The sequence below is a fragment of the Chanodichthys erythropterus genome, chromosome 20, assembly GCF_024489055.1.
Source record: "Chanodichthys erythropterus isolate Z2021 chromosome 20, ASM2448905v1, whole genome shotgun sequence".
In the NCBI taxonomy this organism is placed as follows: Eukaryota; Metazoa; Chordata; class Actinopteri; order Cypriniformes; family Xenocyprididae; genus Chanodichthys; species Chanodichthys erythropterus.
In genome coordinates this window covers 35613781-35757959 of record NC_090240.1, presented here as the reverse complement: position 1 = coordinate 35757959, position 144179 = coordinate 35613781, and the positions used below count along the sequence as shown (strand labels likewise).

The 144179-nt window shown below is 36.9% G+C and overlaps 5 protein-coding genes across 8 annotated transcripts in view; 4 read left to right on the top strand and 1 right to left on the bottom strand.

Moving 5' to 3' along the window:
- The window catches only part of LOC137008811 (NACHT, LRR and PYD domains-containing protein 3-like), a 23864-nt gene extending 1057 nt beyond the window's left edge, over positions 1-22807 (top strand). The window contains exons 4-12 of the mRNA XM_067370526.1: positions 1-151; positions 1456-3211; positions 3676-3849; positions 4020-4193; positions 4341-4514; positions 16821-16994; positions 19504-19677; positions 21844-22017; positions 22633-22807. The exon at positions 1-151 is cut by the window's left edge and continues 54 nt beyond it. Of these exons, the coding sequence (XP_067226627.1) occupies positions 1-151; positions 1456-3211; positions 3676-3849; positions 4020-4193; positions 4341-4514; positions 16821-16994; positions 19504-19677; positions 21844-22017; positions 22633-22807 (3126 nt within the window). The remainder of the gene's footprint in view (positions 152-1455; positions 3212-3675; positions 3850-4019; positions 4194-4340; positions 4515-16820; positions 16995-19503; positions 19678-21843; positions 22018-22632) is intronic.
- Positions 22808-56692: 33885 nt separating this feature from the next.
- Positions 56693-61711, top strand: LOC137008947 (CD48 antigen). 3 transcript variants are annotated; one of them, XM_067370750.1, is made up of 5 exons: positions 56693-56796; positions 57139-57258; positions 58113-58436; positions 60771-61049; positions 61176-61711. In XM_067370750.1, the coding sequence occupies exons 2-5, from the start codon at positions 57213-57215 to the stop codon at positions 61313-61315; spliced, it is 789 nt and encodes a 262-aa protein (XP_067226851.1). In that variant the 5' UTR covers positions 56693-56796; positions 57139-57212; the 3' UTR covers positions 61316-61711. The 3 variants fall into 3 exon arrangements, with proteins under 3 accessions (XP_067226851.1, XP_067226852.1, XP_067226850.1); XM_067370749.1 differs by lacking the exon at positions 56693-56796 and adding an exon at positions 56830-56900; XM_067370751.1 differs by lacking the exon at positions 57139-57258 and having other exon boundaries at positions 56695-56796.
- A 403-nt stretch (positions 61712-62114) lies between these two features.
- Positions 62115-85087, top strand: itchb (itchy E3 ubiquitin protein ligase b). The gene is made up of 24 exons (XM_067370748.1): positions 62115-62272; positions 66918-67008; positions 68555-68696; positions 68977-69101; positions 69390-69524; positions 69613-69658; positions 69869-70044; positions 71377-71572; positions 71942-72037; positions 72484-72658; positions 74475-74544; positions 74878-74962; positions 75385-75513; positions 77713-77785; positions 77914-77985; positions 78221-78309; positions 79148-79307; positions 79456-79589; positions 79957-80097; positions 80318-80438; positions 81161-81265; positions 81363-81459; positions 82537-82609; positions 83435-85087. The coding sequence occupies exons 2-24, from the start codon at positions 66939-66941 to the stop codon at positions 83532-83534; spliced, it is 2610 nt and encodes an 869-aa protein (XP_067226849.1). The 5' UTR covers positions 62115-62272; positions 66918-66938; the 3' UTR covers positions 83535-85087.
- Positions 85088-85924: 837 nt separating this feature from the next.
- Positions 85925-98151, bottom strand: znf341 (zinc finger protein 341). 2 transcript variants are annotated; one of them, XM_067371467.1, is made up of 16 exons: positions 98120-98151; positions 96569-96676; positions 95380-95570; positions 95155-95301; positions 94693-94908; positions 93106-93280; positions 92931-93024; positions 92619-92824; positions 91491-91678; positions 91083-91291; positions 90371-90467; positions 88889-89021; positions 88618-88729; positions 88463-88533; positions 87144-87374; positions 85925-87056 (listed from the first exon to the last, which is right to left on the bottom strand). In XM_067371467.1, exons 1-16 carry the CDS (start codon positions 98148-98150, stop codon positions 86818-86820), a joined length of 2448 nt encoding a protein of 815 aa, XP_067227568.1. In that variant the 5' UTR covers position 98151; the 3' UTR covers positions 85925-86817. The 2 variants fall into 2 exon arrangements, with proteins under 2 accessions (XP_067227568.1, XP_067227569.1); XM_067371468.1 differs by having other exon boundaries at positions 92931-93021.
- Positions 98152-99982: 1831 nt separating this feature from the next.
- e2f1 (E2F transcription factor 1) lies at positions 99983-123385 on the top strand. Its single transcript, XM_067371489.1, has 7 exons — positions 99983-101122; positions 101445-101547; positions 118658-118877; positions 118974-119126; positions 119324-119438; positions 120547-120763; positions 121467-123385. Exons 1-7 carry the CDS (start codon positions 100880-100882, stop codon positions 121709-121711), a joined length of 1296 nt encoding a protein of 431 aa, XP_067227590.1. The 5' UTR covers positions 99983-100879; the 3' UTR covers positions 121712-123385.
- Positions 123386-144179: the final 20794 nt, after the last annotated feature.

Here is a 144179-nt window from a genome sequence, read left to right as displayed (position 1 = left end):
AGACTACTGAGCCCAGATTATCCAGCATGCTCTAAAAGAGAGGAAGAAGAGGATGAAGGTCAGAGCAATGTCAGAGATGGGGTTCTGAAGATCACATTGCATGTCCTGAGGAAGATGAATCAAACAGACCTCGCCAACACACTACAGACCAGTAAGAGCACACCAATTTTACATTATAGGAACGATCATGATCACTTTTATTTCATTATATTATCTTTTTTATTAAAAATTAGGGAAAAAATGTAAATTAAAGAACTGAGGAAACTAATGGCTCAAATACACATGTAGAAACAAATTAACAGCCAGGGAAACGAACTAGGAACTCGGGTAGGCAAAACAGGAACAGAACCTGGTGAAAACAAAACCAAAACAGACTATACACATTACATTACTCCAGGGGACAGTCCTCCTGCTCGAGGCAGAACAGATGGATGGCGGAAATGGTCCATAAGTGAGGGGTAGAGGAAAAAACAGGCGTAAAAAAAAAATGCTGCAAAATTCCTTTCTTAGGGTGAGTGCACAATGAAGGAATATCACTAATAAAGTCTTTAATTATAAATCAAACCAGTAACAACAAGGTGGCTAAATGATGCACAGGTGTAATTAATCAGAAATCTAAGAAATTAACAAAGAATAAAACCACAATAGATCAGGAAACAGGGAAAACCAAACTAAAACACAATGAAACTTAACATAACCATGACCTATATAAATGAAATACACAGTGCTTTAAATTATATAAGGTACACAAGGTTTTGTTTTTTAACAGTGGCATTCAAGTGAGGAATTGAATGTCACATGTAAAAATAAATCTATATAGTCTTCACTGTATGCAAATATACATTGATTCTTTTTAAAGTTACTGAAGTCAAGAGCAGTGAGTGTTTTTTTTTTTTGATAAATTAACAATACAGACAGCAGCAGGTTCTAGATTTAAAATGCACAAATCTTGAAATCTTGAATCTGACACAGAAATTTCTACCAGATTCTCATGTCTACTGGTATATACGCCTACTTATACCACTGAGTTGCTAAATAGGGGTTGTGAATGTGCAGTATATTGTGTTCTATGTTGGGACAGGGGCTCCAGCCAACTACAACTGTTAGAATGTGCACTGTAGTGTGATACACACAATCTCTCTGTAAAGGCATTTTAATTTTAATACATTTTAGACATTTTAATAGTTCACAAACTAATATCGTCATTGCACACCACTACCTTAACGTCAAAATGAAATGGTATTAACAACCTATTTTTCTTTTGTAATGTGACATTTCTGAGTGAAATGGGTTATTTGAAAAATGTAGGTTGGGACTTGATTTTATTAATCGAGTGTTGATTGAATCACACCTAAAATTGCATAGGATAATACAAGCCTTTTGTACATCAGAGCTTAATAAACACAATACTTTACCAAGCATGCCTGAATCTGTGATATCAACTCTGCTTACCAGAATTGACACCAACGAGTCATCAAGTACTAAAATCCAACCTGAGGTCAAAATTTAATAGAATTCATGAAGGAATTGCACTGCAAGGAAACACAACTCTTCTGAATGAGATTTACACAGAGCTTTACATCACTGAAGGAGGGAGTGCAGCAGTCAATTATGACCATGAAGTGAGACAGATTGAGACAGCTCCCAGAACACCTTATATGCTAGACACACAAATCAAGTGCAATGATATCTTTAAAGTCTCACCTGGACAAGACAAACCCATCAGAACTGTGCTAACTAAAGGAGTTGCTGGAATTGGAAAAACAATCTCTGTGCAGAAGTTCATTTTGGACTGGGCAGAAGGAAAAGCAAATCAGGATGTACACTTCATATTTCCACTTCCTTTCAGAGAGCTCAATTTAATGAAGGACAAAAACATCAGTCTGATGGAGCTTCTGCATCGTTTTTTTGCAAAACTGAGATTACCAAGTTGTGATGACTGTAAAATCATCTTCATTTTTGATGGTTTGGATGAGTGTCGACTTCCTCTAGACTTTTCAAACAATGATAGCTTGTTTGATGAAACAGAATCAGCCTCAGTGGATGTGCTGCTAACCAACCTCATAAAGGGGAATCTGCTTCCTTTTGCTCTCCTCTGGATCACCTCTCGACCAGCAGCAGCCAGTCAGATCCCTCCTGATTGTGTCGACCAGGTCACAGAAGTACGAGGGTTTAATGATGCTCAGAAAGACGAGTATTTCAGGAAGAAAATAAATGATCAGAGTCTGGCCAATAAACTCATCACACACATCAAATCTTCAAGGAGCCTCCACATCATGTGTCACATCCCAGTGTTCTGCTGGATCTCAGCCTGTGTTCTAGAGAGAATGATGAATGAAGCAGAGAATTCAGAGATCCCCAAAACTCTCACTGAAATGTTCACACACTTCCTGATCTACCAGATCAAACAAAGAAGCCAGAAGTACCAAGGAAATACTGAAGTAGATCTTCAGCAGACAACAGAGAACATATTGTCCCTTGGAAAACTGGCTTTTCAAGAGCTAGAAAAGGGCAACCTGATCTTCTATGAGGAAGACCTCAGGGAATGTGGCATTGATGTCAAAGAAGTGTCTGTGTATTCAGGACTGTGCAACCAGATCTTCAGAGAGGAGTTTGGATTGTACCTGGGAAAGGTGTACAGCTTTGTTCATCTGAGCTTTCAGGAGTTTCTTGCTGCTTTATTCAAATTTCTTTATTTAATCCAAAAACCTGCCAAGCATTTAAAACTTTTTAGCTCCACAATGACCAATTTGCTAAAAAGAGAAGTAGACAGGGCCTTGCAGAGTGAGAATGGTCACCTGGACCTTTACCTTCGTTTTCTTTTGGGCCTCTCATCGGAGTCAAATCAACGTCTTTTACAAGGTCTCCTGACACTTACAGGGAATGTCTTTAAAAATGAACAAAAAATAATTAAATATGTCAAGGAAAAGATCAAGGATAACCCCTCTCCAGAGAAATCCATCAATCTGTTCTACTGTCTGAATGAACTGAATGATCATTCTCTAGTGCAGGAAGTCCAAACATACCTGAACGAAACAGGACCCAGTGGTCTTTCTGGAGTCAAACTATCTCCTGCTCAGTGGTCGGCTCTGGGGTTTGTGTTGCTGAACTCAGAAGAGGAGCTGGATGAGTTTACACTGAGTAAATATGATCAATCAGAAGAATGTCTTCTGAGACTTCTGCCAGTCGTCAAAGTTTCTAGAAAAGCTGAGTGAGTATATATTTATTTATATATAATATATATATTAAAAATAGGTAGGAAAACATAAAAAAGGTACAGGGAGGGAGAAAATTGGGAATTATAGGATAATTGGATATAAGTTGTAGAGGTGTGAGTAAATGAATGTAGGAGATGAGAAAGTGAATTGTTTGATGAAAGCTTTAGTTGTAAAGCTCCTTGGCATACAAACAAAACTGTGCAACCCTCTGAAGATGAAAATCAGCATAATTTAAGATGACAATAATAATAATAATAAGTTTTATTTATATAGCACCTTTCCAGAGCTCAAGGACACTTTACAGTGAACAATTAACAGGGAAGAGATAATACAATTAGACAATGATGAGAAACAATAATGGAAGTATACAGAAAAATGGAGTCAAGTATAACAATAATAACGTAAATAATTAGCATTATTGTTAAACTTAAATATATTGCCTTAATTTCTCTCCCAGGCTGTGTGATTCTAATCTGACAGAGAAGAGCTGCTCAGCACTGGCCTCAGCTCTCAGCTCAAACTCCTCAAGCCTGAGAGAGCTAAACCTTAATTGCAACAACCTACAGGATTCAGGTGTGAAGCTACTCTCTGCTGGACTGAAGAATCCGCAATGTAAACTGGAGACATTGCAGTACGTTATATCACATTTAAAATATCACACATATAATGATGCAATAAATGTATATATCTCCACACTATGTATGTAAATATCTCAACCCAGTTTTAGTTTAGCTAAAGATTCTGGAGAAGTATTTAAGAGCAAAGCTACAACATCCATAAGAAGAGTCATTCTCTTTGCAGGTTGTCAAACTGCAGTATTACAGAAGAAGGTTTTGCTGCTCTGGCCTCTGCTCTCGGTGCAAATCCCTCACACCTGAAAGAACTGAATCTGAACTGCAATGAACCAGCAGACACAGGAGTGAAACTACTCTCAGCTCTACTGAAGGATCCACACTGTAAAATAGAGAAATTTAAGTAAGAACCAGAAGCTCTTTCAATGTTTTCAGTGCTATAATGGATGTGTTTTTTAAATAGGTAGTTTTTACACATTACTTTTCAAAATAAAATTACTGTTGCCAAAACCTAAAAGTCTTGTGCTATAAATGTGGTGATTGTCTCTAGGTTGCATAACTGCAGCATCACAGAAGATGGCTGTGCTGCTTTGGTTTCAGCTCTGAAATCAAACCCTTCACACTTGAGAGAACTCAATCTAAGTGAGAATAAACTAGGAGACTCAGGATTGAACCAGCTGTCTGATCTACTGGAGGATTCACACTGCAAACTGGGCAAACTATAGTGAGTATCATTATCATATTAACTATTATATAGAGGGGTATGCACATGACATCACCGTCAGCCAGAGTGACTGCGGTTACACCCACTGAGTGGCAAAAGACTGAGTGGCAACATTGATTTTCGGCGTAAATGCCACAAAAAAACCCCACACAAAACACATTCAAAATGGGAAAAATCTTTGCGCTTGACTGTACAAATAGATTTGACAAGAAATCTGAGGTAAATTTTTACAGACTGCTGAAAGTTAAAAGAGAAGCAATTGGATCACTGCACTTCACAGAAACAACTGAACTCCAGTCAGCAAAACATGGATTTACCATCTTATACTCTGCACAATTGGGTGTTTTTAAATAAACACTGACAAAAACTATACAAGTTTTAGGACTGGATGATATAGACTCAGAGTTTAACCTGCTAATAATCACATCATTATCTAATCTGGTAAGAAAAAAACCCAAGGTGGTTTCCAGAGTGTTAAACACAACACAAATCATATTCACAGATTGACTACATTTTTGCTTCCTCTACCTTGGCCTCAGTGATATTGTACTTGAAGTTGACATTCTTCCCTATCTCTTTCAGACCATAGTAGTATTTTTTTTTTATTTTCAATTACCCAGTGTCCTCCACATGCAAGTGGCGATTTAACTGAAATTTATTACAAGACAAGGATTTTGTAATCAATTTTTAAGGCTCGGCAGATGACCCACAAATACTGTGTACGCCCATCTAATCTTCCAATAAATACCAAGGTATAAAACCAGCATCTTACTTCTTCCTGTTGTTAGTTCTTTCGGCATCCCTCCTCCTCCCCTTTTCCTCCTTTTGTACTATTTTTTTTGTCTGTTATAGGGAGGCAGTCGGAGTTCGAGTAGGATATCCTTTCCGAGCCCCTATATAGCAGACAGCAAGCCAAATCTGTTTACCACTTACGCTAAGATTACATAGGCACACAAACTCATGAAAGGGCTTTATAAAGAATTTTTCAATTTCATACGCTTCTTTCCAACAGAAAATTCATTGCAAGAAAATCTCTGACCTAGAAAACAAACTTCAATCATTAGAACAGACAAACCAACACTCTTTTTCAGATAGTACTGCAGCTAAAATGAAACTGTTAGGAAACCACTTTATGTGTTACATAGATCCAGAGCTGAACTTCTTATACAATGTGTGACGAGCAGGGCGGGCGAGAGCCGTGAGGGAACGGCGCGAGGCCGGTGACGCGAGTGATAATGAGCGTCACCTGCGAGGCGTGCCGGCCTCGAGTCTCTCACGGAGGAGCTCCGGAGGCATAAAAGGAGGAGCGACATCAGTGAAGGAGGAGAGAGGACCAGGCCTGGACTTTATTTTATGTTTTATTATGTTTGTGTGGCCGGCAGACGTCCGCGAGGGTCTGCCGGCATTACTTTCGTTTTGTTTGTTTATTTTATATTAAAGTTTTGTTGAATGTTCGCCGGTTCCCGCCTCCTTCTTCCCATATTTACGAACTGTGTTACATTGGTGCTGAAACCCGGGAGGAAGGAGGGACATGCTGTCGGAGAGCCCTCGCTGCTGAGGGGGATCGCGGTGCTGCGGAGTTCGGGCAGCGCGGAAGTGAAGACCGCGAAAGGCTGCCCGAGGCGGTGGTGCTGGAGCCTTGTGAAAGGTGGGACGGAGACCCGGATGCCGTGCTCCTGGGACGAGGTGGGGTGGCTGCCGTCCTGGACCTGGAGGGAGCGGAGGAGTCGCCGCCGTCTGCCGTGGGCCGGAGCCTGCTGCTGTCCGCCATGAAGGGGAGGAGCAGGGGACGGGGGACTCGCTGCCGGCTGCCCTCAGTCGGAGGAGCCATCGCCGGCCGCCAGGAGGCGGTCGAGGATCGGGCCGTCCACCGAGCGTCCAGTGCCACCGCATGGCACTGCGAGGAAGAGCCTCTTGGCAGGCTGAGGACAGAGCGGCAGTGTGTCTGGGAACCAGACCCAGATTTATTTTTTCTTTCTTTTTCCTCTCTCCCCTCTCTCATCCTGTCGCTCCCCTTGCTTCCGTCTCCTTTCTCTCGTCTCGTCTGTCCTTACCCCCAGGTGCTGCGGCCGCCGAGACAGGCCCCGGGGGGGAGTAAAGCGCAGTCTCGGAGGTACCCCCCGGCCTGCGAGGGGCGTTGGGGGTATGTGACGAGCAGGGCGGGCGAGAGCCGTGAGGGAACGGCGCGAGGCCGGTGACGCGAGTGATAATGAGCGTCACCTGCGAGGCGTGCCGGCCTCGAGTCTCTCACGGAGGAGCTCCGGAGGCATAAAAGGAGGAGCGACATCAGTGAAGGAGGAGAGAGGACCAGGCCTGGACTTTATTTTATGTTTTATTATGTTTGTGTGGCCGGCAGACGTCCGCGAGGGTCTGCCGGCATTACTTTCGTTTTGTTTGTTTATTTTATATTAAAGTTTTGTTGAATGTTCGCCGGTTCCCGCCTCCTTCTTCCCATATTTACGAACTGTGTTACACAATGATCCAGAAAGAAAATATTATTTTCATGGAAGTAGACCCAGCCATTTATTGGCTCTAAGATGTGAAAAATCATTAAAAATGTGCTAATTTTACAGCAGTGAAATCTCAATAAAACTGGTGAGGTTAGGACTGACCAGAAGAGTGTAAATGACACTTTTCATTTCTTCCTACTTCCTATGCGTTCTTCCTATCTACTCTTTATCTTCCGCATCTGTCTCAGACTCTGAGTTCTTAGCTAAACCTGTAAGATCTGGAATCTTCATTCAAATGTATGAGCAAAGGGACATTCCCAGGCATAGATGGCATACCAGTTGAGTTTTATTTGACCTTCTGAGTTGGGTCCACAAAACAATATAATGTAATATTCAGTCAAAAATCTTGGCAAAGTATGAACACAGCTGTTTTATCTCTTCTTTAAATAAAAACATGTTCTAGTTATCCACCACTCTCTAATTGGTACAGACGTTAAAATTTATGCAAACTTTTTAGCCGGCCGCCTAGAAGGCTTTATGACTAAATTTGTTCATCATGACAAAACAGGTTTTTATTAAATCTCACTCTGCCTCAGATAATCTTTGAATACTGCTTCATACAATTCACAGATGACCTCCCCCTATGCAATATTTTCTTTAAATGCAATGAAAGCATTTGACCATTTGGAGTGGAACTATTTGTGGGCAGTGCTAGACAATTTAGGTTTTGGTTCTGGATTTATTTATTTATTTATAAATATGATTAAAGTCTGTATGCTAATTCTTCAGCTGCCATTCTTACTCAGGGTTTAAAGGTGCGGTAAGTAGATTTTGAACAATGCTGTTGGACATTGTTGATATTTGAAATCAACCCAAGCAAACCCACCCCTTTATTTATTGCTCCGCCTCCAAAACTCAAACTCCTTTCCTTACCACCCTGTTCCGAGTCGATCTTGAACCCCAGCCCAATCGCTACTGGCATACGAGGCGAGTGCACTAACAATGACGCTAAACACCACATTCTCCAGCGGTCATCAGTGTGCAGTGCTTTAACAGCAAAACTCTCACTATCTAGCCACTGTTACATACGCAATGCGAGTGGATGTCTGTTTATCAGAGCTGACAACAAAATGCTTCATGAAAAATAAAGCGCAGTTGATGAACGAACGACAAGGAAGCCCAAAGAAATGAACGTACAGTACACAAGAGTAAATACAAAGTGTTCGTTGTTAGTTGCAAACAGCACAGCAGCTCCAGACAATCAAAACCGTGTTACTCACATGAGAAGCGGGATCAAAGCAGCCTCCGTGTCTGTTTTCAGGCCTTCCCGCTTGGCTCTCTCCAGCACTGGAAAGCTTTTCTAATATAAATGCACGTCCTAAAGCACTTGCCAAGTCATAAACCTTCATTCCAGTGATATTCTTTTGAGCTCTTTTGTATTGTGTCCCATCTCTCGTTCTGCATTTTTTTTCTTATTTTCAAATCTCCCTCTTGCTCGTTCTCTCTCCTCGACCGTCATATGCCCCCTAATGCTGATTGGTTAGACGTTTGTTGTTGGTGTCGGCTGGACTAACTTCCAAACAGTGTTTTTGAAATTCTACTGAGTCCATCTTTAAATGGCATTAAAAATCATTACATTTTATTCCTACAGGCATTACATTTTTTAGATAGTTTTAAAGAAAAAAAATTTACTACCAGTTTTTTATTTTTTTTTAATATAGCATTAATATAAGGCATTAAACATTTTAAAATTGGCATTAAAAAGGCAATACATTAGATTTGATGAAACCTGCAGAAACCCTGTTACTGGCCTGGTATGTTCAAAGTAGGGATGTGCAACGATTCATCGATTAATCATTAGCAAAATAAAAGTCTGTGTTTACGTAATATATGTGTGTGGTCTGTGTATAATAATTATGTATATATAAATACACACACATGCTTATATAAATTTAAGAAATATTTGCATGTTTAAATATATATATATATATATATATATATATATATATATATATATATATATTATAGTATGTTTATGTAAATATAAATATTTTATATATAAATCTAACATTTTTCTTAAATATATACATATATGTGTCTGTATTTATATATGCATAACTATTATAAACAGAACACAGACCTGAGCGCAGCATTCAATACGGTCGATCACAATATTATGGTTTCCCAGTTAGAAAACCATGTTGGAATATGTGGGATAGCTCTTAAATGGTTTAAAGTCAGGGGTAGGCAAGTTCGGTCCTAGAGAGCCGCTGTCCTGCTGAGTTTAGCTCCAACCTTAATCAAACACACCTGAACAAGCTAATTAAGCTCTTCAGGATTAATAAGGCTATAAGCAGCTGAGGGTTTTTTTTAAGGGTTGGAGCTAAACTCTGCAGGACAGCGGCTTTCTAGGACCGAACTTGCCTACCCCTGGTTTAAGTCATATTTAGCCGACAGGAGCTTTGTTGTGAAGATGGGTGAATGTATGTCAACTATGGTCCCACAAGGGTCCATTCTTGCCCCCCTTTTGTTTTCTTTGTACTTGCTCCCTTTGGGAGCTATATTTAGGAAGCACGGTGTCTCGTTTCATTTGTATGCTGATGACATGCAGATGTATGTGCCACTTAAAAAAGACAGTGTTTCTGATATTTCCCCTCTCTTGAATTGTTTAATGGACATCAGGGACTGAATGGCGTTAAATTTTCTGAAATTTAATGAAAATAAAACTGAGATCATGTTCTTTGGCTCAGATGGAAAACAGGCTACCACAAATTCTATTCTTGGACCGTTGGCTAAAATAGTAAACCAGTGGTGAAAAATTTAGGAGTACTATTTGACCCAGAATTTAAATTTGATAAACAAATTAACTCTGTGGTCAAATCTTGTTTTTTCAACTTGAGACTTGTTGCGAAGATGAAGCCTTTTCTTTCTTTCAGAGATTTAGAATTAGCTATCCATTCTCTTGTGTTCTCACATTTAGACTATTGTAATTCTCTTTACATAGGAGTTAGCCAGAAGGACCTGTCGCGCCTACAGATGGTTCAAAATTCGGCAGCGATATTGCTAACAGGCACCTGAAAGCATGACCATATCAGTATTTTATTTTCTCTTAAATGGTTACCGGTACATTTTTGAATTGAATATAAACTTTATTATTTGTTTTTAAATCTTTGAATGGGCTGGCAACCAAAGTATTTGGAGACCGTAGTGAACCACTATTCTTCTGTCAGTCCCCTGAGATCTTCTGACCAGCTTCTTTTAGCGGTCCCCAGATCTAAACTAAAACTGAGAGGAGATCGGGCTTTCTCAGTAGCTGCTCCGAAGTTATGGAACTCACTGTCTCTTTCTATTAGATCTGCTCAGACAATTTCTAAATTTAAATCTTTGCTAAAAGCTCATCTATTTAATATGGCTTTTAACTTATCGGGTGATTGATCCCTAGGTGTGTATGTGTTTTATGTTTTGCATGTTTATATTAATTGTGTCTTGTATTTTCCCAATTTCTAATGTACAGCACTTTGGACAACTTTGGTTGTATTGAAATGTGCTTTATAAATAATAAATACAAATACAAATACAGAACACACACAAATATGATATTACATAAACACAGACTTTTATTTTGCAAACGATTAATCACGATTAATCATTGCACGTCCCTAGTTCACAGTCTTTTTCTAATGCAAGAGGCACTTGTCAGGGTTGTCCTCTTTCACCTTTACTGTTTGCTCTGTCCTTAGAACCTCTTGCTCAAGCTGTACATCAGTCAGAACTTATACTTCCCATATCTGTTAGGACTATCTCATACCACATATCCTTAATTGCACATGACATACTGCTATTTTTAGAAAATCCAGTTCAATCAGTCAATCCCTCACATTTTAAATTTATTTAATTAGTTTAGTTATCTGTCTGGGTAAACACGTGACAGTCAGAGCAGAGTCTGCAACATTTCATGAGAGACTACGTTGTTACCTCATGTCTCAAAGCACAACAACAACTTTTGGAGTTCTGACTTGTACCACCTGACTGCTGTAGATTAATTTCAGCATTGATAGTGTTGCCATAAATAACGCATAAATTTGAGTTTGAGGACGTGAACAGCTCCGGGTGCAACATCACAGATTGCCATGTTGTAATTACAGTTGCATGAACGCAGCACAAGCTCATTGTTTTGGTTCAAGAGGAACTGTAAAAGGGGGCTCCTTTTTTTTTTTTTTTTTTTTTTTTGGCGCATGGTGACTGTCTGTCTACAACTCTGCATAGCCACATGGAATGCACTGATGATGTGTTATGTCTGATGTCAAAAATTGTTTATGAAAAACCTTGCCTACCCTACCTTTCATATCTGCTTCCTCTTAATTTTGGTGTTGGATTTGAGAATATTCCGGTGGTGCACTCCTTCAAATACTTTGGGGTGGATGTCTGTCCATCTTTGTAGGATATTGTTACAAAAAATCTTAATAACAGCTTGGCCAGAGTCACCTCAGGTCTTGCTAATTGGACACACCTTCCCACTTCTTTCAATGCAAGAATATCTGTTGTCAAAATGAATATCCTTCCTTATGTTAATTTATATTCTCCTACGATTCCTTTACCCCTACCTTTTAGCTATTGGAAGAAATTAAATTGGATAATTTCTCATTACATTTGGACTGGTAAACAGCCACAAATTAACCAATCTATTTTACAGTGCAGCGGAACAGATGAGGTTTAGTCCTTCCCAAATTTTAAGTTATATGCTGACTCCTTTATGTGTCAGCTTCATGGTGGGCTAATGAAGAATCTCTTGTTTCTCCTCACAATATAAAGCATTTGTTTTTTTTGTTGGTGTCTCACTTAGACAATGTTAACTTCGTTTTGGCCCTATCATAGCACATTTTATTTCTTCCTGAAGAACAGTGACCAGAAAGATAGAGCGAAACTTGATTTGACATTGTCACTCACCTCTTTCATAATAATATACAAATTTAAAGTAAATTGTTTAGGTGATGTTTATGATGTATTAAGGCCCTTTTTAATAGACCAGGAACTTCCTTTTTCATGTATCTTCATATTAGGTCTAAGCTTTGTGCACACGGAGTTCGCTGGGATGCACAATTGCCTATATATCCTTTGTGAAAGATTTTTTTTCATCTGATCATTCTGCCATCTCTACTTCAATTATTTAATTCTTAGGGTGTACTCACACTAGGCACAGTTGCCTTGAACCTAGCCTGAGTGCAATTTCCCCCCTCCCCATTCCCCCACTGGCCCACACTCACGTTGCACTTAACGTTCTGGGCCGGAGCACGCTTACTTCATATACGATGCAACTTTTTGTATGGAAGAAAACAGGAAGAAATGCACTTTCGCTAAGATACTGATTTGACTGGGTCAAACGTGCTTGGGCACAGTCCAGAGCACCTAGTGTGAGTAAACCCTTACTCCTCAAACTCAAACAAACCACTCTCCATAGCATCTATTTGGTCTAAGGACATAAAGGGTGACATACAAACTAGGGATGTCACGATTTTCTATTGTTCGATTAGTTGATTTAAATATAGAATATCAAATAGGTTGTGTGATGATCATCTTTAAAAAAAATTCCCCATGTGTTTGGTGCTGATGTGGTGGTGACGCGTTCATGTAACCATTTAGTTCACCATTTAGTTAGTTAGTAAAAATCATTTAGTTCAGTTAGAGAACAGACACTTACAATTAAAAACTAAACGTGTCTACTCTATTCAACGTGAGCCGAATGAGAGTCGCAGCACAGATCAACAGCAGGAGTCAGATTTCACCTCTCTTCACCCATTTCGCCTGACTCTTTACTGACAAGACAACGGTAGTGTCAAGTTTTGGTTTCAAAGCAAAATGTAAAAGCGCTGATTTAAGCGAGTTTGTCATTGTACTGTTTTGTTGTTGTTGTGGTAAAAATAACAATGAACACAGCATTCAAGAAATCGCTGCTCCTGAATTGGCACTAATTTGAGGTGAAAGTAAAATGGCATGGAACTACAGGGATTTATAATAGTGCATGTCCACTGGCACAGAGCGAGTATTTTCAGTTAATTCCTATAACTAGAAAGACTAAGTAACTTCTACAGATAACACACTAAAAGCTTAGGCTACAGGAATTAGAGAAGAACACCAAGGAACAATGTTTAATGAACTGGCAAAGACATGAGGAAAAGAGGGCAATAAAAGGAGCAAAGAACATTAGGAACAGGTGACAACACTCAGACAAACGAGGAATAATCAAGCACTAAACAATAGGGGCGTGGTAATTGCACACATGGAGGCGGGAACAGAGGAGCACATGGCCAACACAAACACAGACAGAGCCATGTGCTCAAGCATCACACAAACATATTTTCTATTTAGTTACTTAATACCAATTTAATTTAATTGATTTGAATGTATCTTGACTATTTGAGCATTTTTTCTTGTTCAAGTGAGATTTTTTACATTTGCTTTAAGCATATGTGATGATGAACACATCCCAGATAGCAGACCAACCTTGAATCAACGTTGAATCAATGTTAATGCATTAACCAAATTATCATTGAATCAATGTTGAATTTTAAATTGATTTTTCATCAGGTTTACACCCTGAAATAATGTTATTTCAATGATGAAAAATAGATCAAGATGGTTGTAAAATCAATGTTTAATTAATTAAATCACCTATTTAACATTGAATTAATGTAGAAACAATATCAAATCAATCTTGCTTTATGTACAGCAAGATTCTAAGCCAGTTAAATGTCTATTTATTACTCATTTCAATCAGAGACAATGTAAGGGCTGCAGTTAATATGGTTTTAATGAAAAATTCACAACTTCCTTCAGTTTACATACAAATGTATTAATTTATAACCACAAACTGTTTGAACAGGAATTAACATCACATTCAGGAAAAACAAGTGGTTGTAAAAATGACATTTCGTAGTGACAAATAGACCTGGTTTCACAGACAGGGCGTAGGCTAAGCCAGGATCAGACCTTAGTTCAATTATTTAAGTAGCTTTTATAGACATGCCTTTGAAAAAAACAATCATTACTGGTGTTTATCTTGAGACAAAAGAATGGCAGTGACATATTTTAAGATATGTTTTCAGTTAAAACAGCTCAAACATGCATTTTAGTCTGGGACTAGGTTTAAGCCTTGTCTGTGAAAGGGGTTAAGTAGTAAAAAAAAATACATTATTGGCATTCATCTTGAGACAAAACAATAGCACAGACAAATAAAGACATCAGTGTAAGTTACTTTCAGTTAAAACAGCTCAAACATGCATTTTAGTCAAAGAAACACAGTACTACAGACTGAGACACTACAACAGTTTACTGTTCAGGACTTAGTTTTTCAAGGATTGAAACTACTCTTCTAATGCAAAAAGTATGTCCTTATTCAATAAATTGATACTCTGACGTATCTGACGTATCAGGCTGATCAGGAGCATAACCAAGAGCCAGTTTTGCAGAAACAGCAAATACAAACTTTGAGGCCTCCTTTTTTTCAGCCCTCACTTGTTGTAAGGCATCTAAAGAATACAAAAACAAACAGGAAGTTAGAACTGCACAATGTTCTTAAACATTTGATCGGTAGTAGTGTATGACTGACGGAAGGTTGGTCATAAATATTTGGAAATGTAACTGTTACAATGTACTACAAAATGAAGTGCAACTTGAAATATGATATAAAATATTAAAAAAGATTAAAACACGCTAAATTCAAATTTATGACTATTTAATATAAACCATTATAGGTTGATGTATATCATACCCATAAGCAGGGCACAAGCTGATGTGATTGAAGTGAAAGTTGATTCAAAACTTTATCTCCCTCGATCACAATGCCAATGTCAGCAGGTGATTCGTAAAGTTCTCCACCTCCTTCAGAATAATGAACACCACCACGAAGAGCTGCTCAAGGTCACCCTCACAATCATCTGTCTGGTTATCCATCATCTGTCTGGTTATCCTAAAGTTGTGTACATAAAACAAACCAGTTTTTATACAAATTACTTATTAAGTATTGCATCCTCAGTCATCAAAAAACATTGAAAAGCTTTAGGTCTTTAAATGTGTTTATTTGTGGTCGAAAGTTGTTTGATAGGTCAATTAATTAGTTGTGCAAATACTATTATAATCTACTATTTCTACTACTACTAAAAAAGAACAAAAATAAAAAATCATGATCATGATTTATACAAAAAAAAATCCTAACATTTTCCCCTGGATGAAGCAAAACACCAAGTTAGGCAAATGTAACGTTAGTTCAAAAAGTCTTTACTAACAGATTTGAATCATCATTTTGGGCAAACATGCATGAAATTAGAGCTAACATGTCAAACACAAATAAAAGAACAGAGAAATATTAATTTAAAAACTTAACTCAATATTATATTGCAGGAATCCTCACTGTGCCTCAGGCATTTTCTCCCGCACCCACAGCATTTCAAATATCTCGCGCTGCATACACGGTAAAGGAGGAATTCATTATGATCCCGTTAGTATTCATGTTCACAAACAACGTTGACAAACGCTGCATACAAAGTAAAACAAATTTCCAAGTTCAACCTACCTTTCCAATCTCAAAATTATGATTCTGATGAAATTTCAACATTGAATGTCACCTTGCTATCTGGGATAGGTAATCATCAACTGAACATCAGTTCACAGTCTTATTGTGTATATATATTTATTGGTTATGTTATGATTATGATTTGATATGGGTATACAGAAAATGTCAATGTCTAGTGTTCAAATTGTTTTGTAGCTGAGTACAAGAAGTAAACAGAGACTTAGGGAAATTGCATATTTCTTTTATTTTGTATATGTTTATTGTTTAACACATTTCATGGTCTAACTTACCTGTCTGGTCCTGTGTTTGGGAGAATCATGATGATGTGAATATCACCAATTACTCTTAATTAGTGGTTATACCATTCATGAGTCAGAGATTGATTTGAATGCTTTTAAATGGCCATTGTCTTATTTGTAATGTGTATGGTTTATATTTGATCAAATATAATATTTATGATCATGTTTATATGTTGACATGTGTATGTGATAACACTGTTGCTTTACTAAAGGTGTATTTCTTGTCCTCTGTGTTAATCGACCCCTATGGTTAGTAGAATCTGCTAGTGTTCAGCGGGAAGATTGGATATATACAAAATTGGTGTTTTGGGGAAGGGGGTGAGTCGGACCATTGATGGCCAAGGGCTGTTGCTAGTCAAGCCAAATGCTGGTATTGTCTCATTTTGCTGCTCTCAGCATGTTTATGTTTTTGTACAGTTTAATTTGAGTACTTTTGTTGGTTTATTTTTATTTATTTGGAACTTTGGTTTGGAGGAGCATGTGTGATGAGACCACTGTCCGAAATAAAACCACTGAGACTTGAAGGATTGCTTTGTTGTACTCTACTCATTCCATCTTTTCTGGCCTCATGGCAAAAATACATGAAACAACTCAGGTTAGCTGTAAAACCAACAGACATCCGACCTCTGGTGGCAATAGTATTCTGACTAAAGGTGGCAGTGGTTGTAGCAGCTCTCTGACAGCATAAAACTGCTTTTATTTTCTGTAATATTGCATAATAAATTTTTTTCTTTGTGCAAAATATATCTCATTTATAAAATATAAAATGATCTGTTTGACAATGTCCACTTGATGTCAGTCATCAGTTGTTTTGTTGACAAATTATTTAGGGTTGAAAACGTTAACGTTAACTTATGAATTAATTTATGCATTATTAACAACAAAAATATTGTATATACACTGTTCAAAGAGATTAATTTGTCATCTATCTATGATGTTTTTGGGTGTGTTGAGCAATAAATGAGGTTTTCTTTCCTTCTTTCTGAAGCTTGTCTAACTGTGCTATTGGAGAAGAAGGCTGTTCAGCTTTGGCTTCGGCTCTGAAGTCAAACCCCACATACCTGAGAGAGTTGGATCTGAGTATGAATAAACCAGGAGATTCAGGAGTTAGGCTGCTCTCAGGTCTACTGGAAGATCAAAACTGTAAATTGGAGAAACTATGGTAAGTTAAAGATATTGTCATTATGTTTCCATCCAAAAAGGATAAAAAAACACATAAAACACATAAGGCCATAAAACACATACTAAACATTTGTTCATAAGACTTTTGGGTACTGGATTTTGTAGACTAGAATGTTTGTTAAAAAAGGACGTGAAAATCCTCTAAATCTGATCATTCTGATCATGAAACGTGATGCAGTTTATCTAGTTGATGTAGGCATTAACTGTTTGCACGCAGATTATTACCATACAAATAGCATGCGCTGTGAGTAGGCGTGTTCACATTACAGGTAATAAAATAACACAAGAACAACAGATTACATAAACGGAGAATATTTGTTTTAGTTTTGAATTAGATCATTTAAAAGTAGACACTTAAAATGTTTTTTTTATAGATATATTGCTCATGTCTGCATAACAAGCATTCACTGAGTCTTCTTTCATTTTTGTGACATGCTCCAGAAAAAAGTTCTTGGAGACCAAGACAGAAGAAAGCACACACTGTTTGTTTTCTTTATTTTATGAAAAGAACAATATTTTGTTTAGATTGTAAACAGACACAAATAAAATTAGACCCTTTACAGTTTTGAATGATGCCAGCGCGTTTGTCAACCCAAGAAGGTTAACTTATGTGCAAAATTGAAATATTGCATAAAACATTTTTGAATAAAGCAGTCGTTCCATCCTGTGTGTTCAAGAGAACAATATCATAATTTCCTGGGAAATTGCTGTAAAATATCTCTAATAAAAAGCTGTGGCTAAATCATAAATGTTTTAGAGCAAGCAGGAGAAACGCAATAAATACTGTCATGTTATCTTGCATTCGGATGCCTGGTGTTTAGGAATGCAAACACTTCTGGGTGGTCATTATACCAAATCATTCTGATGACAGACTTTGATCAAACTAACATTCGAGAATTTCATTTGCAATGAAATTGGACTGCTGGTTAGTCCAAATATCCAATCACATCCACTGTTGAGGCAAAGTCACTTGAGCGAGGGATTTATTCAGTTAATTTGTTTCCATCGTAGTTTATGTGCATGTCTTATTGGATAAAAAATGTATCCGCCTTAATTTAGTGTTTAGTTTTTTATGCTTATTATGCGATATCCCAAAAGAGTTTTTAAATTGTTTATAGAATTACAATGTTTGTAATTTATATATGAGCAGAACTGGCCATTAAACTGGGAAGATCATTGTAACAAATGGTTCATACAAAACTTATGTTCGATGATGTACAAGTGCAGCACATGACAGAAAAAAACAGGGTTTTTGTGTGTTATAAAAATGGCTAAAACTCTTAATTTGTCCTTCTGTAAATGAAGGTCCTTAAAACAGTCTTAAATCAGAGTAACAAGTCTTAAATACATAGGGTCATGGCATTAAATGTTGCATGAGAGATTGTTTTCTCACTGTGTTGTGTTTTGTTTTGAAAGTGAGGAGAAGGTGGTTTTTCTGTGCCACATGGCTTAGAGTGTAAAAGAAATGAAGACAAAGAAATTAAATAAAAGGAGCCATAACTTCAGGGTGCCCCAAGGCCAAAACAACAAACATAACAGCTTACAAATAAAATAAATAAATACCCTAACAAAAGAAACAAAAATACAATCAACTTCCCTAACTCCCTAAAATAAACAAATCGCAAACAAAGTCAAAATAAATGGCAGGACACCCCTACGCTCCTAAAGCATAAACAGAAACTTAATTTGATCACTTTAAACAAAACTGGAACAGTGGTTCACGATCTGCCGACAGGAGAAGGAATCCAGAGCTCCTCATGCCAACAGGCCAACGCCAGAATGAGCTCGCCATCTTCCGAGAGCGCCGTCCTTTTAACCAGAGCAGCTGCAGGCTCAGCCAATGACGTTCTGTCTACATCAACCAATCCCTGTATTTGGATTAGTTTCAGACTGTAGCAGAATTAATTTTATGATTATTTAATGAGCTTGTCCAAGCAAACAGACAGCATAATCAGTTATCACTTCTTGGACTTACTAGACTTACTTACTAGACTACTAGCAGGGTAATAGCATGTAGTTAGATTAAAACGTTTAAGAGACTTTGATTTGTGAGCATTAACACAGAGACAATAAAGCATGGATATAATGGTTTAATGAACGAAACCAAATTAGGCTACACATACAACTAAACTAAGTAAAGATTATATACAGAATATAGAAAGTGAAGGAAAGTAAAGAAAAAGAGAGAGAGAAGAGAATGGCAAGTTTACAACGTTGAACGACAACCTGTGAGAAACATCAAAGAATCAGGGTCACCTTAAAAGTGGCACAATAACTTGGAAACGCATCTAAAGGCTGCAAACAGGCACTTGCACTGACTTTGGTTGCTGAATGTGAAATCTGAATCTGAAAAAAAATGTACCTGATCTAGGACTTTTAAAGGCCCTATCAGTTCACACCCATTTCAGTGAGTAAGCGTCTACTATAAACACTCCTTTATAGTAGCAATGCATCCACATCATGCTGTGTGAAATGTTTTCTCTCTTCAGGCTATCTAAGAGCAGTATTAGAGAGGAAGACTGTGCTCTTCTAACATCAGCTCTGAGATCAAACCCCTCACACATGAGAGAACTGGATATGAGTGGGAATCAACCTGGAGACTTAGGAGTGAACATGCTCTCTGATTTACTGGAGGAATCAAACTGTAAACTGGAGACACTGAAGTGAGTGTAACAGTCACACAGAAGGCTGAAGCATAGTTACCTTTTATAATTTTAGTAAAGTGCCTCCCATTAATTAACATAATAATAACACTGGTAACTGAAAAAATTCTTTCTTGTTTATTCGCTTGATCTTTCATTAAAAATATTCACAAAAATAAAATAAAAAATTTGTATCATAAAACATGCATTTTTTCTCAAAAAAAAGACAGATAAAAATACAGCTTTAATTAATGCTTTGTGCAGTCTCCCTTTGCCAAGATCTGAGTTGTCTACTAAATAATACAGTCGAAAGAACTTCCTCATTATATCCGTAATCCATAATCACTGCCCATTTTATGCTTTATGGCTGAGACAATCAGGTGTTGATTTAATGCCTATTGGTACATAAAGTCTATGATACCATGTACTCTAACAAGCTGTCAACCATACTTTACAGTGGGAATGATATTGTTTTCTACATGGCCTACTTTCTGTCTATCCTAAAACCCATATCTGGTGTTTGTTTATGAATAGCTTTATTTTGGTCTTGTTTGACCATAGAACCCAGCCCCATTAAAAAAGCCAGTAAAGTCTGGCAAAATATAATTGCTTGAGTCTGTTGTTTGACAAAGACTTTTTTTAATGACAACCCTTCCAAACAATGTAGGTGGCATCTAATCTTAGTTTTGGAGAATTTATGACCCGCAAGACCCAATTAACGTCTGCAATTTTCTAACTTTGCAGATAATCTGGCCACTCAAACCATTCTTCTCCAGGCTGACTGTCAAATCTTTAGCTGATTTAACTTATTAAAGAGAAGGGAATTAGACCAGGAAAGGATCTTGAGCCAAGACTCGGGACTCGGGTTGCCATATGTCAGAGCACTTGCCCACACAGCAATGGCTTATTGATTAGGAAAACTTAAGCAGTAAGCCATGACTTGTTTCGTAAAAATCCTGTTTCACTGAGGTTAAAATATTAAGTGAAACACAGACTATATTCCTATCATATATCCCTCTGGGAGAGATGAGAGCATCCATTAATGTGACAAAAGGTTGTTCAGCATCAAAATCAGGAAGAAAATAGGAAATAACAGTTGTTTATTTTCACTGTCAGGGCAATAATTAAAAAAACATACTTAAAGGGATAGTTCACCCAAAAATGAAAATTTGATGTTTATCTGCTTACCCCCAGTGCATCCAAGATGTAGGTGACATTTTTTCTTCAGTCGATCACAAATTATGATTTTTAACTGCAACCGCTGCCCTCTGTCATTCAAATAATTGCAGTAGATGGGAACTTCATCTATAAGAGTGAATAAACCTTGCTTAGACAAATCCAAATGAAACCCTGCGGCTCGTGACGACACATTAATGTCCTAAGACACGAAACGATCAGTTTGTGAGAGAAACCGAAAAAGTATTTATATCATTTTTTACCTCTACTACACCACTATGTCCAACTTCGTTCAGCTTCCTGTTAGTGAGGTCAAAAAACGCGTTCTGGTGACGGAAGTGATGTCTCGCCCATATACTTCAATGAGCGCGAGACATCACTTCCGTTGTCAGAGCGCGATCTGACCTCACTCACTCAAAATTGACAAATGCTTGGTCAATTCTTAATACAGGCGATTTAATCATTCTGCTATGTTTTTCAGCCAAAGTAGTATCATTTATTTAACTTTTTTCTTGAGATTTCACTTTCAGATATTTGTGAATATATTCAATGAAAACTAAAAGGATAAATGGCCAAATTACAACCTACACAGTGCAACTAAAAAAAAAAGTAACACATTTCAGAGAGAGAAAAAAAAATTAAATATAAAAAATTTGGAATAACTAACATAAGTGTGCACAGAGGTGTGTAGTTTTTAGACTTGTTTGTTATCACTGATTAATACAATGGAACTCATGTACTAACTAATAATTGTAGTTTCATATTTATAAAAAGTTTCATATTTATGTCACAGCAGATGTGTACTTGTAATTGTTCTAATGTTGACAAATTCAGATTTTTTTTAAATAGGTAGTAATTAGCACAATACATGGCAAAATTATCATCATCTAATGGTTTTGAGCAGTTACACTGTGCAAACTTTTGACTGTCAAATAATTCCACTGTGTCATTTACTGTATGTTACTGTTTGTTTATTTCATAAGTTTTGAGATGTGTTTCTTATTAATACAGACTATCTAACTGCAGTATTGGAGAGGAAGGTTGTGCCGTTCTGGTGGCAGCTCTGTTGTCAAACCCCTCACACCTGAGAGAGTTTGATCTCAGTTGGAACAAACCTCAAGATTCAGCAGTGAAGCTGCTATCAGATCTACTAAAAGATCCACTTTGTAAACTAGAGAAACTGAAGTGAGATTTATTCTTAATAATGACTAAACTATTACATAAACTATGTAACTTTGTAACAATGACAAGTCATCAAATACTTTTTAAAGATTATCCAACAATCATTTTTTTGATTTTGATTTTTAATCATTTGTCCATTTGCACTGCCAGAGTTTGCCTTTGAATATTGAAAATTATGTATGAAATGAAAAAGTTAAAATTATAAACACACACACACACACACACACACACACACACACAAATCAATGCATGTAATTTTAAATTTGGAAAATTACATGCATTGCAAAATAACAAAATATAAAACACTTTAATAAATTTTGAGACGTTACATTAGCCAACAGTTATTTTTATAGAGTAAATCATTTAATAATATAAGTCCCACTTATAATATAACCTACAGTCCTACTAAACTACAGTCTGTATTACTACAGTATATATTGCAGTTTAAAATGCTTAAAAAGCTGCATCCAAAATCACATATTTTCAGAGCTTTCAGTGAAGATCTTGCCTTCTACGATTGATGAAGTATGTTCTTTAGGAATGCAAGTGTGCAGTATGAATACATATACAGTACATAATACATATCACTCATTAACTGTATTTTTCTTCTCTTTGCAGGTTGTGTAACTGCAGTATTAGAGAGGAAGGTTGTTCTGCTCTGGCTTTAGCTCTGAAATCAAACCCCTCACACCTGAGAGAACTTAATCTGAGCTGGAATATACCTGGAAACTCAGGGAAATTATTGTCCGATCTACTGGAGGATGCAAATTGCAAACTTGAGGCTCTAAAGTGAGTTTTACTGTGCTGACTGTTACATTTTTTGTTTTGGTATTTGAATAACTAGAAATCATAATTATGTCTCTTAATCATTTAATGTACCCTGTGTCTTTTTTCCCTTCTGTTAAACAGACTCTAGACTCCATCCATTTGCCCTACAGTGTAGTCTGTGTCCTGAACACCATTGCCTTCAAACAATATTTTCCATCCAAACTGCTTCAGTCCTATATGATCCTGCTCTCTGCTATTTCTAGATAAAATGCATTCACCCACTTAAATTTTATAATGATGTTGCAGTAGTGAACATATTAACCATGAATGCTGACACTATCAAAGACAGAAACATCTTTACTACAAAAAGCAATACAACATTAAACACTGTTCCCTTATTTAATGAATTATGAATAATGATTGTAGTATTTAATACAATAAATCCTTTCTACTCCTGGAGTTTCTTAGGGACATAACCATGTCTCGGTTTCAGAACAACTTTGGAGTCGTTGGGCCCAAACTCGAGGCAAGAAGGGCTCACAGAGAGCACCTGTAGATCTCCTACCGATTTGACCGATGCCAGAGCCAGGAGCAAAGCGGTCTTTAGTGACCGGGGACACAGATTGGCAGCCAGAAGTGGTTCAGATGGAGGGCCTCTCAGAACTGTAGACAGGTCTCACATGGGGACAGAGAGAAGGGTTCATCCTTCTAGAGCCCTTTAAGAAACAAACAACTGGGTTGTTTTTGCCCTCTGTCTACCCGGCTATAGGAGCATGAGAGGCTGCTATAGTCGCAACATAGACTTAATGGGTAGAGGGCATAGTGCTGTTGACAGCAGTTGGGTCATGTCTGGGAACCAGTGCTGGTTTCTCCATTGAGGGGCCATCAGGAGACCCTGTGTTTCCCCTCCCTGGTTCGCTTGATGACCTGAGGGATCAGGGCGACCTGGGGGAAAGCGTAAGGGAGAAGGCTGGGCCAGTCGTGGGCCAGCACATCCCTTTTCTTTGAAAAATAGATTTGGCAGTGAGAGTTGTTTTCTGAGGCAAAGAGGTCAACTTCTACCTCCCCAAAGATCTCCCATATTCTCAGAACCGTCTGGGGGTGGAGCATCCACTCGTCAGAGGGGACATTGTTCTGAAACAGGCATGTCTGCTCCCTGGTTCTGTTTGCCTGGCATGTGCACTGCTTCCAGAGAAGGCAGGTGGCAATGTGCCCACTCTAGCAGGCTCTTTGCCATCATGAAGAGGCGTGGGGAGGAAAAGTGTGAGGATCTCCTCATCTCAGAGAAGAGCTGCTGCTGCTGTGTGATGATGATACTTTCATGAGAGTTTGCAGGCTGTGAACTTTGATATTAAAGGAGGTTTGGAGGGTAAAGATTTTAAAGTGTAAAGCACCTCATTTATTACTTGAGGTAATTTAAAGGTGCCCTAGAACTTTTTTAAAAAAAGATGTAATATAAGTCTAAGGTGTCCCCTGAATGTGTCTGTGAAGTTTCAGCTCAAAATACCCCATAGATTTTTTTTTATTCATTTTTTTAACTGCCTATTTTGGGGCATCATTATAAATGAGCCGATTCTCGTGCTCCATGCCCACAGAGCTCGCGCTTGCCTTGAACAGTGCATAAACAAAGTTTACACAGCTAATATAACCCTCAAATGGATCTTTACAAAGTGGCATGCATGCGTTGGATTATGTGAGTATTGTATACTGTTATATTGTTTACATTTGATTCTGAAAGAGTTTGATAGTGCTCCATGGCTAATGGCTAATGCTACACTGTTGGAGAGATTTATAAAGAATGAAGTTGTGTTTATGAATTATACAGACTGCAAGTGTTTAAAAATGAAAATAGCGACGGCTCTTGTCTCCGTGAATACAGTAAGAAACGATGGAAACTTTAACCACATTTAACAGTACATTAGCAACATGCTAATAAAACATTTAGAAAGACAATTTACAAATATCACTAAAAATATCATGATATCATGGATCATGTCAGTTATTATTGCTCCATCTGCCATTTTTCGCTGTTGTTCTTGCTTGCTTACCTAGTCTGATGATTCATCTGTGCAGATCCAGTCAAAAAAGTCATTTTAATTTTCTGCCATAACCAAATGAGCTTACATAGGCCTATTTTGTATCTCATCTCCTAAATCAAACATTATAACACAGAAAATGTGTCCACTATGTTTTGATGGTCAAGGATTACAATGATATAAAACATCATAAACTGTTCAGGTGAATATTAATGGTGAATTCAGTGACATTGTGAGAATGATTAAAATGAATTTGCTGTATCTGAGAAGATGCAGAATTTTTTTTCAAGCATATTTTCATGTACTTTTAGTTTACAATCACTCTCTGGGACCAGAGTTGTCTATTATGTTAGTGTCCACAAGGGGGAAGCATTTATTTTCCGGTGATACTTCTCAGTACAGGCTTCCCTCTCGTTGAACTGTCACTATACTGTCACCAAGAGAGAAGTGAGGAAAGCGGACAAGAAGAAGGGTGGATGAAAAAAAAAAAAAGTTACCAAACAACTTGGAAAGGCTTCCTGAGAGTTTCATTTTCATTTAATTTCCACTTGTGTGATACGTGAAAATGCATGTAAGTTGGTCCACCTGTGCAGTTTGAGAGTCAACTTCATTTGTATCAGATTTGACAAAAACTGACAGAGCTGACAAAGGTTCAACTGAGGTTAACTGATTGACAAGACAAATAAAGACAACTATTAAAACAAAGATAGTTTGATTGACAGGCGATCTAACCAATCATAATGGCAAATCCACCGCTATGTCCAACAAAGCAGTCAGGGAGTTAGTTATGTTGTCTGAAAAAGCATACCACCAGAGGGAGACATTGCAGGGACGTTGATTTTCCCAGTTATTCAAATAACAGGAGATGAACATCAGGTAAGGAATCTTTAGGTGATTCACATCAGGAGGTGGATCATAGACGAGACTAGACAGGAGTGTGTGTGTGTGTGGAGAGTCCGCACAGAGACCAAAACGTCTTTCAAAATGCATGCCACGGATGCGAAAAATGCAGAAAATCAAACCTGATCCAATTTTTTTATGACGGACGAAAGTTTCGGAGGCAGTGTGTAAACGTGATTGACACAAAGTGAGGTCGTATTTATTTTTTAACATGCAAAAATTTCAGACACAATTTTCGGAGTCAGTGTGCAAAGGCCTTTAGTCTTCCTACAAGGCCTTGCCGTTAGCCGTCAGAGCTTTGAATGTTTCCTCCCTGCTCTCGGATTACCAGGCCTAACTTCTCATTGGCATGGGTCAGCGGTTGGAGAAAGGGTCTGCCCGTCCGTGGCCAGACATGCTGCTCTACACATTTCGTCCCCTTTGTCTCATACGCTGACTCTGGCCAGGGTGAGAGAACAGAGTTTGTCTATGATTTTAATAGCTCTCAGGTGGCCCAAAGCACCATGTCTTGCAGAGATTATTCCTTTGATGTATGCCCAGCTGTGGCTCCTCCTATTAAACACGGACCTCTTGTCCCAGGCGAAGGGGGAAATCTACCACCCTCATCCAGACAGGGTGGCCCTCTGGGTTTGGCCCATCAGAGGACAACTTAAACACACTGGAGCTCCCCCCATGTGTTACTGCATCTGTTCAGAGTGCTAGATCTTCTTCTACATGGTCCCTATATGATTGTAAGTGGCGTGTGTTTGAAGAGTGAAGAGCAATAGTAGACATCATATCAGTGTTCAGTTGTTGATATTTTAAGCTTTTTGCAGGACCTTATCTATGGTGGAAATGTAATCTTTTTCTACTATTAAGGTCTATCTATCCATGTCATGTGGGTGTGGTGCTACGGTGGGGCAACACCCCCTTATTCGTAGAATCTCTTCCAGTCTGTGATATTACCTGTGCAATACAGTAAGTAACACAAATGCAATAGCATGTCATAAAAGCTGACAACATGACAACTTATAACCGTAAACTAAACTATACCTGTTCTATCTTAATGCAGCATATATTATCTGGCTCTGTAGGCATATTACAAAAGTTCCCACATGAGCGATTTATAGATTATCATGACAGAATATGCTAATTAATGACTTTAAGATAACTCCACATCAGCTACATAAATTCATCCACTAACCGTTCAGAAATGTCCTGTTGCATTCTACATGTTGTCACTTCTTGAGTCTTTCCATCATTGTCCAACTTTGGTTTGAACACAAAAGGCTGAACAGTTTCTGACATTTTTAGTGAGTCTGCGTGAGGTAATCAGCGCTGCTAACACAGGAGCAGAGCCGTTGAAAAACAGGAGCTCTTGAAGCCCCGCCCTCTTCTTGGGATCAGCAGCTCATTTGCATTTAAAGGGACACACACACAAAACTGAGTGTTTTTGCTAACCCTCAAAAAGTGACAAATTTAACATGCTATAAAAAATGATCTGTAGGGTATTCAGAGATAAAACTTCACATACACTATGGGGACACCGGAGACTTATATTACATCTTGTAAAAGTGGCATTATATGACCCCTTTAATAAAATATAATTGTTAATTTCTTAATTAGTAGTTTACCACACACACAAAAAAACAATAGAAAAAACAGATATGTCATCTAATGGTAAATTCTTGTGACAATCCTGTTATAATTAGCTTTGCTCATCTGTTGTGTGTGTAACAGGTACAGAAAGCTTCATAGAATTCATATATATTATATAATTGCCTAATTTCCCCTTTAATTGTGGTGATGTCATCATGAGCCAACATAATTTCCTGTTTTGTCTCCTGCTCTTCCTCTTGGCATTGTGATTTCATGGAAGAGAGCATGATAAGGGCGAGTCACTCATAGAGCCCGCTTTTCTGTTGTTTTAACATCAGTAAAAGATCAGCGACACTGCTGCTTGCTGTCCCGTGTCTGTCTCCACAACACTTCAAAACTCAACGCAGAAAACCGACCAGTTACATGTGCTAAGCATTTGTTGTAGGCTCTACTATTGCATTAGGCCTACAGGTTATAACTGGTCAAGTGCTTAGTACGTTTGGCTTGAAAATGTGGTTTTGTACTCACACAACAGCTGTTCTTAAGCAGTCCTTCACTATGGCAAACACAGATGTGAAACAAGCCTTGATAACCACTAGATAAACTGTGGTTTTCCTGAGACACAAATGCAGTCACACAATGCTTATGTGAAGACGTCTCCTCTACCAGCGTGATCTTTCTTGATTTTTGCCAAATAACCAAATTTAGATAAATTATTTCCCCTTCTTTTATAAATACTGGAAGTATGCATATCCTAATATAAATCATGATGCATTGATCTGATGCATTGATGCATCTACATCTCAATAGAAGCATTTGTTCATCTCTGACACATCAAACCTGAAATCCCATCAATAATTGGGCTCAGCTGCGGGAGATTATGTTGAGGAGCGGGAACTCTTAAATGCTGAGAAAGCAGAGCTACATGTGTAAGTGTCGTAGAGCTCTGCTGTAGCGGTCGCTGCCATTCTGCCCTCTGTCTCATGCCGCAGACTTCCTTTTCCTGTTTTACAGTGTGGTAGCTCTTGGCCCAGATACCAAAAGGATGTGGGTCACTTCAGGCAATAATGCAAGACTGCAGGTCTTCTTATGGCCCGGACAAAATGTATGTGAGCCTTGAGTGGCCTACATGTAACATGCCAAATATGGCCTAAATATTTTAAAATGACTTTTCTCCTGTTTATTGGGTATAGATGATGTATCTATGGTGACTCCCCATCCCTGTGTCGCCCTGGAAACCCCTATTTGTTGTATGTAGTTTTGCGATTGAAAGGCTTTTTAAGTGTAATGGGAGGTTTTGAGTGTTTCAGGAAGATTTTAGGTGTGTTTCAGGTATAAGGGTAGGTTTTGAGTGTGTTTCAGGTGTAAAGTTAGACTTTCAGTGCGGTCTTTCAAAGAAAACCAAATATATTAAGTAAATGATAAAGTATTGGGTAAGTCTTGTCGATGTTCAAAGTTAATGAGGATAAACGAGACTTTTCCTCCAAACCACTTCACCAGAAATCCAGCTAATTTGTTAAAGGGATAGTTCACCCAAAAAATCAGTTTATCTGCTTACCCCCAGGGCATCCAAGATGTAGGTGACTTTGTTTCTTCAGTAGAAAACAAATTATGATTTTTTTACTCCAACCGTTGCGGTCTGTCAGTCGTATAATGTGTGTCAATGGGAACTTCGTCTATAAGAGTAATAAAAACATGCACAGACAAATCCAAAATAAACCCTGCGGCTTGTGACGGCACATTGATGTCCTACGAAACCGAACAGTATTTATATCATTTTTTTACCTCTAAAACACCATTATGTCCAACTGCCTTCCAGTTAGTGAGATCTACATGCGCTCTGACAGCGGAAGTGAATTCTCGCACTCATTGAAGCAAAGCACGAGACATCACTTCCGTCATCAGAGTGCGTTTTTTGACCTCACTAACCAGATGTGAAGGATACATTTTTTTGAGATCCTCCAATCAGATTGCTAGCAGCCGATCATGTGACCGGCTTGGAGGGTTCAGAAAAAATTCAAACAAGATGGCGGCCTCTCAGCGGCAGTGTAGCGAAGGAAAGGAGAGTGAACATATCTTTTTATGCTGGTAAGTTGTCATGCGTCAACCCAAACCAGCAAATTTACCTATTTTAATGCTTAAAATACCAACAGATGTCAAATTTAATGTATCTAGGCATGTAATTTAGGCATATAATATTTTGTTAAATGCTAAAAAACTGCATTACATGTAACTTCAATGGCATAGGCCCTTGGGAGTATGGCACGTGAAAGAAGCTTTTCGACACCGGTTCGAATCCACCTTTTTCTCCCTTTTCCCATCACAAATCAGATTAGAAATGCATTTATATTTAATAAAAATTAAGAAAATATTTGAAAAGTTGAAATAACATGCCTAACAAGTTTTATAATAAAGTATTTATTGGGTTGACAATAGATTTGCTCTACTCTGATTGGTTGCTGCCAAATGTCCATTACCCTAATGTCTTAGTGTCTCACCAGGTTTTTTCTGTTGATGACAACATTGCTCAAAAAGTTGCCCCATGTATCATCATCTTAAGTGTGGTTAGGCAGAGACAGACAGTGGACTGTGTGGTAGTCTTTCCTCTTGTGTTATTCCTTTTTTGTTCTCATGGGTGAATTCCCCACAAAATACCATCAACACAGTCACACCAAAGTGTGTGAAAAGTGAAGTTTTCAGTGTGACTGCAGTACTTCTTATTAATGCCTGACCACTGATTTATACTGGCATCTAAACATATTGCACGTATTGTATTGAAAGGTAAATTCTTGGGATATGTACATCCTGTTATAATTAGCTCTGCTTGTAAGAGATGGCCCAGTGATCAGAGCGAATAATTACAATCGAGCTTGTCAGAGGTTTAGTGGTGGTTTATTACCGTGAGGTGGGGAAAAATTACATGGTCACAACTGTACAAAATAAAACTGCAACAATGTGCAAATAAAGGTTGCACCAAAAACGTCCAATTTGCAACAGGGTCTCTCCTTTAGCTTTCAACAAACAAGACTGACCTGACAAGCTCTATAGCTCCTTATTCATAAGGACTAGCTCCCTCTTCAGACTGTACCAAATGAACAAGCAGGGTCCGTACATACAACACATTATACACAAAAGTAAAAAAAATAGTGAAACATTACACATATACACAAATTACAATCTGTGTAAACCTACTGGTACTTAAAGGGGTCATGAACTGTGTTGTTTTATTGTTTTTATGTTTCCTGGGGTGCACTTATAATGTTAGTATGCTTTTTATATCCAAAATTGTCATAATTTAGAAACTAAAGGCATTTTTCCTACCCTGATTTTATCCTCTGATTTTATACTGTAGGGATGGTCATTTAATAAAACTCAAATGTAAATATTCTAATATTTTGAGATACTGGATTTTGGACTTTCATTAGCTGTACGCTCTAATCAACAATTAAAAAAAAACTTTTGAAATGTTTTACTTTACATGTAGGGAATCTAGTATAAATTAAAGTTTCATTTTTTAAAAATAATTTGCAATAAAAAAAAATACTTTTTCACAATACTCTACTTATATGACCAGCACCTATATTTCTTGAAATTCTGTAATTTCTTGTCTGTCACCAAGCTTGTCTTGTGAAACTGCTCATGTGGTTTTTGTTGTACTGATGCATTACCATCTTGAGCCAGTTTTTGTAGATCATGAGGAAGTGGTTTTGCTTGCATGCAACTAAGAGTGGTCATGTGATGATTAAGTGAGATGTGCGCTTTAACTGTGATCTCTCTTCATGTCAACTACACATCAGGTAGTACGTCTGTTTTTGCCAAATAACCAAATTCAGATCTATTATTTCCCCTTCTTTTATAAATATATGCATATATATATATATGTATATATATATATGTATCCTGAGGTACATCATTGATCTGATTGAAGATCAGAGCTGTAGAATCATTTGTTCATCTCTGAAAAACGGTCCGTGCGCCGGGGTGCATTTTTGAAATGGGTTGTCCCTATTCTCTTAATGAATAATGGGCGTAACGTTCAATAAACCAATCAGAGTGTCATCTCACATTCCCTTTAAGACTGAGATGCGCCCGCGCCACTGACTTTATACTTTAGACCAGGTTTGAGTTGGTCTAATGGCACGGTCTATTTTCAGCTCCTTAAAATAGCAATGCGCCTGAACACACCTCTTTTTTAGACCAGCACGCCCATGGGCGCACTAACTGGCGCAAATGCATTTACTAATTTAAGGACATAGCGCTGAACGGGAAAACGCGAACTGCGCCGGAAGCAAACTAACAAACACACTGGAAACAGCCTGACTCGACAATTAGGCACTTGTGTTTTTTGTTCATATTATGAATTGTACATGTGCTTAAAGGTTCGAATGTTTTTTTACAAGATGTAATATAAGTCTAAGGTGTCCCCTGAATGTGTCTGTGAAGTTTCAGCTCAAAATACCCCATAGATTTTTTTAATAAATTTTTTTAACTGCCTATTTTGGGGCATCATTAAATATGCGCTTATTTTTGCCGTGCGGCCCCTTTAAATTCTGACGCTCCCCGCCCACGGAGCTCGTGCTTGCCTTAAACAGTGCCTAAACAAAGTTCACACTGCTAATATAACCCTCAAATGGATCTTTACAAAGTGTTCTTCATGCATGATTATGTGAGTATTGTATACTGTTATATAAAATACTGTTATTTTGAATGAATTTGAGGCTGTCCTCCGTGGCTAACGGCTAATGCTACACTGTTGGAGAGATTTATAAAGAATGAAGTTGTGTTTATGAATTATACAGACTGAAAGTGTTTAATAATGAAAATAGCGACGGCTCTTGTCTCCGTGAATACAGTAATAAACGATGGTAACTTTAACCACATTTAACAGTACATTAGCAACATGCTAACGAAACATTTAGAAAGACAATTCACAAATATCACTAAAAATATCATGATATCATGGATCATGTCAGTTATTATCGCTCCATCTGCCATTTTTCACTATTGTTCTTGCTTGCTTACCTAGTCTGATGATTCAGCTGTGCACAGATCCAGACGTTAATACTGGCTGCCCTTGTCTAATGCCTTGAACATGGGCTGGCATATGCAAATATTGGGGTCGTACATATTAATGATCCCGACTGTTACGTAACAGTCAGTGTTATGTTGAGATTCGCCTGTTCTTCGGAGGTCTTTTAAACAAATAAGATTTATATAAGAAGGAGGAAACAATGGAGTTTGAGACTCACTGTATGTCATTTCCATGTACTGAACTCTTGTTATTCAACTATTCCAAGTTAAATTCAATTTTTCATTCGAGGGCACCTTTAAGAAAAATTAACCACATCTGACAGTTCAGCAGGTTCATTGGCTTTAAAGGCAACGTTCACACTGTCAGTCAAATCTGATGTCTGTATCCGACTGGAATATGATCTAAATTAGTGTTATAACTGTACCAAAATTTCATCAGTCGGTACCAATACCAATCAAATTTCACGGTTCTTGGGACCAACTTTGCCACACACACAGACACACACACACAAAATCGAAAATAGCTTTTAATTTGAATGTTTTTAATGACTATAAATAAATACATGAAAACGTTGGTATGTAGCCTTCAAATACTGTTCAGTTAATAAGAAAACTTAGTAGAACAAGCAGAAGCTTTATTGCACTTCCATAGCAAGACTTAATGCACAGATCTATTTTAACACATCTGACCATCACTGCTGTGGTTTTCACTGTCAAACAGATCCAATCCCACAATTTAATACAGTTGTCACTCCTGAAATTGAGATGTGTACTTAGTGACATGAAAAATAAGCTTATATTTATATTATAAATGGGTTATACACAGAGAGCAAAGAGCGCAGCCTTTATAATCTATAAAGTTGTCATCAATTGAGCTGAACTGAAGTGATATCAGCTTTTCAGATTATAAAGGCTGTGCTCTTACTTTTTTTTCCCCAAGTTCACACTTACTATATATATGATCGGATATGCATAAAAATCAGGTTTGGACTGACAGTTTGAACACAGCTTCAAGTGTTTGAAATAATATCCCCCAATGCATGTTTGAGCTGATTTAACTGAAAAGCAGACATTATCTTAAATTATGTCAATGCCATTGTTTCACCTCAAGATGCACACAGTGTTGTTTTTGTCTAAGGCACATTTGTAAAACCTAGTTAAATATCCTAAATGTCCTAACGCCAGGCCTGCGTGTTTTAAGACACTGTGAGCAGATCTTCAGTGTTTTCTCCACAACTGTTCATGGAGATTGCTATTGCTTTCCCAATTCTTTCTTTTGCACACACTGGATCTGTAAAGAAAACAGAAAACTCCTTAGTGAGGCACAACATGGCAAAGTGAAACATCCTTTATGGAAAATCTCATTTGACACATCAAAACACCTGAAACATTCACACACAAGTGAAAGGCTTCATACTTGGAGACAGCAGAGGTTTCTGTGGCTTCAACATCCGCTGCTGACTCATGTTTCTGTCTGTCAAAAACACAATTACAAGTCAACTAAATAAAACTAAACTAAACTGTAAACTAAATAAAAAGCTGCTGTTGCTGAATATGGAAATGATCATATTCATCGATACAAGAATAAACGTAACCAGTACTTGCCCTCCGGCATTTACAGAAGTAAACAACCCCCTGAGATGACGAGAGGAATTAAAGCACATAGCCAGAGGAGTTGAGACGAGTTTCTGAGAGGTTTTGGGGTGGAGGAAAATGCTGCTTCTGTAGGACACAACAAAAACAGAAAATGATAAAGGGTTATACACTGCAAATCAAATTACTCTGACCATCACATAAACCTGATTCTTGTACATTACAGGCAAACAGATGTAACAGACAAATTACAGTAACACACTCACTCACCGATGACAACCAGCGTAGCATTCACCTCAGATGTGTACTTTTCAAAGAAGACTTCTGCTGTATAGACTCCAGAGTTTCTGGAGATGCTGACATTCTGAATGGTTACATTCACGCGTCTTTTCTCGACCAGCAGTGAAACTCCAGCTGGAGGGTTTTCTTCATGGTTCCAAGGCTGCTGAGCGATAACAACAGGCTGTTCATGGTTGTCTTTTTTAAAAGTAATCCTCACTTCTTTTGCTTTCTCCTCTTTATCTATGTCAAAGAATATTGTAATATTCTGTCCCTCGGTTGCCTCGAACGTCGACCCAGCAACAATCAGAGCTGGAAATAAGAACCACTGCGTTAGAATATCAGAAACTGACAGTACCGTATCTTTTGGTTATATGAGTATCCGCCCATTAAATCAATCGACCTACCTGAAAGAAGTGCCAAACTGATAGTGACAATGGTTTTCATCTTTAAGATTAAAATTCCTGAAAATGACCAAGATTAGCTCCAAAAAATTCTGACTGTGACCGTCTTTTCTAACTATGCAGACCACATTCATACATTCATTAAGTTAAATCTATGTAAAGTCTAGTTCAATGAAGAAATAGTGGCTGCAAGCTGTCACAGACTGAACTTAACTACATGCTTCCCACAACCATATTGGTTTGGCTCACTGATGATGTCAAATCACCACAGCCAATCACTAGGTCTTAACCAGTTCTCTGGGGTGGAGTCTGGGACGAACTCCACCCATTTGGCTCTTAAATACTTGGACATGAAATCTTGGGTTTGGGTATTTCACAATAAGTTTCTTTCCTACACAAAATCTCATAAGATGATGGAGAAAAAAAAAACTAAACAAAAAACAGTTTGGTTATAATAGAAGAATATGATTTTTAAAAAACAAACCCTAGCTTATTTATCTTTGTTTTATTCTTATCATTTGTCTATTTCCTTGTAATTTACTCTTGCACCTGATCCTGCTGTTATAATGTAATGATGTTTTGTTGTCGCCATGTTTTTTACAAGATATTGTTCAATTAGTTTAAAAAAATAAAAAACACTTAAAATGTTAGTTCACCCAAAAATGAAAATTCTGTCATTAATTACTCACCCTCATGTCGTTCCACACCCGTAAGATCTTTGTTCATCTTCAGAACACAAATTAAGATATTTTTGTTGAAATCAGATGGCTCCGTGAGGCCTCCATAGGGAGTAATGACATTTCCTCTCTCAAGATCCATAAAGGTACTAAAACACATCTAAATCAGTTCATGTGAGCACAGTGGTTCAATATTAATATTATAAAGCAACGAGAATAATATTGGGAGAGCTGTAGAGCTGTAAAGTCCCACCCCAGGTAGTAAAAAGAACCAATCAAAGATGAGGCTCTCCAAGTTGAAGTTAGTGTAACCCCTCCGGTTCTACTCCCACTGCTCCGAGCAGGATTTGAACCGACTCCAATGCTAATGTGGACGCTAAAGACCACAGCATTTAGCGTCAGTCGCTAATGTCCCTGGAGTGAGGTTTTACTTGCACAGCTCTTTACTAACTGGCCTCCTTTACACTCCCCCCACTAAACCTCACTCCCGTCCGGGTCACGGCACCAATGTAACTGGTCCCTTATCCTCTTTGCTTTGTTTCAATAAAGCTTGTGATTCAAGAAATCCCTCATCAATTTATTCACTGAGAAATCACTGATAACATGTATTATTAATATGATATATTAACTCACTCTGAACACAGAAGAACTAATTTCCTTGTACATTTCTTCAGTAATACTATATCGAAATGTATTGGCTTAGTTTTTTAGGATGTGTGCGGCATTGCTCTGACTCTGGTTTTACTGAGGTTTACTGGCAGGGTAGGGCCCAGGCCACTACACACACACAAAAACACTCACTGATCGCCACCTAGTGGTGTAATGCTGTAACTCACAGAAAGAGTCACTGAATTCATCTTTTTAGTGAGTGTGGATTCAACATATTTGATTAACTGGGATAATCAATGTCCCTATGTCTTCCTCTGGTGTTGTGCTTTTACAGACAACATAGGAAAAGTCAGTGGGTTTAAGAAAATAAGAAAATGTAAGCGTCTACAATTTAGAATTTATGGGAAGAAGTGTCAAATGAGATTTGAATATTAGCCTATAGCGATTAGGACTATCAGTTTATTTCATTTTGATGTTACCTCCTTGGCAGATGATAGCAAGGCCTGGGAAACTCATGGAAAAAATAATAAAAACTTAAAACTTATTTTTTCAATTGTGAAGGAACCCTGTAGAACCTGTGTTTTATCTTAGTTTTAAAGTTTAAATTAGAATTTAAAACTTTTATTTTGTAGACAAACATGGTCTCTGTGAAACCATCATTCACGATGGCCCCCCAGCGGTGAATCATTGAACAGGCGTCTATGGTTTTTACCTTATCTCTGATCAGTTTTATACATTTGTAGACATTTTAATTAAAAGGAATAATAGTAGTTAAGTCTCTTATTGTCCTGTTTAGCTAGCTATCCATAGAACAAACCAAATGCGCTCTGAAAATTTATGAAACAACAAATATCATACAGACACTTCATATTAGTTAATTGCATTTGATTATGAATATACTTTCAATAATACATTTGCAATGGGTTTGTAAAAGGTATTTTTATGCATGTTTGGCCTTTGTTTTTGTTGCATTTACACTGTTCTGACCAGCAGGGGTCACCAGCGGGTGGCGTTTTAAAGCATTAAAGGTGCCATCGAACGTTTTTTTTACAAGATGTAATTTAAGTCTAAGGTGTCCCCTGAATGTGTCTGTGAAGTTTCAGCTCAAAATACCCCATAGATTTTTTTGAAATCATTTTTTTAACTGCCTATTTTGGGGCATCATTAGAAATGCGCCGATTCAGGGCTGCGGCCCCTTTAATTGCTCACGCTCTCCGCCCCCCCCAGAGCTCTCGACTCTATCATTGCATAAACAAAGTTCACACAGCTAATATAACCCTCAAAATGGATCTTTACAAAATGTTCGTCATGCATACTGCATGCATACATCAAATCATGTAAGTATAGTATTTATTTGGATGGTTACATTTGATTCTGAATGAGTTTGATAGTGCTCTGTGGCTAACGGCTAATGCTACACTGTTGGAGAGATTTATAAAGAATGAAGTTGTGTTTATGAATTATACAGACTACAAGTGTTTAATAATGAAAATAGCGACAGCTCTTGTCTCTGTGAATACAGTAATAAACAATGGTAACTTTAATCACATTTAACAGTACATTAGCAACATGCTAACAAAACATTTATGAACACAATTCACAAATATCACTATAAATATCATGATATCATGGATCATGTCAGTTATTATCGCTCCATCTGCCATTTTTCGCTGTTGTCCTTGCTTGCTTACCTAGTCATCTGGAGTTGTGCACAGATCCAGATGTTAATTGTCAGGTATGGAAGGACGAGGACTCAAATGCAGGGAAGAGGGCTTTTATTTATAATAAAAAATAAAACAAAAACACAACAAAAACAACCCCGTGGGGGAAAACAGACTTGACTTGACTTGACTTGACTTGACTTGACAAAAGGAAACACCAGGAAAAATATGACAACGAACCAGCACAGGACTGCAAACACAAGGAGAATAAATAGGAGAGCAAACAAGGCGGGTAACAAGGGAGGACAGGTGGGGCAAATCAACCAATAATGAGGTAACAAGGTGGGCGGGGTCAAGACAATAGACGTGAGAGCACATGGCACAAAGAAACACATGACAAGCCATGTGCTCACACCAAAACAAAACAAAGACACAAGCACATGGCCAATGAAGACAAATCACAAGCCATGTGCTTACACAAGACGAGACATGAACACGTGACTATGAAAACTCATAAGCCACGTGTTCACACAAAACAAGACAACATGAGAGCACGCAGCCCGTGAAACACCGACTGCGTGCTGCACAAGACAACACCACAACATGAAAGCACGCGGCAGGTGGAAATCACCGCGTGCTACACAAAACATGAGACAAGAGCGCACGGCAAGTGAACATACACACAAACCGTGCGCTCACAATAAAGACAGGACTGGGAGCGCGAGTGTCCGAATCCCGACACGAAACCGAAACCAAACTAGACACGAGTGCCGGGATCCGAACGCCACGCTCCCAACATGAAACAAGGCACGCAGACAAGAGAGCGCACAGCCCCGAGAACCCTCGAGACCGTACGCTCACACAAAAACCCGACAAGAACGGGAGTGTCAGAGCTCTGTCACAAAACCAAGAAATAAACAAGACTGAAGTGACAGAACCCTGACAGTTAATACTGGCTGCCCTTGTCTAATGCCTTGAACATGAGCTGGCATATGCAAATATTGGGGTCATACATATTAATGATCCCGACTGTTACTTAACAGTTGGTGTTATGTTGAGATTCGCCTGTTCTTCAGAGTTCTTTTAAACAAATGAGATTTATATAAGAAGGAGGAAACAATGGAGTTTGAGACTCACTGTATGTCTTTTCCATGTACTGAACTCTTGTTATTCAACTATGCCGAGGTAAATTCAATTTTCAATTCGATGGCACCTTTAAGCCCCAGGAAGCCATGGTTTACAGTGAATTTATAACAGGGGTGTTGTTAGGCACGATGTGGATATATGTATCAATTCAACTTTCATGAAGTAGAATCATTAAAAGGCTTCTTTCTGCTGGAAAAATAGTCCCACCGTGAACAGCAACAGAAGTTACATTTATTGTGCTATTAGATGGCGGCAAAGATTATTTATATAAGCATGTTACTCAGTCGCAAAGACTTTTATATTGAAACTTGTTGTGAACATGGAACAAGACGCAAATGACAAATGCTTTGACTAGTGCTGTCAGTGTCAGCAGGGCACGGGAAAACCCATTAAATGTTAAAAGGACATGATCGCAGCGGACATTCAAATGGATTTTTATTATAACTGACCTGAAAGAAGGAATATGCTACATCTGAATGACACTCGGTCACTCGATATCTCTCTCACAATAATATATAATGCAGTAAGCTTCAACAAAATCAAGAGAGAACAAACATATGTTTACATTGCTAAGAGTGGTTGCTAAGACAGACACAGCAACATATTGACGCAGAGATACTTATGTAATGTGGTCAGCTGCAGTGTTGCCAAGTCCACGGTTTTCCCACGGAATTGGGCTACTTTTACACTGTTGCTGCAGGCTGTTTTTCATGTCCGCGGGTTGACTTGACCCAAAATAACGTGATATTTAGCTAGTGGAATGTGAATTTTACCAGGGGAGACCTGCCAAAAATGCAAATTTTGCCCCTAGAAAGCGTTTTTTACATGGGACCCGCCTGAAATGCGATTGGTCTAGTTTTGAGGAGCATGTTTGAGCTTCAGCAAGAACCAATGAGGTTCATTCTCGTGTTACGCAGCACGTTTGAGCTTCAGCAAGAACCAATGAGGTTCATTCTCGTGTTACGCAGCACGTTTGAGCTTCACAAGAACCAATGAGGTTCATTCTCGTGTTACGCAGCAAGTTTGAGCTTCAGCAAGAACCAATGAGGTTCATTCTCGTGTTACGCAGCACGTTTGAGTTTCACAAGAACCAATGAGGTTCATTCTTGTGTTACGCAGCACGTTTGAGCTTCACAAGAACCAATGAGGTTCATTCTCATGTTACGCAGCAAGTTTGAGCTTCAGCAAGAACCAATGAGGTTCATTCTCGTGTTACGCAGCACGTTTGAGCTTCAGCAAGAACCAATGAGATTCATTCTCATGTTTCGCAGCACGTTTGAGTTTCACAAGAACCAATGAGGTTCATTCTTGTGTTACGCAGCACGTTTGAGCTTCACAAGAACCAATGAGGTTCATTCTTGTGTTACGCAGCACGTTTGAGCTTCAAAAGAACCAGTGAGGTTCATTCTCGTGTTACGCAGCAAGTTTGAGCTTCAGCAAGAGCCAATGAGGTTCATTCTCGTGTTACGCAGCACGTTTGAGTTTCACAAGAACCAATGAGGTTCATTCTTGGGTTTCGCAGCACGTTTGAGTTTCACAAGAACTAATGAGGTTCATTCTCGTGTTACGCACCACGTTTGAGCTTCACAAGAACCAATGAGGTTCATTCTCATGTTACGCAGCAAGTTTGAGCTTCAGCAAGAACCAATGAGGTTCATTCTCGTGTTACGCAGCACGTTTGAGCTTCAGCAAGAACCAATGAGGTTCATTCTTGTGTTTCGCAACACGTTTGAGCTTCAGCAAGAACCAATGAGGTTCATTCTTGTGTTTCGCAGCACGTTTGAGTTTCAGCAAGAACCAATGAGGTTCATTCTCGTGTTACGCAGCACGTTTGAGCTTCAGCAAGAACCAATGAGGTTCATTCTCATGTTACGCAGCACGTTTGAGTTTCAGCAAGAACTAATGAGGTTCATTCTCGTGTTACGCAGCAAGTTTGAGCTTCAGCAAGAACCAATGAGGTTCATTCTCGTGTTACGCAGCACGTTTGAGCTTCACAAGAACCAATGAGGTTCATTCTCGTGTTACGCAGCAAGTTTGAGCTTCAGCAAGAACCAATGAGGTTCATTCTCGTGTTACGCAGCACGTTTGAGTTTCACAAGAACCAATGAGGTTCATTCTTGTGTTACGCAGCACGTTTGAGCTTCACAAGAACCAATGAGGTTCATTCTCATGTTACGCAGCAAGTTTGAGCTTCAGCAAGAACCAATGAGGTTCATTCTCGTGTTACGCAGCACGTTTGAGCTTCAGCAAGAACCAATGAGATTCATTCTCATGTTTCGCAGCACGTTTGAGTTTCACAAGAACCAATGAGGTTCATTCTTGTGTTACGCAGCACGTTTGAGCTTCACAAGAACCAATGAGGTTCATTCTTGTGTTACGCAGCACGTTTGAGCTTCACAAGAACCAGTGAGGTTCATTCTCGTGTTACGCAGCACGTTTGAGCTTCAGCAAGAACCAATGAGGTTCATTCTCGTGTTACGCAGCACGTTTGAGCTTCACAAGAACCAATGAGGTTCATTCTTGTGTTTCACAGCACGTTTGAGCTTCAGCAAGAACCAATGAGGTTCATTCTCGTGTTACGCAGCACGTTTGAGCTTCAGCAAGAACCAATGAGGTTCATTCTCGTGTTACGCAGCAAGTTTGAGCTTCAGCAAGAACCAATGAGGTTCATTCTTGTGTTTCGCAGCACGTTTGAGCTTCACAAGAACCAATGAGGTTCATTCTCGTGTTACGCAGCAAGTTTGAGCTTCAGCAAGAACCAATGAGGTTCATTCTCGTGTTACGCAGCACGTTTGAGCTTCACAAGAACCAATGAGGTTCATTCTTGTGTTTCGCAGCACGTTTGAGCTTCAGCAAGAACCAATGAGGTTCATTCTTGTGTTTCGCAGCACGTTTGAGCTTCAGCAAGAACCAATGAGGTTCATTCTCGTGTTACGCAGCACGTTTGAGCTTCACAAGAACCAATGAGGTTCATTCTTGTGTTTCGCAGCACGTTTGAGTTTCACAAGAACCAATGAGGTTCATTCTCGTGTTACGCAGCAAGTTTGAGCTTCAGCAAGAACCAATGAGGTTCATTCTCGTGTTACGCAGCACGTTTGAGTTTCACAAGAACCAATGAGGTTCATTCTCGTGTTACGCAGCACGTTTGAGCTTCAGCAAGAACCAATGAGGTTCATTCTCGTGTTACGCAGCAAGTTTGAGCTTCAGCAAGAACCAATGAGGTTCATTCTCGTGTTACGCAGCACGTTTGAGCTTCAGCAAGAACCAATGAGGTTCATTCTCGTGTTACGCAGCACGTTTGAGCTTCACAAGAACCAATGAGGTTCATTCTTGTGTTACGCAGCACGTTTGAGCTTCACAAGAACCAATGAGGTTCATTCTCGTGTTACGCAGCACGTTTGAGCTTCACAAGAACCAATGAGGTTCATTCTCGTGTTACGCAGCACGTTTGAGCTTCACAAGAACCAATGAGGTTCATTCTTGTGTTTCGCAGCACGTTTGAGCTTCAGCAAGAACCAATGAGGTTCATTCTCGTGTTACGCAGCACGTTTGAGCTTCACAAGAACCAATGAGGTTCATTCTTGTGTTACGCAGCACGTTTGAGTTTCACAAGAACCAATGAGGTTCATTCTCGTGTTACGCAGCAAGTCTGAGCTTCAGCAAGAACCAATGAGGTTCATTCTCGTGTTACGCAGCACGTTTGAGCTTCACAAGAACCAATGAGGTTCATTCTCGTGTTACGCAGCACGTTTGAGCTTCACAAGAACCAATGAGGTTCATTCTCGTGTTACGCAGCAAGTTTGAGCTTCAGCAAGAACCAATGAGGTTCATTCTCGTGTTACGCAGCACGTTTGAGTTTCACAAGAACCAATGAGGTTCATTCTTGTGTTACGCAGCACGTTTGAGCTTCACAAGAACCAATGAGGTTCATTCTCATGTTACGCAGCAAGTTTGAGCTTCAGCAAGAACCAATGAGGTTCATTCTCGTGTTACGCAGCACGTTTGAGCTTCAGCAAGAACCAATGAGATTCATTCTCATGTTTCGCAGCACGTTTGAGTTTCACAAGAACCAATGAGGTTCATTCTTGTGTTACGCAGCACGTTTGAGCTTCACAAGAACCAATGAGGTTCATTCTTGTGTTACGCAGCACGTTTGAGCTTCACAAGAACCAGTGAGGTTCATTCTCGTGTTACGCAGCACGTTTGAGCTTCAGCAAGAACCAATGAGGTTCATTCTCGTGTTACGCAGCACGTTTGAGCTTCACAAGAACCAATGAGGTTCATTCTTGTGTTTCGCAGCACGTTTGAGCTTCAGCAAGAACCAATGAGGTTCATTCTCGTGTTACGCAGCACGTTTGAGCTTCAGCAAGAACCAATGAGGTTCATTCTCGTGTTACGCAGCACGTTTGAGCTTCACAAGAACCAATGAGGTTCATTCTTGTGTTTCGCAGCACGTTTGAGCTTCAGCAAGAACCAATGAGATTCATTCTCGTGTTTCGCAGCACGTTTGAGCTTCACAAGAACCAATGAGGTTCATTCTTGTGTTTTGCAGCACGTTTGAGCTTCAGCAAGAACCAATGAGGTTCATTCTCGTGTTACGCAGCACGTTTGAGCTTCAGCAAGAACCAATGAGGTTCATTCTCGTGTTACGCAGCACGTTTGAGCTTCACAAGAACCAATGAGGTTCATTCTCGTGTTACGCAGCACGTTTGAGCTTCAGCAAGAACCAATGAGGTTCATTCTCGTGTTACGCAGCACGTTTGAGCTTCACAAGAACCAATGAGGTTCATTCTTGTGTTTCGCAGCACGTTTGAGCTTCAGCAAGAACCAATGAGGTTCATTCTTGTGTTTCGCAGCACGTTTGAGCTTCAGCAAGAACCAATGAGGTTCATTCTCGTGTTACGCAGCACGTTTGAGCTTCACAAGAACCAATGAGGTTCATTCTCGTGTTTCGCAGCACGTTTGAGTTTCACAAGAACCAATGAGGTTCATTCTCGTGTTACGCAGCAAGTTTGAGCTTCAGCAAGAACCAATGAGGTTCATTCTCGTGTTACGCAGCACGTTTGAGTTTCACAAGAACCAATGAGGTTCATTTTCGTGTTACGCAGCACGTTTGAGCTTCAGCAAGAACCAATGAGATTCATTCTCGTGTTTCGCAGCACGTTTGAGTTTCACAAGAACCAATGAGGTTCATTCTCGTGTTACGCAGCAAGTTTGAGCTTCAGCAAGAACCAATGAGGTTCATTCTCGTGTTACGCAGCACGTTTGAGCTTCACAAGAACCAATGAGGTTCATTCTCGTGTTACGCAGCACGTTTGAGCTTCACAAGAACCAATGAGGTTCATTCTCGTGTTACGCAGCACGTTTGAGCTTCACAAGAACCAATGAGGTTCATTCTCGTGTTACGCAGCACGTTTGAGCTTCACAAGAACCAATGAGGTTCATTCTTGTGTTTCGCAGCACGTTTGAGCTTCAGCAAGAACCAATGAGGTTCATTCTTGTGTTTCGCAACACGTTTGAGCTTCAGCAAGAACCAATGAGGTTCATTCTCGTGTTACGCAGCACGTTTGAGCTTCACAAGAACCAATGAGGTTCATTCTTGTGTTTCGCAGCACGTTTGAGCTTCAGCAAGAACCAATGAGATTCATTCTCGTGTTTCGCAGCACGTTTGAGTTTCACAAGAACCAATGAGGTTCATTCTCGTGTTACGCAGCAAGTTTGAGCTTCAGCAAGAACCAATGAGGTTCATTCTCGTGTTACGCAGCACGTTTGAGCTTCACAAGAACCAATGAGGTTCATTCTCGTGTTACGCAGCAAGTTTGAGCTTCAGCAAGAACCAATGAGGTTCATTCTCGTGTTACGCAGCACGTTTGAGCTTCACAAGAACCAATGAGGTTCATTCTTGTGTTACGCAGCACGTTTGAGTTTCACAAGAACCAATGAGGTTCATTCTCGTGTTACGCATCACGTTTGAGCTTCACAAGAACCAATGAGGTTCATTCTCGTGTTACGCATCACGTTTGAGCTTCACAAGAACCAATGAGGTTCATTCTCGTGTTACGCAGCACGTTTGAGCTTCACAAGAACCAATGAGGTTCATTCTCGTGTTACGCAGCAAGTTTGAGCTTCAGCAAGAACCAATGAGGTTCATTCTCGTGTTACGCAGCACGTTTGAGTTTCACAAGAACCAATGAGGTTCATTCTTGTGTTACGCAGCACGTTTGAGCTTCACAAGAACCAATGAGGTTCATTCTCATGTTACGCAGCAAGTTTGAGCTTCAGCAAGAACCAATGAGGTTCATTCTCGTGTTACGCAGCACGTTTGAGCTTCAGCAAGAACCAATGAGATTCATTCTCATGTTTCGCAGCACGTTTGAGTTTCACAAGAACCAATGAGGTTCATTCTTGTGTTACGCAGCACGTTTGAGCTTCACAAGAACCAATGAGGTTCATTCTTGTGTTACGCAACACGTTTGAGCTTCACAAGAACCAGTGAGGTTCATTCTCGTGTTACGCAGCACGTTTGAGCTTCAGCAAGAACCAATGAGGTTCATTCTCGTGTTACGCAGCACGTTTGAGCTTCACAAGAACCAATGAGGTTCATTCTCGTGTTACGCAGCAAGTTTGAGCTTCAGCAAGAACCAATGAGGTTCATTCTCGTGTTACGCAGCACGTTTGAGCTTCACAAGAACCAATGAGGTTCATTCTTGTGTTACGCAGCACGTTTGAGCTTCACAAGAACCAATGAGGTTCATTCTCGTGTTACGCAGCAAGTTTGAGCTTCAGCAAGAACCAATGAGGTTCATTCTTGTGTTTCGCAGCACGTTTGAGCTTCCGCAAGAACCAATGAGGTTCATTCTCGTGTTCCCAAGTGAAAAAAAAGTACTTAATATACTAAAAATTAGAGCTTCATTATAATGATCCAGAGATCTACAGCTGCACGGCTGTAAAATCCAGTGAGCAACAAGAGCGTCAGTCTTCATATGAACGAGATCTGCCAACGATCTGAGGGTACAAAAACAACGTTTACCACAAAACACCCTTCATGCCACAGTGACCGCTGTGCGGCTTCTTTTTTTTCCCACAAACAAACACATTTGAGACAGAAGATGTTTATGAATAAGTCTCTTATCTTTCAGATTGTCTGGATCATTGTGGCTTCACTGAAGCTCTGATTCGACTGGTTTTGTCTGGTCTGGTGGGAATCACCACTGTTTTCTTTCTGGTTGATCATGTGAGGATCTGCTCATCTCAGAGAAGAGCTGCTGCTGCTGTGTGATCATGATACTTTCATGAGAGTTTGCAGGCTGTGAACTTTGATACTTTGAGGTTTGCAGGGTAAAGAGTCGAGGTGTGAAGCACTTATTTGGATAAAGTCATCATCTTCTAAAATGATATGTAGTAGGTTAAGTGTGACCAGTATGCTTTGCAGGTTAGATAAAATGCTCACAAACTTTTGTACATACTACCCTGAATATACTTGTGTGTTTATATTCATTTTTATGTTTATGTTTCATTCATTTTGTATCTTTGGCGGTTTGACTGTTAACATCATTAACAATGTATTAAAGTTTTGTCTATAACTTTAATAGCTTAATTTTGTTCAGTGTTAAACGCGATATTAAAATAGCATTAGCAGACCGCACGAAGATCCCTCCTTTTTTTAACAAGTATGATTGATACATAAAAATATTTTACCCAAAGTATGTTATTAATTAAACATCGATTAAAGTTTCCTCAATTTCATTATCCAGGTATAAAAGATTGTCAAGAACGCTGCCTGCCTGTTCAAGCTCAAACCGGTGCGCAGCGTTTTGCTACGGTTTCCGGGTTGAACGACATGTTTCCTGGAAATGGTGTGCAAGGGGTTTGAGATACGTCTTCTCTTGTTTGGTGGGCGTGTTAAAAATGTCAGCCCAATCAGCATCCACATGTAAATAAACCACTCAGTATTAAAGAGACAGCTTGCACAATGGGTCCAAGTAAAGTCGTTTACAAATGTGTTCTGTTTTATTCTGGACAGCAAGAGCAATGACTGTAACATATTTTGCAGCATTAAACACGTTTGATACCGATTTCCTCAGGCTCCGAAAATTCTTCAAAAAGAACACAAAGAATGTCCTTCTCAGCTGCCATAGATGCAACTCGTGCGTCATCAGAACAAGGTGTTCAACGCACCACCGCTTCTGTTTAAAAACCGTTTTGCAACGATTTGTCGGGGCTGAACGTAGCCCTGGCCTGAAGATATCTACATGCCAATATTCAGTTACAGTCATAGCGCCACCTGCTGGCAACAGGAAATGCCAATTTTTTACAGTGAGACTGAAGGGCGTGTCTGTTGAACGACAAAGTCTGATGTTTCGCCATTATACAGGAAGTTGTTGTACTATATTTGACTTTGTTATCAAACAGCTAATAATGTGTTGCTAATGTTACACACTCCGTTGCTGTTCTTCATCTCAGAGTCAGGCAGCTGCTTTCTAACAATCAGTATCCTTACAAAAGCTTTGAACAACTCAGAACATCAGCGGAGAAAGGTATATAGTTCATCATAACATCGTAATAGACTCGCTATATTGATAAATCTACACAATTTTTCATATCAACAGAAAATATACCAGGATAACCTGGCTTCTCTCGAGACTTTACTGCTTCAGAGTGCTAATAGTTAATGATATGCTAAAGCCTGCCGGCACATTGTTGTGATTGGTTACAAGGTAGTCTGTGACGGCACAAACACCACCGATTTCAAACCGCGTTTTTTTGGTTTACTGCAGTTTGAAAAATAAAATACTCAGCATTGGTGTTGATTTATGAATTTGCACATGGTATGTCTTAAAGCCTATTAAAGATGGTACATAGCATACAGTATAAACAACATTAAAAACTTGATTGTCACCACAAGGGGTCTTACATCTATCAAATCAACAACATATAAAACTTTTTTGTCATACACTCTTGTTTGAATACTCTCTTCCTGTTTACTGTAATGCTCTATTATTCCACAGGGTGGAGTTGTGAAGAGTTAAACTTTTAATTACAACACAAGAATAGTCAGTGTGTGTAATAAAGTAAGAAAATGTAAGTGTCTAAAATTTATGGGAAGAAGTGTCAAATGAGATTTTAATATTTCTTAGCGAATACAACTAAGTCTAAATTGCTGATCAGTTTATTTAGGTATTTTGATGTTACCTCCTTGGCATTTTAAGAAAGAAGCCTGGGAACTCATGAAAATGAATAAAAACTTTTTCATGAAACTTGGTACACTTGAACAGTTTGGGGACCTGAACCATTTCAGAAATGATGCCATCGCAAAAAAGCCATTTTAATTTTCTGCCATAACCAAATGAGCTTACATAGGCCTATTTTGTATCTTATCTCCTAAATCAAACATGATAACACAGAAAAGGTGTCCATATGTTTTGATGATCAAGGATTACAATGATATTCAACATCATAAACTGTTCAGGTGAATATTAATGGTGAATTCAGTGACCTTGTGAGAAGGATTAAAATGAATTTGCAGTATCTGAGAAGATGCAGAATTTTTTTTTATGCATATTTCATGTATTAATTTAATTTACAATCACTCTCTGGGACCAGAGTTGTCTATTATGTTAGTGTCCACAAGGGGGAAGCATTTATTTTCAGGTAATACTTCTCAGTGCAGGCTTCCCTCTTGATGAACTGTCACTAAGACAGACTGAAACAGGGAAAGTCAAAATGGACAAGAAGAAGATGAATGATGGATGGAAAAAAAACAAGTTACCAAACAACTGAAAGGCCTCCTATGAGTAGAACAAAAAAAAAAAAAAAACAGAGCTCTTTCATTTTCTGACGTGGCAATGTCGACTTGTTTCCACTTGTGTGATATGTGAAAATGATGTTCACTTTTTAGCATGTAAGTTTGTCCACTTGTGCAGTTTGAGAGTCAGCTAATGAACCATGTAAGGGAACAGGTTTTTATGAGAAAGTTTTTATATTTTCTAAAAAATAACTTGTTTTGTTTCAACTTCATCAGACACATTAAAAAGCATGCTATTTTAATTTGATCCATCAAACAACAGTGTAAAGTCTTTAGTTATGTAATAATGGTCTTCAGCCAAGTGATTTTTTTTTCTTCCTGTTTTAGGGTTATTATGATCAATCCAGTTCCTAATACATTAATTCTCTAACCTCCTTTTTAAAATCAAACATATATAGCCAATCAACTGAATGACAAGACAACAAATTAAGACTTTTTTTTTTTAAATGTAAGAAAAAAATACATTTAAATGAATACAATTCTTCCAGTGGTTTGCTTTTCTCCTTTTAGCGGTACAGTATGTCTCATTCTGGATCTTCAGTAGCTCACAGAATACAAGAAGTGTATTAAGATGAGTATAAAGGGAAACTGGCATGTTTGCTCTCTATAGCCCTGGCCACGCCAAACCAAATAACTAAAGGCGACTGACAACTATTTGCATTCTTGCGCGTACGTGTAAAGGTTCGTTCACACCAAGAACGATAACTATAAAATAGCCAGTGACATAAATTTGTTTTAAAAAGTGGGGGGGGGGGGGTGTATTGTAATTGCATTATCACAATAATAAATGCACATAATAAATGCACAAAATTGATTGATAGACCTCATGTTTAATATGATAGTTTCATCCTTACATCTACTATAATACAATATATTCAAAGTCACATTGTCCTGATGGACTAGTCGTAGAATTTTTGTTCAGCGTGCAAGAGGTTCTGGGTTCCTATCCGCCTTAATGTAATGCGTTTTATTTTTTTTATTATTAAACCTTTGTTCATCTTTGAAACACAAATTAAGATATTTTTGTTGAAATCCAATGGCTCAGTAAGGCCTCCATTGCCAGCAAGACAATTAACCTATTCAGATACCCAGGAAGGTACTAAAGACGTATTTAAAACAGTCACGTGACCACAGTGGTTCAACCTTAATGTTATGAAGCGACGAGAATACTTTTTGTGTGCCAAAAAAAGACAAAATGATGACTTAATTCAACAATATCTAGTTATGAACATGAAGCCAGAGCTTTCCCTATCCGATCTTTTTTTTTTTCCTCGTCTATTAATTATGCAACTATCATATTATTTATTAAAGCTGAGGTAGCTTCTGTATAGCACGAACACAAGCATGTAGTCTGCTATTGTTGTTGCTGTTTTGTGCTGTTAGCAGCATCTGATTAGGGACAACACTTGGGGTGATGACTTCATCGTTTCACAAAATATACGGATAGGCTGTCCATGTGAACCGGAATAAGCATATACATTTGTATTTTTGTGAAAATGACAGATCGTTTCTCTAGATAAGACTCTTATTCCTCGTCTGGTATCGTTTAAAGTTCTTTGAAGCTGCACTGAAACTGTAATTTTGACCTTCAGCAACTTGGAGGCCGCTGAAGTCCACTATAAGGAGAAAAATCCTGGAATGTTTTCATCAAAAACCTTAATTTCTTTTAGACTGAAGAAAGAACAACATGAACATCTTGGATGACATGAATTATCAGGAAAATTTACTTTACTTACTAGAAAACTAATCTTTTAAGGACTACAACAAACGGCTGGTAGGGACTACAACAAGCATGTCATAAAAGCAAGATGACAACATAAGTTATAAATGATGTTTTATTAACAAAGTTCGGGAGGAACATTCAAATGATTGAACTAATCATCACATGACTCCAACCAGCAGTCAGCAATCAACATGTCTACCCAATCAGCATGAGTGGAAGCCTATACATATACGCAATCAACCTGTGTTTCTCAACAGTTTTCAGCATTTGGCCCAGCCCTAAGATCCCAAATATCAGAAACAGAGCTCTTCCCATCCGGTGAAGAATATTTCAAAACTTTCTCCTCTGCTACAGCAGTGATGTTCCTTCACGCTCCTGCAGGAGCACAACAATCGGAATCAAGAAGCAGAATTAGAATCACTAAAATTCAAATGATAACCTTGATTATCATGATCATCATCATCGCCCACTATTATTATCATCATCATCATCATCATCTTCATCTTCAACAGCGAACATTATCATCACTAGCTTTATGACCATCATTACTGTCAGTCAACAACATACGGTAATTATGACGATGATCATGATCGTCTCTCAACGTCGTCAACAGTGATGTTGCCTCTGCTCCCACAGGAGCTCAGTTTCTTTTGAAATTTTTCCACTACGGCAGCAGTGATGTTCCTACACGCTCCTGCAGGAGCTGTTTTCTCTGGCAAATTCTACACCCTGCACCAATGTTTCTCTTGGAATGTTTTTTTTTTTTTTTTAATTATCCACTGTTGCAGCTGTGGTGCTCCTTCACACCTCATTAATGTGCAACCCTCCATAGCCGACAACCAGCAAGGCTCACCTTACTGATGACATGATCAAACAAGCACACTTTCAGCTTGAAAATCTATGGGGTATTGTGAAGAGGAAGATGCGATATGCCAGACCCAGCAATGCATAAGAGCTGAAGGCCACTATCAGAGCAACCTGGGCTCTCATAACATCGTTTGAAATAAAGATGCCAATTAAACCTTTCTAATTTACAGTTTTGCTTAATAAAGGTTTCAGTTTTACTTTCATGGGTATTTGTGAACATTTATTTATGGTTATTGTAGCCTCAGTCTTTGGCTTAGCCTACCTGTTTTTGTTCGTCTAAAATGCGTTAATAAATACTTTATTAACATATTCTATCCCTGCATTTTGTGCTTGTGAGAGCTTCAATTGGGCATTCACGTGGCGAAATAGCCAAGCCTACTAATACAAGTGAGAAATCCTTATTTACCTTTTGAATGTTGAGCGTTATTAACTTTTGAATAAATGCTGACGCGGGACAAAATGCCCGATTTCCCAACACGTTGAACTGAGCAATGAAATTGTACAATTTTAATAGGCTACGTTACTTTTAAACGCATATAGCTCAGTAATGTCAGTTTTATGTATTTTCTAAGAGGGGGCGGGATTTTTGTTGGGAAAGTCGGGGGAGAGACGCGCACTTCGATTAGACTGGATAAACACATGCAGCATCTTAATTGTTAAGAAAATTAAACGAAATAAATGAATAAATCAAGCCTTTATTACATAACACTACAACATTCAGAAAAAGAACGGTTTGCGCTCCTAAGGGCTTTCACACTTTTCCAAAAGTGGGCCTTCTCTCAGTTGACCTGCTGATTAGGCTAATTCTTTAAGCAGGGTCGAAACATAAACATCGCATTCATCAATAATATGCATCTGACAGCTGAAATGGAAAATGATGGGCCGCCTCAAGAACTGCCTGCTCTCGCCGCTGCACCTCTGAGGGCACCACGTCAGGTCCTGAAATATTTCTCTCCTCCACAGGCCGGATATTATTGGCCAGGATATTTTTTTTTTGCGGTCCGAGTTGCTGGCGGGTTAGTTGAAAACGTCGGTCGGGTGCGGGTTGTTTATACATTGACCCGCGCATCACTGATCCAGATGGTGTTCTAATTGCATCATAGCTATGCAGCATCTCGTTCCCTATTCAGAGAACATAGGTTATGCCAGTAACCTGAGATGTTTTTCGTTAATCACATGCTTCTCTGCTAATCACATGCTTCTCTTCTATATGCAGCTTGTGCCTTTAATGGTCACCTGACATTCAGGTAAAAAAAATAAAAATGTGACTCTGGACCACAAAATCGGTCATAAGTTTCCATTTTTTAAAATTTACATCATCTGAAAGCTGAAAAAAATGAGCTTTCCATTGATGTATGGTTTGTTAGGATATATAATAAATATATATTGTTAGGATATATATAAATAATAATACTAATAATAGCCTACCTACTGAGTTGTTTGAGGCAAGTAAATTGTGCTGTTATTTTATTGTTTTTATACTAGTTATATGACAGAACATATGATAATGTAATATATGCTACTGGCTTATATATTTAAAATGTTAGTAAATGGACTTGAACTGAACTTCCATACACCTGTATAGTAGTGTTCTGGCTTCAAACATTCCTGTCATGATCACTCGTGAGAGTGCCCTAGTCAGCCACTTGAGGGCACTCCATCCTGGACTCTTGTTTTCACCCCTTGGACTACATTATCCATAACTCACTTCCCTGGACTCACTATCTCATTGTCATTGCACCCAGCTGTTTTGTGTTTGTTCAATTAGTGTCTGTCTATTTATACCTGGTTTGTCTCTGCTTTTGTTATGGTGTCTTCATTAATGTTCCCGAGTCTCTGTTTTGGTTTGCTTTGTGTTTTGTTCCTGTCATTGTTTTGTTTGGACTGTCTCCCTGGATTTTTGACCATTGCCTGGCTCATGGATTACGTTTCTGGATTTCACCAATAAATACCTGCAATTGGACCTACCCTGTTTGTCTTCGAGTGTGCCGTGACAATTCCACCATGCAAAGTGAAGCATTCAAGAAACTGGAAAGAAAGGGAGGCTTTGTTTTTCGTTAATCACGTGTTTCTCTGAAAAAAAAAAAAAAACTCACATTTTGAGACAAACCCACTCAGAGATAACATCTAGTATCTACACAAGCACATCAGGGTGCATCAGATTAGAAAAAAGACAGTCAGGTGGGTGCTAGTTCTATTCATACCTGCATAGAATCCTGTAGGCGCACCTGTGACAAATGGCTATGTGGCCAAAACAAAACTGGGCTGATATGCCCTCAACTTTTTTTAAGCAATTCTAAATTCCTACTTTTTAAAAGCAAAACCTGTTTGTTTTCTTGTTAACAATTTAGAGGGTTGATGTGAACTTATTGCACAGTTTGTTAAACAGCAGTAGGGAATATATTAGTCTGCATAAGCGTGAACAGATTCACACTAAGATTAAAGGTAATTTTTGTATTATCAATCTACTGCGTTTCTAAAAGGGGGGGGGGGGGGGTATCAGACACAGTTTCTGTCAATCTCATGTTAATCTTGACCACCTATAGAGTAGTATAGCATCCTTCATATCGCTGAAAAGTCTTTAGTTTTATCATATTTATAAAAGATACACATGCTGTACCAAGTCTTTCTGAAACAGCCGAGCTCCTGGAGGCGTGCAAAAAAAAAAAAAAAAAAATTTGAGAAAATGTTTGATATATTTACAGTAGGAAATTTATCAAATATCTTCATGGAACATGATCTTTACTTAATATCCTAATGATTTTTGGCATAAAAGAAAAATCTATAATTTTGACCCATGCAATGAATACATTGGCTATTGCTACAAATATACCTGTGTCACTTATGAACTCCAGGGTCACAAATATGTTTAAAATATCACTAAAATAAATATTTCTTGTGCTTAATTTTGAGTGCTTATATTATAAAACTATTCATTTTACATGTTAATAATTCGTTTGTAATGTTTTTTCTCTTCGGAATCGTGGGATAATCACCATCGATCGCTATTAAAATAATGATTCTCAGTTTATCCAGAATCATGCAGCTCTACTTCCACTGTAACTTTATACCTGTGCTAACTTCAACTCGGAGTGGGAGAGACAGAGTGCTGTAAAGTCCCATCCCAGCTAGTGAACAGAACCAATCAGAGATGAGGCTCTCTGAGTTGAAGTTAGTGTAACCCCTCCAGTTCTACTTGCAGATTCAAACCGGCTTTTCCAGCATGGGAGGTGGGCAGGCTAATGTGGACGCTAAATACCCTAACCCTGTGCCTCTTGAGACCAGGGGAGTGAGTTTCTATTTGCACAGCTCTTTACTAACCTTTACTAACCCTAAACCTCACTCCCATCCGAGTCACGGCACCAATGTAACTGGTCTCTTATCCTCTTTGCTTTGTGTCAATAAAGCTCATGCTTCAAGAAATCTCTCATCAATTTAGCACCACAACACAGAATGAGTTAATATATTCCAGAATATTCAACACCCCTTGTGTTGGCGCTACAATAAAACACACATTTTGTCACTATCACTACTTGGGCGAAGCCTGTATGTGACCTGTATAAATAATATTATTGCCAACTAAATATACTGAATTAATATACTGAATATAGCTTTTTCAGTTTGCATGTTTGCTTAAATGTAAACTTAAGTTAAATTTAACATAATACAAACTGAAGAACTAATTTGCTAGTACATTTCTTCAGTAATACTATATTGATATGTATTGGCTTCATGTTTTTAGGATGTGTGCTGCATTGCTCTGACTGGTTTCACTGGCAGGACAGGGCCCAGGTCTCGCTACACACACACAAAAACACACTCACTGATCGCCACCTAGTGGTGTAATGCTGTAACCTACAGAAAGAGTCACAAGAGTCACTGAATTCATCTTTTTAGTGAGTGTGGATTCAACATATTTGATTAACTGGGATAATCAATGTCCCTATGTCTGCCTCTGGTGTTGTGCTTTTACAGATAATGTAGGAGTAGTCAGTGGGTGTAAGAAAATAAGAAAATATAAGCGTCTACAATTTATAATTTATGGGAAGAACTAAGTGTCAAGTGAGATTTGAATATTAGCCTACGTAGTGGGTCAGCCACTACTTAGGACTATCAGTTTATTTCATTTTGATGTTACCTCCTTGGCAGATGATAGCAAGGCCTGGGAAACTCATGGAAAGAATAAAAACTTAAGAAGTCATTATTTTTTTTTTTTTAGAGAAAATGCAGTTTTCTAGTTCTAAAATATTATCTCCAAAATATTATATTAGTTTCTAAACAACAACCAAAAGTGAAAATTAATTTTTCAAATGTGAAGGAATCTGAATGTTTGCCTTTATGAATGTTTACACTGTTCTGACCAGCAGGGTCACCAGCGTGTGGCATTTCAAAGCAATAAGTGACAGTTGTCATTATTGTCATATCATAACAATAAAACAAAGAGTCCAACAGTTTTTCAGTCCAGATTACAGCCACTGTTCTCATAGCTTTCAAGTTTTTAGAAAAAACTCAGATTCAAAAAAAAAAAAAAAAACTCAGATTCAAAAAACATTTTCATCTCATGTTTTAATCTTAAAAAAGCGGTTTGTATTTAGTAAATTTACATTTATGAATGTGATATTTGGCTAACAGAAAAATAAGGTTTAAAAATGCTGTATTATGCATGCAAGACAAGTTGGTGATGTCACTTTGTAAAGAAAGACTACGCGTGTGCGCATACACATTCCTTAGCCCCAAACACACATGCCTATCCACCATAATTATACACTAAATATTTTACATCATAAATTGTTTTTTACAGATAATGCATGATTGCCGTTAACTTTAATTGAAAACAATGGAAGCTCAATGGGTATTTGTGTTGAATGTTGAACTGGGTCTTGTATGGCAAAGTGACTGAAGTTATTGTGAAATTGTGCTTCACTTTTTTTGTGTGTTTGTTTTTTGTCAATTGTGGACCGACTAACTACAGGGGGTTCTCTTTTTATATATTGTATGGTTTACTCTGTTCAGGTGGGGGGAACAAGTTGTACTGGTTTGATTTGAGGATTGTTGCTTTTGAGTATAAAATGAATTTGGTTTGTTTTATTTGTGATGGAGTGAAAGTGTGCACTTATTGGCAGAGTATGTGCTCAGGCTTATGATATAATTGGGAACTCCTGGTCTGTAGGTTTATTATTGTGTTGTTGTTTTTTTTGTCTATTCTGTTTATTTGCCAATTCCACTTATCATTGGGGCTTCTTTGATTATTGTTAAATAAACATTGTTATTTGCAAGAAAGTTCTCCTCATCTCTTGTGAAATGCTGGGGTTACACATGCACACAATATGTCACATAATCTTGAAACTTTGCAGTCCATCCTCGACCTAACCACAGGCTCTTAAACACAATGGTAACCTGCAAAACTGCAACATAACAGAAACCTCTATAAATCATAACACAACAGAAGAGTAAACACAAATATATCCCTATATTAATCTTGTGCCAAAATACACAAAATAATTTCAACATGTAGGCTGCATCCGAAATCGCATACTTCCCTACAATATAGTAGGTGAAATACAGTATGTGAAAAAACTGTCTGAACTCGCAGTAATCATAAAAGAGTCGGCAAAAAGCCAATTACTTCTGCCGAGATTCTGAAGTGCGCATACAATGGACAATTTACTATCCCATGAGGCCAAGGTCGAGGAAGCAGAGAAAGAGTTGGTTTCATTTCTGGTTTTCAAATTGAAAGTGTTTGTAGTGGATATTTAGATCTGGTGACTTTGTTCATGCATTCTTTGTTCAGCTCACGGGCAGCAACATGGTAAAAAATGTAGCTTATTAAGTTTATGTTGAAATTTTATTAATTTAATTTTTACATTTTCCATAATCTGTCTGTAAATGTTTGTATCTCAGGGGATATGCTACCCTTAAAGGGGTAATGATCTCTTCTGAGGCTTGAAAGTGGTAGATGTGTACCTGTTAACAGAGGGACAGAAAGCAGTGTGATTTTGTTAAATGAATAGCAGATATGGTTTAAAGAGTTTAATATTATTTTACAGCAAGTTGGTGTAACTGGTCACTTCCTGATCTTCAGTGAGATGTCACATGTTCACACTTCTCGAGTGAGCTCCAGATGAGACATCAACAGAAGACACAAACTGATGAATATTTATCAGGATGTGGGTTTTCATTGTGTTTTTCATCAGTGTGTTTTTTTTTTCTTTCATTAGATTTTTTTCCATTGTTCTCTCTAGTTGCTCATACTGAAATACATTTAGTAGTCGGTAGTCTGCAATAATTTTGTACCTTTTTGTAGTCTTCTATTCTGGAAATGTGGCATTGCAGCGCTGCTAATATTTCTGGCACCTTTATGTTTTTTCTTTGGCTTTTGGCCATGTGAAATATCCCTATACAATTTCCACAGTAAATGTGTTTAATAAAGCTGTTCACAGTAAGTTATGTTCAGTAATTTTCATGCGCAAGCTAAGCAAGTAATGAGGATTTCCTTTTGTGGTTCAGAGATCTTGCCTACAGTGAAAACAATAAAGGAAGTGAAATTATCTTCAGGAGAGAAATATAGACAAAATTATTAACTAAATCATGAGGTGGTTATGTAGTTGTTCTTGGCAGATACAGTCTTAGAAGTTTCTGGTAGTTAAGAATACCAGTCAAAAGACATTAGTTTATGGCAAATAGCTAGTCAAATACTCAAATAGCTAGTCAAATACTCAAATAGCTAGTCAAATAGCTAGTGAAATTCCTATTTTGTAAGTAACTTTGGATAAAGGTGCAATTGCTTTTCTGCACACTGATACAAATAAAATGGAAGCATTTAAGTACAAATAAACAGATGTATCCTCCATACAAATACTGTTTCAAATACATATAAAAAAATTACTTGCCATTTCAACTGGGGATATCTGCATTTCTGCAGCAGAGCATTGTCAGAAGTGCTTTATTTAACAATTGTAAATGTATCTGTCATGTCCAACAACATATAACCTATATTTAATGAATATTCATATTGTTTCAGATCTTGTGAATGGTAATCAGGAAGAGGTAAAGACAGTGATGGAGGGAGACGTCCTGACTCTACATACAGGAGCTCAACTGAAGACAAACACTGCGACAATCTGTCTTTTTAAAAGTGACAATCTTACCACCCGTATAGCACAGATGAATAATGGGAATATTTTTACCAGTTTTGAAGAGAGATTTGCTGGCAGATTGCATCTAGATCAAGAGAGTGGATCATTGACCATTCAGAATATCAGTACCAGTGATTCTGGACTTTATAAAGTATCATTTATCATCACATTACACATCTCTGAGAAGAAGTTCAAAGTTAATGTATATGGTAAGTTACAGCTGCTGCACATTATTAAACATTACATTATTATCATTAGTTGAAGATAAAGGAAGTCACTTAAAGGGTTAGTTCACCCCAAAATGAAAGTTCTTTCATTAATTTCTCACCCTTCTGTCGTTTCACACCTGTAAGACTTTTGTTGATCTTAAGAACACAAATGAAGATTTGTGAAATCTGAGAGCTTTCTGTTCCTCCATAGACAGCTACGCAACTACCATTTTGATGCTTCAAAAAGTTTAGTCCAAGATTTTCTGAAGAGACATCATTCTCTAGATATGCGAGAACCAAAGAGGTTCATTCTGGTGTTACGCAGCACGTTTGAGCTTCAGCAAGAACCAATGAGGTTCATTCTCGTGTTACGCAGCACGTTTGAGCTTCAGCAAGAACCAATGAGGTTCATTCTCGTGTTACGCAGCACGTTTGAGCTTCAGCAAGAACCAATGAGGTTCATTCTCATGTTAAGCAGCACATTTGAGCTTCAGCAAGAACCAATGAGGTTCATTCTCGTGTTACGCAGCACGTTTGAGCTTCACAAGAACCAATGAGGTTCATTCTCGTGTTTCACAGCACGTTTGAGCTTCAGCAAGAACCAATGAGGTTCATTCTCGTGTTACGCAGCACGTTTGAGCTTCAGCAAGAACCAATGAGGTTCATTTTCTCATGTTACGCAGCACGTTTGAGCTTCAGCAAGAACCAATGAGGTTCATTTTCGTGTTATGCCGCACGCTTGAGCTTCAGCAAGAACCAATGAGGTTCATTCTCATGTTACGCAGCACGTTTGAGCTTCAGCAAGAACCAATGAGGTTCATTCTCGTGTTACGCAGCATGTTTGAGCTTCAGCAAGAACCAATGAGGTTCATTCTCGTGTTACGCAGCACATTTGAGCTTCAGCAAGAACCAATGAGGTTCATTTTCGTGTTACGCAGCACGTTTGAGCTTCACAAGAACCAATGAGGTTCATTCTTTTGTTTCGCAGCACGTTTGAGCTTCAGCAAAAACCAATGAGGTTCATTCTCGTGTTACGCAGCACGTTTGAGCTTCAGCAAAAACCAATGAGGTTCATTCTCGTGTTACGCAGCACGTTTGAGCTTCAGCAAGAACCAATGAGGTTCATTCTCGTGTTACGCAGCACGTTTGAGCTTCACAAGAACCAATGAGGTTCATTCTTGTGTTTCGCAGCACGTTTGAGCTTCAGCAAAAACCAATGAGGTTCATTCTCGTGTTACGCAGCACGTTTGAGCTTCAGCAAGAACCAATGAGGTTCATTCTCGTGTTACGCAGCACGCGTGAGCTTCAGCAAGAACCAATGAGGTTCATTCTCGTGTTACGCAGCACGTTTGAGCTTCAGCAAGAACCAATGAGGTTCATTCTCGTGTTACGCATCACGTTTGAGCTTCAGCAAGAACCAATGAGGTTCATTTTCGCGTTACGCAGCACGTTTGAGCTTCAGCAAGAACCAATGAGGTTCATTTTCGCGTTACGCAGCACGTTTGAGCTTCACAAGAGCCAATGAGGTTCATTTTCGCGTTACGCAGCACGTTTGAGCTTCAGCAAGAACCAATGAGGTTCATTTTCGCGTTACGCAGCACGTTTGAGCTTCAGCAAGAACCAATGAGGTTCATTTTCGCGTTACGCAGCACGTTTGAGCTTCACAAGAGCCAATGAGGTTCATTTTCGCGTTACGCAGCACGTTTGAGCTTCAGCAAGAACCAATGAGGTTCATTTTCGCGTTACGCAGCACGTTTGAGCTTCACAAGAGCCAATGAGGTTCATTTTCACGTTACGCAGCACGTTCGAGCTTCAGCAAGAACCAATGAGGTTCATTCTCGTGTTTCGCAGCACGTTTGAGCTTCAGCAAGAACCAATGAGGTTCATTTTCGCGTTACGCAGCACGTTTGAGCTTCAGCAAGAACCAATGAGATTCATTCTCGTGTTTCGCAGCACGTTTGAGCTTCAGCAAGAACCAATGAGGTTCATTCTCGTGTTACGCAGCACGTTTGAGCTTCAGCAAGAACCAATGAGGTTCATTCTTGTGTTACGCCGCACGTTTGAGCTTCCGCAAGAACCAATGAGGTTCATTCTCGTGTTACGCAGCACGTTTGAGCTTCAATTAGTCCAAAATGCAGCTGCTAGAGTTCCTACCAAGTCAAGAATATATGATCATATAACACCATTTTTATCATCTCTATTCACTGGTTACCTATTAAGTAATTAATTAAAGAATTTTCATTTTTGTGTAAACTATCCCTTTAATTAATAAATCTCATATGATTTCTACAAAATGAGCTTATTAAAAGATTGATGTTTCCTCTTGTCCTAAAGCACCTGTCTCTGTACCTGCTATTGAGAAGAACTCGCAAGCAGTAGAAGATTTCTGCTCTGTGTTCTGCTCTGTGAGGAATGATCGAGACGTGTTCATCTCGTGGTATAAAGGGAATGAAATGGTGAATCAAACCAGCAATCCTGATCTCAGCATCAAACTCAGTTTATCATTAGAGCTTCATTATAATGATTCAGAGATCTACAGCTGCACGGCTGCAAATCCAGTGAGCAACAAGAGCGTCAGTCTTCATATGAAAGAGATCTGCCAACGATCTGAGGGTACGAAAACAACGTTTACCACAAAACACCTTTCCTGCCACAGTGACCGCTGTGCGGCTTCTGTTTTTTTCCACAGACAGACATTGAATAACACAGATGTTTATAAATAAGTCTATTTTGTTTCAGATTGTCTGGATCATTGTGGCATCACTGAAGCTCTGATTCGACTGGTTTTGTCTGGTCTGCTGGGAATCGCCACAGTTTTCTTTCTGGTTGATCATGTGAGGATCTGCTCATCTCAGAGAAGAGCTGCTGCTGCTGTGTGATGATGATACTTTCATGAGAGTTTGCAGGCTTTGAACTTTGACACTTTGAGATTTGCAGGGTAAAGAGTTGAGGTGTGAAGCACCTCATTTATTACTTTGGATAAAGGTAGCCTGTCTACTAAAAGGATATGTAGGCTAAGTGTGACCATTATGCTTTATGCAGGTTACATAAAATGCACACAAACTTTTGTACATACTACCCTTGAATATATTTGTGTGTGTATGCATTTTTAATTTGTATGTTTGTACTGTTAACATCATTAATAATGTATTTAAGTTTTGGCTATAACTTTAATAGCTTAATTTTGTTCAGTGTTTCGCTGTTAAACGCGATATTAAAATAAAAATCTAGATAAAAAATATTTTACTCAAAGTATTTTATTAATTAAACGCCGATTAAAATTTCCTACATTTCAATACTCAGATATAAAAAAAAATTGTCAAGAACGCTGCCTGAACAATAAATCGAGGACTTTGCTCACGTGATGTCTCTTACTTTTCTCCGCAATAATCCGTATGAACGAATCACTGTTGTTTATGATTACTATATGAAGCACTTAAATAAGCACTACACATTGCAATCCTTAGTGAATTTTCATATTTGTGACATAAACAGATCTGTGAAATTATTAGGTATAGAAATATTATACTCATTCTCATACAAACATCTGCAATAAAGACCAAACCGTCCTGATTTTTTGAATGCATCAACAGTCTCTCTGAGCCTTCGAGCGCCGCCTGGTGGAATAACGACTGTATGTCTCACATGAAACGGACTTTGGATCGAGTGGAAGGGCGGATTTCAGTACAGCGTCTTTGATGACGTGTTGCCGTGAAGATGGCGGAAGTTCATTCCTGATCTGAGCCGGAGTCGCTTGGTACGGATTCTGTAATAAACTATTTCAGGACGGATCGGTTCGACTTCACGTCCCTCATCTGACCCAGAGACACATTCGGGTAAGACACGGACATCTGATCGAGGCTGTGCTGTAGTTTACCGTGTATCTATGTGCGTTGCGTTACAGTGACACTGAGTCGTGTTGACAGGTTAACTAATCACTTTGACTATTTAAATCTTATATAAATAGCTCAGATCTGACAATGAGAGTCAGGGGGAATCAACAAGGTGCCTGAATATGTATCTGTGGGTTTGTTGTTCACTGGTCATGTTCGGGTCATGTATGAACACATGTGTTATGTTAATACCCCCATGTCAGATGTACAGCTTTGAGTTTGTTGTTGGTTTTGGTTTCAGCTGATTTGATGATTTAAATATTTCCTAGCGAAACAGGTTTGTCCTGAAGCTGCTCACCTGTCCACCATTATCATTTGCTAAAAATACCGCGGTATTATTTTTCTAAAAAACTTCCTAGTTACTACCGTTTTGTTATTTGTGATTGAACTGTCATGCAAAACAGAATGGTAATTCTTTGATATACACCATGTTATTAAAATGACCATGGTAATTACATGGTATTACAAGTGCTTCCTAGATGAAGGAGTTTTAAATCTTTAATATAAAAAGATTAAATTCAAAAGGCAGCATATTTTCCTAAATATGAATAATACCGTGAAAAAAATTATATTATAAATGTGTAAAACACATGTTTTCATTATAGTAATTTTTAATGAAATTTTTATAAAACGTATTAATTGATTATTTATTAATATTTATTTTTTAATCAGTTTATTTAGTTATTTAGTCATTTTTACATATTTGCACTACTTTTCTTATGTTTAGTTATTTATTTTAATATTTGTTATTTTAATAAATGTATTTTAATGTATTAAACTATTATTTAAATAAATAATTAGTTAATGGATTAAGTTATAAGAACTAACAATAAGCAATATATTCTTACAAAATGTATTAACTTTTGTTAATGTTTTATGTACATTTTCGCGTTCATATTTACAATGCATTAACTAATGTTAAGATACAACTTTTTCATCCTAAATTTCAAAAGGCAGCTACATATTTTCATCTATAAAGACTATAATACAGTGAATTTAAAAAAAAAAAAAAAATTATCAGTGTGTAAAACGTAGTTTCTATTACATTATCATTACAGCTTTACTTGTTGGTGTGTTAGCTTTTTTTCTGAAATTGTTTTCATAAAATGTATTTATTATTAATTTAGATTTTATATATTTTTTAATCAAATTATTAAGTTTATTTATTTTACATATTTGCACTACTTATATTTAGGGTTAGCGTTATTTATTTGAATGCAATTTTAATCAATTTCTTGTAATGTATTAAATTATTTTATTTAAATAAATAAATAATTAGTTAATGCAAATAATTTACAAGAACTAACAATAAGCAATATACTTTTTACAAAATTGATAACTTTCGTTAATTTTTTATATACATTTTCACATTCATGTTCACAATGCATCAACTAATGTTAATAAATACAACTTTTGAGTGTTGAGATTAGCATTTACTAAGATTAATACATGCTGAAGAAGTACTGTTTAGACCTACTAATGTTAACTAATATAGTTACCTGATTATCTTAAAGTGTTATTGGAAAATGTGGCTTTATCGCCCAATTAATCGAGGAAACAATCGACAGATTAATCTATTGCCAAAATGATCAATAGTTTCAGACAGAGATTTGATTATAAAATGCAGTCACAATCAAATATTCCAGACTTTTTATAACAGTATGTTGTGTTTTGATAGATAAATGAGATTCAGTTTGTTTTTCCGATTAAAAAGTGCATTGCTATGCTGTTCCTAGGGTGTTCTTTGTAGTTGCTAGGTGGCAAATTTCTGATATTGCTTGGGTTCTTCTGTGGGTGTTTTGTCTTCACAAACACTCCCGCCTTCTGACAGGTAGCCCCGCCCCCCCCAAAATCACGTCAGAAGTTGACATGTCGGGTCGCGCAAACTAACAGATCGGTATTTTGAGTGTTTTGACTTCTCAGGAAGTCAAACCTACAAATGATTAACCTTGACTGAACATTACAGACAGTGTTGGTGTTGAGAAGGCGACATACAGCACCTTTCAGAGGGAATATCAGACAGGATTAGAGCTTTGTGTTTCCTGTGCAGATTCTCTCGATGTCTGACTGACATTTAGATCATGAATTACCGTGTCTGTCGTAATCTCTAACCTGGAGGTTTAAAAACATGTTGGTGTTTCCTCTGGATTCGGCCCGTCGACTGTTATTGAGGAGCGACACACGATCAGCGATGAATAATTAACCCAGAGATCAGCTCGAGTGAAAGTTTATTCAGATCTCACTCTTGTGCGAGACACACGTGAGCGTCAGTTTGATTGTGGATGACGTCGTGACGTAACCGGAGGAGAAGTTATCGAGCGCCTGTAATCTGGGATCTCTTTACAACAGAAACAGAGAAAGAAAGCGAACAACACTTTCATTGATAGTATATGAAAGCACAATCTATTTTTTCCCCACCTCTCAAAAGATGTTGATGCACTGATTTGTGGATTAAGTTTCATCATTTTGGAATATGGTGAGCTTGATTTGTTTCAGTTCCTCTGTCATGCTGGATATTCCTTGAAAAAATTACATAATTGTTTTACTGTCTCGTGAAAGTCATCCAATCTGACCTAGTTTACTTAGAAACATTTACTGTTTTACTTCTTTGATTAAACGTGACAATAATGATTGTTCTTCTAAATAAAATAATCAATCCTTAAAAAAAAAAAAAAAAAAAAAAAATATATATATATATATAGATAGATAGATAGATAGATAGATAGATAGATAATATTATAATAAGTATACTGAAAAGTATAGTCAAAAGTCTGACAGATCTTTAATAATGTTTTTTTTTTTTAAATGTATACTTTTATTCATTAAGGATGCATTCAGTTTTGAAATTAAATACATTGATAATTTCTGTGTCAAATAAGTGCTGCTCTTTTGAACTTCTTATTCATCAAAGAATCATGAAAACATGTTTCCACAAGAATATGAATCAGCATATCCGTTTTCAACATTCATAATAATCAGAAATGTTTCTTGAGTATCAAATCATCATATTAGAATGATTTCTGAAGGATCATGTGACACTGAAGACTGGAGTAATGATGCTGAAAATTCAGATTTGATCACAGGAATAAATGACATTTTAACATATATTTACATAGAAAACAGTTATTTTAAATTGGAGAAATATTTTACAATGTTTACAGTATTTTTGATCAATGAAATGCAGCTTTTGTGAGCAGAAGAGACTTCTTTACAAAACATTATTCTCCAGTAAATGAAAAGATGTTAAAGGTGCAATATGTAAGATTTTTGCAGTTAAATATCTAAAAACCACTAGGCCAGTGTTACATATTTTGTTCACTTGAGTACTTGCAATATCCCAAATGTTTGCAACTATTTGTAAATTGTGAGAAAATTGCAATTTTAACCAAGGCTCCGGGACGTGTGAGGAGTCACCTGTCAATTGCGTCATACCCGCGTTACCCTCGGTTTCCGCTTTTATTTTGTATAAACCATGGAAACACCAAAGACGCTTTAATATTTACATGTTTTAATAGACAAGGGAACAACTGTTTTGATATATTTATAAACAGAAAACTAATTATTGTTAAATAGCTCAACACGTTTAGTCTTATTGTTTAAATCTAATTTTCTTGATTTTTTTGCGAGTCTCATGCTTTACCATGCCTCAGAGAAAAACACTATTTCGTCAAGTAGCTAACATAGCATAATCAGATGCAGCTTTATTTTTAGTAACAGTAATACAGCATTACATCATACAATACATTTTTAAATTAATTGCATGTCATTTATCAACACAATCATCCAGCATTTAATATGATATTGTAAAATCAATCTATCTTACTGCAGTGTGTAACAGTGTCTCACAGCAGCCGCCGAGCGAACGCACAGAGTAACGTTATAACATAATTTTCAACACTCTCAAATGTATCTAATATGATAAACAGAGCTGCGTTACCTCATACTCATGACCGGAAAAGTGACAGCGGCGCCGGCGACTGTGACATAATAAAAGTCCCGCTGCTCGTGAGGCGTGTGTTGATCAATCGCTCCAGCTCTTCGTTCAGCTCCAACAACACTCGCTCCTGCTCTGCTTCATACTACAGTAATGTTAAAAATCGCATCCATGAACATGATTTCTTCCCGAGTCCTATCCCAATTCTTTTCCACTGTCCGTTGAGGTGGAGACCACATGTCCCAAGATTCCACGCTCAAACTTGGCATCATCAAACTACGCCTTTGTTTTGAATAGGCCTCTAGCGGACATAAAATCTTACATATTGCACCTTTAAGGTGTCTTTTGAAGTTACATTTTATTAGGGCTATTAATTTCTACATATTGCATACCAAAATCTGTCGTAGAATAAGATTCATGCCATCCGATCTTTGAAAGACACTTGTTAATAAATTGCAGAAGTGTATATTGCTATGTCTGACACTTTATACCCACCCAATCACGTTTGAAAGATGCACAGATGTGTGTGTTCCTTGTCCAGAATCAAATCAATGTTCATTATTAATATCTGTGTGTGTGTATCTGTGTGTGTGTGTCTGTGTGTGTGTGTGTGTGTGTGTGTGTGTGTGTGTGTGTGTGTTGCTGTGTTTGCAGGTCTCAGCGTAGCTCTATGTCATGGCCTGCAGTGTCGCTAAAGCAGGTCCTGCTAATGGCTTCCCTATGAAAGCACAGCTGCAGATCACGGGTATGTTTGCATGTTTCCAACTGTGATTTATCTGATGGGACATTCTTCCTCATGACTGTTTTAATATATGCTAATATTTTGCTTCTAACAGTGGTGCACAGATCACAGTTTCCCCTCTCTGTCTCTGCTATCTCTACTATCTCTAATAAAAGCCCAAATTGTTTCACTTTAAATCATTGGGGATCTCCAAACTCAGGAAACTATCTTCAGGAAATGTGCATGTTGTTTGTGCTTGACTGTCATTAATAAGTTAATGTAGCCAATACAAAAAAAAATGCTACTTTCTATATAATATAGAAAGTTAATAAACTTCTTAATAGTTTAAATAAGTTTTCTTTCTGCGGCTTTGCTGAATTGCATAAAACACTAAACTACTCAACAATATTAATTGGATGATGATTGGCAGACCAACTTTGACCAAACAAAAAAAAAAAACTTCATCTTAATTTCAAACATGTTTGTTTCAGTTAGCACAAAAATGTCTTGAAATTTTGCTCATATAGTGATCATAATATATTCAGTGCTTCTGAATAATTTTACATTTTGTGAAATTACTTGTCATTATCAGAGTTTATTTAAATGATCAATTTATGAGCCATTTTTATTATTTAAAAATGTTTTATAATAAGATTTTAATGAAAGTTTTTTTTAAAGGGCTATAACATATTAAACATTTTGTGTTTAAAAACCATTTGATAAAAGGTTCTGCTATTTAGTAATTTATCACATTAAAGCAAAAAAAGTCACATTTTCACTTTTATAACAAAATGCAAATTTATGCATATTTTTTGCATATTATTTTTAAGAGGTACAGAGACCCGTAATTTTACATTTAGCCTGTAAAATAAATGAATGGTAATTAATGGTAACTAAATTAAAATGTTTTATTATAAAAAAATATTATTTATATTATTTATATTATTTTTTTCCACAGTTTCCGTGGAGTACATCACTTTTGTAATAATATGCAAATTTATGCATGTTTTCTGTACCTTATTTGTAAAAGTTACAGAGACATGTAATTTTAAATTTAGCCTTGAAAATGAATTCATTATTATTGGAATTTGTATTAGCAATTTATGAGACTTTAATATTTAAAAAATTATATTTAAATATATATTTGTATTTTATAATATATTTTTTTCATATATATATATATATATATATATATATATATATATATATATATATATATATAAGGACTATAAGCATGTTTATTCACATGCATGCTTTATTAAAAATATTATTTTAAATGTTTGAATTAATTTATAGTTATAGTTTATAAAATAAAAATGTTTTATTAAAATAAGATTTATTATTTTTTCCACATTTTCTGTGGAGTCTGCTTCACTTTTGTAATAATATGCAAATTTGTGCATATTTTATGCACAATATTTTTAAATGCAATGTGTTTTCAACATATTAATTTATTCCCTCGTACTTCCTCCTCAATAACGGCTGCTTTTCTAATGTTTTGGGTCACTTGCGTTTACAGAAATCCATCAGAAATCATGTTGTTTTGACCATGTGTTCTTCCTGTTTGCAGTGATCTCTGCCAAACTCAAGGACAACAAGAAGAACTGGTTCGGCCCGAGTCCGTACGTGGAGGTGTGTGTGGACGGCCAGTCCAAAAAGACGGAGAAATGCACCAACACACACTCGCCCAAATGGAAGCAGTCGCTCACTGTGTGAGTGTGATTTGATTTAGTACCACTGCTAACGAGCATTTGTATGTAGCAAACACAGGCTTCACCGGCACATTGTCATGTGACTCAATTCTCTAGTAATGCTTTTATCCTCCCGACATGAAGTGATTGTTAAGAATGACGTCAGAACAGACTATAGACTCCATTATTAGTGGTGTTTGCCAAGTGCAGTTGTGTGACTGTTGTGTTAAAGTTGAGTGTTTTCTTCCTCTCTAGATCTGCTTTCCAGGTTTATAATGTCTGTGTTGTGTTTGTCCATCAGGATCGTCACTCCATTCAGCAAACTGATCTTCCGTGTTTGGAGTCACCAGACGCTGAAGTCGGACGTTCTGTTGGGCATGGCCACCCTCGATGTCAGCGAGACGCTCAAGTCACATGACATGAAGAGTGAGTTTCTATGCTCTGCCCCCAGAGCCACATTAACCACATTAAGGAGTGCAGTGATCTATCAGCAGCCTGAGATCGAGTACTAGATGCTTATTCTGTCTTATTTTAAAAGGAAATGAAAATCACTGAACCTACATGAATTCTCCCTCCATTTTCTTTAGCTAAAGTCATCATTTTTTGTTGTCAGAAGACTGTTTTTCATATATTCATGATTACCAGCTCGGACAGGATTTATATTATTGGACAGATAAGTATGTGATTTATATTGATTTTTGTTGTTTCGTTCAGTCTGTGAGGTTGTGCAGACGCTGCAGCTGTGCGCAGACAGAGATCAGACCGATAACATTGGCGATCTGTCCGTGTGTTTGGACGGTCTACAGGTGGATCCCGAAACGTTTCAGTTGGCCGAGGCCAACAGCCAGAGTCAGTCACTCTTATTTGTTTGTATAACAATGCTATTTTAAGATGTTACACTGAAAAGACCGCAAATTACTCTTGTTATTTTTTCCAGGTTCTTTAAATGGCGAGTTGGAGCTTAATGAAGACTCCAGCAGAAGGTATTTCATATCAGTCATTAATTAACAGAAGTGTAAATGAAGAACTGGTCGTCTGTATACTGTTTATTGTTGTTAGTGTGCTGATGGCAGTTTAATTGTACCAAAAATCATGAATGGAACCTGTGATTGGTTGAGGAGCATCACATGTCTGTAATCATACATGGTTTCGGATTTCCCCTGCTGATCTCCGGTGTCTCTCTCTCTCTGCAGTAGCAGGGATCCGTCCCCAACGGTCTCAGAGGGTATGGATCGGCCGTCTGCTCCTAACGGCCGTGTGAATGGAATGGACTCTCCCTCAGGGTCAGCCAGAGGGTCACGAAGCCAGAGACCGCCACGACCCTCGCGACCTCCCCCACCAACCCCACGCAGACCCACATCTTCCCCAGGTGAGACCGTCTGCTCATACACATTTAGGGCCTAAAACTAGATTTTTGCCACACCAGCCAATGGGCGGTCACTTAAGAAAATGTACCGGCCATAAAACCGTTTTTGAAAAAGCACAGTAAAATTTTAGATAACAGTGAAAATTAATAATTTTCAAGCACAGAATTTTAAGTAATCAAATGTAATATTGAATGCTTTTTCTTTGTCTTTTGTTCGGTGATTGACACGGACAGCAGCAGGTTTATTAGGCTGCTGTCACTTTAAGAGCTGCACGGATCCAATATACTGATACGCATGCGCTTTCTTTCTCAACTGTTTATGTTCAAGACATAACTGACTGTGTTTATGAGGATACTCTTCAATACAGGCATTTTTCAAGTGCAAGAAGACGTGAAAGAGAGTTTAATTCAGTATTCACGTGCCGTCTTGGGATGTGGCTTTCTGGGCTCGCTCTTCAGATGTTTGCGCACGGAAACCTTCCCATTTAATTTGGCAAGGCTTAAACTGTCCAAAGCGTCGTTCACATTCATGTTCTCACAAGAACATTGCATTGCTGAAATTCATAAAAATATCAGTCCGACTGGCAATTGACACCGTTTTGTATACTCGCCAACACTGATTTTTACTGGCATTTAGTTCTTGGTTAGTGTTAATTTTAGGACCTGCACGTTTTGTTATGTTGTTTCGATGTTTAATGTTCTCCTTTTGCATGTTAAAATATATTAAAAAATCAAAAACAAAGTCAGAAAAGTCCAAAATATCATCCAGACTGTTTGGCCTGTTAACAAAAGTATGTAATTTCCAAAATCTACCAATAGTTTTGCCAATCAGTAATGCATTTTGTGAATTTTTAGTAAATAGTATGTCAAATAAATGTGCATTTAATTTTATGATTTTTTGCTTTTACATTGTATACGCACTACCGTTTCTTAAAGAAGTCTCTTCTGCTCACCAATGCTGTATTAATTTGATCAAAAATACAGTAAAAATTGTGAAATAGTATTACAATTTAAAATAGATGTTTTCTATGTCAATATATGTTAAAATGTAATTTATTCCTGTGATCAAAGCTGAATTTACAGCATCATTACTCCAGTCTTCAGTGTCACATGATCCTTCAGAAATCATTCTGACATGATGATTTGCTGCTCAAGAAACATTCTGATTATTATCTATGCTTAAAACAGTTGTGCTGCTTCATATTTTGTCTGTGTGTGTTATTGAAAAATTTTTAGCTGACCACTATTGTGAAATGTTTGTTTTTTTATTCCCTCATTGTTTTTGGAAGATAACATTATGAAAATGTTGGTGAAATTCCCCCCTCCTCTTTGCAGCTTCCTCTACTGGATCTTTTCCTGACGGCAGCGATTCGTCTCGTTCAGACACCCCAGTTCGTAATCCCTCTGGGGGAGGAGCCTCAGATTCTAGCCCCGCCCCCACAGTGGAGCAGCCTGGTAGGACGGCTCTCAGTGTAGCCCCCGCCCCCAGCAGGATTCCCAGCATGGTCAACACCGGACCTCTGCCGCCCGGGTATGACTTTCATATGAACCAGAAACAGTTTGGGAGAATCTGCACGAGACGTAACTGCACGTTTGGTTAATAAACAGAAGTGCCGGTTCCTCCTTACATCACTTCCCAAAATACTTGTTTTCCCTTTTATATTAAGTTTATTTTTCTTACCCCATTGGCAGATATTTTTCCTTGTTTTAAGCATAAAGTCACTTAATTTTGATCAATATTTCAGGAAACAAGACATGTCAAGTCATTTTGTTTCTCAAGTAAATGTATCTTAATTTAAGAATGATTAGATATTTGTACTGGAAAACAACAAAAATACTGAGAAATCTTTATATACATATATACTAACTGTAGTGTGTGCGTGTGTGTGTGTGTTTGCAGTTGGGAGCAGCGTGTCGATCAGAACGGCCGTCTGTATTTTGTTGACCATGTGGAAAAGAGGACGACTTGGGAAAGACCGGAGCCTCTGCCAACAGGGTAGGAAACTGAGTAATGGGACACGCCCTTAAAAGAATGCACCATGCATACTTGACGCATGCCTTTAGCATATTTAAACGGTAGTCAGAGCTTGTCTATTTCAGATTGAGTTGCTTAATAGTTCATGATCTGGACTTTTAATAAAGACTTTATGTTTGGACAAATAAAATATTTTAAGAAAATTCAGCCTATATTTTTAGGATCACCTTTTTTTCCACAGCGATTAAGGGATTTGTAAAACTGCATATTTGCCTAAAAATATGCCTGAAAAACAAGTTCACTAATCAACTTATAATTAGGCTGGTTTCACCTGACCCACATTTCTTAGGGTGCGTTCACATAAAACATGCTCTTGGCTACACGAGCAATGATTATATGATATTTAATGTTGTTTAAAATGTTAATGCTTAAATATTTTGGGCCTCAAAAGAGCTTCTCTCTTGTAGCTGGGAGCGGCGTGTGGATCAGATGGGACGGGTGTATTTTGTGGACCACATTACCAGAACCACAACATGGCAGCGGCCCACGATGGAGACGGTGCGCAACTACGAGCAGTGGCAGCACCAGCGCAGTCAGCTGCAGGGAGCCATGCAGCAGTTCAACCAACGGTTCATCATCGGGGTGAGCGACTTAAACACACTGATAGATCTGAAATATGAAGAAGACCTGGTATTAAGATGCGTTTTGGTTGATCGGATCATTCCCGTTTACAACTGGTGTTTTAATCCGTCTCTTTTGTCCATTTTCGACCATTTCTGTCTTGATTTCTTTGAGGGGTGGGGAAATATATGGGTTTTTTCAGATCTTTTGATCTAATGGATTAAATAAGCTTGCGCAATTTACATATGAACGTGACCGGAGATGACGGAAAAACATACAAAGAGCATCAGCTTGCGTTTCTGCTCTGATGAGCCGAAAGACTAGCCAAACGTTGTGTGTTTAATGAGGACTGGTGAGAGAACATTGTGTCTTAAAACTAAACTTGTGTCTTCAGCCAACAAAGTGTAAATCTATTCTGGCTAGGGCTCTTCCCGTAATGTTTACGCATTAGGTTACTAGGCAGATAGCAGATAGTTTTTTGTGGTGTTTTTCAGGAGTTGGGCTAGACCTCTTACTTCCAGTGAGGAGAAATCTCCAAGACATTTTAGACAATACTGTGCTTCCAACTTGGGGAAAACCTTTTTTTTTCCCAGCGTGACTGTGCCTCAGTACACAAAACAAGGTTCATAAAGACATTGTTGTATGTGTTTTGTGTGGAAGAACTTGACTGGCCAGCACAGAGCCTTTGGAATATCCAAACCCCATCCAACACCTTTGGAATAAACTGGAATGTGGATTTTTAGCCTGGTCTTTCATCCAACATCTGTGCTTGACCTTACAAATGCTCTATGGGATTAGCAAAAATTCCTACAGAAACACACTAAAATCTTGTGGAAAGCTTTCCCAGAAGAGTGGAAGCTGTTATAGCTGCAAAAGGGGAACCAACTCCATATTAAAAAAGGACCTCCCCTTATACAACATGTAATATAAGTCTCTGGTGTCCAGAATGTGTCTGTGAAGTTTCAGCTCAAAATCCCCCACAGATCATTTATTATAGCTTGTCAAATTTGCCCTATTTGCGTGTGAGCAAAAACACGCTGTTTTTGTGTGTCCCTTTAAATGCAAATGAACTGCTGCTCCCCGCCCCCTTTCCAGAAGAGGGCGGAGCTTTAACAGCTCAACAACAACAATGCTGGAGAATCTCACGCAGACAAAATGAGGATTGTCAGTGTTGGTGTTCAGCCTTACATTGTTCAAACCGGAGTCGACACTGATGGAGAGACTCAGGAAGAAGTTACAACTTTTAGAATGAAACTGGACGTTTCTGAATGGTTAGTGGATAAATTGATGTAGTTGCTGTGGAGTTGATTCAACTCATCCACTAGCATGTGCCGTCATGTTCATCTTTTGTGTTGAATTGACCCTCGTTTGTGAAGCAGTCCGGCGTAAAATGACGGCATGACAACAACACTCTACTACAACAACTCTTCCTCTTCTCTAAAGCAGCCCAACATGGCCCCGCCCCCTTTGTTGTGGGTTCTCGGGGGCGGGGTTTATGTAAATTTTGGGGTTTGTGATGTCACAACCCAGGAAGAAGCTTGTTGTAGTCCCTACCAGCCGTTTGTTGTAGTCCTTAAACAGTGATTTCTGTTAAAGAAAATATCTCCCTTTGCATTGAACTTTGAGCGTTGTATCTTTGCAGATGTTGTTTATGATCAAACGGCAACATTACACACTAACTAAAGTTAAAAAAGTCAAATCATAATCAAGGAACTCTTTAATGTTGATGTGATGTCAGTCCCTGTTGGTGTAATGGTCAGATGTCCCAATAGTTTTGTCCATATAGTGTATGTATTATGCAGTTAGCCATAATGTTTTCCTTTGTGTTGTTCTGTAGCTGCAGGATCAGGCTTCAGCCACCCAGAATAAGGAGTTTGACCCGCTGGGACCTCTGCCACACGGATGGGGTGAGAGAGCGACAAACTTTCCTTTCATCACCAGGAGAAACCGCTGTGAAAGCCTCTGTAATATGCTGGACTAGCAGCCCCTCTTTATTGTTCTGGTATCATCTGCACCTGCAAAGCAGCACTAAAATTAGCCACTACATCCTTCAGTGTCCCAATTTAACAAATGAGAACCGCTTGCTCCATGCTGCAAACCAGCTGGTGAAAATAGCTCAGAAGCTGAAAATAGCTTTGAATGATTTGTTTGAGGCAAAGTTTGCAAAGGTTTAATCACATCTTTCTTGGCTCCATTATTTCTTACTGTCCTCCTGATATCTCCTTCTGTCTCTCTCTCAGAGAAGAGAACCGACTCTAATGGCAGAGTTTACTTTGTTCATCACCCGACCAGAACGACGCAGTGGGAGGATCCGCGCACTCAAGGGTCAGATCCTCTTTATCTTTTTCCTCTGAATGGTTAATACTCACTAATGAATAGTTAGCCTTATCTAAAGCTATAATCCACAAGAGACTGTCTGTTATTCATATTTACAATGGTGTTTAAAACCCTCCAAAATGCCACAGAGAGACACACTAAAGCACTCTGGACATTTATGACCTTCAATGTAAAATAACTCATCCAACAACTCTTATATCACCAGCTTTAATGCTAAGCTTCAGAAACTTGACTCAGAAGTTTTCTTGTTGATCTGTGAGTTAATCTTCCACAAAATGTGGACATTGTCCTGTAATTTCCGCCAGCGGTGTGAATATGTCCAAAATAATACATTGACTCATTGAGTCATTAAAGCTGTTAAACTGTTGCTTATTAAAGTGTTATCATGGCCCTGTTTTTGTGTTGTGCAGTTTGCTAAATGAGAAGGCACTGCCTGAAGGTTGGGAGATGAGGTTCACGGTCGATGGCATCCCTTACTTCGTAGATCATAACCGGAGAACCACCACTTACATCGACCCACGGACTGGAAAGTCCTCCCTGTAAGTGCAAATCTCCATCAAACCTGCAGAGAAATTTATGAAATTTACATCACACAGTTAGAGGATCTGAGAAGTCATCAGTTTATCACACTGAGCATCTATAATGGCTAGTGCTGGCAAAATTAGCACGTTAATGCATGCAATTATTATTTTTTTTTCAGTTTAACACGTTAAAAATATTTAATGCATTTAACGCAAGCATCCATTTTTCCATCCTAATTTGGCTAGCATTACATTATATGATCACGCTCTTATTCACGTGAATACTTTTAAACCATTCAAGCATCACAAGACATATAACATGCTGTCTGTGAATGTCATGTCTTGTGATACACACGACTCATGTACATAGAAATCGAACCCTTTAAGCCGATTTCGCTTCTCTGTTTGCGATCAGATCATTTTAAGCTGCTAAACTTCGGGAAAGAGGTGATATGCAAACTAGGCTGTATAAAGCAAACCAGCGTCTTGCTAGTAAAGTTTTGATGGATGAGGATTGCAATCAAGGTAAAGATGATTGCAGTGACATAAGAGTCATACAGTTAGCACACGTGAGTTTGTTATATTGATGTGCAAACAAATGGTGTATGTGTGCTCTTGACTAAACACAGCATCATACACATGACAAATCAAAACATGATCCTGTATGTGTGTGGAAACAACGTGAATGTACTGAAATGTGTCTGTGCAACAGTCACATAGTTTCTACACACATTTAGGATAATGTTTTGATTTGTCATCTGTATGATGCTGTGTTTAGTAATTCTGAATGGATCCGTGTACTGTAGTATATGCAGTCAGGTCAAGGCGGTTGCTTGTTTTTTTTTTTTTTTGGCATCTTCATATGGTCCTGTTTAGTATCGCAATTTGACACGTCTAAAATGTAAACGTGCTCTAAACAAGCTCTTTGCTGTTGCCCTATACACATATGTGTATGAATGATATGGACTTCTTGTATCATTTGGTTATTAGGTGTACTTTTGGAGTCTCCAGGTGTCCTTTTTTAGAAAGACACTTTTTCAAAGTTTGCAGAAAATACAGTTTTGTTAGAATCACCCTTCAATCCGATAGTTTACTTTGCTGTATATTGCATGATGACAAAATAAATGTATTAAACTAGATAAATGACGTATGCTTAATTTCACGATCAGTATGCGATAAAAAAATTGAATCTATTGACAGTCCTAGTATAAATCATATACATGTAATTTATGACCTTAAGGCTGGCCTAAGAGATTCATAGTGCCTGTTCATTTGATTTAGCTTAGAGATGCACAATGATCTCTTTGTGCATCATCATAACAGGAAAAACGGGTTTATGTGTGAAACTGCATTCGATTGTTATCTTCCGTGATGAGTCAGCTCAGAGAACGCAAACGCACCTCTCGCTGTCAAGCTGGAGAATGTGTGCGTTGATTAACATAAAGTGTTTTTAAGGATCCTCTACGTCAGAGGAATGTGAGACGTGCTTCTGATGACGCAATATTCTCAGCAAACAAACATCTGTGCTCGCCGTTACCCGTCATGAGCGTCAGAATAAAGGCTCACGGAATATAGATAAGACTTTTATTAGAATTTTTTTCACCATAAGAATGAGTGATTCAGCTGTTCTGGGTTCAGTTCCAGGATGTTTGTGAAGTAACCAGGCAGGTTTAGCAGGCAAAGCAATTTTGCTAAAGTCATTTTCATATTTTGATGTTAAATGAAGACATGATAGAGACAACAAAACACTTTTGTGAATGTGTAATTTTTCACATTACAATAAATGTACTGAAAATTTAATATTCAATACATTTAGACAAATTCAGCAAGTAATTTGTTTCTGATTACTTGTTTACATTTTTTTTTTTTTTTGTGATTTACAGTTTAATTCATTTCTGAAATCCAATTCAAATGGATGACTTCATTGCATGTTTATTTTTGTGTGCAAACCAGTGAGGACTACAGAATAGAAACAGGAAATGTTTTTTCATCTTTCACTGAGTCTTTGTGTCATATCACATTAAATTTACAATGAAGAATCACAACCAGCCTAAAAAAAAAAAATCTTTTTTGCCATGGTGCTGTAGATTTAGTGGTTTGGTGACTGTACAGATCAAGCTAGGACTAGTCCTGAACAAAATATAAAGCCGTTTTTAACAGATATTATCTTTGATTCTCTTTATATAATGAACTATTTCACTCTTTCCTTCCCCTCAGTGAGAACGGTCCTCAAATCACATACGTACGAGACTTCAAAGCCAAAGTTCAGTACTTCAAATTCTGGTGTCAGGTGAGGGTTTCCTTCAGTTCTGCATATTTCATCCAAATGTGTTATTATTGAGTGATAAATACAAAAAAAATTATTTTTGGAAAAAAAATTATAATAATAAAATTTTTGTTTTTAATTTTTCATTATAGCAATTAGCAATGCCACAGCACATAAAGATCACCGTCAGCCGCAAAACGCTGTTTGAAGACTCGTTCCAGCAGGTACTGCAGTCCAAGTTCAAAATAAACCATGGTTATGGGAAAGCCATGCTGCTTTGTAAAACCAGATCACTGACATATCCCAGTGTTAAAAGGTTCTCAGTGGAGCTGTAATCCAGGAGCAGGTTTAACCTGTGACTGTGGAGCATGTACATTTCTTTAAACGCTTCAGGCGTCTGCAGTTTGCAGCTCGAGTCTCTGAGATGTGAAATTACATTGTTCTGGTGTCTGTCTGCAGATCATGAGTTTCAGCGCTCAAGATCTCCGCCGCAGGCTGTGGATCATCTTCCCCGGGGAGGAGGGGCTTGACTATGGAGGCGTGGCAAGGCAGGTTTCATATTTCACTCTTTCTGGAGAAGAAATACCTAATCAAACCATTATGTGCCTGCTGACAAATATTTTGGATATTTTGGCTAGACTATCTGCAGTGAAGTTTTATATATAATATACATATATATAATATATATTTTTTTTATTAGTTAATTAAATTAATCGAATAAATGTAAGTTATTCCTGTGATCAAAGTTGAATTTTCAGCATCATTACTCCAGTCTTCGGTGTCACATGATCCTTTAGAAATTTTTGCAGATTTGCTGCTCAAGAAACATTTCTGATTATTATTATTCAAGTATTTATATCTTTAATACAAGCTGATATGGAGTTGGTGTGGAAAGGAGCATTGTGTTGAGAACGGATATAGAGTAGGGTGTCATCTGCATAGCAATGGAAGTTAAAGCCATGATGATGGATAATATTACCTAATGGAGAAGCATGAAGATGATGAACTGTAAAGGCCCGAGAACAGAACCCTGGGGAACACCGTGTGAGACAGGGGCAGTAGTGGACTTAGCCTGGCAGTTAGAGATGTAATGCTGATGGTCAGACAGGTAGGAAGTGGACCAGTTCCAGAAATACCAAGAGCAGAGAGTTGTGAAATGAGAATACTGTGAGAAATTGTGTCAAAAGCAGAGGAAAGAGCAGCGACAACTTTTTCATGCGGCTTCGAAAGAAACGGAAGATTTGAGATTGGTCTGTAATTGGCCATGTCAGAAGGGTTGAGGGTTTCTTTATGACAGGTGTGACAGCTGCAGTTTTATATAGCATCACTTGTGTGTAGACCTCGTGCAATACTTTAAAAATAATGCTTGTTGTCTGTTTCGTGCAGGGAATGGTTCTTCCTGTTATCCCACGAGGTGTTGAACCCCATGTACTGCCTGTTTGAGTACGCTGGCAAAGACAACTACTGCCTTCAGATAAACCCCGCCTCCTACATCAACCCCGACCACCTCAAATACTTCAAGTTCATTGGACGCTTCATCGCCATGGTAATGTTTTTTTTCCACCATATTTGGTCATTGTCAGATTGTATTCCAAGTGAGGAGATTATTTTTTGTTTGATAACTGGATTTCATAACTGGAATGAAACTATGTGGTGCCAATTTAACTTTTTTTTTTTTTTCCTGATTCCTGTAGGCCTTGTTTCATGGAAAATTCATTGACACAGGCTTCTCGTTGCCGTTCTACAAGCGCATCCTAAACAAGCCCTGGGCTCTGAAAGACCTGGAGTCCATTGACCCGGAGTTCTACAACTCCCTAATCTGGATTAAGTCAGTTTACCTGCTTTACTGTACTCATAAATATTCATTAAGAATAAGTATGATTTAAAGTCTGAATGCGGTGCTATGGAACTTCAATATATAGGCTACCATAGTTCTGACTGATTACCATATTACCAAGGTACTTTTTTTTTATAAATATATACACATTCAATATACACGTTCATATAAATATAATTTTTAGATTATTTACAGACAATCAATAAATACCATCCATTCATACACCCATTCAAATGATCGCCCCAAATCATTGTATATGGATACTTTTGTTAGTGCTATTAGCTATTATGAATTCCTGAGTCTTTTCTTGAACCTGATTCATGAACACCTCTCAAAGTGTATATGTGTGTTGTGTCAGGGATAATAATATCGAGGAGTGTGGTCTGGAGATGTTTTTCTCCGTGGATAAGGAGATCCTGGGTGAGGTGTCTACTCACGAGCTAAAGCCGGACGGCGGGAACATCCAGGTCACAGAGGAGAACAAGGAGGAGTACATCAGGTGCCGCTCTGCCCGTCTCTCAGTTTCACCATTAAATGCTCTTGATGCTAATTAAAGCATAATAAAGCCCCACACTGACACACATAAAGCCCTCTAGATGCTTTAGTACAGCTGATGTTGTTGTTATTATTATTTTATAGGGTTTTATTCTAGATCTGTTCCAAAACGTGTATATATAAAGTTGTTTGTTGGTAGTAAATGTCCTGTTGTGTGTGTTCAGGCTGGTGGCGGAGTGGCGGCTGTCTCGTGGTGTCGAAGAACAAACTCAAGCATTCTTTGAAGGATTTAATGAGGTTCTTCCGCAGCAGTACCTGCAGTATTTCGATGCCAAAGAGCTGGAGGTAAGAGACGCTGATTTAAAATCCCATAAATCCCAGCTGCCTTAACAATAAAATTTAAAGGGGACCTATTACGCCCTCTTTTGGTCTCTACTAGAACAGTTTTTCATGCTTGAATGTTCAAAAACCACATTATTTTCTCCATATTCTCCATTTTTGCAGTTCCTCTCTTCCCAGTCTGTCAGTAACACTCTGTTTAGTTTCTGTCTCTATGAAGTCCCTCCTTCTGAAAAGCACAATGTGCTCTGATTGGTCAGCTGGAGCAGTGTGTTGTGATTGGTCAAGCGCTTCAAGTGTGTTTGGGAAATTTCCCGCCCCTTACCATAACTGACAGTTTCAACACACTACTAACTAACTCAACCAGGCCCCGCCCCTTTATTCTGCATATGAATTATTTTAATAAGGAATATTGTGACGTGTTCGTTCCTAGAAGAAAACTCAAGACTATAATGGAGGCGTTTCAGGGAGTTCAGAAACAGTGACGCTGATATAGAGAATAACTCTCGCTGGAGCAGATATTTTTCATGCTCAAACTGCAAAATTACACACTAAAGAAAGATGAACAGAGAAAAAAGCATAAGAGGTTCTCTTTCAGCATATCATTAAGTCATAAAATTGGATAACAAAATGCAGTGGAATTAAGATATATTTACAGTAAGTGTGCAACTAATTTTCTTTTGCAAGTATTCAGTATTTAACTTTTTTTTTTTTGTATTGTATTGTAGGTGATGTTGTGTGGTATGCAAGAAATAGATCTGAATGACTGGCAGAGAAACACCATCTACAGACATTACACCTCCTCCAGTAAACAGATTTTGTGGTTCTGGCAGGTACTGACACAATTATCTCCTTAAAACAGTGAAGTATTTTAAATTAGAAATCATTTAGTTTGCTCCGAGTTTTAATACAATCTATCTTTCTCTCCAGTTTATTAAAGAGATGGACAATGAGAAGCGCATGAGACTGTTGCAGTTTGTCACTGGTACCTGTCGTCTGCCTGTGGGAGGCTTTGCAGACCTGATGGGTGAGTTATTTTGGATGCACATCTGTTTTTATTTACATAACAACATGAAATAGCATGCTCTATGCATGCATTAACTTCTATAATGTGAGTTACGGCAAGACACTACAGGTGAAAAGGGTAAAAAAAATAAATAAATTTATAGATATAACCCTACTTTCACCAGTCATTACTTAATCACAGTACATGAAGACAGTTGTTTTGTTTTACAAGTTTTCTGAAATGTTATGTTTAAATATGCAAATGATAAAAATATGCACTAATTTGCATACATTTTCAGAAAATAAATCTGAACATTGGATAAAGCCAGGTTCAAAATTCTTGTTTGATTTTGTTGACATATTAGAGTTAAAGGTTTTTACTGAGGGGATTTTGGATATCTCTTTTTATCAATCAGTAAATCAGAAAATACTGTCAACAGCCAGAAAAAATAAGTTTTCACCATATATTTATGAATAAGATGTTGTATAAAACCAGGTGAATGATATATGAATAAACCCCACAGTAAAAACCTTCAGAATATTGATAGGAATAAAACTCTAAAATTTGGTGTATGTAAGTGCTGCTGAAGTGGAGAAAAAAACTTTTAAATATAAGTATTGTAACTGAAATCTACAGACGCAAATACATAAACTTAGGTGTGTATTTTTTGTTTCCACATGTCTAAAATAAAACGCAAGCAAAATAGCCAAACATCTCACAACTGACCAGTGCATTAAGACTGGGTTTTGCCTGTAGTGTCTTTCCTTAAACTGTAAAATAATGTAGGATTGGACCAATCAAACAAGATTTGATTGAATGATGGATGATAGGCTGTTAGTTTAATATTATTTTGTCCTGCCAACATAGCCTTGGTTATTTCAGCAGATAACAAATGTTTCATATTTTGATGAATGGTTATGATAAACATTTATTTGGAATGTAAACCGCATCAGTTCTGTTTTTGGGACATTTTGCAATAGGTCACAAAAAACTGCTCTTGGTCTTAAAAAAAAAAAAAAAAAAAAAAAAAAAAATAGACCTGCATAAAGATATATTTTAGTGTAGAGATTAGTTTGAGTTTTGTTTGTTTGGTCACAGGGAGTAACGGAGCACAGAAGTTCTGCATCGAGAAGGTCGGGAAAGAGAACTGGCTTCCCCGCAGCCACACATGGTACATAACCTCACTTCATCTGAAAAGAGCTGTTCACGTTTCTTATGATGTAATCTGTTATTGAATAGTTTTGTTGTTTAACCTTTATTGTGGTTGATGTTATTATAATTTTAAAATATTTATATATTTTTATAATTATGTATATTTATTTTTATATATTAGTGCTTTATTGTTTATATGGTAACACTTTCAATAAGATTCCATTAGTTAACTTTAATGTATAAACTAATATTAATTTTGTTAATTTTTTTAAGAAAAATACAACTGTTTACTGTTAGTTCATGTTAGCTCAGGTCTATTAAATAATATATAATATATATTATTATTATAAATTATATTATAAAAAAAAACAGATACAACTTTTGATTTGAATAATGTATTAAAATAAAAATAGAATTTTGAAGTGTTTTTCATCGTTAGTTCACATGAACTAATATAGTTAACAAATGAAAACCTTATTGTAAAGTTTTACTATTACATTTAGTTTTATGAATTTAATAATTTTATCTAATTATTTGTTTATTCAATAATTATTATATAAGTTGTTAAATAATTATTGAATGTAATTAGTAGTAAATCTTAAAGTATTTTTATTGACTACTTTATTTTGAAATTAATAAATTGATAACTCATTCCTCATTGTTGAAACTGTTTCATATACTTGTGTAATTCTTTACACATTTGCATTATGTATTCATACTTGTATAGTGCATATAATAATCATCTTAAATACCACTAATAATTATTCAGATTGTAGTGCAGCACATACAGTAGTCAGTGTTGATATCAGACCTGTAAATGTTCCTGCTTTTCTTTCTGCTCCAGTTTCAATCGTCTGGATCTTCCGCCGTACCGGAGCTACGAGCAGCTGAAGGAGAAGCTGATGTTTGCCATTGAGGAGACGGAAGGTTTCGGACAGGAGTGAGATGCTAACACACACACACACACACACTAATTTAACTGAGAGGACAGACCATGACTCGATGATCAGGCACACCGATGCATTATGGGAAAATGGGGGTTTCTGCACTCACCTGTCACTTGGTATTCATTTTTATATTCCCCGTGAGACGAAGAGGGCTTTATGCAAGCGTGTAAGATACGTGACTTTGATGTTTCTACATGTGATTAATCCATCAAGACTTCTGAAGTACGGAGAGCTTTCCTCTACGACTCCAGGTGAAAGACCAGAACGATCGTACTGATTCACGAGAGCTCTGTGAATGTGTGTTTTTATGTTTGCAACCCTATGACGGGTCTCCTCCTCGTGCCTTTTTTCCTCACTGTCATCCAAAACAACTGGGTTGTTAAAGTGTAGCACTCTAAAACAGCAGGAGCGTCAGTCCAGAACCTGATCACTTGTTGCACGACTGACCAAAATATTCATTCAAACTGTCAAGAAATGCCCGTTTTCATCCCAAAATCAAAATCAAAAATTAAAAAAATGTATTTTGCATTGAAATTGGGGACCATTTAGATATTTTGCATTGTGACTTTGATATATAATAAATATTTTTTATTTTATATATAAATATAATAAAAAATATCTTTTTTTTTCTTTTTTTTATTTATATTTCTTGATTTTGTGGTGAAATATGGCCTTGACATTTCTAAAATTATGAAAAAAAAAATTACTAAAAGTTCAAGTGATTCAGAAGTAGAGCCTGAAGTTCTTGCACGTCGCCTTTGGTGCGTTTAATTTCACGCTCTGGTTCTTGAGCACAGATTCACATTACTGAATTATTTCTCTGAAATTGTGTCATTTTTGATGCACAACAGACGTGGCACTGGCCTTGAATCCCTGAAGCGCTAATGTGAGTTTATTTTGGGACTAAAATTGGGAGAGTGCAGTATTTATTACAGGTACACGCGTCAGACTGACAGCGGAGTATCGAGCGCTCTAGTTCTATAGGGCGGTTGCTTTTTAACACATTTCTGGAAGCTCTTTGGCTGTTCAGACTGTAGTTTATTTCATGTTTTATCAATTATTTGAAGTGATACTTGTCTAAACCACTGGAGCACAAAAGCCCCGCTAATAGTGTACAGCTGTGGTTCGGTGCATTGCATTATGGGTAGTAATATCAAGGCTCATATGGATGACTGTTTGAATTTCAGAAAAAGAAAAAAAAAGCAACATCAAATATTTATTTAAACAGTTCTTTTTATCCAAATTACCCTGTTTGAATGAGTATTTAACTAGTGAAATCCCCGGGACGATGGTTTATAAACTGACATGGCTTTCATTTTGACTTTTATTTCCGACTGATCCTTGTAAACCAAACCACTTTAACTCTGTATATGAACTGAATCCTGTACATGTGTGAATACTCTCCTCTCTGTTCTAATGAAAAATTATGATTTTAGTATTAAAGTAGAAGCGACTGCTTTCACTGTCGTTTCAGAGTTTATTTACTAGAGTTGATTTGTATGTATAGTCAAATGTGAAAAGATGTTCAGCAGCAGAATAAAGAATTCTATGGGAAATGTCTTGTTTGGTGTGTTTTTTTTATTTATGAGACCTGGACTCTGTTCGTAATGCGAGAAAAGGAAAAATCCACATGGGATGAGATGTTATTTTAAAAGTTGGAAGTGCTATTAACTCGATACGGCATCTTAAAACACTTATGGCATAAAATCTTACAAAATGATCCACGGACAGCCAATGAAAGACTATCCAGAGACACATTTATTTTCTTTTAAGCTTTATTTTTTATTTTAGTTTCAGTAATTTTATTACTCAAACTTAAAAAAACAAAAATTAGAAATGTTACCTTGGCAAATAACTGAAATAAAATGTATTAATATTTTATAAAAATATATTAATATTCAATTTTTTAGATCTAGATTATTTAATTTTTATTATATAAATAGCAATTATAATATATATATAATAATATATATTTAGAATTAACTTATTTTTTTAATCCTATATATATATATATATATATATATATATATATATTTATTTTTTTTTATAATAAAAAATATATTTTTAATATATAATATATATAAATATATTAATATATATTTTAATTATATTTATAATTATAATTATGTATATCTATCAGGGCTGGGCATTCATATGAAATTTCACAATTTGATTTTGATTCAGTATATTGATTAATTGGGGACTATCAGGTACAGTACATGGCAGATAAAATATGCATCTAATATTTATATACCAAAATTTATTTGAAAGTTTTAGCAACTTTTTGTCCAGTTTTTGGTCAGTATCCCATAAATTGCATGATTTATGGACAAACAATAAAACAAGACATGATAACCATACTGAAAACGTGCAGAAATTCAGCTCAATATTTTATTTGAAACTGTATTGATTAGTTTACAGTCTGAGTTCATCTCAACAAATGCAAGAAAAAATAAATTAGCTTACAAGAGTGTTTTAATATAAAACAAATCAAATATTTAAGATCAGCAACAGGGATTTTTGTCCCCTTGACAATGATAGAAAACATCTTTTATACTTTTAAAGATGACTGTGCAAGTCAACGCTTTAGAGCGCTGCAGCGCTGATGTATTATTATAGGCCAAAACCTGGAAATGAGTCAGTGGGTTTTTGCCTAAAATGCCTGAAATAAGGTCTGTGGTTAACATAAGCTCACGCTACTTTCACTTTTTATTCTACAGCATAAAATACATCAGTGATACTCACTTGTGTTTTTTTTTAAGCTGTTATGTGTCTTGAAAAAGGCGGTTTCTAGGTTGTCGGACATTAAACATCATCATCTGAACAGGTAAACTCATCTACTAATTATGTTTATAATCACACTCGCTCTTCTAACTCAAACTGTCAGGGAAAATGTTTGTAAATAAAGACTGAAAGAGTTGTTGAAGCTAATGTCAGTGATGTTGAAGTCATGTGACCGTGGTGTAGTTCGTTTATAGACTACGTTTAGCTTTTTACTTCTGACGACTGCATTTAGGCTTCAAAATTCATAAACGTTTGTGAAAATCATCTTGATGGACAAAACGTGTAAATATCATAAACTTTTGCTGATCACAGATATTATCTTTTGCAATAATCCAAAAGCCTATGGAAAAATCCTATTGGGTTTTTATTGAGGGAACATCCAGGTTGGCCTACAAATTTAAATCATCCCTGCACCGCTCTCTTGGTAAACAACATGATGCAAGTGTGTGAATTCTGGGAAATACAAGCAGAAAGTTCACTGCAGCTTGACTCTTCTTCAGTCCACCGTCTGGAAGCACATGGGTTCAGAGAGCAGTCTGACGGCTCGGTCTTCTTCCTGCATGTGGTCCAGTCTCGTCTCATCATTCCTCTCTTCCTCCTCCTCCTCTTCTCTCATCTGCTTCTCTCCTCCATCCATTCCCATCATTCCATCCTGATGCGTCTCGCCATCATTATCCTCGCCCTCGTCTTCGGTTTCTCCGCGTTCGTCAGGCTCCACGGCAGGAGATCCGTCCCCTGAAGTTTTAATAAAAAGTATATAGATTAAAAACTCATACTTACAAATATATTCATTTGTGTGTGTGCGTGTGTGTGTGTGCGTACCCTCGCTGTTGTTGTCTCGTCCCTGCGTCCCGTCAGCGACCTGCGCGTCTCCTGCCGCGCCCCCTGCCAGCGGACACTTGTGATCTCGGTAGTATTTCTGGCGGGTGAAGCCTTTGTTGCAGGCGGAGCAGCGGAAGCGGTAGTTGTCGGTGTGTGAGCGCTGGTGTTCCAGCATGTGAGCTCGACGACTGAACGACTTCTGACAGAACTGACACTTGTACGGCTTAATTCCTGCAGGACGGAGAAAAACATACATTATTATACACTTCCACATTATTATACCATGAGAAAAATGGATATTTAAAAGCTTGTTGTCAGAGAATGTTTTCGGAATATGAATATTTTTTCTAAATCATTTTTAATTAACTCTAACTTTAGGGAAAAAAAAATAAATAAATATATATATATATAAAACAATATGTACAGTATATTACAATATATACAGTTTTTAATAAAGTAATATATATATATACACACACACTAATAATACACTTACATTAATAAAGTAATAATACACTAAATATATATTAGGGCTTTCAAGCAAATAAATCGGCAAAATCAAATTTCCATTAAAAAAAATTTGATTGAGCTGCCATGACAATTTAATTTCCCCTCGGGGATTAATAAAGTTTAAATCAAATCAAATTTGGATCAAAAATTTCCCCCGAAAGATCATTTAACGTCATTATTGTGTTAAATGAGAAAATCATTAAATAAACATTACAAAAAGTAGCTTTAGAAAGAAATATTTAAACTAGAATAAACTTTAAATATCTAGAATTTATTACACAAACTTTTAGGCATCAACAGCCATGATTTATTTTTCTGAATTGTTATTTAGATATATTTATGGATCAAAACAGTTCGGTAACAAACATTCTTCAAAATATCTTCTTTTATGTTACGTAAAATAAACAAAGTCATAAAGGTTTGAAACGACACAAGGGTAAATGATAATAAACTGAATTTAAATGTTTGGGCAAACTATCCCCAAAGTATGAAATAATTTTTTAATGGAATGATACTCTAAATAAGAAACTTACACTGCCAGTAGGTGGCAGTAAATGTGTAAATGAATAAGTCATAGAATCATTCATTCATTCGATTCGTTCAAACAGCTGATTCATTCACATTCACAATGAAGTAAATGGCTCTCTTTATGAATGAATCACTGAATCGTTGATTCAGTGTTTGACTTGAAGTGGTGCTGCACAGACAGATCAGTGTATGACATCAAAATACCGCAAGAGTAATTCGAAAGCATACGGAGCCAACTATATATATCTATATATATCTTGAGACGTGATGATCATTCTCACCTGAATGAGAGAGAATATGAGCTTTGAGTTTGTCCGGTCTGTTAAACTCTTTAGTGCAGCCCACATGAGTCCTGCAGAGGAGAGACGACAGAAATAATGAAACATGTTCACGTCAGATTGATGTTCTCTGTGGCGATCTGACACCTGTCACTCACCTGAAGGGACACTTGTACTTCTTGAAGGGTTCGTGAATCAGCATGTGCCTCTTTACTTTGTCCTTCCTGTTGAACGTGGCCTCACAGACGGAGCACTTGTACGGTTTCTCTCCTGCAAAACAACAAAACCAATCACTGTAATTAATAATTACTAAATTTAATTAATAAAATTAATAATTTCTGATGCAACTCATATACCGATGATATAACTACATAACAATAAACCTGCATTTACGAGTACAGGACATTTCCACTGAATGAAGTGTCACACCTGAGTGGATCTGTGTGTGGAGTTTGAGGTAGTGCTCAGTTTTGAAGAACTTTTTACAGATCTGACACTTGAATTTGCCGCCGACGCCGTGAGTGGAGAGATGCCTCCGGAAATACCTCTCGCACGGAAACACCTGCACACAAAAACACACTGACACCTGACGTCCGCGTCTTTAACCATTCTTCATTATTCTCACACACCGACTCCTGCAGTGATGCTATCATTAACTAAAACTAAAGTAAAACTATTCAAAGCTGCAATAAAAGAAAATATGTACATTAGATGAAAAACTTAAACTTACAAACTTAAATTTAGAAAAATAAAGTTTTTTTTTAATTAGAAATGTTGCCTTGGCAACTAACTGAAGTAAGTTTAAGCTGAAGTACTAAAATTACTAAAAATGAAATAAAAAGAAAACAAATTTATAAATTCAAAATATTAATAAACACTATAATAGTATTAATACTAAAACTCCAAAAATCATTTTGCTAACTGAAATAAAACTGAAATGAAAAACTTAAAACTAAAACTTAAATGAAATGTAGAAATGTTGCCTTGTCAACTAACTAAAATAAGATGAAGTATTAAAATTACTAAAAGTAAAACTGAAATAAAAATCAAATATTAAAAATCTAATAAAAATGACAAAAGCACATAAATGACTAAAATTTAAACTAAAATTAAAAAGAAAACTAAATATAAAACTAAAAGCTAATTCAAAATATTAATAAATACTATAACAGTGAATGAGTATTAATAAAAAATATTACAATTCTATTAATTTTTGGTTACTGAAATAAAATATAAATAATCGATGAAAAAATTAAAGCAAAAATTATAAATGTTGCCTAAAAAATAAATTGTAATAAGTTTAAGGTGAAATACTAAAATTACTAAAACTGAAATAAAAAAAAATTAAAGCTAATTAGAAAATGTATAAAAAACTAATAAAAATGACAAAATCACATAAAAATGACTAAAATTAAAATGAAAGCTAATTTATTAATAGAACTAAAAAATTAACAATAAAGCAAAAATAAATTACGAGTTATTTTAAAAAGTTAAAAGTTGAAATAAAAATTAAAGGTAATTAGAAATATATATTTTTTTAAAAACTGACATATAAAACAAAAATTGACAAAAGCACATAACACAATTACTAAAACTTAAAACTGAAATTAAATTGAAAATATAAAAGTAAAAATAGTAATAAATACTATAACAGTAAGTGAATAATACTTAAACTATTAAAAACCATTTCTGAAATAAAGCCGAAACAAAATATGAATATTAGATGAAAAACTGAAGTACAAAAAATACTAAAATAATCTGAAATAAAATAAATTGAAAAAAATAAATAGAAATATTAAAAATAAGAATATATATACAAGGGCATAAGCACATAATTACAAAAACTTAAAGTAAAATGAAGATGAAAAGAGAAAATCTAAATTCGAGGTAACTGCAGTATCAGAGGAGTACCTTCATGCAGTGTGGACAGGGGTAGTTGTGTGTGGCGTTCAGCAGATGCTGCTCCAGAGCTTCCTGTGTGGAATATTTACTCTGACACTTCATACATCTGAACACAAGAACAAACACGACACGCTCAGTTCAGACAGCAGCACCTGACATTCAAATCTCTTCAACATAACTATCATCAGTGACCTGCAGAAGATGTCGTCACATTTGCGGAATGAATCCAATACTTGTTTCCTGCTCATTTTAGGGAGTTGATTCCAAAAATAGGCCTTTGGTGACTTTCTGGTAATGCACTTCCTTTTTCCTTCCTTTTGTCTTCAAGTACAAATATCTAAACATTCTTAAATCAAGATTTACTTGAGAAGCAAAATTAGATATTAGTCTTGTTTTCTGAAAAATCCATCAAAATTTAGTGAGATTTTGCTGAAAACAAGAACAAAAATTTGCCAATGGGGACAGAAAAATAAACTTGTTTTCCCGCAGATTTAAGCACATTGTATTGTTTTAATGATAAACTCACTTAATATTGATCATTTTCATAATATTTTGCTTCTCCAGTAAATGTATCTTGATTTGAGGATGTTTACATATTTGTACTGGAAAACAAGACAAAAAGACTGAGGAAGAACATCATTTTTGCAGCGTATTAGGTGTATTCTTCTCAAGATGCGGGGCTGAGTTTGTGTGAGTGTGTGTGTGTGTGTGTGTGTGTGACCTGTAGTAGTTGGTCTCTTTGCGCTGGTTCTGCTGTGGACAGAAGCTGTGTGAGTACTGGTGAAGGCCGAGCTCGAAGAGCGACGGGAAGACTTTACTGCACTGGTGACAGCGGTACGTCAGCTGCTCCTGGTGCGTGTGGATGTGCTCCAGAAACTGATCCAGCTTCTGGAAGGTCTGAGAGCAGCTCTTCACCACACAGCGGTACACCTGCACAACAACTCGTCACTACAACTTTTCACCATCCACTACTTTTTCACTCATCCAACCACAACTTTCAACCATAAATCTATGATGAAAGATGCCATTTCATATTTTCAGCAAGCACCTCAGTCCGGTTTCTGTAAAAATATTGGCAACACTTTGCTTTTGTCTCTCCTGGCTGTGAATGTTTTAGTCCGTGTGGTACCTGTTCGTTTTTGTGCTGGGTCATGTGAGACTTCAGCTGGAAGTAGGTGCTGAATTTGGCCGAGCAGAACTGGCACTGGTACGAGCTGTCGATGAGGATGATCTGCTTGTTCTGGTTGGTCCCGTCGCTCTGCTTCCCCTCCGCCGGACCCTGCGTTTCCTGGACCTCCGCGTCCGGCTCTTCGATGGCTAAAGACGAGGCCAGACCAATGAGCTTGAGCTTGCTATCAGATATAACATCATTTCATAGATAATACCATTTCAGAGAACATTCAGAAACAACATTTTCATAACTTATGGACGTATTTTTGTTAGCTGGGATCTCGGGATTTAAAGTCACTATGAGATCAAAAATGGATGATTCTTGGTTTTTATGGAATATTGCAGTATTTATTATAAATGATTTATATGTGCACATCATTAGTGTTTTAAATTCATTTTGAATCAGAATCTGTTCTCTGATGACGAGGGGCGGGGCAAACTGTCACTCACATGAGATCCACCAATAGCAAACCACAATCAATTCCACAAGCCCCGCCCTACATTTGTTCTTGTTTGAGAAGCAGTTTCACTCAGATATACACTGCCATCCAAAAGTTTGGAAACACCCCTGGCAAAGTGTGGTTTTGGATGATATCAGCATGATATAACTTGACATTATCATTGAAGACCAGCAATAATAATTTTCATTCTGATTACATAATAATAGCAATATATACATGTCAAAGTCAGACATGCCCCTTTGCCAGCTGTGATGCTGGTTACTGGATTAAACTTGGCTCAGGTTTGTGAAAGATTTTTGGGTCAGCACACCTTAATAGCTTCAACAATTGATTGCCAAATAAGTTTAGAATACAATGAACCAATCAGAACCCAGTTTAGGTCAGATAGCTGCTAATGCTGGATATTTTGATGAATCGAAAATTTAGGTTTTTTCTATGCATAAACTGTTTATGCAATAAAATATGTATTCATAGTTTGTGTTGTCCCTTATCAGAGCAAAATTATCACAAATTAAAAAGGATTCATGCCAATATTGTCCACTTTTCAAGGGCGTTTCCAAACTTTTGGAGGGCAGTGTACGTCACAGTAGAGAACTACAGGCTATCATGACTTCCATTTCTCTCACCTTGCTCGTGCTCCTCTTCCTCCGTCTGCTGTGAGTTTTCGTGGTTGTTTAGAGGAAGCACACGGACAGTGATGGGCATCCTGGAGGCGGTGCTGTGAACTCCAGCAGGCCAAACCTTGTGCGTCTGCATGTGTTTCTTCACATTAGACTTCTGAGCGAAGGCACGGCCGCACACGATACACTGAAATGGCTTTTCACCCGTGTGACTGCAGAAAAGAGAGTCACAATGGATCACAGTGCTGTCACGTTTATTTGAACAATTGAATTCCGTGCCGTTAATATCACAGTTTGGATATAAATCTTCTCATTTACCTTCTAATATGCTGCTGGAGGTCAAAGTTCTTGGTAAACACTTTGTCACAGTAATTGCACTTGAGCTTCTGGGCTTTTCCTTTAGTTTGTCCTGCTGAAACAACATGAGCTTGTTTTCATGTCTAAATAAAGCAGTAATTTAAGCTGGTGTAGATGATGTATAAAGGTGAACTACCATCCTGTGTTTTCTTGGAGCTTCTGGCCCTCTTAGGGATGATAACCTTGTCATATTCACCCAGCTCGGAGAGGTTTGTGCTGATGGTGCAGCTCTTGTTTTTGGCGGTCTGTTTTCCTGGGCTGTAAACCGGAGCGGTGCTGAACACCTGACCCTCCACACACTGACTGGGGACCTGTCATATCAGGTGAATAAATGATCAATAATCAGATAAACCTGCATTAGTAAATATATATATAGATATATATATATATATATATATATATATATATATATATATATATATATATATATATGCATTTGTTTTTATTTATTAACCAGACAAGGCCTAGATTCATTAATAATAATTAATCTTTATTTATATGTTACAAATTAAAAGCTGTTTACAAAGACTTTTAAATGGAATATTAATCACATCTAACATAAAAGTATGTAAATATGTGTTTATACACACACACACACACACACATATTTACACACATACACACTATTTACATATTAAATGTTTATGTTAGATGTGATATTTCACGATTAATCGATTTGATAGAAATCGATTAATCGTGAATAATCACATCTAACTCATTTAAATGTGTGTGTATACACTTATTTTCAAATGTTTATGCTAGATGTGATTAATCAATTTCTATCAAATCGATTAATCGTGAATAATCACATCTAACATAAACATTTGCAAATATATGTGTGTATGTATATATAATTACAACCGTTTGTTAGATGCAATTAATCGATTTGACAGAACTAATATACTTATAGAAAATTTACTTACAAATGCATACTTTTATTTTCAGACAGTGTGTTTTTTTACTTAAGCTAAAATTATTAAAAAATCTTTATAATTGTAATTGAAATAAAGCTAATAATAATAAAATAAAATAAAAATATTAGATGAAAAACTTAAAAATGTTGTAAGTAATGTTAAAGTACTAAAATTACCTAACTAAAACTAAATAAATTAAAGCTAAATAGAAATAAAAACAAAAACTATTAGCAGTTATTGTTGTTATTGGTAACAAACACTTAAACTATTAAAATAGACTAACTATTAAACTATTAATTACATAGAGATGAAAAACAATATTAGATAAAAAACCTAAAATTACAAAAAATTTAATGAAATTATGTGTTGAATGTTTCCTTCGCAACTAACTGAAATTAAAATAGTCTAAGTTGAAGCATTAAAATGACTAAAACTGAAATAAAATCAATTAAAACTAAATACAAATATAAAACAAATAAAATAACAAAAGGACATAAAATTACCAAACAACTTAAAAGAAAATTGGAAATATAAAAATAAAAGCTAATTCAAAATATTACTAAATACCTTAATAATATATAATTAATACTAAAATTACACTTCCTAAGTAGCAAAATTACTAAACCTTAAAGTTAAATAAAAATAATAGCTAATTCAAAATATTAATAAATACTATAATAGTCTATAAATAATACTAAAAATAACACTGTTTACAGCAAAACTCATAATATTCATGCATTTCACTATTTTAATACTGGTGAAATTCACATGACATTTGTGAGCGTGTGAATGAATTAACAGCGCTGCACCTGAATGGACTGAAACGACTGCAGCCCCAGTGCAGGCACCTCTGCAGTACCGCCGCCGGCCATAGAGGGCAGTGTGCTGTACACCTGCACCACTGAATTACTGTTACTGGAGGGCACCTGTGAGGAAAGGGGCGTGGCCTGTGTTTGAGGGAGGGGCTGTGGAGGCTGCTGATGGTGCTGGAGGTACGAGGATCCCGCATGCATGCTGAGATTGCTCTGAAAAACACCAGGTCAAAGGTCACCGTTTTACACACACATATATATGCCTCTGGCAGATATATCTCTGATGACGAGGGCGGGGCAACCTGTCACTCACATGAGATCCACCAATAGCAAACCACAATCAATTCCCTAATGGACAAAATCAAGCCCCGCCCTACATTTGTTCTTGTTTGAGAAGCGGTTTCACTCGTATGTAAGTCACAATAGAGAAGAGAAGACTATCATGACATGCAATCTTACCTGTGCGGATCCCTGCATGGCTGCCATTGGCTGATCCAGAGAGCTGAACGCTGATATGGCTGACATCAGAACCTCATCACTGACCAACACGTTTCCCTGGACCAGCGTGTGTGTGAGCGGAGACTGCGGCACAGTGATGTACGACACCTTGAGGAACACACAAAGCAAATAAATATCAGTGATACGCAGTCATATGGATGGTGGTGTTTCAGCAGGTGTGCGTACCTGTCTGTTGGTGGGCAGCTGCGCTCCCGTGCTGATGGACGGTACGGAGGTGTAGGCGTTGTTGGAGGCCAGGGAGACGGTGGCCAGTGACGGCGTGTTGGACTGACACTGTTCACGCTTGTGAGTCATGAACGCCGGCAAAGAGTTGAACTGCTTCTTACATTTCCCACACAGAAACACGTCGTCATCGTCTGCAGATGTGATGTGACGGACAGGAATAATAACACAGGAGGTTTAAGAAAAAGAACTGACTGAAAAAATAATTACTATGTATATGCAAATCAGTTTTGTTAATGTTAACTAAAGCTAATTCATTTAAGTATTTGAAATAAAGCTGAAATAAAATAAATATTAGACAACTAACTAAAGTAAGTAAGTTTAGGTTGAAGTGAAAAAATTACTAAAACAAACAAACAAAAAATAACAACAGCACTGAAACAAACTAAAATATAAAAGAAAACTGAAAATATATATATATATATATATATAAAAAAAAAAAAAATATATATATATATATATATATATATATTTAAAAATCATAAATATGTATTTACAACTCAGTGTTATTATCGTTAAGTAAAACTATTATTAATTCTTTCCAGTAATTAAAATGAAGCTGAAATAAAATAGATATAAATGAAAAAGACATTTAAAAAACATAAATTAGAACTGGAATATATAAGTAGAAGTACTAAAATTATTAAATCTGAATAAAACAAAAAACTTACTAAAACTGAAATAAAAATAAATGACAGCTAAATAGAAATATAAAAAAATAAAAATGCAAAAATGCATAAAAAAATTCCCAAAACTTAAACTGAAATAACAATTAAAATTGAAAATATAAAAATATTTAAAAATCAATACTATGTATATACAAATCAGTGTTTTCATTAACTACAACTAAAACAATTACTAACTGAACTGTAATAAAATAACTTAAAATTGAAAAATAAATTCATTGTAAATATATATTAAAAAAAATAATAAAAATGACAAAAACGCATAAAATTACTAATACTTACACTAAAATAAAAATATTAAAAAAAATAAAAAAGCTAATTCAAAATATTAATAAATATAAATAAAACAGTATATAAATAATACTAAAATAACACTGATACAAATGCACACTTTGCCTTTGACTGAATATGGTATATAATCATATAAATGCATGAATAAGTCTCACCCATTGGCTGGATGGTCGTTCCTGAGACATTTTGTGTGCCCGGATCCAGAACACCACCCTGACCGTCTAACAGTGACTGGACATTGAGCACCGTCTGATTGTCCATGCCTTAACAAGAAGACAAATATGACAGACAGTCACTTCCTGACAATTTTGCCAGTTTAAAATCCATTTCAGTACTGTTACTGGAGTTATACATAGTATTATAATTATTATTGCATGACTCTCTGCAGTACTTCATTCTGATCGGTCAAAAATATTTGATATTGTATAATGACACTAAACTGTTTCTCAAGCACTGGTTTCCTATGTAACTGTGCTAGTTAGTTGTCTGGAAGTCCCTTTCTTTGCAGATATTATGATTATTGAAACTAAAACCAATATTTCACACCCATATTTATTTTTTTGGGACCAAAAATTATTCAGGCACTTTTACCTGACCATGTTTTGCTTAAGTGTCATCTGACATCATTTTTCTGACTTTTATTTTATTTTATTTTATTACCATTTTTTAAGTGAATAAACTGTATTAATGAATGAAATGTTCAAGGTGTCTGAATACATTTTGGTTTGACTCTATCTTTATTATACATTTATCATTTATTTGTTTTATATATCTATATATACAATGTGTGTGTTAGTGCTGTCAAATCTATTAATCGCGCATATTACACATATTATACTATATTAATATTAATATATTAATATTATAATATAAATCTAATATTATTTGGGTGAACTAACCCTCTAATGTAACCTTCTTCCTTTAAATACTTTTGGCAGTTCAAGAATAATTCATGCAATTTTATGTTATTTATTTGAAAGAATTAAGAGCCGTTTCATGTTATCGTTGTATTGTTCACCTGTTCAAGGTTAATATGGGATTTAGAAAAGTAATCCAATACTTTTTAGACAGAGTAACTGCTAAAGAAATCCAGTTACACTGCTGAAGATGTAATTAATCAGTAGCTACTAATTAATATATATATATATATATATATATATATATATATATATATATATATATATATATATATATATATACACACACACACACACCAATCATTTAAAAGATTATCATTGAATCATGACTATCAGTTATGCAACACAAAAACAATCAAATGTGGACACAAATATCAATTACTATTCAGTGTATAATAATGCAATAGAGTATTTGAGCAGATGTAAGGCTGTTCTGTGGCTTTTCCCCTGACGTGTCTCTCTCCCTCCGCCATGATCCGCGGCACGAGGCTGTTGTTCCAATCGCTCTTCCTCCCTCCTCTACATCAATCTCTCTGCTCAGCTACATTAAAGTGAAGACATCAAATCCACCGCGATCCTGCGCTAATATTATTATTTATATATTTAAAAAACATTCATTCTTTTACTATTCAAACACAGTGACAATTACATGAACCGAAACAACTGTGTAAAATGTGTTTCTTTGCTCTGCTCGTCTCTCTCGCGCGCATGCATTCTCACTGAAAACATAAAATAATACATTATAGCTTGTGCATATGCTGAAGGATCTCAAATAAAGTGCATTAATACCTTCCAGAACCTCAAATATTGCCTGCGCCATCTTGTAGCTCCTGTGCATAACGCCAGCAGTGGGCGGGGCTTATTACAATCACACTGAATAGAAAGTTTTCATGTTTAATACCACAGATAGATAGATAGATAGATAGATAGATAGATAGATAGATAGATAGATAGATAGATAGATAGATAGATAGATAGATAGATAGATAGATAGATAGATAGATAGATAGATAGATAGATAGATAGATAGATAGATAGATAGATAGATAGATGTTTTCATGACATCAGCATTTTATGTTTTTAAATATGTATTTTTATGTATTTATATATGTACATATCTGTACACTGTAATTTGTCAATTTTCTATATCTTATATTTTGCTATAACGTTAAACAAAGTATACTCTGTTACTAAGATTTGATATTTTTATACTTGGGTCAATGATGGGTCATAGATATGACATCCAAAGTATGTAAGGTAGTACAACTATATCTCTTTTATTGAATCCAAAAGGTTTTAATTATATTTTGCTACATATAAAGGTATTTAAAGATTTTGAAGTGTCAAAAGGTCATTCGGTTTAACCGTCCAAATGCCAATACAGCCATTTAATTTGTCATTAAAATATCTAAAAATGTAATAAATGTATATATTTTTTTATTTTGGCATGATTTTATAACATCATATATCAACATAGTGCAAAATGGTATTAAAATTATGTGTAGAAGTCGTTGCTTTGTTATGAGAAAGAATGTCCGGAAAAATGAATTTCATTGATGTCATTTGGAGTAACCAATATAAAGGGACCATTTTGCATCAAGTCATGCGGTCAATATCATGTGACAGGATGTGACATCATTCAGACACCTGCAAAGGACCACATGGTCATGAAGCAAATTAACTATTTGAAAAATTCATGTTTTCAGTTGATAATATGCATGTACCGAAACATCAGGTCATTCGGTGCAACCGCTATAAAACACTTTAAAAACACATAATATTTTAAAATCTTGTACTAAATATAAAATGTTTGATTGTCCTTTTGCTAGCTAACTAGATATCAGCCTGTTAGCATTGTTTGAAAATATTGTCTTGCGGTAGCTATAACCAAAAGTGTCATTCAGTAAAACCGAAATTTTGTTTAAACCGAATTACTTTTTTGGTGGCAAATTTTGTCCTTCTTGTAAAAAATGACAAAAGCAGTGTTAATTGACTATATAAAAAAAACACAATCACATTGTTAACACTTTATAAAACTTCAAAATTAATTATATCTCCATTATGTTTTTTTTACACTTTTAATTTTATATGACCCACATAAAGGAATTTAACATTTGCTGTGAATAAAGTAATAAAATACAATAAAGTTGGAATAGATTCATATAGATTTAATTAGTCTAAAGCAACTTTCTAATTTGTTCTATTTAAATCTAGGATTTAATTCTTGGAGCTATTCCAATAATTTGTGTATAATTAGCTTTTTTAAGCTTTATTAAACGATTAAACAAAAGCTTAATGAGCACAAACACGATTCTTTTATTTAATAAATAATGACATTTCTAACGGATCGAAGTTATTTTCATAGCGACATTGTTTATTCATCACCATTACTTACTAAAAAAAAAAAAAACAATAAATCCAAAGGCGAGCGTGAAAATGTAGTTTTCCATTCAAACAACTCTTATTTTTAAAACAAAATAACGCAAAGAGAGAGAAAAGAGGACGCTGTTGACTTTGAGTGACAGCCGCTCCAGCCAACCAACGGCCTGGGAACTCTGACGCGAGGCGCGAAGGACGCAACTTCTCAGCCAATCAGTGGGCGTCACGCTGGCACGTGCCAGTTTCGCGGCAAAAAAGATTTGGCGCGTAAAACCTTAGAGCAGGTTCCGATCAGCTGGAACACAAAAAACAACAACAACAAAAGTGATTCCGGCTGCGTCGCGCGCAGAGACCGTCGGGCCGAACCTTCCCTCTGTTTCAATGGATTTATGCATTAAATGAGCGAGGATCTGAGCATTATCTGGAGTTAATGACAATACTTCCTGGATGGAGTCATTAAAAAGGACAAAATCGAAGGATATTTTGGATTAAAGTGTCAGATGAGAAAAGAAACCGGACTTTGGCTTTGTTCTGCATCTGAATCGGGTTAAACGGTTATATTTACTTCATCTACAGCATGTTTACTATGTTATTTACATCTTTCTAACACGTTTACCAATGCACATGTGAGAACAAACTCAGTTTCTCTTGAAAATATCGCAACAATATTAATCATTTGTTGATTATACTTAATAATTTCATGTTTTATGCACTTTAAAAGTTGAAATTGCATTGCAATTTGTTTGTGATGTTGTTATTTATAGTGGACTTTATTTGTTATGCTTTGCTGCCATTTTCAAAAGCACTTCCTTAAACAAAGGATTCACAACTGAACGCATCATGCATGTGAAAAACATCTGAAATGTTTATAAATAACATGCATGGTCTTATTCTTTACTTCTGCTAAAGTAAAGTTGATCTTTTTTGTTTTGCAAACTGAAGTTGACCTACATTCTGGCCTGGCTGTGGTTTGGGAGTCTCACCCATATGTTCAGTCAAGGCCTGTTTTTAACATGCTTCTCAGTGTGCACTTCTCAGAAACCTGTCAGAACATGGTTTTTCTAACTCTTCTGCGTGCAATTTGAAAAGCAGCCCGTTTCCATGCACTGAAGGCCATCAGGACTGAAAATAAACCCAGAGACCAAGTAACCCCTGCTGTTTTAGCACGATATGTCTGAGAGTTTTATATCAGGTCAGACCTCAGAGGATCTGCTGGCTGATTTTGAGTCTCTCTTGAACAATGGCAGTATTGATCTTAGTGAAGATCATCAAATCGTCATCATCTCCACGCCCGGCACGGCCACGGCCAGCACTGCTGCGGGGGACATCCTTCTGTTTGCCACCCCACATCACACCGCCACCACCACCACAACCCTGCCCGACCACAGGAGACCCACTCTGGGCAGACCGCCGGTACGGCTTCAGCCCCTGGTGAACTACAGCCTTTGGAGTTCCACCTCAGATCTTGAGCATTCCATTTTGGAATTTTCACCTTTGGAAATTCCATTCCATAATGTGGCTCAAAGATCTGACCTGGTAACCCAAATGTTGTAGGCTCAAATTCCTGAAGGAGTGGTTCATGTCCTTCAGCATAAGTCAATTACAGCTTGATTTTATGGTTTTATGTTGTTATTAATGTAGCATTATTGTTTTATGACACATGCATTGTTGGGTCGATTTGTTGATTGCACTACAGGGTCATGAGCTCTGCTTTCTTTGTGTTTTTTGACTTTAGGTAAAGAGGAAGTTGGATTTAGACAGTGATCATCAATACATCTGCACCTCCCGATCTGCTTCACACGGACCCACACCTCCGGCTACACCCGCACCACCCAGAGGTACGAGTGAAAATGTAAATGGTTAGTGTAAATGGATACAGTAGCATTCAAACATTTGGGTCGGTAAGATTTCAAAACATGTTCTTGAAGTCTATTCTGCTGCATTTATTTATATAGAAAAAAACAGTAATATTGTGAAATATTATTACAATTTAAAATAGGTGTATAAAGTGTAATTTATTCATGTGATCAAAGCTGAATTTTCAGCATCATTACTCCAGTCTTCAGTGTCACATGATCCTTCAGAAATCATTCTATTATGCTGATTTGCTGCTCAAGAAACATTTCTGATTATTATCAATGTTGAAAACAGTTGTGCTTTTTCAGGATACTATAATAAATGGAAAGTTCCAAAGAACTATGTACTTTTTAAAGACGGAAATGCATGATATAAAGTCGCAATTCTGACCTTTTTTATCACGCAATTCTGACTTTTTTGTGAGTTATAAAGTCAGAACCGCACAATATAAAGTCAGAACTGTTAATTATAAAGTCAGAACTGTTAATTATAAAGTCAGAACTGTTAATTATAAAGTCAGAACTGTTAATTATAAAGTCAGAACTGTTAATTATAAAGTCAGAACTGTTAATTATAAAGTCAGAACTGTTAATTATAAAGTCAGAACTGCGAGTTATACAGTCAGAACTGCGAGTTATACAGTCAGAACTGCGAGTTATACAGTCAGAACTGCGAGTTATACAGTCAGAACTGCGAGTTATACAGTCAGAACTGCGAGTTATACAGTCAGAACTGCGAGTTATACAGTCAGAACTGCGAGTTATACAGTCAGAACTGCGAGTTATACAGTCAGAACTGCGAGTTATACAGTCAGAACTGCGAGTTATACAGTCAGAACTGCGAGTTATACAGTCAGAACTGCGAGTTATACAGTCAGAACTGCGAGTTATACAGTCAGAACTGCGAGTTATACAGTCAGAACTGCGAGTTATACAGTCAGAACTGCGAGTTATACAGTCAGAACTGCGAGTTATACAGTCAGAACTGCGAGTTATACAGTCAGAACTGCGAGTTATACAGTCAGAACTGCGAGTTATACAGTCAGAACTGCGAGTTATACAGTCAGAACTGCGAGTTATACAGTCAGAACTGCGAGTTATACAGTCAGAACTGCGAGTTATACAGTCAGAACTGCGAGTTATACAGTCAGAACTGCGAGTTATACAGTCAGAACTGCGAGTTATACAGTCAGAACTGCGAGTTATACAGTCAGAACTGCGAGTTATACAGTCAGAACTGCGAGTTATACAGTCAGAACTGCGAGTTATACAGTCAGAACTGCGAGTTATACAGTCAGAACTGCGAGTTATACAGTCAGAACTGCGAGTTATACAGTCAGAACTGCGAGTTATACAGTCAGAACTGCGAGTTATACAGTCAGAACTGCGAGTTATACAGTCAGAACTGCGAGTTATACAGTCAGAACTGCGAGTTATACAGTCAGAACTGCGAGTTATACAGTCAGAACTGCGAGTTATACAGTCAGAACTGCGAGTTATACAGTCAGAACTGCGAGTTATACAGTCAGAACTGCGAGTTATACAGTCAGAACTGCGAGTTATACAGTCAGAACTGCGAGTTATACAGTCAGAACTGCGAGTTATACAGTCAGAACTGCGAGTTATACAGTCAGAACTGCGAGTTATACAGTCAGAACTGCGAGTTATACAGTCAGAACTGCGAGTTATACAGTCAGAACTGCGAGTTATACAGTCAGAACTGCGAGTTATACAGTCAGAACTGCGAGTTATACAGTCAGAACTGCGAGTTATACAGTCAGAACTGCGAGTTATACAGTCAGAACTGCGAGTTATACAGTCAGAACTGCGAGTTATACAGTCAGAACTGCGAGTTATACAGTCAGAACTGCGAGTTATACAGTCAGAACTGCGAGTTATACAGTCAGAACTGCGAGTTATACAGTCAGAACTGCGAGTTATACAGTCAGAACTGCGAGTTATACAGTCAGAACTGCGAGTTATACAGTCAGAACTGCGAGTTATACAGTCAGAACTGCGAGTTATACAGTCAGAACTGCGAGTTATACAGTCAGAACTGCGAGTTATACAGTCAGAACTGCGAGTTATACAGTCAGAACTGTTAATTATAAAGTCAGAACTGCGAGTTATACAGTCAGAACTGCGAGTTATACAGTCAGAACTGCGAGTTATACAGTCAGAACTGCGAGTTATACAGTCAGAACTGCGAGTTATACAGTCAGAACTGCGAGTTATACAGTCAGAACTGCGAGTTATACAGTCAGAACTGCGAGTTATACAGTCAGAACTGCGAGTTATACAGTCAGAACTGCGAGTTATACAGTCAGAACTGCGAGTTATACAGTCAGAACTGCGAGTTATACAGTCAGAACTGCGAGTTATACAGTCAGAACTGCGAGTTATACAGTCAGAACTGTTAATTATAAAGTCAGAACTGTTAATTATAAAGTCAGAACTGTTAATTATAAAGTCAGAACTGTTAATTATAAAGTCAGAACTGTTAATTATAAAGTCAGAACTGTTAATTATAAAGTCAGAACTGTTAATTATAAAGTCAGAACTGCGAGTTATACAGTCAGAACTGTTAATTATAAAGTCAGAACTGCGAGTTATAAAGTCAGAACTGCGAGTTATACAGTCAGAACTGTTAATTATAAAGTCAGAACTGTTAATTATAAAGTCAGAACTGCGAGTTATAAAGTCAGAACTGCGAGTTATAAAGTCAGAACTGCGAGTTATAAAGTCAGAACTGCGAGTTATAAAGTCAGAACTGCGAGTTATAAAGTCAGAACTGCGAGTTATAAAGTCAGAACTGCGAGTAATAAAGTCAGAACTGCGAGTTATACAGTCAGAACTGTTAATTATAAAGTCAGAACTGCGAGTTATACAGTCAGAACTGCGAGTTATACAGTCAGAACTGCGAGTTATACAGTCAGAACTGCGAGTTATACAGTCAGAACTGCGAGTTATACAGTCAGAACTGCGAGTTATACAGTCAGAACTGCGAGTTATACAGTCAGAACTGCGAGTTATACAGTCAGAACTGCGAGTTATACAGTCAGAACTGCGAGTTATACAGTCAGAACTGCGAGTTATACAGTCAGAACTGCGAGTTATACAGTCAGAACTGCGAGTTATACAGTCAGAACTGCGAGTTATACAGTCAGAACTGCGAGTTATACAGTCAGAACTGCGAGTTATACAGTCAGAACTGTTAATTATAAAGTCAGAACTGTTAATTATAAAGTCAGAACTGTTAATTATAAAGTCAGAACTGTTAATTATAAAGTCAGAACTGTTAATTATAAAGTCAGAACTGCGAGTTATACAGTCAGAACTGTTAATTATAAAGTCAGAACTGTTAATTATAAAGTCAGAACTGTTAATTATAAAGTCAGAACTGTTAATTATAAAGTCAGAACTGTTAATTATAAAGTCAGAACTGTTAATTATAAAGTCAGAACTGTTAATTATAAAGTCAGAACTGCGAGTTATAAAGTCAGAACTGCGAGTTATAAAGTCAGAACTGCGAGTTATAAAGTCAGAACTGCGAGTTATAAAGTCAGAACTGCGAGTTATAAAGTCAGAACTGCGAGTTATACAGTCAGAACTGCGAGTTATACAGTCAGAACTGCGAGTTATACAGTCAGAACTGCGAGTTATACAGTCAGAACTGCGAGTTATACAGTCAGAACTGCGAGTTATACAGTCAGAACTGCGAGTTATACAGTCAGAACTGCGAGTTATACAGTCAGAACTGCGAGTTATACAGTCAGAACTGCGAGTTATACAGTCAGAACTGCGAGTTATACAGTCAGAACTGCGAGTTATACAGTCAGAACTGCGAGTTATACAGTCAGAACTGCGAGTTATACAGTCAGAACTGCGAGTTATACAGTCAGAACTGCGAGTTATACAGTCAGAACTGCGAGTTATACAGTCAGAACTGCGAGTTATACAGTCAGAACTGCGAGTTATACAGTCAGAACTGCGAGTTATACAGTCAGAACTGCGAGTTATACAGTCAGAACTGCGAGTTACAAAGTCAGAACTGCGAGTTACAAAGTCAGAACTGCGAGTTACAAAGTCAGAACTGCGAGTTACAAAGTCAGAACTGCGAGTTATACAGTCAGAACTGTTAATTATAAAGTCAGAACTGCGAGTTATACAGTCAGAACTGCGAGTTATAAAGTCAGAACTGCGAGTTATACAGTCAGAACTGCGAGTTATACAGTCAGAACTGCGAGTTATACAGTCAGAACTGCGAGTTATACAGTCAGAACTGCGAGTTATACAGTCAGAACTGCGAGTTATACAGTCAGAACTGCGAGTTATACAGTCAGAACTGCGAGTTATACAGTCAGAACTGCGAGTTATACAGTCAGAACTGCGAGTTATACAGTCAGAACTGCGAGTTATACAGTCAGAACTGCGAGTTATACAGTCAGAACTGCGAGTTATACAGTCAGAACTGCGAGTTATACAGTCAGAACTGCGAGTTATACAGTCAGAACTGCGAGTTATACAGTCAGAACTGCGAGTTATACAGTCAGAACTGCGAGTTATACAGTCAGAACTGCGAGTTATACAGTCAGAACTGCGAGTTATACAGTCAGAACTGCGAGTTATACAGTCAGAACTGCGAGTTATACAGTCAGAACTGCGAGTTATACAGTCAGAACTGCGAGTTATACAGTCAGAACTGCGAGTTATACAGTCAGAACTGCGAGTTATAAAATCAGAATTGCGAGTTATACAGTCAGAACTGTTAATTATAAAGTCAGAACTGTTAATTATAAAGTCAGAACTGTTAATTATAAAGTCAGAACTGTTAATTATAAAGTCAGAACTGCGAGTTATACAGTCAGAACTGTTAATTATAAAGTCAGAACTGTTAATTATAAAGTCAGAACTGCGAGTTATAAAGTCAGAACTGCGAGTTATACAGTCAGAACTGCGAGTTATAAAGTCAGAACTGCGAGTTATAAAGTCAGAACTGCGAGTTATAAAGTCAGAACTGCGAGTTATAAAGTCAGAACTGCGAGTAATAAAGTCAGAACTGCGAGTTATACAGTCAGAACTGTTAATTATAAAGTCAGAACTGCGAGTTATACAGTCAGAACTGCGAGTTATACAGTCAGAACTGTTAATTATAAAGTCAGAACTGCGAGTTATACAGTCAGAACTGCGAGTTATACAGTCAGAACTGCGAGTTATACAGTCAGAACTGCGAGTTATACAGTCAGAACTGCGAGTTATACAGTCAGAACTGCGAGTTATACAGTCAGAACTGCGAGTTATACAGTCAGAACTGCGAGTTATACAGTCAGAACTGCGAGTTATACAGTCAGAACTGCGAGTTATACAGTCAGAACTGCGAGTTATACAGTCAGAACTGCGAGTTATACAGTCAGAACTGCGAGTTATACAGTCAGAACTGCGAGTTATACAGTCAGAACTGCGAGTTATAAAATCAGAATTGCGAGTTATACAGTCAGAACTGTTAATTATAAAGTCAGAACTGTTAATTATAAAGTCAGAACTGTTAATTATAAAGTCAGAACTGTTAATTATAAAGTCAGAACTGCGAGTTATACAGTCAGAACTGCGAGTAATAAAGTCAGAACTGCGAGTTATACAGTCAGAACTGCGAGTTATACAGTCAGAACTGCGAGTTATACAGTCAGAACTGCGAGTTATACAGTCAGAACTGCGAGTTATACAGTCAGAACTGCGAGTTATACAGTCAGAACTGCGAGTTATAAAATCAGAATTGCGAGTTATACAGTCAGAACTGTTAATTATAAAGTCAGAACTGCGAGTTATAAAGTCAGAACTGCGAGTTATAAAGTCAGAACTGCGAGTTATAAAGTCAGAACTGCGAGTTATACAGTCAGAACTGCGAGTTATACAGTCAGAACTGCGAGTTATACAGTCAGAACTGCGAGTTATACAGTCAGAACTGCGAGTTATACAGTCAGAACTGCGAGTTATACAGTCAGAACTGCGAGTTATACAGTCAGAACTGTTAATTATAAAGTCAGAACTGCGAGTTATACAGTCAGAACTGCGAGTTATAAAGTCAGAACTGCGAGTTATACAGTCAGAACTGCGAGTTATACAGTCAGAACTGCGAGTTATACAGTCAGAACTGCGAGTTATACAGTCAGAACTGCGAGTTATACAGTCAGAACTGCGAGTTATACAGTCAGAACTGCGAGTTATACAGTCAGAACTGCGAGTTATACAGTCAGAACTGCGAGTTATACAGTCAGAACTGCGAGTTATACAGTCAGAACTGCGAGTTATACAGTCAGAACTGCGAGTTATACAGTCAGAACTGCGAGTTATACAGTCAGAACTGCGAGTTATACAGTCAGAACTGCGAGTTATACAGTCAGAACTGCGAGTTATACAGTCAGAACTGCGAGTTATACAGTCAGAACTGCGAGTTATACAGTCAGAACTGCGAGTTATAAAGTCAGAACTGCGAGTTATACAGTCAGAACTGCGAGTTATACAGTCAGAACTGCGAGTTATACAGTCAGAACTGCGAGTTATACAGTCAGAACTGCGAGTTATACAGTCAGAACTGCGAGTTATACAGTCAGAACTGCGAGTTATACAGTCAGAACTGCGAGTTATACAGTCAGAACTGCGAGTTATACAGTCAGAACTGCGAGTTATACAGTCAGAACTGCGAGTTATACAGTCAGAACTGCGAGTTATACAGTCAGAACTGCGAGTTATACAGTCAGAACTGCGAGTTATACAGTCAGAACTGCGAGTTATACAGTCAGAACTGCGAGTTATACAGTCAGAACTGCGAGTTATACAGTCAGAACTGCGAGTTATACAGTCAGAACTGCGAGTTATACAGTCAGAACTGTTAATTATAAAGTCAGAACTGCGAGTTATAAAGTCAGAACTGCTAGTTATACAGTCAGAACTGTTAATTATAAAGTCAGAACTGCGAGTTATAAAGTCAGAACTGCGAGTTATAAAGTCAGAACTGCGAGTAATAAAGTCAGAACTGCGAGTTATACAGTCAGAACTGCGAGTTATAAAATCAGAATTGCGAGTTATACAGTCAGAACTGTTAATTATAAAGTCAGAACTGTTAATTATAAAGTCAGAACTGCGAGTTATACAGTCAGAACTGCGAGTTATACAGTCAGAACTGCGAGTTATACAGTCAGAACTGCGAGTTATACAGTCAGAACTGCGAGTTATACAGTCAGAACTGTTAATTATAAAGTCAGAACTGTTAATTATAAAGTCAGAACTGCGAGTTATAAAGTCAGAACTGCGAGTTATACAGTCAGAACTGCGAGTTATACAGTCAGAACTGCGAGTTATACAGTCAGAACTGCGAGTTATAAAGTCAGAACTGCGAGTTATAAAGTCAGAACTGCGAGTTATAAAGTCAGAACTGCGAGTTATAAAGTCAGAACTGCGAGTAATAAAGTCAGAACTGCGAGTTATACAGTCAGAACTGTTAATTATAAAGTCAGAACTGCGAGTTATACAGTCAGAACTGTTAATTATAAAGTCAGAACTGCGAGTTATACAGTCAGAACTGCGAGTTATACAGTCAGAACTGCGAGTTATACAGTCAGAACTGCGAGTTATACAGTCAGAACTGCGAGTTATACAGTCAGAACTGCGAGTTATACAGTCAGAACTGCGAGTTATACAGTCAGAACTGCGAGTTATACAGTCAGAACTGCGAGTTATACAGTCAGAACTGCGAGTTATACAGTCAGAACTGCGAGTTATACAGTCAGTACTGCGAGTTATACAGTCAGAACTGCGAGTTATACAGTCAGAACTGCGAGTTATACAGTCAGAACTGCGAGTTATACAGTCAGAACTGCGAGTTATACAGTCAGAACTGCGAGTTATACAGTCAGAACTGCGAGTTATACAGTCAGAACTGCGAGTTATACAGTCAGAACTGCGAGTTATACAGTCAGAACTGCGAGTTATAAAATCAGAATTGCGAGTTATAAAGTCAGAACTGTTAATTATAAAGTCAGAACTGTTAATTATAAAGTCAGAACTGTTAATTATAAAGTCAGAACTGCGAGTTATACATTCAGAACTGCGAGTAATAAAGTCAGAACTGCGAGTTATACAGTCAGAACTGCGAGTTATACAGTCAGAACTGCGAGTTATACAGTCAGAACTGCGAGTTATACAGTCAGAACTGCGAGTTATACAGTCAGAACTGCGAGTTATACAGTCAGAACTGCGAGTTATACAGTCAGAACTGCGAGTTATACAGTCAGAACTGCGAGTTATACAGTCAGAACTGCGAGTTATACAGTCAGAACTGCGAGTTATACAGTCAGAACTGCGAGTTATACAGTCAGAACTGCGAGTTATACAGTCAGAACTGCGAGTTATACAGTCAGAACTGCGAGTTATACAGTCAGAACTGCGAGTTATACAGTCAGAACTGCGAGTTATACAGTCAGAACTGCGAGTTATACAGTCAGAACTGCGAGTTATACAGTCAGAACTGCGAGTTATACAGTCAGAACTGCGAGTTATACAGTCAGAACTGCGAGTTATACAGTCAGAACTGCGAGTTATAAAATCAGAATTGCGAGTTATACAGTCAGAACTGTTAATTATAAAGTCAGAACTGCGAGTTATAAAGTCAGAACTGCGAGTTATAAAGTCAGAACTGCGAGTAATAAAGTCAGAACTGCGAGTTATAAAGTCAGAACTGCGAGTTATAAAGTCAGAACTGCGAGTAATAAAGTCAGAACTGCGAGTTATAAAATCAGAATTGCGAGTTATACAGTCAGAACTGTTAATTATAAAGTCAGAACTGTTAATTATAAAGTCAGAACTGCGAGTTATAAAGTCAGAACTGCGAGTTATAAAGTCAGAACTGCGAGTAATAAAGTCAGAACTGCGAGTTATACAGTCAGAACTGCGAGTTATACAGTCAGAACTGTTAATTATAATGTCAGAACTGCGAGTTATACAGTCAGAACTGCGAGTTATAAAGTCAGAACTGCGAGTTATACAGTCAGAACTGCGAGTTATACAGTCAGAACTGCGAGTTATACAGTCAGAACTGCGAGTTATACAGTCAGAACTGCGAGTTACAAAGTCAGAACTGCGAGTTACAAAGTCAGAACTGCGAGTTACAAAGTCAGAACTGCGAGTTACAAAGTCAGAACTGCGAGTTACAAAGTCAGAACTGCGAGTTACAAAGTCAGAACTGCGAGTTATACAGTCAGAACTGCGAGTTATACAGTCAGAACTGCGAGTTATACAGTCAGAACTGCGAGTTATACAGTCAGAACTGCGAGTTATACAGTCAGAACTGCGAGTTATACAGTCAGAACTGCGAGTTATACAGTCAGAACTGCGAGTTATACAGTCAGAACTGCGAGTTATACAGTCAGAACTGCGAGTTATACAGTCAGAACTGCGAGTTATACAGTCAGAACTGCGAGTTATACAGTCAGAACTGCGAGTTATACAGTCAGAACTGCGAGTTATACAGTCAGAACTGCGAGTTATACAGTCAGAACTGCGAGTTATACAGTCAGAACTGCGAGTTATACAGTCAGAACTGCGAGTTATACAGTCAGAACTGCGAGTTATACAGTCAGAACTGCGAGTTATACAGTCAGAACTGCGAGTTATACAGTCAGAACTGCGAGTTATAAAATCAGAATTGCGAGTTATACAGTCAGAACTGTTAATTATAAAGTCAGAACTGTTAATTATAAAGTCAGAACTGCGAGTTATACAGTCAGAACTGCGAGTAATAAAGTCAGAACTGCGAGTTATGCAGTCAGAACTGCGAGTTATGCAGTCAGAACTGCGAGTTATGCAGTCAGAACTGCGAGTTATGCAGTCAGAACTGCGAGTTATACAGTCAGAACTGCGAGTTATACAGTCAGAACTGCGAGTTATACAGTCAGAACTGCGAGTTATACAGTCAGAACTGCGAGTTATACAGTCAGAACTGCGAGTTATACAGTCAGAACTGCGAGTTATACAGTCAGAACTGCGAGTTATACAGTCAGAACTGCGAGTTATAAAATCAGAATTGCGAGTTATACAGTCAGAACTGTTAATTATAAAGTCAGAACTGCGAGTTATAAAGTCAGAACTGCGAGTTATAAAGTCAGAACTGCGAGTTATAAAGTCAGAACTGCGAGTTATACAGTCAGAACTGTTAATTATAAAGTCAGAACTGCGAGTTATAAAGTCAGAACTGCGAGTTATAAAGTCAGAACTGCGAGTTATAAAGTCAGAACTGCGAGTTATAAAGTCAGAACTGCGAGTTATAAAGTCAGAACTGCGAGTTATACAGTCAGAACTGCGAGTTATAAAGTCAGAACTGCGAGTTATAAAGTCAGAACTGCGAGTTATAAAGTCAGAACTGCGAGTTATACAGTCAGAACTGCGAGTTATACAGTCAGAACTGCGAGTTATACAGTCAGAACTGCGAGTTATACAGTCAGAACTGCGAGTTATACAGTCAGAACTGCGAGTTATAAAGTCAGAACTGCGAGTTATACAGTGAGAACTGCGAGTTATAAAATCAGAATTGCGAGTTATACAGTCAGAACTGTTAATTATAAAGTCAGAACTGTTAATTATAAAGTCAGAACTGCGAGTTATAAAGTCAGAACTGCAAGTTATACAGTCAGAACTGCGAGTTATACAGTCAGAACTGTTAATTATAAAGTCAGAACTGTTAATTATAAAGTCAGAACTGTTAATTATAAAGTCAGAACTGCGAGTTATACAGTCAGAACTGTTAATTATAAAGTCAGAACTGCGAGTTATAAAGTCAGAACTGCGAGTTATAAAGTCAGAACTGCGAGTTATAAAATCAGAATTGCGAGTTATACAGTCAGAACTGTTAATTATAAAGTCAGAACTGTTAATTATAAAGTCAGAACTGCGAGTTATAAAGTCAGAACTGCAAGTTATACAGTCAGAACTGCGAGTTATAAAGTCAGAACTGCGAGTTATACAGTCAGAACTGCGAGTTATAAAGTCAGAACTGCGAGTTATAAAGTCAGAACTGCGAGTTATAAAGTCAGAACTGCGAGTTATAAAGTCAGAACTGCGAGTTATACAGTCAGAACTGTTAATTATAAAGTCAGAACTGCGAGTTATAAAGTCAGAACTGCGAGTTATAAAGTCAGAACTGCGAGTTATAAAGTCAGAACTGCGAGTTATAAAGTCAGAACTGCGAGTTATAAAGTCAGAACTGCGAGTTATAAAGTCAGAACTGCGAGTTATACAGTCAGAACTGCGAGTTATACAGTCAGAACTGCGAGTTATACAGTCAGAACTGCGAGTTATACAGTCAGAACTGCGAGTTATACAGTCAGAACTGCGAGTTATACAGTCAGAACTGCGAGTTATACAGTCAGAACTGCGAGTTATACAGTCAGAACTGCGAGTTATACAGTCAGAACTGCGAGTTATACAGTCAGAACTGCGAGTTATACAGTCAGAACTGTTAATTATACAGTCAGAACTGTTAATTATAAAGTCAGAACTGTTAATTATAAAGTCAGAACTGTTAATTATAAAGTCAGAACTGTTAATTATAAAGTCAGAACTGCGAGTTATAAAGTCAGAACTGCGAGTTATACAGTCAGAACTGTTAATTATAAAGTCAGAACTGTTAATTATAAAGTCAGAACTGCGAGTTATAAAGTCAGAACTGCGAGTTATAAAGTCAGAACTGCGAGTTATAAAGTCAGAACTGCGAGTTATAAAGTCAGAACTGCGAGTTATAAAGTCAGAACTGCGAGTTATAAAGTCAGAACTGCGAGTAATAAAGTCAGAACTGCGAGTAATAAAGTCAGAACTGCGAGTAATAAAGTCAGAACTGCGAGTTATAAAGTCAGAACTGCGAGTTATACAGTCAGAACTGTTAATTATAAAGTCAGAACTGCGAGTTATACAGTCAGAACTGTTAATTATAAAGTCAGAACTGCGAGTTATACAGTCAGAACTGCGAGTTATACAGTCAGAACTGCGAGTTATAAAGTCAGAACTGCGAGTTATACAGTCAGAACTGCGAGTTATACAGTCAGAACTGCGAGTTATACAGTCAGAACTGCGAGTTATACAGTCAGAACTGCGAGTTATACAGTCAGAACTGCGAGTTATACAGTCAGAACTGCGAGTTATACAGTCAGAACTGCGAGTTATACAGTCAGAACTGTTAATTATAAAGTCAGAACTGTTAATTATAAAGTCAGAACTGTTAATTATAAAGTCAGAACTGCGAGTTATACAGTCAGAACTGTTAATTATAAAGTCAGAACTGCGAGTTATAAAGTCAGAACTGCGAGTTATAAAGTCAGAACTGCGAGTAATAAAGTCAGAACTGCGAGTTATAAAATCAGAATTGCGAGTTATACAGTCAGAACTGTTAATTATAAAGTCAGAACTGTTAATTATAAAGTCAGAACTGCGAGTTATACAGTCAGAACTGCGAGTTATACAGTCAGAACTGCGAGTTATACAGTCAGAACTGCGAGTTATACAGTCAGAACTGCGAGTTATAAAGTCAGAACTGCGAGTTACAAAGTCAGAACTGCGAGTTACAAAGTCAGAACTGCGAGTTACAAAGTCAGAACTGCGAGTTACAAAGTCAGAACTGCGAGTTACAAAGTCAGAACTGCGAGTTATAAAGTCAGAACTGCGAGTTATAAAGTCAGAACTGCGAGTAATAAAGTCAGAACTGCGAGTTATAAAATCAGAACTGCGAGTTATACAGTCAGAACTGCGAGTTATACAGTCAGAACTGCGAGTTATACAGTCAGAACTGCGAGTTATACAGTCAGAACTGCGAGTTATACAGTCAGAACTGCGAGTTATACAGTCAGAACTGCGAGTTATACAGTCAGAACTGCGAGTTATACAGTCAGAACTGCGAGTTATACAGTCAGAACTGCGAGTTATAAAGTCAGAACTGCGAGTTACAAAGTCAGAACTGCGAGTTACAAAGTCAGAACTGCGAGTTACAAAGTCAGAACTGCGAGTTATAAAGTCAGAACTGCGAGTTATACAGTCAGAACTGCGAGTTATACAGTCAGAACTGCGAGTTATACAGTCAGAACTGCGAGTTATACAGTCAGAACTGCGAGTTATACAGTCAGAACTGCGAGTTATACAGTCAGAACTGCGAGTTATACAGTCAGAACTGCGAGTTATACAGTCAGAACTGCGAGTTATACAGTCAGAACTGCGAGTTATAAAGTCAGAACTGCGAGTTATAAAGTCAGAACTGCGAGTTATAAAGTCAGAACTGCGAGTTATAAAGTCAGAACTGCGAGTTATAAAGTCAGAACTGCGAGTTATAAAGTCAGAACTGCGAGTTATACAGTCAGAACTGCGAGTTATACAGTCAGAACTGTTAATTATAAAGTCAGAACTGCGAGTTATAAAGTCAGAACTGCGAGTTATACAGTCAGAACTGCGAGTTATACAGTCAGAACTGCGAGTTATACAGTCAGAACTGCGAGTTATACAGTCAGAACTGCGAGTTATACAGTCAGAACTGCGAGTTATACAGTCAGAACTGCGAGTTATACAGTCAGAACTGTTAATTATACAGTCAGAACTGTTAATTATAAAGTCAGAACTGTTAATTATAAAGTCAGAACTGTTAATTATAAAGTCAGAACTGCGAGTTATAAAGTCAGAACTGCGAGTTATACAGTCAGAACTGTTAATTATAAAGTCAGAACTGTTAATTATAAAGTCAGAACTGCGAGTTATAAAGTCAGAACTGCGAGTTATAAAGTCAGAACTGCGAGTTATAAAGTCAGAACTGCGAGTTATAAAGTCAGAACTGCGAGTTATAAAGTCAGAACTGCGAGTAATAAAGTCAGAACTGCGAGTAATAAAGTCAGAACTGCGAGTAATAAAGTCAGAACTGCGAGTTATAAAGTCAGAACTGCGAGTTATACAGTCAGAACTGTTAATTATAAAGTCAGAACTGCGAGTTATACAGTCAGAACTGTTAATTATAAAGTCAGAACTGCGAGTTATACAGTCAGAACTGCGAGTTATACAGTCAGAACTGCGAGTTATACAGTCAGAACTGCGAGTTATACAGTCAGAACTGCGAGTTATACAGTCAGAACTGCGAGTTATACAGTCAGAACTGCGAGTTATAAAGTCAGAACTGCGAGTTATAAAGTCAGAACTGCGAGTTATAAAGTCAGAACTGCGAGTTATAAAGTCAGAACTGCGAGTTATAAAGTCAGAACTGCGAGTTATAAAGTCAGAACTGCGAGTTATACAGTCAGAACTGCGAGTTATACAGTCAGAACTGTTAATTATAAAGTCAGAACTGCGAGTTATAAAGTCAGAACTGCGAGTTATACAGTCAGAACTGCGAGTTATACAGTCAGAACTGCGAGTTATACAGTCAGAACTGCGAGTTATACAGTCAGAACTGCGAGTTATACAGTCAGAACTGCGAGTTATACAGTCAGAACTGCGAGTTATACAGTCAGAACTGTTAATTATACAGTCAGAACTGTTAATTATAAAGTCAGAACTGTTAATTATAAAGTCAGAACTGTTAATTATAAAGTCAGAACTGCGAGTTATAAAGTCAGAACTGCGAGTTATACAGTCAGAACTGTTAATTATAAAGTCAGAACTGTTAATTATAAAGTCAGAACTGCGAGTTATAAAGTCAGAACTGCGAGTTATAAAGTCAGAACTGCGAGTTATAAAGTCAGAACTGCGAGTTATAAAGTCAGAACTGCGAGTTATAAAGTCAGAACTGCGAGTTATAAAGTCAGAACTGCGAGTAATAAAGTCAGAACTGCGAGTAATAAAGTCAGAACTGCGAGTAATAAAGTCAGAACTGCGAGTTATAAAGTCAGAACTGCGAGTTATACAGTCAGAACTGTTAATTATAAAGTCAGAACTGCGAGTTATACAGTCAGAACTGCGAGTTATACAGTCAGAACTGCGAGTTATACAGTCAGAACTGCGAGTTATACAGTCAGAACTGCGAGTTATACAGTCAGAACTGCGAGTTATACAGTCAGAACTGCGAGTTATACAGTCAGAACTGCGAGTTATACAGTCAGAACTGCGAGTTATACAGTCAGAACTGCGAGTTATACAGTCAGAACTGCGAGTTATACAGTCAGAACTGCGAGTTATACAGTCAGAACTGCGAGTTATACAGTCAGAACTGCGAGTTATACAGTCAGAACTGTTAATTATACAGTCAGAACTGCGAGTTATACAGTCAGAACTGTTAATTATAAAGTCAGAACTGTGAGTTATAAAGTCAGAACTGCGAGTTACAAAGTCAGAACTGCGAGTTATACAGTCAGAACTGCGAGTTATAAAGTCAGAACTGCGAGTTATAAAGTCAGAACTGCGAGTTATAAAGTCAGAACTGCGAGTTATAAAGTCAGAACTGCGAGTTATAAAGTCAGAACTGCGAGTTATAAAGTCAGAACTGCGAGTTATACAGTCAGAACTGCGAGTTATACAGTCAGAACTGCGAGTTATACAGTCAGAACTGCGAGTTATAAAGTCAGAGCTGCGAGTTATAAAGTCAGAGCTGCGAGTTATAAAGTCAGAACTGCGAGTTATACAGTCAGAACTGTTAATTATAAAGTCAGAACTGCGAGTTATACAGTCAGAACTGCGAGTTATACAGTCAGAACTGCGAGTTATAAAGTCAGAACTGCGAGTTATAAAGTCAGAACTGCGAGTTATAAAGTCAGAACTGCGAGTTATAAAGTCAGAACTGCGAGTTATAAAGTCAGAACTGCGAGTTATAAAGTCAGAACTGCGAGTTATACAGTCAGAACTGCGAGTTATACAGTCAGAACTGCGAGTTATAAAGTCAGAACTGCGAGTTATACAGTCAGAACTGTTAATTATAAAGTCAGAACTGCGAGTTATACAGTCAGAACTGTTAATTATAAAGTCAGAACTGCGAGTTATACAGTCAGAACTGCGAGTTATACAGTCAGAACTGCGAGTTATAAAGTCAGAACTGCGAGTTATACAGTCAGAACTGCGAGTTATACAGTCAGAACTGCGAGTCATGAAGTCAGAACTGCGAGTCATGAAGTCAGAACTGCGAGTCATGAAGTCAGAACTGCGAGTCATGAAGTCAGAACTGCGAGTCATGAAGTCAGAACTGCGAGTCATGAAGTCAGAACTGCGAGTCATGAAGTCAGAACTGCGAGTCATGAAGTCAGAACTGCGAGTCATGAAGTCAGAACTGCGAGTCATGAAGTCAGAACTGCGAGTCATGAAGTCAGAACTGCGAGTCATGAAGTCAGAACTGCGAGTCATGAAGTCAGAACTGCGAGTCATGAAGTCAGAACTGCGAGTCATGAAGTCAGAACTGCGAGTCATGAAGTCAGAACTGCGAGTCATGAAGTCAGAACTGCGAGTCATGAAGTCAGAACTGCGAGTCATGAAGTCAGAACTGCGAGTCATGAAGTCAGAACTGCGAGTCATGAAGTCAGAACTGCGAGTCATGAAGTCAGAACTGCGAGTCATGAAGTCAGAACTGCGAGTCATGAAGTCAGAACTGCGAGTCATGAAGTCAGAACTGCGAGTCATGAAGTCAGAACTGCGAGTCATGAAGTCAGAACTGCGAGTCATGAAGTCAGAACTGCGAGTCATGAAGTCAGAACTGCGAGTCATGAAGTCAGAACTGCGAGTCATGAAGTCAGAACTGCGAGTCATGAAGGCAGAACTGCGAGTCATGAAGGCAGAACTGCGAGTCATGAAGGCAGAACTGCGAGTCATGAAGGCAGAACTGCGAGTCATGAAGGCAGAACTGCGAGTCATGAAGTCAGAACTGCGAGTCATGAAGTCAGAACTAATATCTTGCAATTCTGAATATATAAAAGAATCGTCAGAATTGTGAGATATAAACTCGCAATTATCTTTTTTTTATTTCGAGGTGGAAACAAGCCTCCTTAAAGAACAGCTTTTTTTTTTTTTTTTGAAGTAGAATCTTTTGTAACATTATAAATGTCACTTTTGATTAACTTATTGCATCCTTATTGAATAAAAGTATTTGTTTTAGTCCCTAAAGTAGCTACGGAGAAATCCCGCTACGACACGTCTCTGAATCTGACCACCAAACGCTTCCTGGACCTTCTGGCTCAGTCTCCGGATGGCGTGGTCGACCTGAACTGGGCCTCTCAGGTGCTGGACGTCCAGAAACGCCGCATCTACGACATCACCAACGTCCTGGAGGGAATTCATCTGATCTCCAAGAAGTCCAAGAACAACATTCAGTGGCTGTAGGTTCTTTAGAGTGATATTGAGTTATTCACAGGTGACAATATAGATTTATAGATTTATCTGCATGTGTGTCACATTTGGTGTGATGTTCTCAGGGGGAATCGTATCGACGGGGCGTCCGTGGCCAGATTTCAGGAGCTGCAGAAGGAAGTGTCCGAGCTGACTGAGGCTGAGGAGAAACTCGACGAGCTCATTAACAAATGCAGCTTACAACTACGGCTCCTCACAGAGGACACACACAACAAGAAATATCCTTCATCTCAATGTGTACGTGTAGATAGATCTTCTCAAAATGTCCTTTAGCTTTTTATTGTAGACTTTCTTCATAGATTTAAGTGGTTTTGGAGATGAAATTAGGTCTGGGAATGGAAAATGGGGATCTGAGCAGCTCAAGTAGACTAACATGTTTAATTTGTGGATACTGTGATCTTTAACGCAAAGTCAAGCTTGGGTATGTTAGATGCCAGGACCTGCGTAATACAGTCAACCCTCCGGACCAGATCATCATGGTGATTCGAGCTCCACCAGAGACGCAGATGCAGGTGTCTGAACCCAGTGAGGTGAGCAAACACAGACACACTTGACTTATTTGTGTAAATGAGGATATATTATAGACTTGAAAGTGTGTGTGTGTGTGTTAGGGCTGTCGATTTAACTCATCAATTTAATAAATTAGTTCAATATACTGGTTTTTGTCTCCTATTTATATCATGATAGTTAAGCAATATCACACAAGTGCTGTTTTTGGACCGAATGGCATGAGTGCAAATGTGATTCTGATTTTATACAACAGTCCAATAAATATTAATTGTAATATTGTGTTATATTTTAGACACAATATTGTCTGTTTTTACTCAAATATTAGCTATAAAACCAGAGCAGAACTGTTTTGAGCGAATCAATCGAGTAAATAAATGACTCGGTGACTCATTCATAAAGAGAGTCATTTACTTCATTCCTGAATGAATCAGCCATTTGAACAAATCGTATAAATGAATGACTCTTTTAATGAATGACACCATTCAACCCACCGCCCCTGAACAAGCATTTATAATGGTGCGTGTCCACTAGCGCGGAGCGGTTTTAGTTCATTAATTAAAAAAGCTCGCTTGGCTCCGCACCATAATGCCTGTACCGGCGTGCGCGTTTTTATTAGCCCAATTAGCGCCAATTTTGGGGCGGCTGGTTGAATGGTGTGTTCATTATTATTATTATTATTATTATTATTATTATTATGAAAAACACGGTAACTAGAGAAACACAACTAATTCCTTGCAGGTTCTTTATTAGCACTGGGTTTAAATTCAAAATATTGCCAAATAGGTGCTTTTACATTTCGCTTTGAAACCAAATCTTCTGCCATCTTCTGCCATCTTGTCAGTCAGCTACTCGCTCTCGTGATAAATGAAATCTGACTCCTGACGAATTAACGATTTAAAAGTAAGGTGCAAAAGAGGGAAATTTTGCTAGTTTTATTAGTTATTACTAATTTCTTTGCTAATTTCTTTACTGTCTTTCAGAGTCTTTTATTGTATTTTTTAATAACGTGTTGCACATTTTATGTCTGCATTGTCTGTTATAAGAGATAGTTTCAGTGCTTGAGTTTAAGATTTTAAAATGTCTCTGTCTCTTTAAATGTGTTAAATTCGTCCTCTGTCTGTATTTCAGGGTTACCAGATTTCTCTCAAGAGCTCCAAAGGCCCGATCGACGTATTTCTGTGTCCGGAGGACAGTTCTGGGGTCTGTAGTCCCGTCACTGATTGTAGTCCAGCGAAATCGTCCTGTCAGAGCCCCCCGCAGTCTGATCTCGTCTCACAGGAAGTGGCATCATCAACGCCGGCTACTCTACCTAGCTCCTCCCCCCTGCCTTTGGGTACAGACTCAGGTAATCATTGTCTTGTTTGTCACTTTAGCACAACAAATAGCAATTTTGCCTGATTTACTGTATTTCAGCAAGTGTGAATTGTGAATATGAAAGTAAATCTTTATATAGAAATGCTAACATTAAATCTAAATGTACATTTTAAATATAAATCTTACATGTAAAGTCCAAATATAAAACATTAAAGGTATTTTAAAATTAAATAAATGTTTTAAGTATTAAAAGTAAATCTTAATCATCTTAATCATGTTAAATCACAATATAAAATTTGTGAAATATTTTACATAGTATTTTAGAATATTAAATATAAAAATGTGATTAAATCTTTAGTCGTAAATTTTAATTCCAATATAAAATTTCTGATTTACATTTAGATTTAACATTTATATTTATGTGAAATAATTTTAAATGTAAATTCCAAATTTACTTATTAAAGGTATTTTGAAATATTAAATATAAATTTATGATTTTTAAATGCAAACCTTAGGCATAAATATTAAATCTAAATATAACATTTGTGATTTTATATTTTACATTTATGTGAAATTTGATATATATATACATATATATATATTTATATATATATACACACACTTGAAAAAAAATGTGCAAAATTTAATAAAATTAATTTCACTTTTTAATAAATGATCCAAAATATTTTTTCCCCATGATTTTAACTTCTCGTTTCTTCAATCATTCATTTCAGAGTCATTTCTAGACTCGTTTTCTGGTATTTGCGAGATGCCAGATTTCGACTTGTCTCCTCTGGGTTCGTCTGACTTCCTGCTGGAGCGCGGCGGTGCGGCGGACGCTATCGGCCTCCCGCTGGACGGCTTCATCTGCCTGTCTCCGCCACATAGCCAGGACTATCACTTCGGCCTGGAGGATCACGAGGGCGTCAGCGAGCTGTTCGACTGCGACTTCAGCGACCTCGGCCCTCTGGAGTTTTGATAGACAGACCCGAGTGTGAACGGGAAACCGGTTCCACATCGCTTCACTTTTGAATCCAGATTTGCTCGGGAGGCTCCGAGCACTGCCATTTAATTTATTAATAGAAATAAGTCACCTTTAATCTCTTTGGTTTCATGTTTATTGGAATTTATTGTAAATCTAATGTCGTTTTGAAGGTTTTAGGATGTCGTACTGGATAGAGTTTGAATATAAACTGACAGGTTTTATGGACTATTTCTCAGGTGAGTGATTACGTGCTAGTTACCGTGTGTATTTAGGGTCTGGTTATGTTGCATATGTTGGTTATGCATGCTGCGCGATAATCAATCCGCCATCACTCGCATGGCGACCGAGAGGATTTACAGAAAAACTTTTCACAGTTGTGATATCAATATTTCTAATCACAATTATATCCACCCGTTCCGTACAAATGTTCATCATGTCACCGATTCTCTCGTGTTCGTGAAGTTCTGCATCTTTTAAAGCATTGTGTGTGTAGGCTTGTGTGATCTTTATCGCTGTTACAGGAGACGTTCTGTATTTATTTGCATTGATATCTGATCCTGGTACAGTAAATGCCTAGTTATTATATATATATATATATATTAGTCACCTAAGAATTCACTTGTCTTATTGTTTTTCCTGTGCATGTGTGTAAAAATTCATATCCTTTCCAGCCTCATCGTAAATATTAATCTTTGATATTTAAAAAAAAAAGCACTATAATTTTGTTGGTGTTTATTCCTACTAGGATTCCTTCTAGTCCAGGTCTAGAAATAATATTTCCTTACTGGAGTTGTTCTTCTCTGGTGATCATTTGTGATCTTTTTATAGTATTTTAGAGTCATAACTCCACTTCAGTACGTCAGACAAAGTATATGTATAGTCATGTGAAAGGATTATAATGATATAATGTCATTTTAGTGGAATTTATGAAAGCATTTTGGTAGAGTACCGGAAGGTTTGATTCTAAAGGGCTCTGAAGTTCATGAGGACACTGTTTGATAAGCTCTTCATCTTATAAAATGTATAATTTAATGCAGATTGACCTTTTGCGTGTAGATTTTCCCGGGATTTGCTTTATTCTGAAGGCAGCTTTTGTCTTTTGGTTGAATGTGGTATTTGTCTGTTAGACGGAGACATGGCTGTAAATCATAAATGTGCATGTGTGAGTCCTAGTTTTGTGTGATTTGATGTTTGCATGTGAATTGTCTTGTTGATTTTGTTCTTTTGCGAGGTTGAGTTGTCTGGGACAATTCTTATGACCGGATCAAGTGCTTCGGTGAGTGTGATTCGTGTTTATGTGGTTGTACAATAGCAATATTTTGTAATAGGCTTTTTTTTTCTTTCTCTTTTTGCATAATTGGTTTTCCTGTTTACTTTATATAAGCCACTAAAAAAGTGGACAACGGCACAGTGAACTTGTATACTTTTAAAATTAAGTACAAATTCCGATTTTGATCTAAAGTCTGTTTAAATTGACTTGAATTATGGGTTTAAATTCCATTTGCAGTGTTTTTAGTTATAAAGGTTTGAAGTTTGAGATATTGTTTTTGTTGAGCACTGATTCATAGTTTCAGCAGCAGAAGGGATGATAATGTTTGTGATGTGATCTCATGTTAATATTTCAGATTATCACCTGTCAATCACAGACTGATGGATTGTCTTTGTTCTGACAACATAAATAAACCTTTTGACTTAAAATCACTCATGATCTTACAGAATCTCTTGCTGAAAATCATGCTGTAATTGCTCTGAATTGTCTTCCATAAGATCATTTTAATGGTTTAAATCAAATTTAACTTAAATTTGTGTTTGCATGAAGATAGAACTATTTGACATTGCATACTGTTTTACACTATTTTTTACAAAATATTAAGCAATATACAGTATATACTGTGCAGTATGCAAGAAGAAACCTTTGAAATCAGTATTGCGTAGCTTAAACTGTAAACACATTGGTGACCAGCAGAGGGCGCTCTTATCAAACACATCTGGCAGGAGTTTAAACTTGCTTTTGCTAGTGCTAATATCAGATGGAAATACAATGTGGTTTAATTTATTTTTATATATATATATATATATATATATATATATATATATATATATATATATATATATATATATATATATATATAAATATTATATAAAAACATTTCACCTCAGTCCAATAAAACCAGAGTCAGGCAGATAGATTTAATTAGTGAATGATTAACCTGCAGGTGCAAATAATTGCCCTCATTAAAACTGATCTGGAACATTAATAAACCTCACAATGCTAATTTCTTTGTGCCGGCTAATGGCTAATTTGCATTTTTCTCTGGGTTTTAATTTGTGGTTATGAGGACTCAGGGAATCCCACGAAGGGCCGGTGCTGTTTTCTCCTCTACAGATGAACCCCACAGAACCTGCTGATGGAGGAGTTTAATACAGACCGACACCTCCAGAGACTGACAATAACCAAGAGAAAAATAACATGAACCATCAGCAAACACAAACTCTGTCTGTGCTCACATTGGCTGATAAATCATGTTTGAGATAAGCATTTGTCTTGTGAAAAATCTGACCTCTGACCTAGAGTCACTAGACCTTCATCCTGCAGAGGACAGACTGAACCTCTCTCTCTCTCTCTGTGGATGTACAGTAGCTGCAGCGGCTGTGTAATGCAAAGGAAGGTTACCTTTACGCCCACTGCTCTTGGCTCTTGGTGTAACATTCACAGGCTGCTCCATCGTCGCTATTTACCACCATGACACCATCGCCAGCATCATTGTCATTGCCAGTATTATCATCACTACCGCCATCACATCACCAGCCAACATAATATCTAACATTAATAAAGTCACTATCACATTATCATCCTCACCAACAATAACTTGACTTCATCACATTATCACCACCATCACCATAACATTACCATCACAACCATCATCATCATCATAATCCCTTACATTATCACCACCATCAACATAACATGACCATTATTATCATCATATTATCACCATGATCATCATCATCGGCATAACATCCTTATTATAAACATCATCACATCATAACCACCAACATCACCACCACCACCACCATCATCATCATCATCATCGTCACATTATCACCAGCATCACAACATCACCATTATCATCACCATAACATCACCATTATAATATCCTCTTCATAACATCGCAACATCACCATCGCATAACAGTAGCATTGTCATCACATTATCACCACTACCATAACATCACCATTACAATAATCCTCTTCCTCATATCACCATCATCACCACAAATCACCATTATCATCATCAACACCACCATTGCCATAACATCAGCATTATTATCATCACATTATAGCCACTATCACTATAAAATCATATCACATAATCGCCACCATCATCATCATCCTCTTCCTCACATTATCACCATCACAACATCATCATTATCATCATCACCACCACCACCATTGCCATAACAGCAGCATCATCACCATAACATCACCATTATAATATCCTATTCACCATTATCATCATCACCATTGCGATAACATCAGCATTGTCATCATAACATGATAGCCACTATCACTATAACATCACATCACACAATATCTATCATCACAACATCCCCATCATCATCATCATCGTCATCCTCACATTATCACCATCAACATCATCATTATCATCATCACCACCACCACCACCATTGCCATAACATCACCATTATAATATCCTATTCATATCATTAGCACCATTATGAAAACATCACCATAACAGCAGCATTATAATCACATTATCACCACCACAATAACATCACCATTATCACCATCACATCACCACTGCCATAACAGCAGAATTATAATCACATTATCACCACCACAATAACATCACCATTATCACCATCATCACATCACCATAACATCAGCATTATAAACACATTATCACCATCACTATAACATCACCATTATCATCATCACCATCACTGTAACAGCAGAATTATAAACACATTATCACCATCACTATAACATCACCATTATCACCATCATCACATCACCATCACTGTAACAGCAGAATTATAATCACATTATCACCACCACCATAACATCACCATTATCATCATCACCATCACCATAACAGCAGAATTATAATCACATTATCACCACCACCATAACATCACCATTATCATCATCACCATCACCATAACAGCAGAATTATAATCACATTATCACCACCACCATAACATCACCATTATCATCATCACCATCACCATAACAGCAGCATTATAATCACATTATCACCATCACTATAACATCACCATTATCACCATCATCACCATCACTGTAACAGCAGAATTATAATCACATTATCACCATCACTATAACATCACCATTATCACCATCATCACATCACCATCACTGTAACAGCAGAATTATAATCACATTATCACCACCACTATAACATCACCATTATCACCATCATCACATCACCATCACTGTAACAGCAGAATTATAATCACATTATCACCACCACCATAACATCACCATTATCATCATCACCATCACCATAACAGCAGCATTATAATCACATTATCATCATCACTATAACATCACCATTATCACCATCATCACATCACCATCACTGTAACAGCAGAATTATAATCACATTATCACCATCACTATAACATCACCATTATCACCATCATCACATCACCATCACTGTAACAGCAGAATTATAATCACATTATCACCACCACCATAACATCACCATTATCATCATCACCATCACTGTAACAGCAGAATTATAATCACATTATCACCACCACCATAACATCACCATTATCATCATCACCATCACTGTAACAGCAGAATTATAATCACATTATCACCATCACTATAACATCACCATTATCACCATCATCACATCACCATCACTGTAACAGCAGAATTATAATCACATTATCACCACCACCATAACATCACCATTATCATCATCACCATCACCATAACAGCAGAATTATAATCACATTATCACCACCACCATAACATCACCATTATCATCATCACCATCACCATAACAGCAGCATTATAATCACATTATCACCATCACTATAACATCACCATTATCACCATCATCACCATCACTGTAACAGCAGAATTATAATCACATTATCACCATCACTATAACATCACCATTATCACCATCATCACATCACCATCACTGTAACAGCAGAATTATAATCACATTATCACCACCACTATAACATCACCATTATCACCATCATCACATCACCATCACTGTAACAGCAGAATTATAATCACATTATCACCACCACCATAACATCACCATTATCACCATCATCACATCACCATCACTGTAACAGCAGAATTATAATCACATTATCACCACCACCATAACATCACCATTATCATCATCACCATCACCATAACAGCAGCATTATAATCACATTATCACCATCACTATAACATCACCATTATCACCATCATCACCATCACTGTAACAGCAGAATTATAATCACATTATCACCATCACTATAACATCACCATTATCACCATCATCACATCACCATCACTGTAACAGCAGAATTATAATCACATTATCACCACCACTATAACATCACCATTATCACCATCATCACATCACCATCACTGTAACAGCAGAATTATAATCACATTATCACCACCACCATAACATCACCATTATCATCATCACCATCACCATAACAGCAGCATTATAATCACATTATCATCATCACTATAACATCACCATTATCACCATCATCACATCACCATCACTGTAACAGCAGAATTATAATCACATTATCACCATCACTATAACATCACCATTATCACCATCATCACATCACCATCACTGTAACAGCAGAATTATAATCACATTATCACCACCACCATAACATCACCATTATCATCATCACCATCACTGTAACAGCAGAATTATAATCACATTATCACCACCACCATAACATCACCATTATCATCATCACCATCACTGTAACAGCAGAATTATAATCACATTATCACCATCACTATAACATCACCATTATCACCATCATCACATCACCATCACCGTAACAGCACAATTATTATCACATTATCACCACCACCATAACATCACCATTATCATCATCACCATCACCATAACATCACCATTATCATCATCACCATCACTGTAACAGCAGAATTATAATCACATTATCACCACCACCATAACATCACCATTATCATCATCACCATCACTGTAACAGCAGAATTATAATCACATTATCACCACCACCATAACATCACCATTATCACCATCATCACATCACCATCACCATAACAGCAGAATTATAATCACATTATCACCACCACCATAACATCACCATTATCATCATCACCATCACCATAACAGCAGAATTATAATCACATTATCACCACCACCATAACATCACCATTATCATCATCACCATCACCATAACAGCAGAATTATAATCACATTATCACCACCACCATAACATCACCATTATCATCATCACCATCACCATAACAGCAGAATTATAATCACATTATCACCACCACCATAACATCACCATTATCATCATCACCATCACCATAACAGCAGAATTATAATCACATTAACACCACCACCATAACATCACCATTATCATCACCATCACCATAACAGCAGAATTATAATCACATTATCACCACCACCATAACATCACCATTATCATCATCACCATCACCATAACAGCAGAATTATAATCACATTATCACCACCACCATAACATCACCATTATCATCATCACCATCACTGTAACAGCAGAATTATAAACACATTATCACCATCACTATAACATCACCATTATCACCATTATCATCATCACCATCACTGTAACAGCAGAATTATAATCACATTATCACCATCACTATAACATCACCATTATCATCATCACCATCACTGTAACAGCACAATTATAATCACATTATCACCACCACCATAACATCACCATTATCATCATGACCATCACTGTAACAGCAGAATTATAATCACATTATCACCACCACTATAACATCACCATTATCACCATCATCACCATCACTGTAACAGCAGAATTATAATCACATTATCACCACCACTATAACATCACCATTATCACCATCATCACCATCACCGTAACAGCAGAATTATAATCACATTATCACCACCACCATAACATCACCATTATCATCATCACCATCACCATAACAGCAGAATTATAATCACATTATCACCACCACCATAACATCACCATTATCATCATCACCATCACCATAACAGCAGAATTATAATCACATTATCACCACCACCATAACATCACCATTATCATCATCACCATCACTATAACAGCAGCATTATAATCACATTATAATCACCATCATCACATCACCATAACAGCAGAATTATAATCACATTATCACCACCACCATAACATCACCATTATCATCATCACCATCACTGTAACAGCAGAATTATAATCACATTATCACCACCACCATAACATCACCATTATCATCATCACCATCACTGTAACAGCAGAATTATAATCACATTATCACCACCACCATAACATCACCATTATCATCATCACCATCACCATAACAGCAGCATTATAATCACATTATCACCATCACTATAACATCACCATTATCACCATCATCACATCACCATCACTGTAACAGCAGAATTATAATCACATTATCACCACCACCATAACATCACCATTATCATCATCACCATCACCATAACAGCAGAATTATAATCACATTATCACCACCACCATAACATCACCATTATCATCATCACCATCACTGTAACAGCAGAATTATAATCACATTATCACCACCACCATAACATCACCATTCTCATCATCACCATCACTGTAACAGCAGAATTATAATCACATTATCACCACCACCATAACATCACCATTATCATCATCACCATCACCATAACAGCAGCATTATAATCACATTATCACCATCACTATAACATCACCATTATCACCATCATCACATCACCATCACTGTAACAGCAGAATTATAATCACATTATCACCACCACCATAACATCACCATTATCATCATCACCATCACTATAACAGCAGCATTATAATCACATTATAATCACCATCATCACATCACCATAACAGCAGAATTATAATCACATTATCACCATCACTATAACATCACCATTTCCATAACATAAGCATTATCATCATCACATTATTACCATCATCACCACAACATCAGCATTTCCATAACATCACCATTAACAACATTAACAGCATTATTACAACCATTTACCATAACATTGTCATCACCACTGAAATGTCAGAAGGAAATATCATCAGAAATTCTAAGATGTCACTTTTGCAGTAATCAAACTCTGAAACCTAATTCAGTTTTTATTTTGTTACCCATTATCTTTGGAGTTCTTCTCCAACTTATTTCCCTCCTTTTTTCAATGTGCCAGAAGTGCACTTTGCAACAACATGAGATCAGTTTTGCAGTTTATTTAATGACGTGAAGAATCCAAGCATTAGTTTAGGATATGTTCATTTAATGACCTCACATCTGGACGCCTTTCTTGACTCAATTACACCATCTCACCGCTTGAAGGCGCTATTGAGTCAACTGCTGCTTTTGCGCCATATAAAACAGCTCAATGTCATTCAGTCTCAGGTCAAAGTTGAGCACACACCCACTGTCTTTACTCTACATTAAACACCACAATTTCCATTTCACGACTCATTTACAATCAAATGCATCCTAAACGACCCTCATATCATTCAGCAGAAACGCATATATCATCAGGGCTTTATATCTGCTCAAGGTAGAACCTAAAATAATGAGATCTATAACATATATTTCATACTTTTGGTTCACTGACAGACTGCACAAATCATTTATACTGTCCCACTCACACATAGAGCAGTATATCAGAGGATGTTGTTAAATGATCTAATAAAAATGTGCTACAGTATATATAAATCAATGCAAATATTAATAATCTACCTGCAGACAAAAAATTTGACTTATCTGCAATTGGCTTCTTTCATGTGGATGCATGTGCAATTTAAATCACAATATATTCCTTTCAAAAAGTACTATGGCTGTACCATGGTATGCCTAATTTGATGTATGCAGTGGCCTACATGCATGAAATGACATTTTAAATACTTAGAATTTTAAGAATACCATGTTATTAACATCAAGTTAATGTCCTTGCTTTACCATGCAAGGCTATGTTTGTTGTGATAATGCCACGGTTAAATCATTTATCATGAACAGAAGCTTTGGGACGATCATATGCAAACACAAACTGATCAGATATGTCATTATTTTCCGATGGGTTGTGATATTGACAGTGTTTCAGATGTTCAGTGATGGTGAAAGCACAGATTTGTGGAGGGATGCGGGTTGTGGAGATAATCAGACTTGCACGCTTGCTGATTTTCAGACAAATTAAATGTCAGGGGAAACGGGACTCGCTCGAGTACTTTGAAAAGCTGAGACTATCATAAATTATTAAGGCCTCCTTTACTTTTCCCGAGCCTCTGAGATCCGTCATACCGAAGCTCAAGCCTCCCGACTTTATTCCAGAGTGAGGAATTAACTGACTTCAGGATCTGATTTCAAAACTTCCCAGAATCCAACCTCAACAACCTGGGCATGTAGTTTACACCATTTGTTTTTTCCTTTGAATGATATCTAATACCTTACTTTAGGGGAAAATTGCATTTGTCACTGTTACAGTGAGACAGCAACGAGAAGTGAGAAACCAGTCGAGAGGAATAAACAAAATACAATAACAAAATGGAATAAAAAGTAAATAACAAATACAATTATTAAAAGAAAAAAAAATAATAGTAAAAGAAAAAAATCCAAATAAATAAAAATTAGAATAGAATAAATTAAAAAATAAATAAAAATAAAAAACAAATAACAAAAGTAAAGAGAATAAATTAAAATAGATAATTACAAAAAATAAAATTAAAAAATAAAGAATAAAATTAAAATATCATATAATATAATAGAATAAATAATAAAATAAAATAAAATATTAACAAAATAAAATAAAAAAGGAAATTACAAAAAAAAAATGAATGAACAAAATGAAGACATCATAAAATAGAATTGAATAAAATAATACAAAGAAAATAAATCAATAACAACAAAATAAAACAGAATAATATAAAATATCAGTATTAAATTCCCTGGCACTTCATAGTTTGTCAACCTTGGTCTCAAGGCAGGCTTGTCATGTTAAGTTAAACTGTAAAACTGTAAAAGTATATAATTTAGATGGCACAACTCAATTTTTCAACACTCATATACATTATTTATATTACATGTGCTTTAAAATCACCTCATCAAACTGTGAAGTGTGCTTGTTTCAGTGTCTGATCCACTGGTTGATGTAAAATAACTGAAATACAGTCAGATTAAAATAGCTTGCATTCATATTGCTCTGTAAATCTGCATGCTTTAGTAGTGCTCAGAAGTGTGTTAACTAGATCTTCCTGACAGCAATAATGAGTCTATCGTGACCCCATTCATCGCCATTATTAACAGGTCAATACTGGACTCAATATCCCATTATAAACGCAATTCTAATGCGACGCTGAGCCACCGGCCGGCCTGAGCCATTTATATCTAGTCACATTACTGCCTTTTTGTTCTGTCAGAAACAACATTCATCTCTGCTGGATTCTTTTCATCTGTGTTTGGAGAGCTGACTGGGCCGGAATGAATATTCCCCCACATAAAAAGAAAAAAAAAGTGTTTTCATTCACCATTGAGTCAAAAAGTTAAACTGAACAAATGCAAAATAAAGCAATAAGCCATTGTGATTCACTGTGATTCTCTGTAACAACTGAAAACTGTTGTAGCTGCTTCATGTACATCTGAGATTGTGTTCAAACCTGCTGTGACAGGACATTTTAAATCATGTATTAAAAATAAATAAAAAAGAATTAATACAAATAGCATAAAATAAATAAAAATAACAAAATATAATAGAATAATTACAATAAAATAAATAAAAATAAAATACAAAATAATAAAATAACAAAAAATAAAATTAAATAAATATCAATAAAATAAAATGCAATTTGGTGCAGATGCTGATATTAATATAGAAAAGAAGAAACTCTAATGCTTGTAATATCTTTAAATGCATATAAATATGTCATTACTCCATATCTGCCAATAATATGTCTTAGTAAGATATTTAAATACTTAGTTTTATGATCAAAGCTCTTTATATGATCCTCAACAACATTTTTTTTTTAAAAATATATAAGTTTCAATAAACTTTCTGATTATTATTTCATATGGTTTATATTCACTCTACAATTAAAAAATCTTTTCAAAAAAGAATGCAGCATTAAAATTCAAAAAGCACAAGATGTGATACAAACCAATGCACCAGAAGTCAAAAACATAAAACTAAAGAACTACTTGTCAACCATTTTGTGAATATTTGCTAGGCTAGATGTCTGTGCTGAAAAAAAAAAAATACTGCGTTTGTATAAAGTCCTCCTGTTTGTGTAAATAGGAGAAAAAACTAGACTAAGTGGATCGGACCAATCAAATTGAACAACAAAACACTAGCCAATCAGCAAAGGGGGCTTGTCCGTTCAGGAGGCTGGAGGATTTGTAGACATTTGTAGAAAGACTGTAGAAAGAATTATGGGTGAAATATTACCACAGAGGAAACGGTCAGAGGAATATAACTGGACTCATTCCTCGTCTGGTATCATTTAAAGCTCTTTGAAGCTGCACTGAAACTGTAATTTTGACCTTCAACCGTTTGGAGGCCACTGAAGTCCACTATAAAGAGAATAATCCTGGAATGTTTTCCTCAAAAACCTTCATTTCTTTTCAACTGAAGAAAGAAAGACATCTTGGATGACATGGGGGTGAGTAAATTATCAGGAAAGTTTATTTGAAAGTGAAATAGACGAGTCTCTTTAAGACAAGTCATTTCACTCGGCGGCCATCTTTGAAACGCCTCTCGGGCATCCCGGGCGTCATGCAGCTCCAAAGCTTTACCAAGCTTTCGCCAATGAAATCTGACAACAACTGTCTCATTTTTTTCCCAAACGCTCGAATCATGACAAAAAACCCTGTATTTTATTCTGGATGCGCTAATTCGCATGCGCAGACCTTAATGCGCGTCTCTTGTGCCTCATTTCGGAGGCGCGCGTCTGACTGTTTCTATGGAAACCGGTGCTTCTAACTGCCGCTGCAGTGACGCGATGACTTTACCAGTCGGCGATTGGCTCTTATTTAGAAGGCGGGACTTATTCCGCCATATTGCACGTTACACTTTCTCCCAATCAAAACAATACGACTGACACGTCTTGTGTTATTCTATAGTTTTGCTATAGATATAGAAAGACGGTTCACTCCTATTATATGGCGGAATACGCCCCGCCTTCTAAGTAAAAGAGGCAATCGCTGATTGATAAAATGATTGCATCACTGCAGCTGCCGGTAGAGGCTCCGGTTCCCATGGAAACCTGAGACTAGCGTTTATGACTGCACGTGCGCATTAGCTCGTCTTGTCTGAAAAATAACCCTTTAACGCTATTTGAGCATAAGAAAATACGGGACAGTTCATGTCAGATTTCGTTGCCGATTTGAAATATGTTATTTAATTATGAGTTTGCCTAGCAGTTTTTGAGATTTCAGGATTCCCCCATTCAAATAGGACTTGGATGCCCGGAGGCGTTGCAAATATGGCCGCCGAGTGAACAGACTTTATTGGAAAAGCTTTCCAGCGCTGGAGAGCCGTTACAGAGCGGGAAGGCCTGAAAACAGACACTGAGGTTGCTGTTTCTGCTCCATATGTGAGTAACATTGGTTTTGTTTGTTTGACAGAATCAAGAAATGGTGAATTTCATGCATACTTGTGCGATCATAGCGTGTTCGTTATTTTCGGGGCGGAGCAATGAAGGGAGGGGTGTGATGTGATTGTTTTGGTGTTGAATTCAAATATCAACAGTGTTTCTCAGAATTCGCTTACAGCACTTTTAATAAATAAAATCATATATTTATCACTGCGTCTTTTATTATATTGCATTTGTCATGTGTGTTATAAAAGCAATATGAGAGAAGATTAATGGCTTATTGCTTTTTTAACTTTATTTAGCTTCCTTGTGCAGGAGAGACAAATGTTCAGATTGCATGAAGCTGAGCAGATTCAGAACCGCTGGATCCGCCGGCATCATGATTATCTCAGGATGAAGCACCTGAGTGTGGAGAACAACAGAGACGGGAGTTAATGGGATGAGATGAACGGACCCGCCGCTGGGACTCGCCTGCCGTACCATCAGTCAACGCAATGACACACTATACTGAGAGAAACACACCATAGATGTTTTGATTGTCGTTTCTGTAATGCAGGTGATTTGATGAACCTTTATGTGCTCTCATTGGAATTTTGATGCTGATTAAGTAGTAATTGATTTGCACAAACAATCACACTGACAACTGGACCTGAGCAGAATATTTGCATGTTTATGCTCATGAATATTTAATGATGTAATGCGTGGGTGTCATATTTCAGAGGCGCTGTTATGGATGCATGTGGCCGTCCTGCACCAGAGATGGGCCTCAGGGTGTCATTATGACCCTCGGTTGATGAGAAACTCGTCCATCTGTGGATGTTTTACAGCAGACAGCGTCAGACTCATCAGAAGGCAAGTTTATCACAGTCCTTGTCGTGTTACATTACACACTGAAATGAACATGTATTTTTCATTTTAAAAGGCCTTTCACAGAAAAAAATGAAAATTCAATCTATATATATGCTGGTTACCCAGCATGCTTTGTACTAAATGAGTGAACTTGATCTGATTGCTCAGTTGGAATATAAAAGTGTGTGAAACAGGTTTAGGAGGGTTTTTATTGCTGGTTGTAGGTTTACTTTTCACTGTAATATTGCTGTTATTATTATTGAACGATATAATCCAAAATGTGTAGTACTAGACTTTATTTAGAATAGTGCAAGCATACTATTTTTGTGTTATTTTAGTAATATTTATATACTCTTAGTATTTTTCAATATTTTGAATTTAAATATTTTGTTTAATTTTAGTTTAAGTTTGAATAATTTTGTTATTACTATTGTCATTATTTTTGACATTTCATTTCCACTGCATAAGAACAATTATGAGATAAAAAGTCAAAATTATGAGATAAAATAATAATAATGACATTAATGACATAAAAACATCCTTTTTTTTTACTTTTGCCTCAAAATTGACTTAATATGTCATAATTTTGACTTTTTAGTATCATAATTTAAATTTTTTAATCTAATAATTTTGATTTTGTCACAATTGTGACATAATGTGATAAAAAAGTCAAAATAATGAGATAAAAACTTTTTTATCACAATTCTAGCAATAATTATTGCTTGTCATTTTGTTTTTTATGTAATTTAGACTTTTTGTTATAATTATAACTTTTTAGCTAATAATTATGACATAACTCTTAATTATAATTTTGCCTTTTCAGTCTCATAATTTTAACTTTTTGTCATATTTAATTTTTTTATATGAATTCTAACTTTTTCCACATAACTTTGAATTTTTATCTCACCCTTTTGACTTCATTCTTTTATCATATTATAATTACATGTTTTCATGTAATTTAGACTTTTTTGTCACCATTTAAACCTGTGATTTTGACTTTTATCCCCTAATTATGACTTAATATGTCAGTTTTGACTTTTTATTTCATAATCATACTTAGTAAGTCATAATTCTTAACTTTCAACTCTCAAATTTCAACTATTTTATAATTTTGACTTTTTAATCTCAATTCTTTCCTCATTACTTTGACTTTTTAAATCATAATTTCATGTTTTTATGTCATAAATTTGACTGTTTGACTTTATTTCAGTTTTTAGTTTTAGTCATTTTAACCTATTTTATTTCAGTCAGTCTCTAATTTTCATTTAAGTTTTTGAAGTGCAAATTTTTCATCTAATAATTTCATTTAATTTTATTTCAGACGAATGAAGGTAACCACACATTTTTCTGTCACCATTGAGACTTTTCATTGACTTCTACTGTTTTAATATGCTTCTAATAATATTTTTCTCAATCCTAAATCTAACCTTTCTGCATTTGAAGTCATTTAGTATGTTTATTCACTGTTTTCAGTGTATCTGATGTCGGGTTTTTGCTGCCCTTGACGTTTGGTCAGACACTTTTTCTCGTTTACAGCCACCTTGAGGTCCAAAGCCATTTTCTCGACACTCTTTGAGCGCACAGAGGGCAAATGTCACCGTTATCTCCATGTTATTCCCGCAGCATTTCGACCTCACGGTTTAAAGCGGCCCTTGAGTCCCGTTCGGCGGTAACGCACCGCGCCGCGGTCTATCAGCTCTCCTGCAGGCCGCCGCAGGAAATGGGTGTTTTATGAGAACGATACATCACCGGCCGGCAACAGCAGCGACTGACACCTGCGATTTTTCTTCGGGCTTAAAGAAACGAAAGGAAATAAATGGACAAGAACAGGCCCGTGTTTGTGGGAAAGGTTGAATGGTCATCCGAGCTGACAGAAGAGCTGAAGAGGAACAACAGCCCTGACAGCATATTTCAATGTGTGTTTAATTAAATCAATACAGCAGTGAGTCTGTGCGCTCGCCCGGCCCCAGATTTACCTCCAGGAAGGTGAGGCCAGGAAAGCTGATACAAGTAGAAAGGGTAAAAACAATGTCACGAGAGCTCAGTGATTACAACACAACGCGCTGGGGCTCTCATTCAACACATTCACTCTGGAGCCCGAAATAATGCTGCATGATTACAGTGATCCAGAAAAACATGTTCACTGTAAGCCATTTTTATGTTTAAGAGCAAAACATATTTAAGAGCAAAACAACATATTCTGATAGAAGTCTGGGGTGAGACTTGATTTTAACCAACCGAGCCCATTTCATAATTATGACTTAGTATTGACTTAGTATGTCATCAGTTTGACTTTAATATCCCTCACATAAGAAAAAATCATGCTTTGGTAAATGATCAAAAAGTCAGAACTATGACATAAGTCAAATGTGATAAAAAGTGATGATGAGATAAAAGTAAATTATGACAAATTAATGCATATAAATTTTAATAATTTTGACTTTTTATGTCATAATTATGGCTTAGTATGTCATGATTTTTATTTATTTAATGTCATTTAGACATTTTTTGTAATTTTTAGCTAAAAAATTACACACACACATATACATAATATAATTTGTGATATAATAGTGATAATATTGACTTTATCTTTTTATAATTTTGAATTTTTTTTAAATGTAATTACGACTTTATTATGGTCATAATTTAAACTTTTTATCTAATAATTTTGACATGATTGCTTTGGTAAATTATAATTATGAAAAATTCACAATTATGACAATGTGATAAAAAGTAAAATAAATTATGAGATTAAAAAGTCATTTGTGACAAATCAAAATTGACAAAAATATAATAATTTAGACTTTTTATCATAACTATGTCATAATTTAATGTTTGTCATAATTGTAATTTTTTAGCTAATAATTCTGATATTTAACTCTTAATTATGACTTGATTTGTCATAATTTTGATTTTTTAATCTCATAATTTAAATTCTTTATGTCATATTTCAAATTTTTAATATGAATTTTCACTTTTTTCACATAACTTTGACTTTATTTCACCTTTTTGACTTATCATCTTTTATCTTTTTATAATTTTGATTTTTTAAATGTAATTTAGAATTTTTTGTCATTAAAACTTTAGTTAATAATTTTAATAACTTATTTATGACTTAATATGTCAATTTTGTTTCATAGTCATACTTAGTGAGTCATTTTTTTCACTTTTAAATTTCAACTTTATTTCATAATTTTGACTTTTTAATCTCTATTTCAACTTTCTCCTCACAATTTTGACTCTTTATCTTATAATTATTATTTAAAGCATGATTTGTGGTGGAAATGGGCTTCCATAGACATCAGCTGGAAAGGAAAGTGATTTGAGAGATGAAGCAAGATTGTTCTCTTTGGAATAATATGCAGTGATGAATAATTTACAATTAGACCAGAAAAATGCATTAAAGTAAATGGAGTCCATTTTCATTTCTAGTATGACTTACATGGTGCAGAATTACAACAACAGTTAAGAGAAGAATAGAAGAGTGGGCGTAATTTACGAGGACTCGATGACCTGAAGGAGTCGGGCCTGGTTCCTCTTTGATAATTAACAGTGACTCATGCACTAAAGGTGGAAGCAGCTTTTCTTGTGAGGGGAAAGTAAATGTAATCGCATCAAGTTTTACCGCTTGGGATGAGCTGCGACCTCGGATGAGGAACACATTTATATTAGAGCCAGAACTCCTTGTCTTTAATTTCACGCTGGGTGCGTCTCCATGAGAAAAATAAGGCTTAATTTTCTGCCGTGTTTTCTAAACCGCTGGAAATGAAAAGGTTGCCTCAGGAAAGGCTGCCATTTGTGGCCCGTTTGTCCAATTATATCTTACTGCTGATATAATTAACAGGATACTGAATTGTCACTGATTTATGAATTATATGGTGTGCTGGAATGATATTTGCTTGTTAAGGCTATTAGACATTTTTGCTCTGATCTTTAACCCCAAAACACTTTGATTTGTAAAAATATTTTCAATGTGTGAGGTATTATAACTTTTTTCATTACAAATTATAGTATCTCATCACTAGAGTCTCATGATCACTGTCACTAGAAATATAAAATCAGGCTCAGCAATCATATTTACATCAAAACTTCTCTTTGTTTTATTTATTCTTGCTTTATTTCCAAGTTTAAAGGGGCTTTACCTTATGTAGAATTCAGAAACCCTTGTTATTAGCGCAACCTGTGGCCGTTAGGTGAACTGCAGCTACTGCTCGTGCTCGTGCACGCACAAGAGACTGAACGTACTTTGCTCAAGTAAAAAGATGTAAATACATTTGCAGCGACATGACGGCAGTTAGAAAGCATCTGATCATAGCGATGCGGATGTTTGCATCAGTTCTGCAGTTCTCCGGCATCAGATGAGGTAATTAAAAGTACACTGTCACTATAGTTTGATTATAAAGTATTTTTGAGACTATAGACTATATATTAACCTTGCTATGTGAGAATATAGTTTGAATTAATTGCTTTTCTTTGCACTTCACCGGCATCGCGTCGACAGATGCGGCCATTAGAATTACGTTATGATAGTTTGATTATTATAATGGCTTTGCGAGACTATAGTTTGAATCACTCTTTTTTGCATGACACATTAAAATTACAGTAGCCTACAGTATGGCTCTTCCAGCATTATCCTGAACATTTTATAAGCATTCGTATCATGTAACATTAAACGGAAGAGAGGCTAGGAAGCACGTAACCGCCAACCTTTCGATTTTCCCGGCAAAAACGACCCGAGTCCTTCGCGTATAAATCAGCCTATGGCTTTCATAGACAGCCTAGGAAGTTGGGGAAGTTCTCATTTTTTAAGTTTTCTTAAGCTGTTCACACATAAAAAAAACGATTAATACACTCTAAAAAATGCTGGGTTAAAAACAACCCAAGTTGGGTTGAAAATGAGCGATTGGGATTTAGGTAAAGTTGGTTTTATATTCGCACATTCAGACATCTGATAAATTCAGACTTTCCAATAAGTGCAATAAATTAATGTTTGTGAATTTTAAGCAGCGACATGATATTAACAACCAACGATTGTCAATTACAACATTTTTCACAGTCGATCAAAATAGGCAAGTATTGTTTTGGCATATTTACTTGTGAATGTCCAATGTAGTGTGATTAACAAGACTATTGAATACGGATGTCCGAATGTGCGAATATAAAACCAACTTTACCCAAGTGCGATTGGGTTGTTTTAACCAAGCAGTTGGGTTAAATTTTTGCCCAATGTGCTGGGTAGTTTTATTTAACTCTACTATTGTTTACAAATTACTGTATTGTTTGCTTAAAATGAACCCAAAATATGTTGGAAATTAACATTTATTAATATGTTAAATGAGTTAAATGAATAATTCAACAATAAACATTTCTAAATTGCTTATTAATAAATGTTCACCTTTTGATTATTATTGTTGTCTCTAGTAATTATGTGTCTGATTTAATTTCCAACATATTTTGGGTTCATTTTAAGCCAGACATATAGTCATTTTTAAACAATAGTTGGGTTAAATAAAACTGCCCAGCACGTTGGGCAAACATTTAACCCAACCGCTTGGTTAAAACAACCCAATCTCAGGGTTTATCCATTTTCAACCCAGCATTTTTTTAGAGTGTAGTCCCGTTAAACGAAAAGAATAACAGATTCATCATTTCGTAACTATTACACAGATACCCGAGGTTTGACTGCATGCGGTTTTCTTGTCTTTTTTGTCAGGTCACTCTGACACCATCTTTCTGTTGATGTGTTTAAATGACTGCCTTTCCCTCTCTGCATCTGGGTATCTTGAAGCTTTGATAGAAGGCCGTGATTCAGCTGCTAACCCGAGCATCGCTCACGGATGGAGAGAGACTGCGGCTGAAATCTCTCCTGCGGCTCTGATTGATGGAGGAGTTGAATAGACGAGTTGGCAGCAAAGTTGAGTAGCGTTCATTGTAATGTGTTCGCTCTGAAAAAATGCCCTGAATATGAGCACGACTTTGCTGCATTTTACACTTCATCAGATTTTTTTCCTGCACAAGTCAAAGTGAAATAAAAGACAAACACATAAGTGCACTTACACTGCGGCTAGTTCACCAAAAACTGTTCTAAATTAGTTTTTATGTTCATTATCCACCCTTCTATCTGACCTTTTACCATTAAATATTGTTTTTGCAAACTTTAAAATAATGATATGATCAATAAGTTAGGACAACATGCTTTTTCCACACTGTAAAAATGATTGTTGGTTTAACTTAAAAATGTAAGTTTGACTTAAAATTTTTGAATTCATTGAAAAATTTGAGTTAATACAAAGAAAGATTTTGGTTTAACCAACAGAAACTCAAAAACAATGTTATCTGAGCAACATTAGTTGATTTGACAAAAGAAAATAAGTTGTGATACAAAATCATTATACAAATTATATAAAATAATTTTTTACGGTGTACTAAAAAAAATTTGGCTGCAACTAATCTTAAGTTATCAAGTTGAATTAGGGGATTTATTTATTTATTTTTTTTTTTTACATATGTTAATTTTTAAATGTAATTTTTGCAGCTTATTTTCAATAAATGTTCTTTTAGTATATGGCATGTTGTGAATGTTTTATGTAGAGTATATCCATACAGTACATCAAAATCTTATTTTCCATTATGTGAAATACACCTGAAAACAATAAAATGAGTGTCCCCGAAACACACAGCTGATGGATTGCGTGTTGTGATAATCTCATAAACATTCATGTCCAAACCTCAAATCAATAAGAGCCTGAAGCACATGAACTATAAATATCTGTTTTGTAGTAATGCGCTGTTTTGTCATATTTGCATTTTTTGGCAACCAAAACACTTGTAATCAGCAAACATTTACTTGGCTGTATTCCCAAGAGGATATTTTACATTCTGTGCTATATTGAGTTGAACAGGTTGTATATGTGGCTGATGATTAAGTCAACATGTCTGTCACATCCTAAATAAACAGCTGCCGGATTTAAAATAAACTGTTTTGTTCCCTCTTGTTGTTGCTTCTCTTGCCATGTGAAATTAAACACAATCTGTCCTCAACGAATCAGATGACAGGAGAGTTCAGATTCACGTACACACTATAAAGTTTCAGGACTTTTTTAAATACGGGAGTGAATCCCCTAAATTATCGTTCCATGTGTGTACGGAACACGACTCACTCCCGAAACTGAGATGATTGACACTGTGGTAACAATAGCAACGTTCTGACGTCTTGCACATTTGGAAAGAAATGAGAAAACACTCGTGTTCAGTAATTTTAACAAATGTTGCATTCCAGACTAGGTTGGATGTGGGATATTCCAAATTAAATGTCCCACATCACCCTGTTTTTGAAGTATCGCATCAGAAATGAGTGATGGAAATGGCAAATTTCCAGAGGGAAAAAATCAATTAATTCGCAAAAAAGTTTTTACGTTTGCTTGAGGTTGTTTTTGACTTGTGCGAAAAAGAGTTAACACGAATAATGGGAGATGGAAACGCATTTGGCGAATAAATTCTGACGTAGCGAACATTAAACCCACATTAATCTAAGGTTTCTGCTGATGGTGTTTTATTTACTGTTGGTTACTAGGCTACCACCATCATCTGTTTGAACAACTTGATGGAAACGCACCTAATTCGCATTTGTTTTGTTTTTTTGCAAACTTTGAAAAGATTTGCTTCATGTTTGAATGGAAACCAAAGTTCCAGGCAATCAGACGTCATGTTCACATGTTGACCACATGATGTTGCCATGACACACCAAGAGCATATCTTGTTTTTGTGTCAATTATGGCAAAAACAGAATAAAAACAACATAAAATTGATTTGAAAACAGCTGACGAAAAGCAAAAACGAAGGTATTATTACTTAAAATTAATGTCTAATGTTAAAATTAGTTTTTCCGTTTAAGCTCATTGGAAGTATTTTGGATTTTTTGAAAAACCTACTTTTGCGAACTAGTCCTATAGGTTTTTGCTCCGATCAGAACCAAACCAGTGCAGTGAGGTTTCCCATGAGACAGATTGTCAATAATTATCAAAAAAAAAAAAAAAGTTGAAATTTCGCGAAAACGTTTGAAGTGGGTGGAGCCACTTTTACTAAAATGCCTATAGCTCATGAAGGGAATAAGATATTTTCACCAAACTCACTGATGTAAGAGCTCATTCTGTGATTGTGTGCAAAAGGACAAGGCAACTATAACAACAAAAAACATGAAAACGGCTATAACTACTTCACCATTAGTCCAATTTACTTGAAAATTGGCACGCAGTGTCTTTGTCCGAGGTGCCATGATAGTCTTTGAGGACATTGCCGAATCTCAAAATACATGACCACCAACGGCCAATGAATTTTGAGCAGCTATCAGACAAGATTAACAGAGGCCAATTGGAATGAAACTCGCTGAGGCTGTTTGACTCACGGACCTATAGGCCTGTGAGAAATAAGAAAGAAATCGGCCACCAGGAGGGGGCGCCTTCACGTTTTTCACCTGCATAAGGGATTGTGTATTGTGCAATTTTTCACACAAATAGTACTAGTCCTAGGTTTTTGGCTCAACCTCTATAAAACCACTGCGGCACAATTCTCTGGACTATCTAGCTCAATAGTTATCAAAAAAAGTTAAACTTTACCCTTTGGGTAGCTATAACAGGGTCTTTTAGGAAAGGGTGTTGCCAAGTGCTTACAAAAGCCTATAACTTCAAAACGAAAACTTGGAGCTTCACGAAAAT

Bases quoted from the DNA above. Each gene is read 5' to 3' on its own strand.
- LOC137008947 (XM_067370750.1), top strand. From the start codon at position 57,213: ATGAGACATCAACAGAAGACACAAACTGATGAATATTTATCAGGAT. The intron at 57,259-58,112 runs GTGGGTTTTCAT...ATATTGTTTCAG, and splicing joins TGATGAATATTTATCAGGAT to ATCTTGTGAATGGTAATCAG. The intron at 58,437-60,770 runs GTAAGTTACAGC...CTTGTCCTAAAG, and splicing joins GTTCAAAGTTAATGTATATG to CACCTGTCTCTGTACCTGCT.
- itchb (XM_067370748.1), top strand. From the start codon at position 66,939: ATGGCCTGCAGTGTCGCTAAAGCAGGTCCTGCTAATGGCTTCCCTATG. The intron at 68,697-68,976 runs GTGAGTGTGATT...TTTGTCCATCAG, and splicing joins TGGAAGCAGTCGCTCACTGT to GATCGTCACTCCATTCAGCA. The intron at 77,786-77,913 runs GTGAGGGTTTCC...TTTTCATTATAG, and splicing joins ACTTCAAATTCTGGTGTCAG to CAATTAGCAATGCCACAGCA.
- znf341 (XM_067371467.1), bottom strand. From the start codon at position 98,150: ATGGCGCAGGCAATATTTGAGGTTCTGGAAG. The intron at 95,571-96,568 runs GTGAGACTTATT...TCACATCTGCAG, and splicing joins AACGACCATCCAGCCAATGG to ACGATGACGACGTGTTTCTG. The intron at 95,302-95,379 runs GTACGCACACCT...GTGTTCCTCAAG, and splicing joins AGCTGCCCACCAACAGACAG to GTGTCGTACATCACTGTGCC.
- e2f1 (XM_067371489.1), top strand. From the start codon at position 100,880: ATGTCTGAGAGTTTTATATCAGGTCAGACCTCAGAGGATCTGCTGGCT. The intron at 101,548-118,657 runs GTACGAGTGAAA...TATTTGTTTTAG, and splicing joins TACACCCGCACCACCCAGAG to TCCCTAAAGTAGCTACGGAG. The intron at 120,764-121,466 runs GTAATCATTGTC...CATTCATTTCAG, and splicing joins GCCTTTGGGTACAGACTCAG to AGTCATTTCTAGACTCGTTT.